The sequence below is a fragment of the Crassostrea angulata genome, chromosome 2 (assembly GCF_025612915.1).
Source record: "Crassostrea angulata isolate pt1a10 chromosome 2, ASM2561291v2, whole genome shotgun sequence".
Classification (NCBI taxonomy): Eukaryota; Metazoa; Mollusca; class Bivalvia; order Ostreida; family Ostreidae; genus Magallana; species Magallana angulata.
Genome location: NC_069112.1, coordinates 30,773,603 through 30,917,781, shown reverse-complemented (window position 1 = coordinate 30,917,781; position 144,179 = coordinate 30,773,603). Strand labels below are relative to the sequence as shown.

Sequence of the window (144,179 nt, the reverse complement as noted above, 5' to 3'; positions counted from 1 at the left end):
CAGTTACTGGTGAACCAACACTCTTCTCGATGATCTACTCACTGACCAGGACGTTCTGACAATTGTTGTCATTCGAGTGTGGCTAATTGACAGTTAAACTAATTACTACACATGGATACTATACAAAGACTGTGTAAACTTATTTTAACGACTGGATCTTTTATGGACAGTTTACGAGCTTCAAAAGTAATGACCACGTTAATTCCCACGCATCAGTGACAAGGGGGCGTTTCTAGTGACCGTATATACGAACTGACATGGACAGAGTGAAGCAGTCCTCAACCCACCACCAGTGAGGAACGGTCTCCCTCTGTTGTTACACCCGGCTTCCCAAAGTGTTGTCTGACTTTTTATTATTATATTTTTCATTACTCTTGTTCAGTGACCCTGACATTCTAAAAGACTTTAAATTATTGTCAACAATTATTCTTTGATTGTAAAATCCTTAATTGTTTTTCTTTATTGTTTTTGCCTTATTATTGTAATTATTCAATTACTATAGTATTTTTGTTAACTCTATTAAAGTAGTATTTTAATTGGATCTGTTGTTGGCTTTCTTTGTGCTGTGTTATAGATCCTCGTTGGTGCCGTGACCAGGATATGCTGCATCTATCAGCGTCAGTTGCATCACGAACGGGTTCAACTTGCCAAGGAAATTTAATTCGGAATCTTCTACATTCTCTCTGGTAAGTTTTTGTTCTGTATTTTGCCACTAAACACAACGCGAACTAACATGGGTGAAGAAGATTTTCTTAACGCAATGCAAGGGTTAGCAACTTCTATAGTAGATAACATTGGTCAGGCTTTTGGGGCAACTCAAACCTTTTGAGGGAGATCCTAAAGAATTTAAGAAATGGATAAAGGCTATCGAGAAATTTGCTTTGTTGAGAAGGGTCCCTGATGAAAAAATCATTATTAAACCCAAGACCACTCGTAAACCAAAATCGGCTGAGAATAAGTTCAGATTCCTATTGGAAACTGCCATTCGACTTATGTAAACTATGTGTTTGAATTTCGAATTGCGCATAACCTTCTCTTTTCATTTCCGTTACAGATCATGATGTCGCTGAAGTCCCTGCCGCCCGTTGTGCAAGTGCACATCCTTGATAAATATCTAGATAAGTGTTTTAAAGACGAGCATAAACAGAAATTGAACGTAGTTTTTAAGAATTTAAATGCGCTTGTCCTCCTGTCAAATTCTGTCCGGTCACACTCTGAGGAAGTAAGGCCGTTAGTCTTACCTTCCTGCAATAGACCATTACGCTACCTGATCGAGCAAATCGAACGGGACAGTAGGTTCATGTGGCCCAGAACCAAGATTCTGGAGTGGTTAGAGACGCCCTCCGGCCACCAGTGCGTTTGGGACGCACGCATATGCCCCTCGACGACGTATCAACAACCCCTGAATGCCGTCAGTACGGATTTCTACATCCGTAAATATAAAATCAATCATAGACACGCTCGTCTCGATCCTCTTTTCGGAACCTCATCTGACCTGGGAGACATTTTGGCTGTCCAGCCATTTGAACCCAACGGTCAGCCAACCCATAAACATAAAGAAGTTATGGGGGATATATCGGTGTTCTTGAAACTCACGGAACATTCTCAGACCGTCCCTAAGTATGACATATACGACAGGGACGCCCTGAGGTTCCTTGGGGGACATGAAGTGTTACGAAACGTATTCGGGGATGATTTTTGGGATCTGCTGGGCGAACCTTATCGGTCGACAGGTATCTGTCAAGCAGATCCCACAAAGTTGATCCTCCGGTATATGAGTTTTGTGTGACCGGCTAATATAAATTTTATCAATATTTAAAAAACGTAATTTATGTCATTTATTAATATTTTTTTGTATTGCAGATCATGGCATCGACCATTCTGCCTTTCTTAATCTTGATTTGGCTGACCAACGGCAACAGTATGATAGTAAGAGAAAATGTAATTTTTGAACAATCCCATGAAATTTCAACCACACGAAGTCGCTGGCTTGTAACGATGGTTATCGATTTGTCAGTTTATGATCAGTCCATTGACAAACTATATTCCGCTCTGGATGAAGTTAATAGGATAAATAATGTTCTTGTCAAATTCTATGATGTTCATCTTAAAGACAAATATTTCCAAACACTTAAAGGGTTCGAGTTAGAAATAATAAATTTAAGAACTGCTCAAGACGCTGTTTATAATAATTTCCAAATTCTGAGTCCTTTACATGATCTTACGGGTTATCGTCGTCGACGATCACTCTTACCCATTATTGGTAAAGCTTTTAGTTTTCTATTTGGAACAGTGTCGGAAGATGATTTACAGGGGATACGTAACAATATAAATAATTTGGCCAATAACCAACGAAAAATTACTCACGTAATACAAGAAAGCCTAACGTTAATTAATGGCACTCGACTTGCAGTGCGAGAAAATCGACAAAAGATCAATGAAATTTTAGGCGCGTTAGTAACTCTGTCGGACCAATTGAAAAATCTTACGACCGGTATTGAAAAACAACTTCATAAATTAGATTACTTTGTCAATTCATATTTGCGAATTAATAGAGCCGTACAGGAAATTCAAGTAATGACTTCCGAAGTAAGAACTCATGTCGAACATTTGTATATTCAACTAAATGCTCTGGCAATCGGACATTTGACACCAAGTATAATGGCTCCTCATGATTTAAAAGATTTATTACTTACCATTAAAACTAAATTACCCCGGACTTTGAGATTACCTGGAAACCCAGATGAAGATTTATGGTCCTTTTATAAATTTCTTACACGTACATCGACAACCGCGGATAACAAACTGTTGATTATTTTATCTATCCCACTATTAGACGCGCAGGACACTTATCATGTTTACAAAATTCATAACATACCCGCACTTATGACAAATCAAAGTAACTCCGTCATTACAAATGGCTGTTCTATGGTTGCACAATACAAGCTCGAATCAAATGCGATTGCTATCAATACAGAGCGAACCCAATACATGTTGTTATCTAACGAAGAATTAAAAAGCTGTTCTAATCCTTTAATGGGGTTCTGTTTCGCGCGAAGTCCAGTTTATAAGACTAGCATTTCAAGATTATGTGTCACGGCGTTATTTCTTCAAGAAGTTCAAAAAGTTCGAAAATATTGTAAAGTAATTGTTCAGCTTAAGTCTGTATTGCCCCGGGCAACTTATTTAAATAATGGACATTGGGTGGTATCAACATCAGAAAAATTACATTTCGTAAAGTTATGTGGGGATGGCAAAAATACATTAGCTACGATGTCATTGTACGTCCTCCCATCCAAATTGTGACCCTTGATCAGTCCTGTTCAGCCGTCACAAGTGCAATGACATTACCCCCTCATTATCACCAAGAAAGTAAATATAATGCGACAAACCTTCTGACAACTTTCATGCAATCTTATAACGTGTCTGCCATCCAATTATGGAAACCTGTTCATTCCAATTTTGATAATTTAAACAATATATCTATTCCTGAAAAATTAAATGATCTTGAAATGGTTAGCATGGACAAACTGGTTGAAGAATTAAAACTGGTAAATTCAGTACCCCCATTATTCGATTTCTGGGGATTACCTACTTGGGCATATGTATTAATGGGTGTAGCTTCTGCAATGATTATAATTGTAATAATCTTTGTCTATTGTAAAATAAAAAGGCGTTGGTCAGGTAAATTGTGGCGAAAACAGGGCAGGGGCAGTGACTATTAAAGTAGTATTTTAATTGGATCTGTTGTTGGCTTTCTTTGTGCTGTGTTATAAACGGGAATTTTATTACGGGAAAATGTATTTTGAAAGAAAAATGAAATATCACCTACTCGCACTCAATGGTCAGTGACGATTGGACTGGGTTAAGTCTATTGAAAAAAATGTGCATATCTTACTTAATGTACAGCATACCGTGTAGGGCTGTTGGCTTTGAAGACAAGCAGGGGGCCGTATCCGATTTCATACAGAGATTTTTTACTAATGCACCCGGTGGACAGCAGCAGCTGGATGCATTAAAAAAGGAGTTATCTGCGCGATTCGCGGAAGTGACTGACTCGCAGCATGCTTTCATGCTACTTTTAAAATGCAGGCAAAATAAAGATGAAAATGTTTAAGTTTATGCCGAGAGGCTTTTAAATTTAGCAGAGGAGGTCTTCCCGGAAGGAGGACCTTTCTGTGCAAGGTCAGTTGGTAGGCGCCTTTGCAGACGGCTTGGCGTCCGACCGATTAGGGTAAGCAATTGGTAAGCAACAAAGACGGGAACTAGTTTTAATCTAAACCTTCTTAAAACATTTGCACTCGCTCTTGGTAGGAACGATACAGCTTTGCGAAAAATAATGAAAATGTAAACTACCACATGGGCTCCAACGTTTTCAGTACGATTCAACAAGGTAATCTGTGTGTGAGCATTAGACAATATTAGCGATCACCAGGCAAAGAAATGCTTGTCCCAACGAAACGTGGACTGTGTCTTCGACCAGTGGAGTACAGAGCACTGAAATGACAAAGAGCCGATATAGAAAAAGTCATCCATGAGCTCGAATCACTTGTTCCTTGGATCATATGAACCATTTGGGCGTGCTTCGATGTCCTACATGTAATCCGTTGGAATGTGTGAACTGGATAAAAGGAACAGTGCGGGCAAGACATGTTTTTAAAAACTCTCGTTTTGATAATTATTATTGTACCGGTGGTATCTCGAACGGGTGCAAGTTGCCAAAGGAAAAATTCAGATTATCTAAATCCTCTCTTGATGATGGAAAACTTCAACATCCTCGACGTCCTGTCCTCTTTGCCTCTATCTAGAACTAGACCATCGAGCAATGATAAAATGTTCTGTCATCTTAAGACATTCATATCTGATTATAACTATTCGTACTTGGTCAGTAGAGATCAGTCCTTAACACACCACCAGTGAGGAAGGTTCCTATGTGCAGAGACTCCCGACTTACCCCGTGTTTAATAACGTTTGGACAGTGACTTTAATTCTCTTACTATTATCTTTGATTTTAAAGGACACTTGACTATAATTAAACTATCTTTTGAAAGAACTGTGAAATTAGATCTGAACTGTTAATCACAAGAAATAATATTATTTTTGTTATTTGTTTCATAACCTTATTAAAATTTCATTGATTTAGTCCTTATTTGTTATTTTTATTTGCAGATCATGGTACTGCCCATTCTGCATCTGTTTTATTGAATCTGGCTGACCAACGGAATAATTATTCGAGAAAACGTAATTGTTGAATTTCCACTACTGTAACAAAATAGCCCTTGTTACCTATCATTATATAATCGAACACTGGTGATTGGCGCCAGCGACCAGGATTCGTACCTTCTTTAAAAGACTTTGGATTTATCTAACCAGTCACGGTAAGACAATTTTATTATTCTTTACTGTCCTGTTTTGTAAGTCCGAGTCTCATCTACTCTTGATTTATTCTTATTTATTCTATTATTCTTTTGGGTATTTATTGTCTGGTAAACATGACTGAAAGTTTAGAACAAGCCACAAATATTGTTGCTGGTACGATACAGCAAGGGTTTACTGAACATAATACGACAGTGAATGAGACACTCAAACAAATTGGGACTGTGTATTTAGTTTGCTTTTTGTCGAATAAAACCACTATACGATCACTTAAGACTTTTACTTAACGTGTACACTAGTTACGTAAGATACCCGTGGTAGTGTTATACTATTAGAAGCCGATGGTTATTTTAATCCCATTCATAATCACAGTACCAACTTTTATGCTACTTTTAACTGGTACTGTGACCAAGTAATATAGAATTTTTATATTATTTTTATATTTGACTGTATATTCATAGCATTCACTGATTTTAAAGGTCCTATTTCTTATATCCAGTGCAAGGTCAAAAGTTACTTAACTTATACGTCAGTAGTGGAATATTCTTGATCTGTGTTTACAAATTGTGTATTCTAGATAGTCAGCATTAAAAAGACGGTCAACATGTTACCTAATTTTTGATTACATTTAAGTATTGGGACCAAGCACTAGGATTATTAATTAATTCATCAAATATTTCATGTACGTGATCACTGTTTGAATAAAGATAAAAATGTTGAATTTCGATAAAGTTTATTATTATAAGCCAATGCTGATATTGGTGTTATGAAGTCAGAATTTGGAAATTTGGCAAAGGAGTAAACTTTTAATTAAGATTATGAAACAGTGATCACAGGATGACCACATGCGGTCAAGTCGCATGGGTACTAAGAAAGTTAACAAGTTGTGGAAACGTCATGGAAACCGGTTCTGGGGTATAAAATGGCCATGCGAGCCCTGACAACCTCAGTTGCGGTTTCTCATTAATAAAATTGTAACGACATACAACTTGTTTTCTTTTAAGGTACGTATGTGTAGTTCAAATCATCTTAGCTTTAGAAATAGTATTTATAAGTAAGCGCAACTAAGATGTTATAACTTAGAATTTAAAATGTTATTAATTATTTATTTTTCAGGATATTTTGTTAAATCGATTGAATTATTGTTGTTTATTAATTTGTTTTATTCTGTTGTGTAGAGTTGCGGTTTCTCATTAATAAAATTGTAACGACATACAACTTGTTTTCTTTTAAGGCTAGACAATAGAAGCTGAAAGCAAGTACTAAGGTCCATTTGCCCTCACAACCCAAGCTTCCCCACAACTTAAGTCAAAATTATATATAACAATCTGGTGGAGAATACTTAATCTTCGGAAATGGATCTTGGGAATGGCAAATCCATAAACAACTTCCAGGGAATGTTTCCCATTAGACCGACGTCGGCTCCAACTACCGCCATCGGGGCAACACCAACGGCGCCACCATCCATCAGGATGCAAGGCCTGCAGAGGGCGAGGAGACTTTTGAGTGGCCTGGCTACTCCCTCCTCGGATAGGCTATCTCCTGATGTGCCGGCAAGGCCATCCTTAGGACCAGCTACAAGTAATATTACTTTTGTAACTTCAACTGCAACGCCTCATTTAGCTCATTCGGTTAACGTAACAGCATCATTACCACCGTATTCACTATCATCCACTCATGCGCCGCCACAGGAGATTCGGCACGCGCCGAATGTTATCAAATTGTCTCCATACCCCCAGGCTGAACCCGCTAGTCAATGGTGGTCTCTTTTGATGGCCATGGTGGCATATTTTAATATGTAGGAATCTGCAGCTTTGTCTGCTTTTCCTTTTTATTTGACGGATATCCCTAAACAGTGGTACTTTCAACTTAATGACACGATAAAAACTTCTTTAGAAACATTAAAAAATTCTTTTTTGGAAAGATTTCAAAAACAAAAATCGTCCTCGATTTAAATTTGTTATTTCTCAACCTTACCCTCAAGTAAACACCTTGTTTATGTCTTGAACGCAAATATACTAAAACTGCAGAGGCATGACATCTGCTGTTCAGCGGTTATTAATTTAATTTTTAATTGTAATCTTTGTAAAACCTATTCGATCACGATCAGGTTGTCAAAAGACTTAACCATCAAAGGATCGTAATAAATAAGTAGCCATACGAGAGTTTAAAACATTAAAGGACAGCTTATTCAACATTAATAACAAAAATTTTAACAGCAAACTTTCTTCTTTAGTTTCTACACTGGTAACGTAATTACATGTATATACGTGCATTCGCCCGTCCTTGTCGTTTTCCGGCAAATATTTAACGAAGTTCATTTTTTTAAACCATTATAGGTAGACAATTTTAGTTGTATGTTTGAAGTGTCAACAATATACGATAAACGGTTATTTATCATTTGTTCAAACATATTCATTGAAATACTGGAGGATACCTCCAGAATTTATCGTACTCTTAATGAGCACACAAATAACGAATTGAGAACAAAAGTCATAGTAAGCCGCTAATGTAGGTCTATCCTGAACGAACAGCTGTCGAGAAATGCATGTAAGTACACATAACAGAAATACTGGTCCGAACGTGCGGCGATTATCATGTACCTGACCTGGCCGCAGGGCAAACAGGTGACAACCATATCTATATAGTTACGTAATCACTGTTGACCATTAATTTTAAGGCACATGAAGGGTAATCGTTGTTCTTTTCACCTGTTAAGGCGGAAATATATTTCTTTTTCAACAATTTTAAGGTGACTTTATATCTTATTTTAACAGCAGTTTACGTACGAAGATGCAACATTGTTTTAGCAATGAAATATTTGAAACTAAAAACTAAATCGGAAAAATCAACATTTGTCGGATTGGTTTTCTTTTTATATCTGCTACACGTATTAAAGTAATTCGCTCAACGTTGCTTCCTAAGTCAAACAAATAAACTTGACATATTTCTTTTAACATGTTCGCTTGAATAAAAGTAGAAACTTTTTTCTGCTTGAACAAAAGATCAAACATTGAGTTTTTATTTTTTTTTTAAAAAACGGTCGCATTTGGTACGAATTAACAATGTACAAAAAAAGCCAACGAAAGCTAACTCGTACGTTAAATTTCAAACGGTACAAGTTAAAATTATTTCTAAAGCAATATTGTTTTATTCAATAAGTTTCAAAGTAAGCATACTTGTAATAGATTTATATTCTGAAAGATCTATCTAGTTTAAGATCACATTTAATATAATTCATTTGGTTGCTTTACGTACATAAGAAAAAAATATGAATGAGATAACAATTGATTGTAACGATCTGAATGTTAACTTGTTCGGGTAAACATATTTATTTTAGCTACACTACATCAGTGTGCTTAACTATAATGTAAGAATATAAAAGTTGATTTTTTATGTGGAATTGAACTATTTAAGGATTAAAAATTTATAATATAAAGTTTAACATATCAATCGTACATATAGTTTGTAAACGGGATAGTAAATTGCCATTATTAGTACGAACTAATTTTTATTAAGTTTACCGATCAATGATAAGTCTTACATTTAACTTTCAATATAATATACTACGATAGTATCCTTTCAAACTTTGGGGTGATTTCTTCTGAGTGCGAGCAGTCATTACATTTTAACTAATGAATTGTTCAAATAATCCTCTAAATAGCCTTTCTCTATCTAATTTATACATTAATGTGCACTAGAAATGGCCTACGACACAAACGATTGATAAGGACAACTTCCTCAGGACGATAGAAATAATTGTCGTGGGTCTGAAGTCACATAATCCTGTACAAAGAAAATAACATCTAGGACTACTACTAACATTATAAAACTCTTAACAACAGCTAGATTTAAACGGTGTTGAATCACAGTCGTAGAAAAGGTGTTGGCAATGTGGCTGATCGCTCTAAAGTATTTGTAGCGTTTCCGAGTTTTAATCCACTTTTCCTTGTTTAGTAGCGTTAAGTAAATTTCAATATTATATTTTAGAAGTAACTAATTCCTTTTCATGATATAAACGCAATTTAAAGAAATGTAAATGTGTATTACAATCAGTAAAATAAACTAGAGCAGAGCTCGTGGCAAAACAACGAGTAGGTCTTCCGTTGTTGGTGCGGGTTGAAAATATATGTGATATGGTGTCAAACGATAATAATGACTAAACTTTCAGTTCTGCTTTTGTTATAAAAACGTGTTGTGATTGAAAGCCTGTATATTAAACATGTTTAGAAAAAGAAAAGAAGAAAATGTTTTAGGAAAACTATTTGTCGAACACAGTTTGTGTAATCGTTTCAAAAATGTCTTTAAATGGCGAGTTAAATTTTCAAAGGGTAGCAAGCATTGTTATAAACAGTATGAACTCATGATTCATGTCAGGAATTGTTTTTTTTTTTTTACCGAACACGCCTACAAAACACGTAACCTTTTCTCTAAGATAACTTCTTATTTAAATATTTCAATATTTTTGAAGACTATGTGTGTGGCGTAACAAGAGAACTCAACTGGTGCAGTCCTTTATTTCTTAAACATACCTCCGGAGAGGGTTAAAAACTGAAACATAAACAAACATGCTCTTAAAAACATGCACACAGTAGTCACATTAAAACTACAGGAATGGCACACCATACGTTATCAAAACATCAGATTATCTGTACTAATTCAACTTATAGATCAAATAAATTCTTTGAATAATACTGAAATGGACTTTAGTAATTGGAAACATGGGCTTCTGTACACATGTATATATATATATATATATATATATGGCAGTAATGCCTTTCCATAGAAATTTAATAGAGATAAACTGTAAGTAAACAAATATCAAATGACTAGATTGACAACATAAATGACGATAGATTTATAACTGCATAAAAGGTATCAATAAGAAAGTGAATTCCACCCGCATGACATAATGAATGAACACATGATAAAAGTACATATTTAACCCTTACTGTCTAGGTTAACACGTGCGTTGAATGCAACTACATCCATAACGTTTCAAACGATTTACTAGCACAGACAGCTTAAACATATAGATTGACTGACTCTAGAAAATGAATGAGAACTTACTTTGTGGTTTTAGAGCGCCGATGGACTAGGTATTGAACGAAATGTGCACGGAGCACATGTAAACATTGAAACTTTCCAGAATGGCGGGAACTCACGTCTCTACTAAAATTCAAACCGGACCCGGCTCGAATCCGTAATACACTACAATGTGCAAGTTTAGAATTGTTACGTGCTGACAAAATTTAGTAATTAGTCAAAATTGATGGCATCTCTGAACTTTCTACAGGGAAATGTGTGTCGTCTGATATTGTTTAATGATACGAGTAGATTTGGACATTCAAAATAATATCTAATCAGCGAAAAAAAAAAAAAAGATCAGCGGGAGAATTTATGCAAAAGCGAGCATGTAAATTTTACATCAGATGGTGCTGTTTTATAGAGACACCGCTAAGTAACGTGAATTAAATAACCTTATTAACAGAAATGAATATTACCTCTCTCGACGAAGTAATAATATGGAAAATCCTTATTTTTATGTCAGTGGGTCGATAAATAAAATTGAAAAAAAAACTTCAATTGCGCTTGCGTAAATTGGAATTATGGGAAATTCGAAGAAGTTTTGAAACTGGTCAGTGTCTAGATCAAACTGCGCATTGGTGTATTAAAGGACTATCATGGGTATCGTATGTAGCCACAGTCCGGATGTCCAGTGCATACATTGTATGTACATCGATACATGTTTACCTCCTCACCTACAGCCATACAAATGCAATTGCATAGTAGTATAGTTCTGGAAACTCTTTATCTTGTATTTTAATATATTAGGTATTCATTGTTCACCTAATATTAGTATTCCACTGGCTGTAGCTAACCTTGTAAGTAAATTAAATTGCAATACAACCTCATAATACACAACTTCCATGAAAAGGTTTTTTTTTTTTTATCAATTTTCATACAATTAGCAATAAAGAAAATCCCCAATAACGCACTTATGTATAACTTTGAGAAGCGCATCTATTTTTTTGGAGGCAGATATGTCGCTAAATTAAAGTCTGCAAGTCAAGTGAACTATTATGGTCTTTCAAAGAAATAAGAAATATGTCGACACTTGCAGTACTTTGATGATTTCTATGGCGATCGACTGCATTGCATAATGTAGTCGTATTTCTCAAGAACAAATTTCCTTTGCCTTTCAACTTTCAATTATAATATATTATGAATTATTCTGTTCATAACTATAGAAGTTTAGCGTGTTCAACAGGTTAATTTATTAGCCACATTCTCAGGTTACGATTTCACATCTTTAATGTGAAGATGATTGATTTCGAATAATAGTCTTATTGTTAATAAAAGCACCTTCTAACTGTTACTCAATTACATATGTTCTGAGTTGCGCTAAAGCGACACAAGATTTTGCAACAACGAGTTCGCTTTCACACTCAAACGAACAACCATGTATTAGAAAAACTACAGAGTGATTAATATGTGACCGATATAATCTAATCTTAAGTTGTTTAAAACTCATGTGAATATTCTTTCAAAAAATCATCAAATGCCCCGGTAACGCAGACCGAGCAATTATTCCCATTTTAATGTTATTAATTAAACCATTAAGCTTCTTAATATTTAATCACTGATCGCCCCAGGTGATTAATTTCCTCCTTGGGAATGAAAAGTCCGATGTTTTGTATACATGTTAAATCTCGATATAGATATAAAATCAACAAATTTCCAAAGAATATTCCAGTTTAGTCTAAACGTAGTCAAAAACGCACTGCACTGTATTAAATTATCGCTCTCTCTCTCTCTCTCTCTCTCTCTCTCTATATATATACATATAGGAATATCATCACTCCTAATGAGTGATCGGGTATAAACGATGGGGCATCACTCCTTCTGCGTGACTGGGTATAAACAATTCTAAAAATAGCACGGGTGACTGAAAATAAGGAAAATGATAGGTAACCAATTTAATAATAAACAAATAAGACTGGAATTTTTAAGTGTTACAACTTCCCCCGCTTAAGAGTTTTGACTCCGCTCAAACGTAACTAAAAAAACCAAAGTTGAAATCAATATTAACACATATGATATACGTTAATAAACCAGCATATGTTAAACAGTCAAATATTTACAAGATATAATACAATGTTCACTCAATAATGTCCATCACAGATCAATAACTTTCACATTCCGATTGTTGAAGTGAATGGGTACTTCGGTCAGGATCTCCATCGTGATCTCTGAAAAGTCAAGATTGTCGGGATCCACGTTGTCCGAATGAGAAATAATGGTGTTTCTTACGGTTTCCGTCTGGCCATCCGGATAGGTAGTCTCTGTCTTCACCATGGTTAGCAATATGATCGTAGTCCTCGACGCATTCGATTCGGCGACTTCACTAGTGTCCATATCACTATCATCGCGATCTGTACAGTCCATATCACTGTCCTGCGAAAGAAGATTGTCCACAAAATCATCCACAACAGGTTCGTCGCGAATCACTCGTTCAAGAAATGAAGAGGTCACAGAAAAAGTGTCACATGGTTGTGTCTGCTTCCATTTCTTCAAGAGCGTCCTCATCTGACGAAAAATCTTCATATTCCAGCTCGTCCGAAGACATTTCACTATACTGACTGTCCATTAACGTTATGTACACTGGTTTCTTCGACTCAGCAAATTCCTCTCGAATTATATCAGCTTTTCCGCACTTTGCAAGTTCCGGCTTTGCACAGTCCATTGTGATGTTATGTACACTACACATATGTCTTCGTAAATTAAACATTCGTCGAAATGGTCTCTGGCAAAAACTACATTTCACAATTTTCAATGAAGATGTATGCTGTTCTCTGCAATGTTGATTTAAGGCCCTAACTGAACAAAGTTGTATACCGCAAATATCACATACAGCCCTCCGCTTAGAAAAAGAATTCGAAAGTGGTCAGTCTCTGAATCTGGCTGGGCTCTTAAGTACCCTTCCTCGTTTCGTCATCCTCACTTCGTCTTCTGATTAGTTGAAATCCTTAGCGGTCGGGGCCGGGGACTTGCTGTCTGGGACGGGTGGTAAGTTTCGCGGCATCTTGAAAGGGTTAGGTCTTCGTCGTCTGGCTGATGTGCGGCGATGCGTAGCGGGTCCCCTCTGCAGCTGGTCACTTGTATATTCGGGGTCGCTTGTATATTGGGGGTCGCGTGTCGAAGGGTACTGTTTATTCCCTCGGTACGGCTTCATATTGTTGGAATGTACGACTACTGGCTTAGAATTCTTGGCATGTTTTATTTGGAACCAACCATCACTAAGTCTTTTCTGAACAATCCATGGTCCAGTCCATTTTCTAACGAGTTTTGCTTTAATTCATTTAAGAATTGGGCGTTGATTAGTCCGCACTAGATCTCCAACTTCGTAATTTGTCTCGCGCACATTTCGGTCATAGTAACGTTTTTGCCGAATTGCATCATTTCCTGTTTCATCTCTCACAAGTTTATATAGTTCACCTAAAGAATTTTCCAATGTTCGTACGTATTCAGAAGGTAAACAACTATGGTGTTCGTCATTCACGTGCCCAGTCACTAGTTCTACGGGTAATCGCATCTCCTCCCCGAATACCATTCTGTACGGAGTAATTCCTGTCGTGTCATGCAAAGTACTATTATAGGCAAACACAACTCAATCAACGAATTTATCCCAGTCATTTTGATGTACATTTATATATTTAGATAGCACATCTTTAACAGTTCAGTCTTTCTATCATTCCATCTGACTGAACTGATGATGATATGCTGTTGTACGCATCTTGTTTATTTGTAACATTTTACGCAATTCTTTAAACAGACGGCTCTCAAACTCTACTCCTTGGTCTGAATGTAATTCCTGTGGGCAACCATAAATTTTTATCTATCTAAGGAATATAGTATTCGCTACAGTCTCGGCTTCAATGTCTCGGAGTGGAAATATTTCGGTAAATTTAGTGAAATAATCCGCAATCACTAAGATGTACACAAATCCGTTATTTGTTTTCGGAAACGGGCCAGCGATATCAATAGCTATTCTCTCGAATTTCACTCCGCTGAGATGAGTTTTCAGGTAAGCTCTCTTCTTCTTACTAGGATTTTTGCGCTCTTCACAAATGTGAACGAAGTCACATAGTCCTGTACACCTTTCCTGAGGTGAGGCCAATAATACTGACTCTTATTCACTTTATCTAGAGTTCTTCTTGCATCCATATGTCAAATTCAAGGACAACTTGGTGTATACGAACTTGATGAATGTGACTTGGTTATATACACAAAAAGGTAATTCACATATCAACTGTCAGGTTTGATGATCACTTTCTGAGCTTGATCCAAAAACTGATGAAATTTCACAGAAAATATGTTGTGGAAAGAATTTTTCAGTCAGTTATGTGTAAAACTTGTGATACCATTTCTGTCCTCGTATTTTCAATTCATCGACAGATGATGCCAAGGAATCAATATTGTTTTGCATTTCCTTCATCATTGTCAGTATTGATCGGTCACTGGAGCCTCATTTTCTTCCATCAGCCATTTCAGAATGCTCAGAGTTTTCACTCATTGTATGAATATGCGTTAAATACGCAAATGTCAATGCGAATAATTCGCAAAATAATGCGTAAATACGCAGTTCAGCGTTAATACGCAATTTAGCGTTAATTACGCTTTATGTTTTTTTTAGCAAAGTTATATAAATTTCACAAATCACTACAGTCCTATAAAAAAAAACTCGCAAAGAGCAAAATGAGCTAAACGTAGCATGTCGCACTTATTCAATGTTGTTCCAATTGAATTGCATCTCTCATGTCCAATCAATTCCTATTTGCTCTTTGGCTATTAAAATACAGGAGATATCTTGCGCATCGCAAACTAATATTTAATATATTATACAAGTTTTAATCTTTCTTAGCAAAGTATTAATAAATATACGGAAAATAAAAATATTTTTTTTAAATTGAAATGAATCGTCTCAGACAAAGTCCCTTCGTAAGCAATCATAAGCCTGTCTATTCATTGCCCGGCTCACTGGTTTCGGTAGCTTGGGTAGCCTCTTTTCTTTTCTTTCTTTCCTCCTTTTTCTTCCTCCCACCTTCACGATCTTTTGCAAAGCGGAAGCAGTCCTTAGCTATGCATCTGTTACAGACAAACAGTCTGTTTTTCTTTACTGCGGCTAAAAACATGTTATTTTTATTCTGCAATATGTATCAACATTATTAGTTATACTGTAAAGGAATGTATAATTAACATTTTATTTCCTTATTTAACTGTTGGCCAAACAATGGTCCGATGTTGTAACGCCAACAAATATTTTGCCGAAATTCATGACACATAAAAATTTGGGCCTAAATGTGTATTACCAACAAAAAAGAAAACATATTTTACTAACGCTGGCCCAAAATTGACCAGATATTGTAACGCCAACTAATAATTTGCCGAAATTCATGAAATATTAGTATGTTGGACCAAGGCTGACCCAACTGCGCATTACCAACAAATATAGGTCACTTGTTTTACGTATGTTGGCCCAATGTTGTCATGCCAACAACGTAATCAATCTGCAATGAAAATATGATTTCTTTCGTTTGAGGGACGAATTAGACAGTCAATATCTACTTGGTATAATAATGAATTAATTATCCGGAAATATAAGGTTTTCATTCGAATACCTGTTTGTGTCACCTGGTTCTTAAGAACTGGTTTATTAGCAAGGCTATATAAAGATTTGCTCAGGTGTGAAATACCAGTTTAGGACGACACTTGCAGCGGAAAATTTAAATTTTCAGAATTATTTCATTAAAATAAATAAATCATGTGATCCAACTTAATGCCATAATTATGTATTTGTACATTTAATATGCCAAATATTAAATAGCTGCAGCGTGTCGTTGTTAATTCCACACAGTGTTTTGTTATTTACTAGTACAATAGTATTTAGCTTTTATTTGGAAAATAAAAATACTTAACAGGATTCACCACTAATAGCCTTCTTATTGCGCAATCTAAAACATGAAAGGTAAATCAGCAAAGGTAACATTACATAATTACAATATTTTTTTTTATATATATTCTATTGTTTAGTACAATTATTATAATAACTAATAATAATTAGGGCCCCGCAAGGATTTGCGGGTGCCCTATAGTAATCACTCTGTCCGTCCGTCCTTCTGTCCGTCCGTCCGTCTGTCACTCTTCCGTCCACAAATTTCGTGTTTTTTTCGAATAACTTTTTTTATGGTTGCCAAATCAAGTTCAAATTTGGTATGGTAGTTCAGTAGGCAGAAATACATATTTTGATGCTAAGTTTGGTTCTCTATGTCTTCTGGTTTGGAGCTGGGGTGGTGGGGTAGATTCCTAACTATGCATAAAGATAGATAACTGCTGAGAATGAATGGGCAAAGAGAGATAACTGCTGAGAATGTTACCATTGTATACATGGAAGGCTGTGCAATTTGTCCTTTGGGATTAATTAACCTTCCACACTATTTTATTTTTTAATTATTTATTTTATTTTTTTCTGCCTTAATGCTGTTAATTTTAACAGGTAATCAGATAATAACCCCATGCTGTCATTTCTGAAAAAAAAAATCTTATTGTAAATTTAGAAGAAAAGGATGAGAGAGCAGAACAATTAATCCCCTGGGATCAATTATCTTGCCTGCTGCAGAAAATTTAGAGGCTTATCTCTATCTGTCATATCGAGATTAATGAACACCTTTGTCTGCACTGATGTTTGTTTTGAAGCAAATTAAACTCTCATTCCATGAGCTGCACCCTAATATTTTTCCCCCTCGGTTTAAACTGATGTTTGTTTGAAGTTGAGGCAAAGCCTAGGTATCATTGCATTGGTATCAATTCTTTGTTTTTCTAAAAAAAAATATTTCATCCCATGTTAACCTCCTTTATCCCATGGATATGACTCATTGGATATTTTTTGGATATCCCACAGTTGTGACTTTACAACGGGATTTGCGTAGGCATAAAGAAGTAAAATAATGTGGAGTTTAATAAACAGTGTAAACATTGATTGTGGTGTATAAAACATTGGATATTTTTTGGATATCCCACAGTTGTGACTTTACAACGGGATTTGCGTAGGCATAATGAAGTAAAATAATGTGGAGTTTAATAAACAGTGTAAACATTGATTGTGGTACGTGTATAAAACATGGGATAAATAGAATCTCATATGATTTGTAGTATAATATGATTTTTATCCAACTTTTGTGTTTTATCCCCTCACTCAAGAAAAAAACACTTTAATTGTTGGATGAAAATCATATCCAACTACAAATCATGAGATCCTATATATTGCAGTTCTTTACATCTTATGTTGGGCATTTATTTCTCATCATTGTTAATATAAAGAGGATGGAATTCAAAGTTTTTTTTCACTTCTCTATATTAATTGTCATAGCGGGGCCCTTCCTGACTGGTCAGTTTTCTAGTTTGTTTGGAATTGATCAAACCAGCTGAAAATAACACATAATGATTTCTCCCAGTACACCGCTACGAAGAAATGAAAGGCATTTATCCACTGCTGTAGATTATGCTGAAAAGTAAAGAAATATATTTTCCTTGTACTGCTTTAAGTTTGGCATAGCTTTGTTTTAAAATGAGGGAACCACGTTGAATGTATTCTTTATCCCAGATTTTCGACTTTACTTTCACATCGATACATTTGTATCTTGTCCTAATGGGCGGCCTGCAGAAAGAGGACCTGTTATATTTCGCAAATTCCCTTTTTGAGGGCGTTGAGACGACGGAATTAAGGACTTGGTGTGCCTTGTCCGATGTTTGCTGCCCCTGTTAAATTACATCATTCCAACTGATGTTGTTTGACAGATTGCGTTGAGTGGACCTTGTCACAGGTTTACTCTGTTAGATTCCTCAGATTTAGGGAGAATGTAACGTATTTAGTAGCCAAAGCTATATAGACATAACGTATTTAATAGCCAAAGCTATATAGACATAACGTATTTAATAGCCAAAGCTGTATAGACAATCAAAAGGACTGGGAAAGCAAAAATCCTCTCGGTTGTCGAACACATTTTTTCATTCCATCAAAATTGAGGTGAACACCATCAGAAAAAAAGAATCCGCGCATTCTCCAATACACTTAACCTGTCAATGAACACTAAAAATAAGAATCCGCGCATTCTCCAATACACTAAAGCTGTAAATGTACACTCTACTTTCATCAAGGTATTTGCGGCTCTTACACGCTAATTGTAAATTACTGGGTCAACATGTCTTGTCTGATTTCTTGGTTTTCAATTCATCCATTTAATTCGTGACCGCTGACAAGACTGATTCTAGATATGGAGGATTTGTTACAGTTCCACACTGCACGAAAACACGCATTTAATTTCACCTTAAATGCAATTTTAACGTTACCATTATTTAAAATTTAAGTATGTAGTATCACATATTGTGTGCCCGAAAACGTTTAAAATAATTAGCATTTAATATGAGTTTACTGGGTTCCGTAAAAGAACAAATTTAATAATGTTGGAAAAATTGTAAACTTACTCATACGTACAGATTTAAGTGTTCCGTAAACTAATATTATACCTCTTGTATATGATACCTCTTGTATATGATACGTAAAATTTTCATTAAACATGCTCAAAAAATTAAGTTTAATGGATAAATTAAATTTGTTTGGTTAATAAAATTTAATGTTGAATTTTAATTCATTATTTGTTCTCGTTTAATTTACATTTTACATTATTAAACTGTCAAAAATTAAATTATATACGGATAGACTTAAACTTCCTAATACATTCAAATAAACGCTTTTATCAACTTACATTATACCTCTTTTTTATGCAACGAGAATATTTTGATTAAACCTGCCAATATAAACTGGAATTGTATATATTTTACGTCATTATTATTTTCGTTTAATTAAATAATTATACCACCGCATACATCTATCTATAACTTTAAACATCCAGTTGTTTTCTTTGAAATTGTTTTTGCTATCATTTTTGAAAATTAAAATCACACACAAGTGAACTTAAGATTCGATTTTATTGCATGTTAAGTCTCAATGATGTAAAAAAATTTTTACATGTATTCTTACATAGCAAAATATTTCAAAGTTTTAAGCATAAATGTCACAATTTAAAAAATTACAATATATACGTCATGATCAGATACATATGGAATTGATGCCATTACAATTGCTAATGTAGTTCTTTAAAAAATACTTAAGTAAAATGTCCAAATTTGGAATTGTGAAATGCACGTTTGACTTCAGCAAATGCAGGCTAATACACATTAAATGGAAATAATGGAATCTATATAGGCTTGTAGAAAAAAAACACAGCTGAAACAGACCCATAAAAATTGCTGCATGGTCTGCAAATAACACATTTTAGTTTAACTTGCGTATTTCCATATACAACATAAATTACAAGGCAAAGTCAATTTTCCAATATAATGCATGTGGATAAAGAAAAGCAATTGTTGAAAGTTTACAATACTGAAGTCATGAAATTTTGTTACTTATTTACTGGTCACTAAAATACATACACATGTAAATACAAATTCTCTTTCCAAGTACATGTACATGACATGATGTACTTTCAAAATAGCATGTTTTTTAGAAACATTCATACTACATACACACTCTATAGTTCATAACTGCAAATGGATAAGAGTTCCCTTGAAAACCACTTCAGAGAAGATATATATTAACAATCATATTACATGTAATAGCGTTGAAAAAAACCCTATATATATGATGCATACAAATACCAAATTATACTAAATTGAATGAACAAATTGTGTTCAATTATAATGATGCACATGTGCATCTCGTAATTTTAAACACGTCACGTGATCACAGGGGCCAGGCCCGTTTTAACTAATTTCAATGTAACCATAATTAAAGAAAGGGGTCGAACTCTGACCCAGATAAAAAACTACCAGCTCGCTTCAAAAGCCTAATAAATCAATTATTTTTTAAAACACTTGCAATATGCGTGTATTTTTAAAAACAATCATGTCTAAGATACACTCATGCCGAATTTCAAGTCGATGAGTCTTAAAATAGCGAAGATATACGTCATTATTCTCTCGAATTCGCCAGTTTATTTTTACTCGGACATTTACCGGTCCAGGGCTCACGATGGGATTTTGCCTCTGACAACAGCAGTATTGCAACAAGTCGAGAAACATTCGCACTAATCTTTTAAAATCTCACATCAAATGCACGCTACTTACATCCTTAAATTCCGATAAAATTCCGTAAATACTCTCCAAACTTAACTTTTATTCTGCAGCCACATCAACGTCTGACCAGACCGGCCATTGTGATAGAAAATGTTAAACTCAATTTCATTGGTTAATATTCCTGATGGTCCAATCAGAATCAGTATTTCTCGAAGAGGACAAAATGGCTGGCTCTGTCAGAAGTCAATGTGGCTGCAGAATAAAATACACAATGAATATTCTTATATATATCAGTATGAGTTGAACAGGTAATATCAGATCCTGTATTTAAAAAAATACCCAGCATATTTTTAGGTTCGTCATACTACAACAATACATCAAGCTACTTTGCAATGATTTTACAGTCATGTCACATATTGAGCTCCTCTTCGAGAAATACTTTGCCTTTTTGAACATTTGGATTTCAGAGCGGAACTTTTGGTGTCCAATTAAACATTCGTCAGAGCGCCACTTTAGAGATGCGATTTCATATATTGTATTATCTTCCCAATCATTTTCATATTCTGGTGACATCATCATGTACCCGACATTAAATACAGGTTCTACTTGTTTCTTTTTCTCCTCATCCCAGGAGGTCTTTAGTTTAAATACAGCCTGACAGCCTGTCTATAGTATAGCTTCCATTTTCTACAACATATATACACACATAAATACACACGGTTATACACATATTGTCTTTAAAATGTCAACATTGTAAAATATTAAGGCTTTTCTTTTAAATTCCTCAGACAATTTATGTAAGTATTAAATCATTGTTTTTTGAAAGAGGAGTAACAGGCGTTTGTGCATCATAAAAATTTGTCTGCACACACTATTGCAGTTATGAGACTATATATTTCAAAAAACAAGAGATATTTGTGAAACACAATTGTCCCCTTCTTCATTGGAGACCTCTGCAAAGAAATGAACGAAAAAGCAAATAATTGGGATTTTCCCAAATCCAAGGGGCATAACTCTGTCAAAAATTGCTCAATTAGGCTCTAAATCAAACTTAACCTTAGGCTAAATATTATTATGATGAATCTTATGTCAAATTTCATATCAATAGAAGCAACCTCTGCATTAAAGGAAATTGTTGGTGGACCGGCCGATCAACAACAGTAATGCAGTATGCCCTCCCTTATCTGAAGGGGGCATATTTACATTTCTGTTAATTCTTGCCTTAAGTATCTGCAAATGCGATTTATACATCAAAACACCTTATTAATCCCAAAGGTAAGTTCAAATCAATAGAACAGTCACTGTATATATAATACAGCATAAATTAGAACTTCAATACAAGTTCATGATTTTGGCAGTTGTAAACAAGGACATTTGAACATATGGCCTAGACTCTCAAATCATGCAGTGCATATAATTGGGCATACCCTTTTTTCCTTTGATGCAAATCCATTTCTTTCTTGAAAGAATCGACTCTCTCCTTCCTTTATCTTGCATAGACAGATAACTGGCCAATTTGCCGACTAGAATAGGTGTGATGATACTTATACCCCTTTTCTTAGTGGAGCCTTGTTGGTTAGAGGTACTGGCGGGCTTTCTATCATTTTGTTTAGCAAAGGTTTGTTTTGGCCTATTGGGACACTGTCGACGCGGATGCTTTCCCGCACAGTACTGGCAAACATGTTGATGGGGCAGTTATTTAGTGCACGAGTCAACATTGTTGAAGGAATAGCAGCAGTTATGCGACTTGGATTTTGCAGAAAAGGGCTGTTTCTTGTACTTGAGTTTAAAATCTAGTCCAGAAACTAAAGCTTCTTGGTATAGCTCAATATTTTTCTTCTCCCAAGCACATAATGAAGGTTCTTTATCGCGCCATCGCCTAACCTTTTCATCATACATTAAAGCAGCAGAGTCCCCACACGAGTCAGCAATTTTTTGCACAGTGTGTGCGTACGTCATAAAGTTTTCAATTTCGTGGGCAAAGTTTTCTGCATAGATTGCGACAAATATGTGGAACGCCTCTACCCATTTAGTTATAGATTAGATAGGGCCCCTCTCGTTTGCCTTAACAAGATGAGCTCGCCATTTTTATCAACCGTCCGTCTCATTATGATAAAAAATCATTTGGCAACAGGACTGCAAATTTGATGAACTTGTTCTGCCCCCCGTATTGACTCTTCTAGTCTCTCCCATATTTTCGCAAATGCTCTTGAAGGATTTCCTATATTTGACGTCCTGATGCCCTGTGCAAATTTGGATGACTCGGGTCCTAGCCACTAAACAAGCAGGTCAGACTCTTCCAGTAGACTTACATATAACTCTGATATGACAGCTCTGAAGGAGGTTTTCCAGATAGAATAAGTTTCAGGACGATCATTGAAATTTGAGAATCTCGACATGAGTAAGTCCTTTTTCAACAAGAACTTTATTAGCTCGCTGGCCGTCCCATGGTTTCTTGGCACAAAGGGGGTCGCATAAGGATTTACGGTTGTAGATTTATGATTCGTTATCCTTTGACCGGACGAAGCCGAAATGTCAACTTGACCTGAAGTTGGTTGAGTCGAAGTAAAGTGGCCTGGTAGAGGCTTCCACTGGATGAAATGTCTGGTTTCAGCGCTGCGGAAACCCTTTGGAAACTTAAGGTTACTTTAAGTTTCCGACAGGTTTCAGCACGGAAACTTCAAGTTTCATTAAGTTTCCGCAGTGCTGAAACTTAAGGCTGTACATTAATCCAAATGGTTTCCGCGACGGAAACTTACTGAAACTTGAAGTTTCTGCATAGTTTCAACCTCCATATACAATTGGGAAACATATTGTTTACAAAGGGTTTCTGCAACTGAAACTTACTGAAACTTTTTATATTTTTGCTTTCACAAAAGCTGAGCAAGGTTTCTACTTTATGTAAAAACAAAATAATTTCAAACAGTTCCAAATTTTGTTTAAAAATCTGAAATTGTTTCCAATAATAAATAAAATACAGCCAAGATACAATAATGGAGAAACATCCATATGGCAATTCCCTTATTAGGGACTTTTATTTAAAAATGATAAAATTGCACAAGAAAAAAAAAACTTCCATAGAAATCTTTACATTTGTATTTTTTTATCTCGATTAAATGCCTATCAAATCTCCCTTTAAAAATGCAACAAAGATCTTACTTTTTTAAAAATATGAATGCAATTTACAAAATAACAGCACTTACATGAATAAACAAAGAAAACTTCACTGTTACATGAACATGATACACTTGTCTCAATTTGTTTTGAACTACAATGATTATGTACACCATAAAATATTTTTGAAAAGTCTAAAGTATCCATCTTTGAAAAAAATACACTACAAGATAGTAGTTGACTATAGAGGTAAGACCCAGATTTGATTTGAATATGTCAATAAATTCCAAAATGAGGTCAAAGTGACCCACTTACAAGTTGGGATAAACCTTTTCTTTGTTAGTAATATAATCTAATGTTTAACAATAGAACATGATTTGATATCATTTTTTTGATAATCCATTAAGTCCAAAGTGAACTTTTCATTTCCACTCATGATGTACCAACTGATCAGATTTTAATTTCATAAGCCTGTCAGTATTTAATAGATGACCCAGAGGGAGATATGAAAAGCGTGTTGGCCAATAAAAAGCTACCAATGGAGCAGTCTGTCAAATCATGTGCTAAAATATGATGTACACATTTAATTAATTATGCTGATTGCAACACACTTCATTCCTGATGAATATTCTTCTTTACACATGGTGTACCTTCCTACATTTCACTACTTTACCTACATTAATATTTTTAAATCCAAGACGAAGTAAAATATACATTGTTTATATATGACAAGTATTACTACATGTATATGTACTTGCTTTTTGTAGCATGAATGTATAAAATACAAAGTATCACACAGATCATTCACCTTACAATTCTCATCAATACCAGCATTTTACTTATGATATAAAAGCTTATTCCAATTATATATTAGTTACATAAAACAGATTAAAATAAAACCCACATGGAAACAACTTTCCATCCAAGTAATTTTGTTATATAAAAATTGTAATACATTGTCTTTACATATTTTCATATACGACATAATTGAATATTGTTTGGTGAATTTTTATGACCCATGCATTCATCTCCTAATGCAGTGTTTTTACATTTAAGATTGGTTTCTTAATTTTTCATATTCATTCTTTCCTGATTCATTGCTGCAAATTAAAACTAAGTTATCAATAAATATTTAAACAAAGAAAATGGAAAAAAAAAAGTAGTTAACACTTATCAACTTGGAGGTGTGAGGATATATGTTACATGAAGTCTAATATTTTATGCAATATTTGCAAATATAACAAATTATTTAAGAAAATGAAAGTTAATATCTGCAAGGTCTAATCAATCATTTAATAAGTCAAAACCATGTGAGTAGTATAAGGCCCCTAGATAGGAGGTCAACTGAGTGCACTTTTAAGGTCAAATCCAAAATGGCGTCTAAATAATGAGGTCAAATCCAAAATGGCGTCGAAATAAAGGTAAACAAAGGCAGTATAGACAGAAGAAAGTCAAATTTTATTGAATTCAAAGCGAACAAATGAACAAATTTACAGTGTTAAGGAGAAAAAAAGTTTATAAAGAACACATTTTTTTTCACTCGGAAACGTTTATTTCCTGATTTCACACTCGACTTTGTCTCCGCCTTTGGGGGTTTGATCCGTGAAGAAGATCGAGAAATAATCCTGTTCGTTGAACTTTGCTGCCATGGACCATTTTTCAGTGGCTTGTTCCTTCGGTCCTCCGTTCAGATAGATGTTTGGTCCCAAGAGTTTGTTAGGTTCTTTGATGCCGAGTGGTTTTTTCAGTTGAATTTCCCCGCTGATATTGTAAGTTCTTCCGTTTCTGACGAAGCAGAATATTTTGCAATGTTCAGTGATGAGTTCCTTGAGACTTTTGAATTTTTCTTCCGTGGCGATTTTGAGTTCGAACTAGATGCTCCATGATTCTCTTTGTTTTCCTGTGGCTGCTGCCTCCATCCATTCTTCGGCTTCGTTGAAAGTTTTTTCTGTCATATTCTTGATGTGGGGGAGGATTTGGTCCAGTATTTCTCCGAATATTTTAACGTTTTCCTTGTTGTCTTTCTTGAGTGTGTCGACTTCTGTTTCCATGAGGGCCAATTTTTCTTTAGCTTTTTGGATTTGTTCTTCAGCTTTCTTTTGAATATCTCTGATGAAAGTTCCAGCTTCTGAGGCTTCCTAGAAGGGAGTGGATCTCTGTACTTCTTCTTTCATTTTCGGGCCGATTATTTCCATTTCTTTGACATGTTCTTTGTATTCTTGGAGCTCTTTTTCTTTTTCTGCCAGTGGTTTTTCCAGGGACTTTTCTTTTTCTTGCAGTTTTTTAGCATCGCTGTCCATCCAAGTGTACATATCGGCTTCCATGCGTTTTATCATGTCCTTCTTTTGTTGGAGTTCTTTTTCTTTTTCTGCCAGTTTTTTCTCCAAATCCTTTGATTTCTGTACGTAATCGATGTCAATCCAAGTTTCCATTACGCATTCCATGCGTTTCATTATTTCTCTGTTTTCTTGGAGTTGGTCCTTTAATTCTTGCAGTTCGTGTTCTTTTTCTGTCAGTTGTACTTCCAGTTCAGCTTTTTTCATTTCTGCTCTCTCTAGTTCGTTTTCTAGTATCCATTTGAAGGTGTGTAGTTTTTTGTACTCTTCCTCGGAGAAGAATAGGGGAGGAGTTTTTTCTAGTTTGGTGATTTTTTTCTTGCAGTTTTTCGACTTTTTCTACCAGTTTTTCTATTTCTTCATCCTGTTCGTCAATTTCTTTTTCTTGCTCTTCAATTTCTTTTTCCTGGTCTCCGACTTCTTCTTTCAAATCTTAATTTTTTTAGCGGCTTTTTCATTTTCTTTGATGGCCTTTTGTAGTTCTTCTTTGGTGATCTGCAGTTCCATTTCCACGTCTCTTTTCTGTTGTAGTTCTGCTTCAGCCTCTTCCTTTATTTTTTTTTTTTTTTCTGCTAGAATGACGCCCAATTTCAGCCTGTTGAACTCGTTTTCTGGGTAATAGTAATCCTTGAGCAGGTCTTGTATTTTTTCGTAGAGATTTTGTGCCCGTTCCGGGTCCAAAGGTTCCTGTCACAAAGTGAGGGTTCTTAGCCAGTCTTCGTTTTTCTTGGATGATTATCATTTTGTAGAATTCTTTGTCTTCTTGCTTTTCTCTTTTCAGTATGTCTAAGTAAGTTTCTCCGCCTTCATTTCTGGGAGGCTTTAGAAGAAATGCTGGTTTTTCTTCTGTTTCCTCTGAGAATCCAAACTTCTTGGCTGGCTGAATCTCAGTAATTTCTTCTTCTTTTGGTTCTTCTTTTATTTTCTGATTTTCCTCTGCCATTTTGCTGTTGATTTTCTCTCTGATTTTCTCCACTATAAGGTTCTGAATGATGTCCATTCAATGGTGTGAGGAACTGAAGAGAAACGCTGTGTTATATACCCTCCGTGTACGTGACTTGAGTCAATGCAGCTGCTGGGTAAACAACACCTGTGTGACCCCGCTCCGTGTACGTGTCTTGAGTCAATGTAGCTGCGACGTAAACAACAGCTGTGCGACCTAGTTTATGGTAAAATACCCCGACTTAGCTGTCTAGTGACCTTGATATGAGTTCGTAAACATGTTTTGATTAATATAACTATAGCATTATTAAATACTTTTTTCATTTGGATCCTTCCCTTGAAAGCGAGAGAGATGAATGTAGACGAAAGCATTTTGTTGAATAAATCTCGTCTGTTGAGATATAAAAGAAAGCGATTGATCGATCAAAATTTAAAACTTTTAAAGAAAAAAAAAACCGGTCAATAAAGCTGTAAAGAAAAAAGTGGTTTCTGACTTTTACAATGTTAGATTAGACAGGGGGCGACAATCTCGCAAATTTAAAGTGAAACAAAATGTATATACGGTCAGCTTTCGACCTTTCCCCAAGAAATAAGATATCGGTTTTGTGAAACGTTTATTGAGTGACATGTTGAAAGAAGTGAAAGAGCGCATGCAATGTAATCCTAACGATTATTTGGGATTGAATTTGCGCCATCCGTCATTAGATTCTGAGATTTGGTATGAATTTACTCAATCAAAGAATTTGAACGAAGCTACTATTTTGAATAAAGTTCAGGCAGTGCAGCAATCGAAAAAAGATTTTACTATTACGGACGGATCTGCTGAATTTGAATTGTTTCACGTCAAATATCCTCAGGGAAGCGGAGGACAAAAAGTCAGACATCTACATGCTAATAAAGAGAAGTTTAAGAAAGGAAAAAGATCTGTATTGAAAATTGAAAATGTAGGTGATCATCTCTGTCTCCCTTGAGCTATCGCTGTAGCTCGGTTACACAGTCAGCGCCCCTCGGATCCCTTGGAATTGCCCCGTTGGAAATAACAGTGGGATCGTATCAAAAGGAATGATATTCTTTCCCCCCAGCAGAAAAAAAGAAGCTTTAGGGTTGATGAAAAAAGCTCATTGTGATGCTAATTTGCCCTGCGGTCCCGAGGAATGGAACAAGTTACAAGAAGTATTGCTTCCTCAATATCGATTGAAAATATTTCAATTTAAAACGGTCTCTTCTCGACTGAAATTAGAGGCTATTTACAAAGGAAAAGGAAATGGAAAATGTTTGAATGTTTTGTTGGATGAGCAACACTACGATACTATTTTGTCTATGCCTGGATTGACCGAAAACAAATATTACTGCGATTATTGCGATGTAGGTTATAGTCACATTGAAGATCATAGAGTCAAATGTCCTTACCTTTGTTCTTTTTGCTTGGGGGACACCCCATGTATTTCCGATGGGAGTAGCATTTTTTGTTCTGATTGTAAGGGGTATTTTAAAAGCAAGATTTGTCATCAGAGACATTTAGAGCCTTACAGTAAAAACTCTAAAACTACTGTATGCAGTTTAATGGATCGATGTTCTCTCTGTCAAAAATGGATGAGTAAAAAGTTGCCCCCTTATCACAAATGTGGGGACGGAAAATGGTGTAAGATTTGTAGAGAAATGGTCGAGAAAGATCACCAATGTTTTGTTCAAGTTAAACCTACTCTGAAAGAGAGAGGGAAAAAACTTCAAATGTACATTTATTTTGATTTTGAATGTACTCAAGAAAATGGAATTCACGTCCCTAATTTATGTGTAGCTCATCGTGTGTGTCAGCATTGTGATCATTTAAAGGTAGATCAGTCCTGTTCTCACTGTGAACATTTAGGCCCTCGACGCCAATTGTTTCATGGTTCTGAAACTTTGAAACAATTCATAGAATGGCTTTTTCAGGCCCAACCTCACGCTACTCAAAAAAGTCAGTTTTGTCTTTTGCACGAAGGGGCCATTGTTATAGCTCACAATTTCAAGGGATACGATGGGCAATTTATTTTGAATTATTTGGTGCATACCGCTTGCATAACTCCCTCGGTGATCATGAACGGAACTAAGATTTTATCTATGGAAGTTCTTGGTGTGAAATTTATAGATTCTTATAATTATTTGACTTCTGCTTTATCAAAAATGCCAGAATAATGTGGGTCCCTATCCCCCCGCTTCTTACTACAATCCTGACGACATGACTTGTTCTGGACGAAAAGCGTTTTATGATTGGTATCGCCAACAAGAAGGAAACTTGTTTGATTTTCAAAAAGAATTCATAGATTACTGTATCTCTGACGTAGACATTTTACAACGGTGTTTCGCTCAATTTAGAAAGACCATACAGAGTTTGGTACAAGTCAATCCTTTTCAAGAAGCCATCACTTTTGCCAGTACTGCTAATTTAGCCTATCGAAGGGGATTTATGCTGGAAGACAGTATTGCCATCATACCGAATTTGGGATACGACCCAGCCCGACAATTTTCAATGAAAGCTTGTCGTTGGTTAGCTTAGATGAGTCGAGACGGGCGGGTGATTTACCATGCGAAAAATGGTGGAGAAAGAAATTTAGGGCCCTATACCGTAGACGGTTACGATCCAGAATCGAATACCGTGTACGAATTTCATGGATGTTACTGGCACGGATGCCCTCAATGTCATTCTGATTTAGAGAATGAAAATCATCCTCATCGAGGCGATTGTACTTACGGGACGTTGTACGAACAAACTTTAATTAGAGAACATCATTTGAGAGAACAGGGGTATAAAGTAGTTTCTATTTGGGAACACGATTTTGATTTGGAAATGAAAAATAATTATGAATTGCAAGAGTTTGTGGGCAATTTAAATTCCCAAGACCCTTTGAATCCTAGGGAAGCTTTGTATGGGGGGCGCACAAATGCCACGCGTTTATTTTGTACCGAGGGAGACATGAGATATGTAGACGTTTGTTTTTTATATCCTTTTGTTTTGAAACATAGACCTTTTCCCATGGGTCTTCCAGAAATCATTACAGAGAATGTTGAGGAGATTTCTAATTATTTCGGGTTGATTCAATGTCAGGTTTTACCCCCTCGGGGTCTCTATCATCCCGTTTTACCCTACCGTACCGGAGGAAAATTATGGTTTCCCTTATGTCGTACTTGTGCCCAAAAACTTTGTCAAGATTCTCATTATCGCTCGCAGCTAGGTTAAGGACGCCCATGGATTACCGTATGAAATAAATACACTAAAAACGGTCTTTATTCCAGACAAAGTATACAAACTCATCCAAATATTGCAATGATAAAGTTTATACATCATTATGTTACTACCTATCTCCCCTACATTTTTCACCGGAACACAGCCACCGCATCAGCTGTTTATCACGTGATACGCTAAAAATAGAGCAGCTACATATGACTTCATTTATTGCAAAAGTTCGACGATATACGAATAAAATATTAAATTGTTGTTTATATCACTTAAAAGAAAATTAATTGCTTAATCTAAAAAGTGCTGGGAGCAACTATAGCAGTACCAGCAACATGCTTAACTTTAGCATTGATCGTTCAAGTTTAATAAAAATTTTCAATAACCGAGTTAATTCATGTGTCAAAAAAATGTTTCCTTTCAAGCAACAACTTGCTCCCAGCACTTTTTACAATCACTGGTATTTGATGAAAATAAAAAAGTTAAACACAATCCTTAAAATTGACGGGATATCGTTGAACTTTTGCAATTTTAGACAGATGTATATGATTATATGCAAATTAGCCGATTTTCAAACGCACTGATGATCAGGATCAAGGGCAGATAATCTGGCGTTGTGAAGCGCGGAAAATTTAAAGATTTACATAGTTAATCGTTGGTTATTCCTTACCTGCACATTTCATTAACCTTTTAAACCTTTCAATTCGTAAAATACACAGGAATATTAAGGTGGCTCTATACACCCATAGTTTATTCCAATTTTCAATAGAAGACCACAAAACATATACTTATCAAATATTAAAATGACGATAGGGATACTATAGGTATTTTAAAAGAATTTTTTAATGATTTTTCGTGTTTTTGTAAAATATTTTTTAAAAAGACAGCTATCAACAAATTGAAAGAAATTATTTTGTCATATGATGGATATTTCCTTCGGACACATAAAAAAAAATATAACACTTCTTAACATTCAAAAATGTTATTATTGCAATTTTTTTTAGTATTTCCCAAAAACATATTTTTTCATATTTTCTTACTCTGTTGACAAATCATCTGAAAAAGTTGCCTGATGTTATAAGAAAATGTATTTTAATAAATGTGAAATAAAAAATTGAATGAAAACAATTGCAAATAAACACAAAAAATATTTTAAATTTTATTTGGTATGAAAGTTCCTCATGTAAGGGTTATCGTTCCTAAGTCCCAAGGCCTAAACACCTTGGGGACTTTTCATTTCAGAGTTGAAGAAAATTTCCTAAAAATAATGTTGGAATGATAAATACATGCATATTTCATTATAGACTTTGCCCTGTATAAGTGAATATATTCGCTTTAGTGCAAAACTAAGTCAAATAAATAAAGGGGAACATTGACTAGGCTAATAGGATTTATGTATCCCAACCTGAGAGAAATTCAAAGCAACCCTGTCATCCCCGTTAGGTGTCGATGTTAATGTGCATTAAACTGATTAAAGTATATTATAATTGAAATATTTTCACCTGTTTAGAATTTTCTTTCACGGTATTCAACCAAAAAATACGTTTTAGAAATTTTTGGAAAGTTAAAAAATGTATTGTTCTCAACGGGAATCGAACTCATGACCTACTGGTTTGTAGTGAACCCACTAACCCACTGCGCTACGGTGTAACATATCGATGAAGCTAAAGAAACTCTTTAAAAATTTATACTTGATTTTATTGTTTATTTCGATAAATATATAATACCACACAACGTGAAGGCGTCACACACCACATTACTTGTAAGTAATGAATTTTCCAATTATCAAATTAAATCTATCCATTTAACAAATTTTTCAAAATAGCGGTTCCCATACAATTCACCTCAGTTTAAATCAGCCAGTACCGGAAATGCATGTTTCCAGATTTACTTTTTTGCGTACTGCGTCATCAAAAAGTGGTGTATAGAGCCACCTTAACAATTTATTATTTTTTGTTCAGTTTAAACAGAATAGAGTGATAGATTCGTCAATGCACCAGAACAGAATCAGATAACCCCATGCGCGGATCTAAGGTCTGGGGTGGGTGCTGGTTTTCTATAAATGTCTTCCTTATAATTTAAGACTAATTAAAGTGTATATATAACAGGCTAAAGAAAATAAAATAAGAAGCCAGATCCACGCGTACAGCGTACGTAGGATCGTTTTTGAAAGGGGGCAGACTCATCCAAAAAACCTTGACAAGCAAAGAAAAAAATCCATATTTTTCTTTACATACTCTGAAAACAGTTAGGGGGCCAACTCCATGCATATTAACTTCTTATATGTAAATTAAAAAAAAATTCGGCAAGAAAAAGCGAGGGGGGGGGGGGGGGGGGGTACGTACCTGCTTCAATCTACCCCTGTTTATTAAATATGTAATTTGATATTGTTATCAAGTGTGTCCATGCACGGATCTAGAGGAGGGGTAAGAGGAGTCCCAACCCCCCTGGAAAATGAAAATTTATTAAATTTACATACGTCTAGTAAAATCATTGCAAATATGCCTCGGACACGACCATCCCCCCCCCCCCCCCTGCGGCAATCACAATCTCATCCTTCAGACACCCCCCCACCCCCCCCTGGAAATTTTTTTGGATCCGCGCATGGTGTCTCTGCTACGATATAAGTTAATCTTGCTTATAACTATAAGAGTATCTCTACCATAAAGTCAGAATATTTTTTTTCATCATATTAAGATACAGAATTCTTTTAAAGACACACTGAACCTCATATTTGTCAAGATTTTCATAAATAATTGTATAAAATTGTCATAAAAAATAGTGCATATGATATCAAATGAATTATACAAAATAAAGGCATCAATATATACTTTTATTGAAAAGCAAAATTTCAAAACTCACAATTGTAATTTTTTTAAACAGCTTTAATTTTGTTTTTAATAATGTCTTCACACATTCGAAATACACCAAAGCATGATGATGAGCACCTTTTTATCCATCATGTTTATATGCATTATCAGGTTATTTTTTTTATTAAATAGTCTGAAGAACACAGGGAATATGTGGGTAGGGAAGACAGGGTAACCTCAATAGTTGAAACCACAAGAATTGACCCGCAAAACCCATGTCGCCAGGTGGTAGCAGAAGTCCATGTTGGGCTGAAATAAAAATTTAAAAAAATCAATTAGCTGGGGGAACATATGCATAGCAAATACATGAATATTTGTTACCAAAAAAATACACTGACCATGCAGTGTCATATGTATGAAAACATGCACGGATCTAGAAGGGAGGAAGATTTTACATTGTAAAATTATCGCAAATATGCCTCAGACCACATGAAAAAAAACAATTACCCTTCGGACCTCCCCCCCCCCCCCTCCTGGGAAAAAAATCCTGGATCTGTGCATATGACAAGATGGCAGTACAAAAACCAAACCAAATAGCTTAGGTCTAAACTATTAACACATATCAAATTGAGAGAGAGAGAGAGAGAGTCTGCTTTACTCAAAGTGTGATACATGTAGTAAATATTTAATTTCTTTTGATATACTATATATCTCTTCTCGAAATAATCTTTGACATTATAATTCCATTAGTTTCATTTTTTTTTTCTATCAATGAATTGTCCATAATGTCACACATAAGCTGATGTATCTGAGCACAGTAACAATTTATCCAACATACACATGTATTTGTTATCTCAAAATTGTTTGTATACAATGTACATGTACATGTGCTATGCATGAACACTTTACCGAGAAGTGAATCAATATGTATTTACATAAATATAAACCATAACTCAGAACAAATAACAATGATTCTGTAAAAAAAAAATCCAGAAAAGACTGTATTATGAATATCAGGGAATATAAATACCCAAAAATTCTGACCTTAGGGTAATATATATATATACATGTATTAAAGCTGCTTGGTCCGATTTTATATCAAATTTTATGCACGCTTTTAAACGATGGCTATACTTAGTATATGTATAATAATAGACACTGCAGTAGTTTTACCCGTCAATTATGCCAAATTTCAATGAAGAAAAATTCGTACAGAATTTGCTAACAAAACAAACGACATTAAAGGGTATCGCGTTATTTCGCCTCATGTTAAATTTCACCCCTGACGACGAGACGGGTATGATTGTATTACGACTTTGACATCGCTTTAAATAAAGGTCGAAATGATCAGACAAATAACAAATAAACATGTGTACGTTTTTTTCGCTACTATTTCTAAAGTCTGCTTTCTTTACAATCGATGCATAGCATGCGGGTTGAATAACCCCAATCATTTGGGGGACGAAACCAAGCGGTTTCCTTTTCTAAACATTCCCGTGATGCATTTTGGTTTGTTTTTTCGTTTGCCCAAAGAGAAATTATTTTTATTTACTTTGAATATTTATAACTTTGAAAGGAGACTGATTCTGCTGGTGTAAATAGGAGAAAGTCCATAACTTTCGAAGATAAATGATTTGTATGGAAAAAATGTTGATACTGTAATTACAAAAAAAATCGGACCAAGCAGCTTTAAGTTCTTTTCAATTTTAAAATTAAAATCTTCTTTTAAGAAAATACCTAAATGAATTCTAGAATAGCATATAAGTTTAATTTACATTGGTTAATTTTTTAAAAAAAAGTCGGCTATTGAGGAAATGTATATGTTATTGTTTGCATGTACATGTGGATAAGGTAGTGAATAATAATAACAAACCAGGTCAGTTTAAAGCTTGTGCCCCTTGAATATTATCTAGCCACTATGCAACCTGGTCTCAAGCGGCCGAGTCTGACAACCACATATGTTAGATTTTACTGGTTGGGGTTTATTATCAGATTATTATGAAGCATAACTGCACATATTTAACACATGAAATATATTAATCATATATTTTTAATGCAGCTCATACAAATTGAATATGTAGTACAAATCTTTCTGAACTTTTGAATTCATAAATGAAGCTGTGGATGGCAATATGATACAATATTGTTTTATTAAAATAAAGTAAAGAAATAATGATGCATACATGCACTTGATGATTACATCATTCTACACTTGTGTACCATGGGACCCCACATGTTTATACAGTGTATGCTACATGTATTATGGTGTGTATATACAATAGTTCAATACAAACCGGAACTAAGACACACATGTACATACAGTATGTATATATAGCATAATAACAAATAAGAATTCAAAACAGTTTTACAGATATCTACTGTAAACTATACCAGCAAAATGAATTATATCATCTAAGATCCAAAATTTTACTGAAGTGCAAAACATATGTATAATCACCATGCAAATATGCATATGCACTTTGTAGGCCCTAATGAATTATATAATTGTGTACCCTGGGAACCCCACCTATTTCAAGTGCAATGTTTACAGTGTCTGGTGTGTAGTTCAATACACAAAATAATAGCCTAATAAGAAATAATAATTCAAAACAGCGATGATGTGCAAAACAACACGTGTGTAACGTACATGTACACTGCATAGACTGAAAAGAGCAAATGATTTGAAAGGAAAAGGTCAACACTACCTATTCTGTATTAAAACATACCTTTATTATCTCTCAAACGATGGTTGAGCTGCATTTTCCACTCTCGGCGTCTTGCAGGCCATGCATCTTATGAAAATGTTGACACACCGCTGTCAGCTGTTCGCAACCAAAACAAGGCGAGTGAAAGCGCTGTGTTGACGCGGATGGTAAGCAAACGACAATGTAATTTTAAGAAATAAACACCTTTAGTCACATATTTTCGATACAATATTCTTTAAAATAAAATTCAAAATGATTATTTAAAGCAGTCAATTGATAAATTTTTACAGCGATCGCTTTACTATATCGAAAGTAGGAAAAAGATGAAAACATGAATAATGGGCGGAGCTAACGTCATGAAATGTCACGTGATATTCATGAGGTGAAATCTATGGGAGGCCTTAACCTAGCTGCGCTGTCAGCATACAGATTCTGAACGCTGTATCACGGGAACTTGGGTGACTAGCGAACTTCAAAAAGCATTAGAATGCGGATACCAGTTAAAGAAAATTTACGAAGTGTGGCATTTTCCAGAAAAAAGTCAGGATCTCTTTCGCAGTTACATTGACACGTTTTTGAAAATCAAACAGGAAGCCTCTGGATATCCCCCCCGATTGCGAGACCGAGGAACAACGGGTAGCTTACATCCGCGACATATTTGATCGACAGAAATTGATGTTGAACCCTATAGAAATCGAGAAAAATCCCGTGAAACGAACTATTGCCAAGTTATTTTTGAATTGTTTGTGGGGAAAATTTGCTCAGCGCCTTCAATTACCTAAAATTGAATATTTGAAGAAAGAAGAACAATTGACGAGAATGTTACAAGACAGTACTCTTGAAATCAAAGGAGTTGAGTTATTAAATAACTTGAAACAACCCGAACGCGATCTGATTTTAATTAATTATCTGGAAAAACAGGATTTCATCGAAGACTGCCCCTTTGGAAACGTGGTGTTAGCTGCTTTTACTACTGCTCATGCTCGTTTACATTTATACGACACCTTAGACAAGTTAGGAGATCGGGTTCTTTATTTCGATACAGACAGTATTATTTATCAACACGTTGAAGGTTTGTATAATCCTACTATAGTCAATAGTTTAGGAGGATGGACCGACGAATTGGAGGGAGGTCACATTACCAAATTCATGTCTGGAGGCCCTAAGAATTATGCGTTTGAAACGGATACTGGAAAGAGCGTGCAAAAAGTCAAAGGACTTACTTTGAATCATCGAGCCTCTCATATCGTAACCATGAAGGCTTTAGAGAAAATGATTTTTAAAGAATTGGAAGAAGTGACGGTCACTTATCCTCATAAAATCCAGAGAACCAAGAGACATGAATTATTGACGAAACATTTTACTAAGAAATATCAAATTGTATATGATAAACGGCAGATCATTGATGATTTTAAGACTCTTCCTTTTGGTTATTAAACTTGTTTGTTCAAATAAAATATATGAAAACAATCATCTCTGTTTTTTTTAGGACCAGAGTCCTTTATGATAAAGAAACAATGGATTTCAAATGCAAAACTTTTAATTGGAAACTCAGCAAACGAAAATACAAAATATTTACATTATTTTGAAAGACTTTAGTAGTGAGATAACATATTTACCATTAATGATAAAGAATCCCAGAAAAATTAGTCACACTTATATACACAGGTTGTTTTTTTTTCACACGGATTTCACTTTTTTTTTTATTTTTTCCATGACTTTGCAGACTTGCAGCAGTTTTAGGAGTTCGTCGTTGTCTCCAAGCATTTTCATTTTAAGGTAGGACTGATAGAGTAATTCTCTTTTGGCACCTCGTAGTTTTTTCCTACTTCTTTCTTGATCGGCTAGTTTCTCTTCTCTTTTTATTTTGCCTCCTCCCAAATGGTTAACCATTTTGCTGTAGGTTTCACAGTTCAGCCATAATCCCGTTAATTCTTCTTTGGCTTTATTGTAATCGTACAAATTTTGTAAACACCGCTTACTTTGCCCTGGCTCCCTCGATTTCCTCTAGCTCTTTCGGACCCATTTTGTCTACCAATTGATCCGTGTCGATATCTTCTGCCATAGCTTGCATCTCGATCCAGTCACCGTCCTCTTCAGTACCAGTGAGATCGTTTAATATCTGTTCAAAATCGGATGCTGCCTCTTCTAAGGGGGTATGATCAGTTCCCTCCTCTAGATCCTTTGGTATTAGGTATCTAACACAGCCGTCCGCAAAGGGCAACTCACAAACTTCCGCCAGAGTTCGTTTGTACCAAACCAAACTCTTCCATGCAGGCATTGTGGGATATGTTATTCTCCCCAAATCTCGCGAACTACTTTTGTACGAGAAGAACGTGATGAAACAACAAAATAGGTAAACATAATGTTGGTGATGATAATGATGGTTAACATCTTTCATATGATAATTTTCTAATTTACAAGCAAGCTGCTGATATAAAAAAAAGTTAGCAATCTCTTTATTTTCAATCTGAACTGTCGATAGGGGATTCATTTCGAATTTCCTCTAAAACTAGTTTCGTTATTGCTTGTAACATATTAGAAGTAGACAGTGAAAGGCAAATTTCCAAAAGATAAAATGATTATGATACATGCAGTTGCATAAGAAACATTAATAGCAGATTTACAATTGCTTTAATTATGCATTATCCAAATATTTTAATGAAAAAACAAACCAATTTAACAAGAACATATATATGTATTTCAGACTGACTCATGATACGTGATGGCCAACACCAACAGCCCTCTCGAGATGGCCAACACCAACACCCCTCTCAAGACAATTTTCAGATGTGAAGGAAGTCAGTCTCTCAGAACGGAACCGCACTGCTTCATATGTCTACGTTCCCCATCAGGGAAATTAAGGAATATAGTAACTAATGTAGCTCTCCCAGATAATAACCCAATTTTGAAAGACATAAGAAAATGTTTAAACATGGATTCCAATGCACAGTTCTCAATTCATGAGTGTAAGATATGCTTGACATGTAAGAGACATTTAGAAAATTGTGTAGAATTTCAGAATAAATTGAATGAAGCTATTGATAGAAAATCAACCTCAACATGTTCAACAAAACGAATGGCGTTTTCTCAGACTCCTAGTTCTTCGAAAAAAGAGAATGTCAGTGATGTCAGCAATAAAGAGAATATACCTGCCAGGAAAGTCAACTGTAAGAAGAAAAAGAAACTTTTTTTAGAACTGGATACTGATGTACAAAGTGATGTAAAGAAATCTGACATGTGTCAATCAGATCATAACTATGGAAGTTTTGCATCACCAGTTGATATGGCACATATAAACTCAGTAAGAGCGAAACAAGAACTCTTTTCCAAGAAAAACCACCAGGATCAGTGTTATTCCGCAGATGATATTTTCAGGAATAAAATATTACTGTCTGAAGTTCAAAAACTGATTTTGCTAGAGACTGAAGTCGTTGCGGACAAGTTATGCTCTCTCAGCATTCAACCTGGTCCATCAGTCCTGAGAACATTACAACATCCATCTTCCTTAAAATCAGAGGATATTTTGCATAAATGTCTGCTTGAATTTCAAAACTGTTTTCCATTTGTTTTTAGAGTTTTTCAGACATTAGCATCTCCATTACATGCTGATCAACAGAGAACTAATGCTTGTAATTCCACAATTGCTATGATGTATGCTATGGCCATGAATAGGAGAAATAAAGATTTGTGTGCCATGCAGAAGATAAACACTTGCATTGCCCTTAGATTTCACGCAGGCAATGACCTCTTAGATATATTCAACAAGACTAGTATAACTCTTTCTGCAGACAGTAAATATACATTTTTGGACAAAATGGGAGATTTAAACACTGAAGGCATTGTGCGAAGTGTTCAGATGGGAATAGGAGGGAAAGTCACAGTTGATAATATTGATGGAATGACCATAGCAAGAGATGTTAGACTTACTGGAGGTAATAAACATTATCATTACACTGCATCTACCTATTACCCTGATCGTGCAGATTTGACAGATCTTGAAGAAAGCACCACACTAACACCTCCAGAGGAAATTAATTTTGATGTGTTCTATCTCAGTGCAGAAGAGGAGAGCAGGTTAAAAGAAATGTATGGTTATATGGTATGTAATACTCAATCCATTTTTAATGTGTGTAAGTCAGATGTTAATTTAAAAGTAAGAAAATGAAAATGATTTTCAATGTATTCATCTCATCTTTATCATACGAGTACAGTGTAACTAAAATTTATTACCGGTATTGCTTATTTTAATAATATTAGAGGACAACATAGATTTACAATAATTTCCATTTAATTTTTGATCAAGGTGGGTCGAACCTTAGTTAAATATTTCCCAGCTATGAAATGGATGGAACCATGTATCCCTTCACACATTCCTCATCAGTATAGTCAGCAGATGGAAAGCAAGTCACAGATATTTCCCCTTAAGGTAATCTTTTTAAGATTTTCCAATACTATAATTATCAATTTGTCTTGAAGAAAAAGTTATTGTTTAAAAAACCTATATACATGTATGTTACTTACATATACTTACATATGTGTATACATGATGTTGTTTAATGTTTCTTGTACACAAATGTTATGAGATAGCACATTTAAAATCAACAAGTGAACATGTAGTAAACCACTAAGTTTCATATCAAGCCGAGTATGAATCCTTTCAGATAATTCTTCAAGATCCCAAATATTATGGTGGTTGCATTGAGGTATTAAACGAACTAAGTAGACAATTGATGAATTCTTATGAAAAAGCTGGAAGACGTAAACACCTTTTAATGATTTAATTCGTTTTTGTTTTTTTTTTCTTTTATGGATTTATATTTTCTATAATATGTTTGTTGCTGTTTTAAGAGGTTGGTTTACATGATAATTACTGACACCGTTTGAACAAATGTTTACTAGATTCTCTTTGTTCTTTTATAGTTATATGAGTTATTTTGTTCATTGTATTGATTGTATTGTTGAATGGTTATGTAAGAAAAAAAATTTAAACACATTTTGGAGATCTGTGGTGCAAAATATCTAGTGCAATTGCTGGAAAATTTTCTTTGATTTGTGTATTGATGAATTCTTAATCAAATATGTTTTTATTTAGGAGATGAATTTGAAACAGTTAAAATAACACTTGGAGGAGACCAGCTTGTTAGAGTAAGGATGAGTGGGGCTAAAGATCTCCTTGCTGGGGCTCACACTGCAGCTGAAAGAATGGAAATATTTGATCCTGTTGTAGAAGAACTCTTCCATGTCGAACAGGATTATCTTGAGGTTAGTTCTACTGTTGTTTAAAAGGGCATGGTCATGATTTTGGTCAAAAATTATTTTTCTGATTTTAATGTTTACAATGCTTCAGTAAGGCATTTTTAATAGGTAACCAAAATTTGAGTTATAAGCGAGTTACAGAGCTTACAATTCTTTGCTATGTAAACAAAGCTTTTGTTTACATTTTGAATGTTGGAGTAAAAATTCCAGTTTTAGACCTAAAATGAATGTGTTATAAAACGTTAGGAACTATTTATTTATGCTTAAAGTGAATATTAAGAAGATTCTAGACAAGTCAGCTTGAAAAGATTTTTTACTATGTAAGCAAAAACAGGGCACGAGCCTTGTTTACATGACAAATAATTGTGAGCCTTGTATCTTGCTTATAACTCTATGACTGACACTCAAATTTCATTTGATCGTTAGAAATACATTTCTAAAGCATAGTAAATATTGATAACAGAAAAATTGACCAAAATCATGACCATGCCCCTTTAAACTCATATTTGCCTATTGTACTACAAAATTAACATTTTAAAAAGGATTAAATGTGAGAATTTTATCTGTAGAAATTGTTCAAACGATTCTTTTCACCAAAGACTTCACGACAGGAAGGAAGTTTGGCTTTCTTTAAATGTCAGCTGAGGAGAACCAACGTAAATGGTCAAGTAAAAGGAGGGTTCCAGGTAGGTATCATGTGTTGTTTATTGACATCGACATTTGATTCTTTCAAGATTTTTCTCTTGAATCAATAAATAGCTAAAGCTGAGCAAGTATTCTGAGTTTTATGATTCTTGCCTATCGAAAGCTCGAGTGGGACTAAAAGCTTAGTGGAACAGAATTTTCAAAGACCTCACTGATTAGTCTTTTAATCAGGCATCTTATTTGCATGATTTATATAAGCAATGAGCCCTTATCAAATTGTGAAATTCATGAGTTCAAACTCTAGTGTGGGCAGAGTTTGTGATACATGTATAATATTTTATAATACTTTTGATATCTATTTTAGGCACACAGCGACTTTCTACACACAGTTGGTGAAGCCTTACTTATTCAGCTATGTATGAAGAAATTTTCAATGGACAGCTTAGAGAGTGAGCCTGTCATTCCAAATTTAGACCTGCCAGAAAACATCCGAAACACTCACGTTAAAACAAGAAAACCTCTCTTTTGGAAGGTTGTTCAAGAAGTTGTGAATGAAATATTCATGGAATTTCATAACCCAGGATGTTTGCCTCCTGTGCACTTGGATTTTGAGGATACTTCTGTGATTATTCCCAGAGAACAACTCTGCAAAAATGGCTATGTAGACCTGAAAATGTCAACTGGTGAAGTTTACAGAGTATTTAATTCACATGAAACCACAGATGACTTGCAGAACTACTCCATACAATTACTTATGTGGTATATCCATTTTTGTGAATTTCAAGATGGGATACGAGAAGGGGACCCTTTCAGAACCAACATTAACTTAAAAAGAATGATTCCCTTCTTTTACAGTCATTCCGTTCGGTCCAAGTATGCAGTTGAGTGTATAGATTATATCCTCAAAACAGAAGTCATGCTGCCAAAACTCACAGCTATGAGAGTTAGACTTGGTAGTTTCGTTAACCCACATGGAAAGAAGGGGGGAAATAAGCCAGCTGACATGCAACAAGAAAATAACATTCTTGTTCTTAAAGATGTCATAAAAGGTTTAGGTGCAAACAAAACAACCAAAGCTATGGAACGTGCATCTGCAGCAGCCCCTGTTGTAGCAGAAACTGTAGAAAATTATATGAGCAATATTCGGTGCATATCAAGGAGTGGAAAACACAGTACAAAAGACAATTTGGAAGATGTGACATTTCTTGTTCAAATATTAGGTGGAATAGACCCATTTAGTGTCATTGACAACCGTAAGATGAATTTTTACAATAGTTTCAGGAAAAATCCATTCTCATCTATATCTTCAGAATTTCATTCCCATCTATTCAAAATAGTTGAGCGCTTGAAAAGATGTCAGAACATTGACCTTGAATACTACAACCAGTAAGGATCATTTAGGCCCATTGGCCTCTTGTGTAACTACTTATTATGTTAACTTTAATCTGAAACTCTATAGCAAATAATTGAATTTATATTACCATATAACTTAAAAATCCTGTTAAATCTTGAATATGTTATATTTGCATCTTTGAGACATGAAAGATAAGGATGAATTAAGGTTATCAAGGCAATCAGTACTGTAATTTGTACATTAATAAAGATTTAGTGGTAATCTTGTGTCACTTTAATATTGCATCATGTTACAGTTCACAATCAGAGCAACAGCACAAAATTTCACACACATTACAACATTTACATTTTTTGGTTCCCTCTACTGGCTTGTAGTCCAAATGCTGTAGTAGTTGAAAACGCAAACATGTATCTGTACTTATGCAGTATTGGCGCATTGAGTTTTGCATGCCAGGCCTGTTGGTCCTTACATCTGTCTTATTGACATACAAAATAGCATCCGCTGGCAGTCCATCTCGTCCTGCGCGGCCAGTTTCTTGTAAGTACTTTTCAATGCTGGTGGGACATTTAAAGTGTATGACCTTCCGTACAGCAGGAGCATGTAAACCAATGCCAAGGGCTACAGTGGCAAGTACTACACGAATAACTGGCTCGGATTTGCTGATTTCTGATATGATGAAATTTTTCATTTTATCAGGGTAATGAGTATGGTATTGTGCATAACATCGATTCTCTGGAGACTCGACTCCTAACTTACTTTCCAAAAACCTATATCCATACTTAATTGATTCCAGATCAGTATAGATGAAGGTGAGAGGGTAATGTCTCCTGTCCTCTTGTAGACCAGTCGCAATGTCTCCCAGAATTTTGTCCAGATCGTCCTCTTGTCTTACACTCGGGAGTCTGTCATACTTAAAATACTTAATGTTTGGTCTGTCTGGGTTTTTAGAAATAAACAAAGGATCTCTTAAACCAAGGTTTTTAACTAAGTTCTCTTTAGTTGATTGGGAAGCAGTGGCTGTAAAAAGGGACACAGGTACCCTTGGGAAAATGCCCAGCAATTCTTGAATTCGGGCAAAATCCTTCCGAAAGTCCTCACCCCTTAAAGAAAATTAACGTTTACAATTTAGCATGTGTAGAAGCATTCCAAAGGAAAATAAGTTTCTGATTTGCAAATGCTTTCTTTATATCATACCATTCTTGTATCATGTGGGCCTCATCTATACAGATGCCACACACATGATCATGCAAAATTTTGCTGTGCAAAATTTTCCTTCCTTCTCTTGAAGAAAGGAAAGCCTCAGGATGTGCATATATGAGCTGGTATTTCCCCGCTGCCACATCATCTATTGAGACTTTCGTCTGTATATTCCCAACGTCTTCAGCAGTGTCATCATCATTGTCACCTTGCTCATCGTCATCCTCAATATCTACAGGATTACAACTTAATATGCTCATATTTGTTTGCGTATCTGTATTTTGTACCAAAAAATTGCCAAAAAATTATTTAATCTGGCAAAGTGTAATATTGCACTGCATAAGTTATATCAATCGTACTCTAATATTGTTGATAATAATTTGAGGCATATAGTTTTTGTCCTATGATGTCCTTTATCAATCTTTTCATCATGCATCCATCATACTTAAAAAAATAGTTTGAGAATATGGTGCTTAGCTGTTCAGTGGAACCCTCGGACATAAATAAAGTTTTATCGGACAACTGTGTGCATTAGCATTTAAGGTTACACATGCAGGTTTAATTGATAGAATAAGTAAATATTTGGCCTCTTAGTTTAAGCAATTCTTGCTGTAAGTTGCACTTCAGACTGCCCCCAGGATTTGAACCTGGACTTCCTCAAAGCCAGCCAAAAGCAATTGCTAGGAGCATGAGGTGTGCTGACCAATTACACTAAGGCAGTCTGTAATGTACATTTATTTACAACAAAGAATTAAGGTGTGAATAGGCATTATGCACTAATAAACTTTTTAGAAATGAATTACTTTAGAAATGGGAGTTGGTGATTTATTAATCTGTTAAAATTAATCTGTTAGAAATTAACAAAATGTAACATTCTTGCAACATTTGGCTGAAAAAATCTAGGACTAATTCTTCTAATCTAATCTCATTCTTCTAAATTTGTCTGTATAATCTTCAATATTGATCAATACATATTTATATATAATGAACATGTAGATTTAAAAACATGACTATTTTGATACCAAGTCTGGACATTTATGAGAACAACATTGGTAATTACAAACCTGTCCCCAGTGCAGGTTTTAGCGTGTATGTTGAACCATCTCTCCCTGTGATATCTAAAAAACAGGCTGAAATCCCGTTTTCACAGAGTTTTCTGACCTGGTCCTTCATGATGGCGTTCAGAGGAGATATTACAAGGACACACGCCATAGGGTCGTCAGAAAGAAAGGGCATCAGCTGAAATATGATACTTTTCCCAAATCCTGTTGGAAGAAGACACACAATGTCCTTTGACTCCATAAAAGCACGAAGTGCAGTTATTTGTTCTGGCTTTAACTCGTACGTGATCCCAATCTTTTGTTTAGCCTTTGTTATTCGGTTGAAATCCATGGTTTTCGTTGAAGTGAAAGTAGAAAAAACCCACGTGTTTTGTATAATATTAATGAAGTGAAAGTAGATTAAAAACACTAATTTTGTATGATTGACCTGTCTTTTTTATAAAATATACTTATGTAAATAGTATTTTCTACCTTATTTGTACAATCTTTTGAGTTTTAATATATGGAATTAAGACCGATATGTACGCACTTATTTTTTTCCGTAAATTGTCCGTGTTGTAATCGCGGACGTACATTATCTCTTTTCGGTATGCGTTATGCGGTACATGGTAGTGTCTCTGTGTGCGGAGACGCAGAGGACTATGGGTAGTATGGGGCAACTCAATCAAAGGTTTTTGCTCTCCCATTTTAATGTTGCGTTTTACTTTGCTGTGACACTTCCCCATCAAAATTGTGACGAATAATGATTTTAGCTCTCCTATATATGCTATCAATAACGAAAGTGAAAATAAAGGGTTTTTTTCCTGGTATTGGAGTGTCAAGTGCCACAGCCAGGTGTTTCATTCACGAGCTGAACGTAATGACCTTTCTTGCCAAGTCTGATTGTAACTCATACAACATTGACCTTTGTGCGTTTTAGGTTTTCTATAGTTTTCTTTGAACCATCGTCTCACATAACGATCTGTTTGTTTTGGTGTCCAGTGTTTAGGAAATAATTGTTTTAATACCGTACGTCCTCTTCTATGACGATGATGTAAAAAATAGACGCAATATTCCCCGCATACCTTACTTTTGTAATCTTGGTAACGATTTTCATTATATTTCAGGTGATGACCGTTTCTTTCAATAAATTCTTCAATGTCCTTATACAAAGGGGGAAATCCATAAGAATCGAAATATTCTACCGTATCTCCGTCTAAATATAAACAGACCCAATGAGCTCCCGGTTGATCTTGAGTATCTGTGTTTATGACCATGGCTTTTTCTTTAAAATTTAAATGTTTAGGAATTAAATCTCGGGCATAGACACCTCCAAAAGAAGATCCTAAATCTTTCTGTAAGACTTTTTTCAATTGATAGGTATCAACTTTCATTGACCACCTAATATCTATGACATGCTTTCAAACTTCAGCTGCTTTTTTGCAGTTTTAGCTCTAGTAGTCGGTGGAGAATACTGTGGAAGAGTACGTGGTACTTGTTGTTGTTGTCCAGGCTGTGCAGCTTGTTTTTGTTGTTGTTGTCCAGGCTGTGCAGCTTGTTGTTGTTGTTCAGGCTGTGCAGCTTGTTGTTGTTGTCCAGGCTGTGCAGCTTCTTGTTGTTGTCCAGGCTGTGTAGCTTGTTGTTGTTGTCCAGGTTGTGCAGCTTCTTGTTGTTGTCCAGGCTGTGCAGCTTGTTGTTGTTGTCCAGGTTGTGCAGCTTGTTGTTGTTGCCCAGGTTGTGCAGCTTGTTGTTGTCCAGGTTGTGCAGCTTGTTGTTGTTGCCCAGGTTGTGCAGCTTGTTGTTGTTGTCCAGGCTGTGCAGCTTGTTGTTGTTGCCCAGGTTGTGCAGCTTGTTGTTGTTGCCCAGGTTGTGCAGCTTGTTGTTGTTGGTCATGCTGTGGAACATCGGCTTGTCTATGTTGCTGAGGTGTGTCTGTCGAAATGTTCGATGATGGCGACAGCAAGTGAAGATTAGATATGTTTAGTTCTGGGCAACATTTAGTTAACATCAACTTCACAAGTTTCCTCAATCCATAAAATAGCACAAGGACTGTCACTGTTAATGCCCACACCAAAAGTCCTAAATAAAAAAAATTAGAGTAGATATATATGCATGAACTATCATCAAAGTATTTAAATTCTAGCAAAAAGTAATTTATTCTTCCTTACATTTTTATCAAGTGATTTTATTGTAATTTCTTTTGTATATTTTTTCTATAATCCTTGTTTCTTTTAAAACACACATTGTTAATTAATGTTTTTTTTTACCAGATTGAAATAATAAGACTAATACCAGTTCCCAAATCACTGAGAGATTGACCAATTCTGTGCCAACTTGAAGTGGGGGTCCAGATGTAAGTGCCTCAATGCCGGTAGAGGTTTCATCTAAGAAAGAAAAATATGTCATCTTTTGATTCGTTCGAAAATAGACAAGTCATACCACTAATAGTCTAGACATTTTTCCTCCCATATCTTGGAAAGTTTTCAGATAAAAGATCATATACCATTTTCTCTTAATCTCATGTCATTTTTATTTATATCTATATCTAGTAATATATTTATATTTCCTAATGATATTTTACAGGAAAATTGAAATTATCAAAAAACTGAAAAGCAGCTTTTGAGATTACTGAACTGCAACTAAATAATGTGCAAATAACCTTAAAAATCAAAGTACTGAAAGTACTGTTAGACGGTGGCGTCGTTTGAAAGTGGCATATTACATGTAACAATGAGTGATGTATGATAATTATTTTTGTAGAAAACTGCGGCCAGTATCGCATTCATGTACTAATACTTAACGCTTACTCGCACAACTAGTCGTGAGTTTCCTACATGGATAACTCTGTGGAAATCGTAGCTGTGATCTCACTCTACACTTTACAAATGCTGTGTCTCTTGGTCGTCATCTTTTGGGAAAGACCCAAAGATTTATCACAGTAGTCTTTGTCGTATAGAAGTTTGTATCTATATTTTGTATCAATATGTTTGTATATATATCAGTTGACATTAAAACCCCGTTTGAATGGTTGCCACCACATATTGAATGAATAAATCAAATCCAAAGCGATTTCATCACAGTTCACCCAAATATTTGAATGTTTGAAGAAGGGGAATTTTGGTTTTTTCCTTTTTGACCTTTGGGTTGACCCCGCAAATGGGAACAACTTTTGAAAAGTGTGGATTGGACTATTGTGCTTTAAATATATTGTGGATTTCTCAAAGTAACGAGAACAAATAAAGCTTTGGTATGATAAAATACTTATTTTTACTAACTATTTGGGCATACATATAGTATGTTAATTGTCCCTCTCGACAGCATTTTCCCTCATTTTCTTCACGGGGAAAAAGTTGCAGTCTTGTGGATCATCACATTTGCTTTTTTTCCCCTCATAGTCAGTTAATACATTAAGGTGTAAAGAAAATGGAATGGGTTTACAAGAACCTGTCTGATAAAACTGGTATTGCTCTTGGAGTGCACGTCATCATGAAACAGAAGAGTAAATCAATATTTTATCTTCGACTTTAGGGGATTATTTCCATTTGCTCACAACGAAAGTGAATGAAAATTTTAAAAAATATCATACAGCATTCGGTCGCGGCAGTTTCATTAATCAACGTTTTAAACATTTGTTCTATTGTATTTAGCTATAGATTTATTCAAACCATTTGAATGAATTCGGGAAAGTCACATGTATATTTTATCGCTTCTCAGTACACTTTAACACGCATAAATTACTTGCTACATTAAACTTTTCTAGTAAACTTACAACAAATATTGATTAATTATAAAAAATTAGTTTTTAAAAACACCAAACAAACAAAATTCAAGCTGAACGCACGTTTTTCTGACCGTACAGCTGTGTATATAAAGAAGATGGGGGGGGGGGGTAAGATGGTGCAACTGCCCTTTTGGTTTAATTGTAAAATACAATTTCAAATTTAGCATTTTTTCAAATAAATATATTTGATGTTATTATACAAGTTTACAAAATGGTAATTTCTAACTATATTCAGTTTGAAATATTTCAAAAAGATAAGAAAAAAATAATAAATTTTTAAGTTTTGGTGGTATCGAACCCAAGTTCTATAAAGTTTCCTAATGGCTGGTACTCTAACCACTGAGCCATTTCATTCACAACAAAGTGCGTTGTTTAAATGCTATATGAGACAATGACCACGAATTTTCGGACTTGTATTATATTTCTAAAACTTTCAATTGTTGAGCTACAAAATGACATTTTTGAACTGAAGTGGGTCATCTCTCCACATTTTTGTTGATTCCAATCGGTTTATTAAATTCCATTAAACCACATTTAGACTGTAAAAAAAAAATATTGAGCTCAGACCCACTCTATGAAAGAAAATGAATTGAAGTTAATCTGATCTATCTAATCAGTCCTCATATGGTCATTTTACACGCCTTATTCGCCCATCTTCTTTGATTTTATTCTTTGCATGTACTAAACAATAGATCTAGGGTTCGCAAATCCCGGCAATATTTTCGGAAAGCTTTATTTCTGTAGCTCAGCAGAATTCTACAGTCATCTATGAAGCACATTTTCTTGCCTTCATGTTTCATTATTTATCGCAAATATAGCATGAATGTATACGCTACGGCCGATGTAGCATTGTGTTAAGTGATGACACTTTCTAACCGGTGTGTATTTCAATTGCGAGTCGCAACAAACTGGCGCATTTATATAGGCCCGCCTATTTGTAAATGCATGCATATGTTGACAAAATGATGCTAACACTTGGAAACAAATGTCGAAGAAAGTTCATAATAGAGTTGTACTCGCGAATTAAGAATCATTTGAGAACAAACGGGGCGATGTTTACGTACATATGTAAATAATGTTATCTGTTAGTGAAAAAATGCCCCCAAACCAAAGAAAAGATGCTCTCTTACATTACCGTTCATTATGTACCAAAAATGTATATGGAATATCGCATGTTTTTTCTCAAAAAAAAGCTAGCGTTTGCTGCAAATTAGAGATATACGAGCTGACACGCCGTGAAATCCATAAGACGTTTTACAGCATATGTAAAAAAAAATCTGAACTAAAAATCTTTGAAACATCGTAAAATGTAGTTTATAAACATTTAAAATGGCGACTCGATTTGCACGTGAATTTTACAATCCGACGTCGATTAGCGTGTTTGAGAGAAAGTCAGCAGCAAGTAAAGCGTCAACATCTGCAGTAAATATTGTCTGATGAATATTGAGGTGCCTGTAATAAAATTTATGTTTCTACAGACTGAGTGAGGTACAAAATAAGGTACATTGTAAATCACAGGTCAGTCGAAAATTTAACACATTTGTATCGTAAATTTAAAGTTTTTGTGTGTTTGAAAACACATGCACACTTGTAGAAGAAACTGTGCCATTGATCGGTTGAAGTTCAATAAAATGTAATTTATGTAATATTCATTGTCAGTATCTGTTGTGAATTCTTTGGAATAAGCTACAGCAAAAAATATACTGCTCAACTAAAACTAATGCGTTGAAAATGGCTGAATTTATCGATGAAGCATAATTGCTGAAATATGAAATGGCAAACCAGTTTAAATAGTGTGTTTCTGACAATTATTTATATCTTCAAAAAACAAGAAGCAATTATTGTGAGATCTCTTGACCAATTATCGCAGTGATATAGTTTATATGCAGTCCTGATACAGAGTTAAACGTCAAAACTGGCAGTTTGAGCCTTATATTATTAATACCGCGTAAGTAGATAGGGTAACGGCTCATTTAAAATAAAACACAATTTCATACATTATTTAAATGTATGTACAAAATAATTAGCAGCTATAATGCTTAAAATATCTGATAAGATTAAAATGAGTTCTCATACTGAAATCGACACGTAGATAAAACACTGCATACATGTACCTAACAGAGTTATCGTTCGTTATCCGCTAGGGTCCCCGTGAGAAATACCCTTCCGGTCAGGACCGTAGCAATAGACAGTGGCTATAAATAGCCACCGTCTAAAAATTAAAGTACATATACTTTCTTTTAAAACACACACACATTGTTAATAAAAATTTTGAGCTTTCTTTTAAAACACACATTGTTAATAAAAAAATTTTAACCACACTGAATTAATTTTTTTTTTACCTTGGGTAAACACTGAATGTGTGCGTGTCCTCTTCTGAATCAATGTTCCACCAGGCTTTATGGTTGGGGTGACACGCCGGGCAGTTACTGTTTTGTAACCAGGCTGGGAACTTGTAGGGACATCTGTTGTAGAAAACAAAATGCGTGCGTTACTTAAAAAATTTAATTCAAAAAAATAAATACAAGTAAAACAAACTTAATTTTTTTTTTACCTTGGGTAAACACTGAATGTGTGCGTGTCCTCTTCTGAATAAATGTTCCACCAGGCTTTATGGTTGGGGCGACACGCCGGGCAGTTACTGTTTTGTAACCAGGCTGGGAACTTGTAGGGACATCTGTTGCAGAAAAAAAAATGTGTGTGTTACTTAAAAAATATAATTAAAAAAAATATATACAAGTACAACAAACTTAATTTTTTTTTACCTTGGGTAAACACTGAATGTGTGCCTGTAATCTTCTGACTCAATGTTCCACCAGGCTTTATGGTTGGGGCAACACGGGCAGTTTGTTTTGTAACCAGGCTGGGAACTTGTAGGGACGTCTGTTGTAGAAAACAAAATGTGTGTGTTACTTAAAAAAATATACAAGTACAACAAACTTAGTTGCCACATCACTAAGCTGTCCAAGCTTGAATTCGTTGTTCTCCTGTCATTTTTTAATATCTATATCTAGTGATTATATTTATATTTCCTAATGATTTTTACAGGAAATTATCAAAAAACAGCTATCCCTGTAAATAAGCACTGTCCGCCATATTTCTCTTTAATCACTGCTGTCCCTACAACCCTTATATAAGGGACAGACCTCTAAACAGTTCAAAGTACTTCGCTGTAGAGGTCTCACCTGTGTGGACGTACATTTTGCCTCGCCGTGTTACCCGGTCGCGATAAAATTATCAAATTTTACACACTTTTTGAAGCCAGGAGGATACTAACATCAAATAAATTGGTCAATGCATTATTTACGAACAGAAAATGAACATAAGATAAGAAAAAAATGCATAAAATCTAAAGACCACGAAAGGAATACTACATGTCGGCCACGAGGTTCAGGTGTGCAATCGGGTGTAACGAAATCGAAGGGTTTATATACCAGGTATCTGTGTGACGGTGCCTATTTACGAGCGGTGTTCAGCTTTAATGTATCAAAAAAAATTCCATAATTTATATATAATATTCATGATCAAAATTCAATGACACCAAATCGTTACCGAGTTTTTCGGCAATATTATGAAATCGGCAATAATGGGTACTGTTACGTTACGACACACAAGGCAACTACCGGAAATAGACTTATGAGATAGCCCCCACATTCCATAGTAAAATTTCATTCATTTCTATTGGCCTAAATTCGTCACGTGATAAGTCTCTTTCCCACGGTGCCTTCCAACTCTTATCATTCATAAGTAAAAGCATGCAGCATCTTAAAGAAAATGATATATTTTAAAAAATACTCACGAGGGCAGGTTTTGCCGTTTCTGTCTCTTATTCGAGGCATTCTGATGGGACGGACGTCCCATCCGACAATCCTTACGTCGCAGCTAAACACCCGTATTTCCCTCACATGCACAGGTTTCAGTTCGTTCTTTATTAATCGCACGCATCCCGATGTACCCGCAGATGTACAAGAGTAGATACCATGTATACCAGGACACAGATGACATGTTAAAACTAGGCCTAATGGAAATAATAACCAGACGACGATTCTCACGGCTTTCTCCATTGCTATCCAACTTTCCAATGCCGCGAAAGTTGCACGAGCTTCGTACCCGGATCATCATCATGTGATCAAAATGTAACCTTATTAGGAAAATGGACGCATTTAGAGAGTGGCGCGCCACTTTTTTTTTTTACACTTGATGAGTGACCCAGATTATTAATTAAATTAAGTTGTTTTTAAATTTGCCAAACAGAACTTTAACTGAAAAGTGATATGTTAACTGGGAAGTGATTTGATTTTTTTTTCTTAGTTAAAGCCATAATTGGCGTAGATCTAACTGCTAAAAAATTTACAGCCATTCGTAAGAAAAAAAGTAAAAAGATATGTTTCTTATATTTCTGCATGACAGGAGTTTAATTTACTGTGATTTTGAAGGTCTTATATTTACAAACGTTTAAAAAAATAATTAAAAATCACCCCCTGGGCCCCAACCAGGGCTGTTCAGACCCCTTGCCTAAAACTGGCGCCCGCTTTAACTTCAAATTCCGGATCCGCCCCTGGTTTGATAGACGGTTTCGAAAATCATATAGGACATTTTTGTATGAGACAAGTGTGTGTCACAAATTTCACACATTCAGCCCCCATCATTTGTACGCATGTTGGTGGCCCTTTATCATATAAAATAAATGTATTTTATAATTCATCAACTTATTTTGATTGTTTATTTTCACTACACAGTGCTGGCGCTGGTTGAGGATAGCCCTCATGTACATGTCAAGCTGATACAACATCGCCTATAAATAGAGTATCCAGTTTCTCAACCATATATTTCTGATCCTATCCCCATAATATTGTTCGAATAAATCACGTTTCGTGCATTTATCAAAAGTCGATTGTTAAATCTCGGCTAAATTCTTAAAATAATATGCGCTGCAGTGTTGAAAAGTTTTCTTGTAGGTTTTTTTTAGTAAAAATATTTAAAAAAAAAGGTCGATATACTTTATTCCTGTTTGGTCAAAACAAACTACTTGTAATTTCAATTTTACTTTGTATCGGTAGGTATGAATAATTCACAGCGGAATATTACAATAATTTTATTTGTTTTATAACTATTTGTAAAATGATAATTTTATTATGTTGATAAATCGGCTCACTTAACCTTAGTAAATGGGTATATATATATATATATATATATATATATATATATATATATATATATATATATATATATATATATATATATATATATGTTGTACACAATATAAAATATTTTTTATGTAGGTAGATAAAAATAATTTACTGCTGAATTACATGACTTAATATTTAATTTGTTTTATACCACATGTACAATGTATAGATATGGAAAACAATGACCTAAGTACTTTATAATTACACAGCCGAGTAAATATGATGAATTGAATAAAAAAGGTCACATTTAATAAGGTACATGTGTAGAAAATTAGAACAATTACATGTATTATAAATTTACATAATTTCTTCAACACGATTTCACCTGATTAAGGACACAGTGATTAAACAGATCACGCAGGTGTGTCGCGCAGATATGTCGCGAAGCAGCGGTAGTTTTAAAAAAGATATTTTTTATGTATATTATATGCATAAAAAATATCGTAAAATCACGTATTATAATCACACCCAAAAGCGAATACCTTTAAATACTAGCTGTTTCCTTCACTCTACCATCAGCAGAATAACTACCAACCCAACATAATGGCACAGAAGTATTTGGACATGATGTAAGTTTATTATTTTTCTATTTCAATTTCAAAAATTTGTAAAACTAATGATATGTACCTTAAGTATGAAAAATAAAGCGTTAAATTAAATTTAATTCAAAAAAAAGAATTCGATCTTTTGTGATCATCTTTGATAATACATGTATATTACATAAATACTTCATTGTATTTTGTCAGACTTTTTAAACATTACTTTTGGGTTTTAAAAAATATTAAGGTTTCATTAATTTCTTATTAAAAGCGAACAGGAAAAGGCTAGACCATTTAGAGATTTTGAAGAGGAATGGGTTGATCTAGGAAAACAGCTTTGCCTAGTTGCTTTTGAACCAGGGTATATACAATGTCATGTATACATTGAATGATAGTGTAAAGTTTACGAGAATAAAATTACAAACATTTCATTTTGGAGATATACAATATGATACTTTTTTTTTGAAAACGAGTCACAATAATATTTTGATAACATGTATAAGAAAGCAAAAATTTTTACTTTACATATAATCATATTTCTATAGGAATTCTCCCAAAGACGACGTGGAAGAAATTGAGTCCCCATCCCTTAAAAGAAAACTAAGTCAGGCGGAGGACTCTTACATTTTAAACAAGAGGTATATGATTTTTTTATTTGATTTACCATTAATTGTTAAATTTATACTACCATGTAATTGTTTATGTAGTATTAATCTATAGTCAGACAATTCGTTTTAGACTGACTACTATATATAGTATTTTATCAAATAACCTACTTGTTTTTTTTTTTGCAAGGTCTTCATGTAGCATTTGAGTTCATTCCTAACTATTTGGTTATTCTGTAGGAGAACAAAGCTACAAAAACTAAGTGTAATGGAGGATGAAGATGTCATACTGACCAATCTAAGGTAGCGCATGGCTTTTTTGTGTGTTTGTTGTACAATTTTTCTTTAATCTTTTTTTTACTTTATTAAATCTTAAGGAGAAAACATAAAAATTAGTGTTAGTTTTTTTTAATCTAAGGTAACGTATGGCTTTTTGTGAGTGTGTGTTTTACAATATTTCTTTTAATTATTTATAATTACTTTAAGAAAAAAAAAACGTGAAAAATAGTGTTAATTTTTTTAATTATTCAGAAAAGAGGACCCATCAAAGTATGAGAAATTAGAAAAGAGAATACGGGGAGATGGAACCTCGGTGGGATTTAAGACCACCCCGACAATTATTGGATACAACTCTCAGTCGCCAGAAAACTGCACGTCTCAGGGATTTAAGACCACCACAACGACAATACCTGTGTATTCGTCTCAATCGCACGAATGCAGTACGTCTCAAGGATTTACGGTTAAGACCGTCGCGCCAACTACCGACTATCCCCCTCAAGAGCCAGAATGTACCATGACAATTCCTGCGTACTCGCCTCAGTCGCCAGAATACAGTGTGTCTCAGGGATTTACAACCGCTGCAACAACTATTAAGAACCCCCCTCCTCAGTCGCCAGAATGCAGTACGTCTCAGGGATTTACAACCGCTGCAACAACTATTAAGAACCCCCACTCTTTGCACTAAGGTAACCCATGACGTTATTGACTGTATACTCACCCTTGGCTGTGATCTCATATATCCCACCTTGACCTCGTGTGACCCTTAGGGAAAAAAACCATGACGTTGTGTGACATTTCTGCCTGTAAACTCCCCCGAGACTGTATCATGACGTCATCCCTGGGGAAAACCCATGACGTCATCCCTGGGGAAAACCCATGACGTCATCCTGACTATATGACTGTAGAGTGTCCTTGACTGTAGACTACCCCCTGACTGTAGACTACCCCCTGGGGAAAACCATGACGTCATCCCTGGGGAAAACCCATGACGTCACCTGACTGCAGAGTGACTGCTCTCTGTCCCCCTTACTACTGATTGGGAACTGATCAAAATTTTGTGATTTTTATTGTAAGGGTTTTTTTTCAATTTAAATAAGGTTTTATTCTACAGTCAAACAATTTTAAACATTAAAAGTATTATATTTTGTCGGAGATTATATGCCTTAATTATATAAACAATATTAAAAGTTGATTTCTTTGCTGTTGGTAAATTGTGTTTAAGATTTCTGTTGTTTAAGAGTTGCTCAATATATCTTTATAGTTATATCAATCTTATTTTTCTATTTTTTGATTCAAAAATGTCTACAAGCTATATCTCTATCTATATTTAAACAATGAAATGCTTTCTGTGGTGATTCATTGGGATATGAAGGTAGCAACATTGCAGAAATTATATTACCTGCTCATGCGGGTTATGTACATTCCAAGTTTCAATAGGAAATACTTGGTCTTTCCGGTTTTATGAATTGAAGAAAATTGTCTACGGGAGTTCTAATGTTAAACTAAAATCATGCGTCATATGTTTTCTCAAAACGTTTTGAAATATATATTGAATTATATTTTGGGTGTAGTGACACAACCAATGCGCAGACCGGAAAAGATTTTGGGTAGGCAATTCAAAAGAATTAGAGGTCTGCTGGGATCAACGTGCAAAACAGCCCTTTAGCTGTAAATAAGTTACTTTTCATCTGATTTTATAAATCCTTTCTTTTATTGTTCAGAAGAAAGGATACAATCTTAATATTATGGTCAGAGCGGCAACTTTTTGACCATTTATATGGGTTTGAAAGACCTAAAGATCACAAGTTGTTAAAATTTGAAAATAAAAATTATTTCGCTCTGCTGTAAGAAAATACAGCATACATACTGTAGGCATACCAAATTTTTTGTGTGAGGAATGAATAGATACTTCAATATGACTGTTTGAAAATATTCTTCTGGGATAGAAGTGTAGCTACCTTTAAAGTTCCGGAGTTGTCTTTCTTTTTCGGTGCAGTACTAATTAGTTTTAATCTAAGCATCTGGTTATACCAAGGCATTTACGGTTAAGAACGCTTGGAAATAAATTTAAGAATAATTTTTTTTTTAACATTTGAATAAAAAAGGATTATGGGGATGTCGAAAATCCCAAACTTTTTGATGAAAACAAAAACAGTTCTAGTATTTTGTTTGAAATTTTGGATTTTGCTTTGTGTATGAAAGTTTACTGATATTATATTTGGTTTAAATTCTTTTATAGTGTGCAGTGCAGTGCCAGAGTTGGTCTTTTGATTATGGCATCACCAGCCAAAAGAGTGAAGAGGTAAATGTTCATTTCTTTAATTTGTTAACATAATTATTACTGAATTTAGTTTATTTTGTGTTGTATTAAAGGGGATTTATTTCATCAAGTTATTTGTGACCTTAATGTATAGTTTATGTGAAGACTACAAATGGAAATAAAATAGCATTGAAGATATAATTTTTTTTAATTATGCTTTATAACTATAGCTTTAATAGGGTGTACCGGGGCTATAATATTTAGTAAACACAATGAAAAATCATGTATGAAAATGTCATTTTCAATGAAATATGAAGGAAACAAGGCACATATTTTGGACTATTGTCCATTTTTGACTGATGAAATATATTTAGAATGCCAACAGTCTTCTAAAACAAAATTTAACAAGCTCTTGACCTTCTCTTTAAAGTGATGTACAATTGAATATAAGTATCAGATTTACTTAACCCATGATGTAACATAAAATGTGAAGGAATTGATTAATTGTCAACATAATTCCTTCTAATGTGCAGAGAAGGGGAAACAAATTCTTCAAATCAATAATGACGTCATAAAAGTTCTAGCACCAGCACTCTGGAATCATTTACTAGATGTTGACTTTAAGACTTGCTCTGGTTAATATCATAATAAAATTAATTGGGGACTTCAAGACGTTTGACATTATTATCTCTGGTACTTAATGTCAAGCAGATTGAAATTTGGTATATTTTGTTTAGATACTTCTTTCTTAAAACTACATTCATAGAGTGAATACTTACAAGAAGTGATTGATTTGTTTGTTTTTTTTTGTTTTTTTTTTGATGAGCTGGTAGCTTTTTTTCTGGGTCACAGTTTGACTGTTTCCATAAGATATGGATTCATTGCATGTAATATCAAATGTGTTTTCTTATTGTTCTATCATTGTGTATATTATTGGTTCATGATTAAGTGTGATATTGTGTGGTTTTGGGTTTTTGTGGTTCTTTTTATCAATTTGGGCATGAATTTATTAGAATAATGGGGAATAAGGTGTTAGTTAAATGTTAATTTTTTTAAGGTTATTAAGATGTTGATGTATGCAGTATAGCAATTTTGATTTATTTGTTTTGCTAACAGAGTAATTTTGTCGTTAAGACTGGTAAATTAATACATGTTGATTTTTCAATTTGTTTGCAGAGATTTTCATTGAAGTGTTTCACAAACATGTCTTGTATTGGATTATTAGTTGAAATTTAAGCAGTTGCATGATTATGGAATGATTGATTTGCAGGGTCCATTGCCCATCACCATATTTGTGGTAGAAGATGTACTAGAGAGAAAGTATTGCAATGGTGGTGTTTATGAAACATCATATGCTGCGTCATCTGTGAACCAATATAGCAACATAAGCCCAATCATCATACATGAGAAGCACATGGGTGTGTTGAAGAAAGACAAGAGTTTCATCTTGATGAAATATGTTACTCTTCAGGATGGGACTTTGAAGATTGGTATTCAATGAGTTGTAAGTTTTGATATTTGATATTGCATGTTTATTGTTCCACATTATTTGCTAATGTAAATGTCTTGGCAATATTTGAACCTTTCAAGAATTTATTTTCTAATGCCAGTTATTTTTGAAGATGGATAAGGTTTGTTTTTAAGACAGAATTAGAAAATACATATCTCAATGGGTATAGTAAGGAAAGCTAATGCATGTATCATTGATATTCATGTATGATTGGTTCATCATTGGTGTGTCGAATGACACAAATTTTTAAGAAATAAGATAGATTATTTAGATATTGTCTGACCTTAAAGGGGCATGGTCATGATTTTGGTCGAGAATTATTATTTTGATTTTTAGCCGGGCTCTGCTGAAAGCAGAGTCCTGGCTATAGGCAGGCAAATCGCTAATGTTACTTTAAATAGCACAAGTAAACAAAAAACCAAACAGCATCAAAGTAAAGCTTCCGCTATACCAAATAGTACACAAAGAGCCACGTTTTGTCAAAAGTGTTGGCATTTTGTTTGTATTTTTTTAAATTTCGAATGAATTGTCTATCTTGTATAGTTTTCTTATTAATAACGTATTTTTAAAACATTACTATGCATTTTGGACACATACAATGCGCATGAATTTCCATGAACTACTTTGCTGCGCGATGAAGAAATGGGGATTGAATATATAATGCTTGTTGCAAAATTCAAGGCAGCAACTGTTGAACTTTTTAACTTCTACTAGACAGACATATTTTTTGTTTATAGCCGCTTACAAAATTTAGTCGCTCTCTGACGCTTTGCCGACATTAAAAGCATGAGAGAGAGAGAGAAAGAGAGAGAGAGATTTTCAGTCTTTACTACACAATATGCATAAAGACACACCAAAAGAGCCCGGCTTTCAGTACTTTGATTAATATTCACAGTTCTTCAGAAAGGCATTTTAAATAGGCAACGGAAATTTGAGTGTCATTTGTTGAGTTATAAGCGAGTTACAGAGCTTGAAATTCTTCGCTATGTGAACAAAGCGTCTGTTTAAAACGAATATGTTAAACGTTAGGATCTGTTTATCCATGCCTAAAATAAATAAAAAGATAGACAAATAAGATGGAAAAAGATTTTTACTGGTATATTGAACAACAGGGCACGAGCCTTGTTTACATGACAAAGAATTGTGAGCCCTTTATCTTGCTTATAACTCTACGAATCACTCTCAAATTGTATTTGATTATTAGAAATGCCTTACTGAAGCATTGTAAGCAATAGAAATCGAAAAATAAAACTTGACCAAAATCGTGGGCATGCCCCTATAAAAACAATGACAAATAACCTAATAGTATAATGTTTGCCTCAAGTAAGAGGGAAGAGATGTTTTCAATTTTAGCCTATGCACACAAAGAATCCCGAGACGTTGAAGATCTTTTCAGTGCCCTATGACAATTTCTGAACTTGGAAGGATAAACTCCCTGAATGTTAGGGAGAGAGTTTCTGTGAAAGGAGAGGTCACAAAAGTAAGTTATACCTCAGATGTCATTGATAGCAAATTTTTATGTTGTATTTTCATTTATTATATTATTTTTTTATTAATTGATTTTCAAATATTTTTGGAATATATGATCAACATTTTGATATCTTATTTTGTTTCATTATTAAAGATATGGGTAATTTAAATTTTTTGGATGGTGTTTCCATAATTATGATCAATATATGGAAGTATTGATAATAGTTAAAGTCATCTGAACAAGAGCTTAGACTTTAGTTAGTATGGTCATTTTTTTTAGGCAGATTTGTCTATATGATTGCATGTTAAAGAGGCATAGCTCTTTAATATTAACAAGATAATTCTTTTTGAGCTTTAACTGGAAACATAGCAATTTCATGGGTAATGGGCCTGTGTAATTATTTTTTTTGACTTGCTGTGTGTTCCTGAAAATCTGAGAAACGTTCATTGAACTCTTCTGGGAATACTGAAGTCAAGGTACTGTTAATGGTCATAGATAATACATTTTTTTATCTTTAAAATTCATTTGTAAAGAAAGTTTTTGCAAGAAAAGATGAGTCAATTTATGAACAAACATAACATTTATTGATGATTGAATGGGTATTCTAAATTTAAAAATGTTAGCAATTTCATGTGTAATGGGCCTGTGTAATTATTTTTTTTGACTTGCTGTGTGTTCCTGAAAATCTGTGGTTTTGTTGAAATTGTTCAATGAAAATGCTATATGTGTTATTTAATATGGAGGTTTAAAACTGAATTACAACAATTGGTTAGATTTGTACATGTGTTTTGTTTATTTTTTGTATACAGGTTTCTGATGTAATGCATAGCAACAGTACGAAGAGACGAACTGTGACTTTATCAGACGGCAATGCTGCCATTGAAGTGAAGTTATGGGGGGAGTTGGTAGATTCCATAGCGGCTGTTGGTTCGACAGTTGTAGTCACATGTGTACATGTCGACATATACCAAGAGAAACGTTCATTGAACTCTTCTGGGAGTACTGAAGTCAAGGTACTATTAATGGTCATAGATAATACATTTTTTTATCTTTAAAATTCATTTGTAAAGAAAGTTTTTTGCAAGAAAAGATTATGCAATTTATGAACAAACATAACATTTATTGATGATTGAATGGCTATTCTAAATTTAAAAATGTTATATTATTGATTTAGGAAAAAGAATATGATAAAATGAGAATGATTGAAATATTGACTTTTTTTATATCGATGATACATAGCTCATCAGTGTAGAATTGAAATGTATATTAAAGTTTGAAATGCTTATTTTTTTTTATATTTGTAGATTGTGGACACAGAGGAAGATTTTTCGGGGACTGTCAATGGAGTGTCCTTTGATGAGTATGAAATTATTTTTTTTCCAAACATTTTTCTGTATATAATTATATTCCTCTGGAAAGAATCAAGATAATTTTTAATTTGTTTTTTTATTGATTCTTCTTCATTTCTTAGTTTATGATTTGCAGAGTTTATCTCAATGAATAGTCTGAGGATATAGAGATAAGCTATTTTTGCATTGTAATGGTTTTTTTTAAATGCAACTTGTAAGGATTTCTTATTTTGATCTGTGTTATAGGGAATGAGGTGTATTTTTTCCTTATGTGTTTAGCTATTTGTCTGTTTGTTTTCTATGCTTTAATATGAGCATCTATTAATGGCAGATAATTAAATTAAACTTACAGGCTGCCTTCATTGACGGAAATGTCTATATTTAGATACCATTTATTAATAATTCTAAAAAAATTTTCACATAAAATTGCAAAGATTTTGCTGTTTGATAGATGCAAAAGGTGAACGTTAATGATTTTAAACTGTATATTTGATCTAATGTGAATTAATTTTTAAAAAATTTCGTCAGAATCTATGCGTCAAGAATAAGGAAGATTTGTATGTGAAATATTGAAGAATATTAGTACTATTCATATCATGATTTATTTCTTATGAACTATTAATATGATAATGTTCAACAAAATTCCAAATGTTGGAAACTATCTGTGAAATCAAAGAGATCTCTTTTGAAACCTTGATAAGTCCCTTGATTTAAAGAGATTGTGTTTTTTGGGGATATATGTAATTTAGTGTTTGTAGACAATTATGAAAAGTTATGTTCTTGACTATTCATTCTTTTTTTTTAATGAAATTGAACAAATGCTTATGTTTTGCTATTCTGACCAAACCGGGGAGAAAAGAAAATGAGATAAATTATATGGTTGTATAAATGTTGATGCATTTTTGTAATGATGAATAGTAGGAGTTATATCACAATGAAACCTCTGTGTGACACCTTTAGATGTTTGTTTAAAATGTATCACATAATTGGAATTTTAAAAAAAAATTATTAAGTGAAGTTATATTTTGAGCCATGCTTTGCAATGTTTTTTAGGCATTGAATTTAGTGCAATTTAATTTGTTTTAATCAGAGCTATGGTATCAGTTTAGCTTATCTCCATTCTTGACTTTTCATTTTTGTGTGATGTATTTTTTTTTTATGTTTTATAGATCTAACCTATCCATTCCTGTGGATGAGGACTTTATGTCCTGTAGTTCAGAGCAGTAAAAGGAACTGTTTCCAGAATCAACATTTGTGGAGAATGTGAAAGTCAGGGGGACAAGAAGAAGATCGATAATAATGTCTATGTAAGACATGTTGTTATTTTCTTAAGTTATAAAATATTATTTGGAAGAAAAAAGTTTTTAAAAGTTATTGAAATATGATATTGATTATAAGGATTAAAATTAGGATAAATTTATGGTAAATAAAAATTTGTTCACGATGGAGTATTTGAGCGTAGTTTGATATTTTGATATTGTTGTTAATAGTTATTTTTGAGGTTTGATGATTTTATGGATATAGTATTTAGTTTTCTGAAACAATGAACCGGAAAAGTTTTCTTATATATTAATAGCTGTTTTTCACATTTGGCAGTGATAATCCAATTAAAGCACAATAATGAATTCCTTTAGCTGACCTTAACTAATCCTTTTCTGCATATGGAAAACACATACCGGTACATGAAACCATCTAATCAAAGAGCTTTGTAAAACTAGTACCCGCTAATGAGACCTGCAGACCTGTGTTGTGTACGTAACTTCAGACAAAGATCAGTTATTTGTAACATGCATTTTTATGACCTAATCTTCAAAACCCCTTGCACTATTTTATTAGGTAAATAACAGCTTTAAGGTGGTGCAGGACACCTGCATATTGTGATGTATACTTCCTTAATTGAGATAAACAATAAAGTATAGATATCAATTAAATATTTACCCCCAAAATAATGTTACCTAACATTGAAGCGCAATGGGTTAGAGCGTTTACATGTCTGTAAGAGCATTGAGGTTCAAGGTGTATTTTTGATAATTTTACTATTGATATAAATGAATTTTCATGGGGGGGGGGGGGGGGGGGTCTCGACCCCTCACTACAACCCCTTCTCTAAATCTGTGCACACGATGATGTACATGTAGGCACATCTGAAACCGGAAACCGCCACGGGGAGGGGGCATAATTTCATTTTTAATTTTTTTTGTAATAATTATATAGACCATTATACTTTCTATGACATGAAATGTTAAGATTATTGATTAACTGAAAATTCACTGTTAACAGTTCACCCCCAAATTGCACATAAAATGCTGCTCATGTGTATTATCATATGGGAAGGGATCTCATCCTTCAATGAAAATTATAATTTTTAAATGTATTACAGAAGCTTGCATGTGGTCTTCATTTTTAACTAAACTGGTACAAAACAGTGTTTTTTAGGGGCAAACACTTGGTGCGGGCATTACTGTCTAATGACAGCATCTAGTTTGATCTGTATATATATGCCACAGCATTTATAGCCAGATACCACTTTTTCCAAAAACATTTCAGTAATAGAGTCTTTATTTGGCTTTGATGAAATCAACTTTCATGTTTTTCACCCAAAAACATATCTTCTTTATTCTTAGGAGAGAAATTTGTTTTCCTCAATCTCAACAGCTTTTATCTGCTTTCCAGATCTTCTTGAATAAGCTTCTGGTTTCAGGAAATGCGTAATGAAAACCTTGAATAATTCCACCTGTTTGTCAAAAAGCCGATGGACCATGGGCTGTTTTGTTTGGGACATCATAACATACTCCTTTAATATTGGGAAAACAGAAGTGTAGAAATGGAACACCAGGAGAGTTCTCTTTTCTAGGAACAACACCTTCAAAAGCAAATTTTGTAACTATATATTATGTACATTCAGACATTATCATACATATTAATTTCCATGATACTATATCTTTTCAATAGAAAATAAACTACCTTTTCAAAAATCCTTGTTTTTCTCATCTTTCCATCACTTGTCATGGACTTTTTCTTCAGGTAGTTGTGGACACTATTTAGTTTTGCTTTTGCAAGTTCACTTACTTTCCTGTCATTTAAAATCTTTCTGATAACAGGCTTGTAAATATTTCTATCTTCCAACTTCAGAAATCCAAAATAGAAGACATAATATTCATCCCAGAGCCGAAGTATTCCAGCAGCAATATCATAACAAGTCATCCATCTATGACTTACAAATTTCTCTGGTGTTGTAAACTTTATCCCTAGAATTTCACAGACCTCAGCAAGTTTTTCTCTTAAGTCTACAGACCAGCGATGGTCTGTGTGGAGATCTGTAAAGAGGGACTCCACCCAGTAATCAAATGGAGCACACAACTTTTTGCTTGCATTTTGCAAGTGGTGACAAATGTCACCATCTATATTTAAAAGACATGGGGCTCTTGAGTCTCTGGTTTTTTTCTCCAATCCATTTTTGGAACCTCTCATTACTGCACATGCATCCATTAGAATAGAAACAGCATTAACCCATGGAATACTGTTGGAGTTAAATACTTCATATAATGCCTCCAACAAATATGATGATAATTAAAATATCCTTTAGTCCAACAACAACTTGTAGACATATTTTGTGATGGTCTGACCTTTGATTATCTCAGGATGAAAATTCTTAGAGAAAACCCCAAAGACTTGGAGTCAGCAATTCAGGTAGCCATGCGCAAGCAAAATTTAAGACGAAGACTAGCCCATGGAGGTTGACCACACGAGGAACAAAGGGTGTTTCAAGTGTACGGAAATGGGTCATAGGGCCAGATTCTGTCCACTAAATAAACCCCAGGTTAGGCCCAACCCTCAATTAAATAAACGACTTCATAATACCCAGGCTGTACATTATGTTGAGCAATGCCCCCTCCCACCGATTGAGTGTTGGAATTGTGGTAGGTTAGGACATTTGCGTGCAGATTGCTGAAGCACACACTTTTTTCTAAGAACGCAGCAAAATAGAAGTAGGTCAGCTGATCGTCAGTAACGGTCACGTGATTTTAAAGACCAAATTGATAGGAGATCACCCAAAATCTGGAACCGTCGCGCCACTTTTGATAAACAAAATCAGGAAAACTAGGATGTTCCTCCTTCGTTGAAGCCCGAAGGTAGAACTTTCATAAAAGACCTACATACAAACAACCCCAGTAGCTGTTTATTAAAAATTGGTAAAAATAAATTCAGAACGTTAGTAGATACTGGCGCGGCCGTATCCGAGAATTGTAAAAAAAAATGTATGATAATTTGTTCCCCCGCCCCAAATTGTGTAAAAATGATGTTCCTCGTCTTCAAGCAGCAAATGGTAATTCTTTAATCGCGTTAGGGTATGTAAATAGTTCATTTATGAATAAAGTTTCTTCTATATTCGTGAAGAATAAATATGATATAAAGGAACTTTAATAAACCTATGTAATCAGTAAGAAAACCATTGTTTTACAGAGATAGCAGAAGGCCCAAAATCACATCGAGAACCATTCAGTGGCGAAGATATTTATCCACACTACCCCCACCCGTTTTAGACAAAATAAAGAAATGACAGAAACATGAAGAAATGTAATTGGTTGGATGTATCAATTTGAAAGACTTTTCTGTAAGCGTCCTTGTACTCTAACTCTTCATTATTAATTGTAGGATGAAGCTGCTACAGACAGTTCTCCTTTCATCTTGGATTTGTAAAGGACACTACAACCCCAAAGAAACCTCGCCGACATGGAAAACCACGACGATCAATTGCAGACCCTCACGCTATGGGACCAATCACTGAAAAATTATCATACCAGTTGACCGGAGAGAATAGGAACTCCGATTATCCAAGGCCTGAACGCTATGGACCAGACCCGGACTTGGGGCGTTGATGTCTAAGAAATAGAGGAACGCAGTCGATGTTCCGCGAGGAGCAACTCGCCATTAGCGCAGGAAGTGCCGTTGGTGTGCTTATAACAATTGTGCATTCAATATGTTTCAATTTGTGAAAAATGTAAAATGTTTTGAAAATAATTATGAAATGTTATATTTGAAATAAAAATCTGATGAGCTGTGAACTTCGGAAGGAATTCATCGACTCCGAATTTCGCAACGTTTTCTTGATTATCGTTCCGATTATTCGAAATGGATGCAATTGTGAGAATCGATAACTTTAGTGTAATTTTTTTGTACGCTGGACTGTCTAACTTTTATATATGCTTATGTATTTTATTATAATTCTAGCGGCCCTTATGCTTGAATTAACATTTAATAATGGACTTTATATGTTACGTGTGTGGAACTTTGGACAATCCTGAACGCATTTAGTTGAGATTATATTTGACTTTAATCATTTTGTATTGATAATTATTGTTGTTCAAAGTATATTGATTATTTTTGACTTTTTGCATGAAATGCCAAACAATTATATATTGTCATGTGTGAAGTATACATATTTGTTGACAAACTATTATTGTGTCCCAAGCTGGTATAGGAAATTGGTCACTTCATTTGACCTCTTAACAGAGATGTTCTGACCGGTGTGTCACCAAGGAAGTTCATCTGACCTAGAAGAGTTTGAAGGATAGTTTCTCACACCGGGCACCTGGCGAAAGAAATCTCCCTCGGCCTCTTTGTTTCCTTGGACGCGTATAATACCCGTACTTGGTCAAAAGAATCAATCCTCAACGCACAACCAGTGAGGAAGAGCATAGTCTCCAGTCTTCTTGAAACCTTAAAGCTATACAATCACCGACTGTAAAACAATTTCTTCCGTCAGAGACTGTGTTATCTGGTGTGTTTTATTATTGGACTTTGTAATCGAGATAACTTTCTTACCTGATTTGTATTTATTTAATCTTTTATATTGTAACCTTATTACATGTAAAAATATTTGAACGTAGTACTCTGCTTTCTTTGTGCTCTGTTACTATTGTAGTTACATTGTAAAACGAATTAAAGCACCATAAGTATTAACTTTAGGTTAATATAAGAATATGATAAAAAAAATCTTTTTTTTTTTTGTATTTTTTATGCATGTGGCTTTTAATAGCATATCTTTTTTTAATTTAATTATTATTGTTTTACAGTGACTCTTCCGATTTAGTCGACTTATGGGATGAAATAACAGAGGAACCGAAGGATAATAGTAACCAGTCTCCATCTTTTCCCAAAACGATAAGTTTACTCACCCTTCCTAATACCATAGTGTCCGAGTCCAGTCCTAGAAGTACTGAGCCCAGTCATCGGAATGCACAAAAATGTAGGGGAAAACATCACCTTTTCCCCTCAAAACTTTACTCCAGAGTTCCGCAACATCGAGTATACAGTCTCCTCTGCAAAATTCATTTAAAGCGGGGAAATCCTCGACACCCTCCATACATAGGAAGACAGGGGTTAGTGAGACAGAAAGAATACTCTCGGCGCTAAAAAATGTTTCCCAAAATAGAATGCTTAGTAAGACATCTACACCGTTCCTTCAACAAAATTCAAAGGTGTCTATTTTTTACGGCACCAGTCAGGGAGGAATATGATACAAGTAATTCATTCACAACGCCAGGATTACCTTTTTACAGGTAAGGATGTTTTTCTATAGGTTACATATTGGGCAATACTAATCAAATATTACTGATTAAAAAACGAACATGAAAAATGAAAAAAAGTAACTGATTTTTATTCCTGTTCAATATTTTCAGAGATGTTTAGTACTTAAAAATTTACATGCATTTTCTTCAATAGCTACACTACATGCACTACCAATGCTTCGTCGTCATCTTATTCACCAGCCAATGATGAGAACTGGTCTCCAACTTTAGCCCCCGAAGACCATAACGAAATAAACTGCTCGTTAATGAATGCTGAGGACTCAATCCCCACTACGTTTAGGTACATTATTTAATATGTATATACTAAAAAATACACATCCTTAACTTTACTTATTGGGAGTATTCAATATCTTTTCGTTTTTATTACATTCAAAATGGACTAATTTTATTTTATTTATTTTTTAAGGAGGAATAATGAAAAGACGTTTGAAGCGCTGGACAAGAGGTTTTCAGAGCCCGGGGTCGTCGCGTCGAGAGAATTCCAAGTTAAATCCTTGCAGAAGCGGATGACGATGGATTTGCAGCAGAGTGGAAAAAACTATAAACTATCGTACGAACAAGTACGGATAACCAGAGAAAAACGTGTTAAATTTTCATCACTCCGATGAAGTTTTCATTTATTTTAATCTTTTAAAACTTTAAACAACTGGTTAACTTTAAAAAAAAATGTGTGAAATTGTGTTAAGTTTACGGTTTTGGAAAATAAGATGGGCCGAGCTGACAATCGTCGTAAGCAGGTTATCATGAGACAGTGATATGTTCCTCGCGTTTGACTGTACATGTATGTAAAGCACACCAACCTACAATCATCAACTTGTACTGTGACATCTTCTAAATAACAATGAACATTGATCAAAACGCCACTAAAAATAAATATTATTTTGTTGGAATCGCATGCTATAAAAAACTTGACATCAGACATGTTTGATAATCGTTTATATTGACTTTATACTGTCATTGTTGCCTTCAGACTTTTGACCTCAGACGGTGTGCCATTTGGAGTTTGACCTTGTTTGTGACCATGATCTTGACGTATATGGGTTAGGTCATTGTCCTTGAACTTTGGGGGTGTGACACCATTGCCCCTATAGCCCACAGACTATACCCCTAACTACTTTTACTCCTACTCATTGGATGCAGAAGACGAATTCTTGCATTTCGTACAGTGTAAGATTTCTGATTGGATATTGGTGTTGTCTTGTTATACATTGTTAATATTAAATTTCCCTCCTAAAACGATTTACATTGTAACTCTTACTGATTGGATGCCGAAAATTAGTTCTCTGCGGCTGGTACACTATGCTGAAACAGGTTAATGATATGTATATTTGCCTACAGGTGTAGACAAAATTGATACAGTAACCCTTTCAAAGTTAAACTAGAGGTACTGTGAGCAAGCTCACAATTGATACCCCCCGCTAAGAAAAAATCATAACTCATGTATTTTTTTCTATTATAGAAAATATTGGATGAATCTATTTCATCGTCCATTTTCTATAAATAACAACTGCTCTATTTTTTAAAACTGTTAATGCTTATATGAGTACACAAACCAATTTCTTTTCTTTAAATTCCATTTTAGTTCAAGTTAACTGTTAATGCATGATAACATTTGCATCCTTATGTTAACAAACATGACTCGAATCAAACGAAATTCCACATGTCAAGCAGCCACTTAATATAAACATTTTGAAATAATGGTATACTGAGCCCGATTTTTTTTTTAACAATGACCTTGAACTTCCTCAATTGACCTTTGGTAAAGGTCATGACACACTCTCAGGTTAAAAGCATTCTAGATGTTAATTAAGAACTTCCAATATTTGTCCATTAGAAAGATATGGACTGCAAACTTTTCTGCAAGTGACCTTGGCCTTGCCCAAATGACCTTGGGTCAAGGTCATGACAAATCCTTAGCTCATAAGCAATCTTTGTGTGAACTGAGAACTTCCAATGTTTCAACATAAGAAAGATATGGACCGGACAAGAATTTTTTACTTTTTTCTGCCATTGACCTTGACCTTGTCCAAATGACCTTGGGTCAAGATCATGACACACCCTTAGGTCATAAGCAATCTTTGTGTGAAGTAAGAACTTCCAATGTTTCTTCATCAAAAAGATATGGACCGGACACGAATTTTGCTTTTTTCTGTCAGTGACCTTAACCTTGCCCAAATGACCTTGGGTTAAGGTCATGACACACCCTTTGGTCATAAACAATCTTTGTGTGAAGTAAAAACTTCCAATGTTTCTCCATAAGAAAGATATGGACCGGACACGAATTTTGCACTTTTTCTGTTGTGACCTTGACCTTGCCCGACTGACCTTGGTTCAAGGTCATGACACATCCTTAGGTCATAAGCAATCTTTGTGTGAAGTAAAAACTTCCAATGTTTCTCCATAAGAAAGATATGGACCGGACACGAATTTTGCACTTTTTCTGTTGGTGACCCTGACCTTGCCCGAATGACCTTGGTTCAAGGTCATGACACACCCTTAGGCCATAAGCAATCTTTGTGTGAAGTAAGAACTTCTAATGTTTCTCCATAAGAAAGATATGGACCGGACACGAATCGAACAGACAGACGGACGGACAAGGTGATTCCTATATACCCCCCCCCCCATACTTCAGGTATAGTAAGGTTGTACTAATAATGTTGTGTAACGTGACGAGAAAGAATTATTTTTTTGAGACGACATTGATTTTAAAATCTGAAAGAGAAGCGCATAGTTTTCAATTATTCAATGTATAACTTAAAACACCGATAATGGTTTTTTTTTTTTTCAAATTTAGTTAAAATATTTTTTACCGTATTTTGAAAAAAAAGTGCTGAATAAGGTGAAATACTTTTAAAATAGGGTGACCTTATTTAATGAGAAGTGCAAACCACCCCACCCTCCCCTTTTTTGCAATGAATCACCCCATGGATGTGATATGTTTTGACTCTGTGTTAACGTAAACGGACACAAAATCGCTGACTTTGTATTTTTTATCTTATTTTTGAAAGGTTTGGCCTTTTAAAAGTAAATTGCATTTACAGTCAAGTTAATTTCTACTTTTCTCTACAATTTTTTTTTAGTGATTACTATTGACAGATAAATGTGCTGATTTCATTTATTTTAACACGGGTTTACTACAATCCCCTTAATACAACGAACTGTTGACCTAAAGACGCATTTTGTGTAATTATGTATGGGTCAGGGTTTTTTTTCTATTTTTGAAACTTTGGGAGTTTTTCACATATAGGGACTAATTGCTACATCCTACTTTTCATTATCGTTTTTGACCCCTAATGATATGAGGGTAACTATATAAGTAAAGGTAAAAAATTTATCAGTACCGCACTTTGTCCTCATTTCACACCGAGGATCTTTTACTTCGTGTTGAATTGTAAAAATGCAATATGCTGTTTTTCTCCTTTTCGGAAGTGTTGGGCTGTTGGCACAACATTGTAAAAATATAAAGCGTTGATAGTAGAGTAGGCGTCTGTTTAACCCCCCAAATCAATGGGCTATTGTTTAAAAAAGAACAATAGAAGAACAATGGGGGTGTATTGGTTGGGGACAGGTGGGGACCACCTGTCCCCTAAGATTTCAAATATCGTTGTCGCTTGAGTAAAGATACCTGAACGTAAATGTCTGAGCAAAGATGCCTGAACGTGCATATTATTTTCTTTCATTCTCTATCAGATGTTTTAACCTAATGGACACTGTTGTGTGAGAAAACTCCACCTTCTGTCAGTTTGAAGCAATCTTGATCAATTGTAATATTGTAGAAAATACTGCTAGCTACAAGATGTTTTTTCTGTCTATCTTTTCTTTCATTCTCTAACAGGTGGTTAATCCTGAGGAACTTTACTGCGTGAGAAAACACCGCCCCCTGTCAGTTTGAAGCAATCTCGACCAATCGCAATATCATAAAATACTGCTGACTACAAGGAATGTAACTTCCTGACCAGCAGCTCGATGGATACTAACTGCCAACTAATTAACGGCCGTGTTGTGTGCCCGCCAGGTACATAACGGTTGCATTACATGTGTTCGAAATGATAATACGGTTATATCTTTTTTGATGAAATATTTATGATTCTGTTTTATTTTCAGTAAATTTTGTCACTCCAAGAATGAGTGATCAGGAATCCGATGAATGTAAGTCATTGTTTGTTGAGTTGGTTTTGTATTGACATTGTTATTTATTTGTGTTCTTGTTATTTATTCGTTTTCTTGTTTTTTGTTTTTTCTTGTTATTTTCATTGCAAACGCCGAAGGATAGTACTTTGGTATTTCTGCTCATGTATATTGTTTCTAGTTGTTCGTTTACTTCAGATACAATCCCTCATCGTTCAACCTCGACGAGCATAACGATTGACAGTGAACGGACACGCATGGTAATCCAACGCCTGGTCACTACCCTGTTACACACTCGAGCATTCACCCCTACCAAAAGCACAAACATCAATCTATTCCCAGTCTCGTGATCATCGTTCCATTGTCCTTTCTACCTAGGTCAGCACACACACTATTACACCCTCAATACTACATAGTCTAGTATACACACTACCACCCCCCTAACTACTCAGGCTAGTACACATACTACCCTCGCCCCCACCTGTAATACTACTTGTGCTAGAACCTCCCCCCCCCTTTTCACTTCTTAGGTCAGGACACCTACTAGCCCTCCCAATCTCCTCTCCCACTACTCAGATTAACAGCCAGACATCAACCTTCAGGAACACTAATCATTCAGTAATCAAAGTAATTATGTTTATCTTTTTTAAAACTTATATTTATCTGATTAATAATTGGTTTTGCATGGTTTTATTCTTTCAATTAATTCCATCATGTTTTAATTATATATGTTCAAGAAATGTTCCTTTTTCACATGATGTTTTAATACCTGACACTGAAAGTTTTGTGTATGTAAGAAATAAGTCAATTAATGATTAAAAAAAAGTGTATTGATATTCTTATAATATTAAAATACATTACTGTATTGGTTTCAACAAGAAAATAGATCAATTTTAATTGGATTTTTTTATTACAGCTTTAGAGATCAGTATTGTATCGATGGTGCTGGCCCGCCTCCTCATGCTCGGGTGGGCAGCAAAGAAGTTCCTCAGACGCTGCACCCGAGTGAGGAGGAGGGGATTGGAAACAGTTCCAAAAGAACGTGTATGTACTTATTTGTTTTATATTAATATTTTTGGAAATCTTAAATCATTCATTCTGAGTCATATTAAATTCAGTTTGCATGTAAAGTTTCCCAGTAAAATTGTTTGTAGCATAGATACATACTTATGTCTTTTGTTTTATACATAGTTTGAAATGGAAACCCGTCCAGGGACCGTCCCACCGCCCCGTTATTTCAAATTGACTTTTTTAAATGTTCTTTTTTATTTTGTTTACAAATTTAACATTTACATATTGATATGCAAAGCTGTTTTTTAATTATTACTTTAAAAATATGAAACTTTACTACAATATGTGCCATTTCTTAATTCTAGTTCTTTTCTCAGTGCTTATACATGTATGTATTTAATAGAAGGCTTTTAGCAAAAAAAAGCATTAAATTGTTCTTGTCATTTAATGGTTCTTTGTGTAAATATATGTTGGAGCAGCTGAGGACGATTCTAACTCGTTTGCGATATCAAATCAAAACTGTTGAGCCAAATGTGGAATTCATAAAGGTTTGATGCAGAATAAAGGTAACCAAAATCGAGCTCCAACACAATTAATCATGTCGAAGTTTAAAATCGCTGATTGGGAAGACGGAACATCTGACTACTATAAAGAAGATGATGTCGTTGTCACGGAGGGAACTGCAGTTCTCAAACAGTTACGAAAATGTTTGAGGGGAAAATTGCATCATTCCACAATAAGTATCGGAAGAAGATTCCAACAATTCTTCTCCCCTGAGAAGAGGACTACAATCTACTGGAGACCAAAAACTAGCAAGCCAGCTTTTTCTTACGTCATCAAGATCATCGTCTCTTTTTTCGGCACAGCCAAAAACAGCTACATTCTCACAATGGACAACACAGTCGCCGTCTTTGGTACCACAATCCTGTACAATGGTGAAGGTCATTGACCAAAAAGGACGACGGACATAGTTTGAATTCGTGGTTTCGGCGGGATGACCAGGAAAAGTAAAATTTGATTGAACGATGGAAAAAGGTCAACAGATGCGTGACTCTTTAATTGTAATTAACCTTTAGCAATTGACGTCGTTATGAACTGTGACCCGAAAGGATGTATTAACAATTGCTTATTCTTTATGCTGATTTTGTACTTATGATTCAAGAAAAGCAGCTTAATTTTAGACCACTATACGATAACCGTGCTTAATAAAATATCATAAAACTCCAACTGACTTTCAAAAAGATTTCAAAATGTCTGAAGAACTAAAGTGAAGGATCATATAGACTTTTTGGTGACGTGACCAGGATAATTCGAAGTACAAAATAAAGAAAAGCTGAACTGTTAAGGTAAAACCTTGTCTTAGTATCTCGGTTTACTATCTCAAAGTAAATAACTCGGATCAACAACTTATATGGCAAATGGAGATGGGTATGATGGTACAGAATTTAAATATCAAATGGCACAGGTTGTTTGAAACTCGTGAACCTCTGCACCGAGTCCCTCATCAGGATGATGATATAAGTTTTTTAAGGGGAATTTAAAGCTATAACAGCTGCACTCTCATTCTCCCTTTCTTCGGTGATAACTCCTTTCGAAGATGCTTGAAAATTTAAACAATGGATAAAAGACGTTGAAAGGTATGGTGTATTGTTCAGGAAACAATGAAATCTCCATGCTCGCACATAATACGAGGAAAGGTTCAGTAGGAGTCTATTTAATTTACTTTACCGAAGACGCATAAATTAAAGATAGATTAAAAGCTCCTTTAGTTCAGCAACAACTAGTAGATATCTTTTGTGATGGTTTGACCTTTGACCATCTCAGAGTGAAAATCCTTAGAGAAAGACACTAGACAGAAAGAACCTATAGAGATTTGTCCATGCAAGAAAGAAAGGGCGTTTCAAGTGTAAGGAAATGGGTCATACGGCCAGATTATGTCCACAAAATTAACCCCAGGTTAGGCCCCATCCCCCAATTAAATAAACGACTCAATAGAAACAACGCTGTACATTATGTTGAGCAAAGTCCCCGGAGCAAAGGAGATGGTGGAGCTTTTTGGAACATCTTTTCCTAGGGAGTGGCCCTCAGATGGACAAGCGTGCTCCATCCCTAGCTGTCCATCTGGGGAGCACGTATTTCACAAGTACCATAGAGAATTTGTGCCTGTGTATTGCTGTCCAAAGGAAGGATGCTCCTTCAGAGCTTTTTAAATTACGCCCATTCGTAAACATTGAGAAAAGAAACACCTAGGAGTTCAGGGATGTATTTTGCGCCGAAACATCAAAAACCCGAGATATTGTGATCCTGGACAGATAGTAATGCCCTTGCCTACTGTACATAGGGACGCCAGGTACAGGGCAGCAGAAGCCAGACGTCGAGCATCAGCCTCCACTACACCACTTTTCAACCTGCCTAAATGTTATAAAGCTAGGGACATGAAGCCTCATCACTTTTGACATTATTTATTATGTAATTAAACAAAACTTGTGATTTTGTTTTTTTTAAGGGTGGAGGAATGTAACAAATTTGTTTATTTTCATTATACAGTTTGCATTTTTCTTAAAGTTTTTACAGTTTAAACAGTTTATTGTCATTCTTAAGGTTCAAATACTTATTGTTGATCATTTAATTCTTTCTTCTCTCATATTTTGAACAAGTTAAAAATTATCATATTTATAGTTACACCTCTACAGGAAATAGTTTCCATGTTGTCACTTTTGCCTAAGTTATAAAGTTACCTGTTCTCCGATTCGCGAAGTTAGTCTAGTTTCTGTGGTTTTCATTGGTTAAAATTAGTGAATAGAATACAGGTATATATAAGAGAATGTTCGGTCAGTTTTCTTTACTTGGGTTGGGGATTGATTACCTTATGGTAAATCTCCCTTTCTATTCTTGGCACTTAAACCTCTTGGTTTTACAGCTATGAATAGATCTTGACTGTATATTGTAATATTGCTATGAAATTATATGTGCATGTTCTTATATTTCAAGAATCCTGGTTATTTCTTGTCACTATGAACTGTGTAATCCTCTTTAAGATTAAATATGACTCTGATTATTTGAGATGTATAGATATTATATGACAGTTTATGTTACTGCTTGAATCATGTGTATTATCCTGATCATCTACATGTATCCTGGTCAACTTTACTAAGTTTTACATTCTTGTCATCTTGATTAATTGTTTGGTACTTCATTCTTTTGTTTGATGTCCACAGCCAGAAGAGGAAATATATCACTTGATACTACCTCTCACAGAGATGTTCCGACTGGTACGTCACTGGAAAGTTCATCCAAATGAAGAGGATATCAATGATACCTTCCTACTTTGGGCACCAGGCAGATATTTCTTTTGTTTGGGGGACGTATGTAAACAGATGACTATACGGTGACCTTGATAAGTACTATTGAATGAACACGCAAATAAGTATATACAAGCTGCGCAATTATTAATCTGTCAATCATTCCGTTGGAAAGTCCTTGGGATATTATAATTTGAATTTAATTGCGATCTACACTCATGACCTTCACAGTGGTCATGAGTAACCGAAACTGTCTGTCCCAGCCGTAAGAGAATATATATTTTTGTCAATTGTTAGCAATTCAGAATGCCATACCACTATACGTCAGATTAGCTTTGATACGAGATTAGAATAGATTTAATGATATACCACTATACGATTTAATAAAAGTGTGAACGTTAAATAGCAAAGCAGACGAGGAGACTTTTGCGGTAAACGTCTTACAATCTTCCAAACTGTTACTTTGCAACTAAGGTGACCTCAGCTGTCCTTGTTCCAACGCCGTATTCTTCATTAAAATTCTTCTTCCACTGTAAGATCATTCACGATTTTGCTGTACGTCATCCTCTACGGAAGTGATAATGCCTTTAGCTAGCATCACCAGTGAGGAATGTTCCCCTCTGCAGGACCTCCCTGCTAACCCCGTGTTTAATAACGTTTGGACTGTTGTCTTTATTTTCTTACTACTGACTGTGATGCAAGGGACAATTGTTTTTAATTCAAATATCTTTTGATATAACTTTGTTACTGTTTCTGAATTCAGACATTTGTTAACCTTAAGAATAATAATAACTTTATTATTTGCTTCGTAATCTTATTTAAATTAATTGAAATCGTACTCGGTTTCCGTTTACATAACTCCCTTCTACAACACAAAGTCAATTCAACACGATCGGTTCCTTTTAGAGTTCCTAGTGAAATAGATATACAAAAGTTTGTATTTAACACCCACCATATACCTTATCTCATCTTTAGCCGTAAAACTTGGTTTGATTATCTGGTGAGTGTTAAATCTCCTGCAAGGGCATGGAGGCTGCCATGCTCTCTGTGACGTCAGCATACCACTTCGATAACTTGACCCACACATTTTATGATAAAATTCTGGAAGAATGGCGCAAGAAAATGTATTTGGGATAAAACCATATGCATTTGAACCTGAATATCAGGAAGAAGAACTTGAAAATCTTGCTACTGGTAATAATCCATCAAGTCCAATTATTCCAACACTAGACGAATGGTGTTCCTGTGGACATTGCGAGGTCATGCCCACTTGGAGGAATGCGTGTGTTGTAAACAGTGTGATTATACAATTGGGAATATGGGAGATCTAGGTTGCATAACTGACCATGACCAGTTCGATCTGCTAATTCTAAATCCAGATGTTCTGTCGATTGCTTTTATTCAATTCACGATGTTGAAAAAACAACAAGGTCGTGCACCAGAACACTTATCCAACAAGTAAGAGTAATTGATTTATCTATAATTATAAATAATTTACAAAACAGTTTATCAAACATTTAGATTTATTAAAATTCTTTCTCTATCTACAACATGTCAGTAAAAATAATCTGAACAAATATAAAAATATCAATCAGAAGAAAAAAATATGCATGCGTTAAAAATATACACTCTGTAAAGGAGCACATACTCTCTGGTCCAAATAAAAAGTACATAAAATTGCAACTCATTATGACAGACATGTTTTACAATTTGATTAGCACTAATGTACAATTTAATATTTCAGACAATCCAGACTGGTAGCATACCGTCAATTTGTTTGTTGGATGTTCAGAGATGTTAAGTTAGGAAAAGGAAAAAGAGTGACAATTCCAAGTTGTGTCGTGAAAAAAATTAAAGAACATTTTCCAGAACAAAATGGACAGTATATTGGTTTTAAGACAGCTTTTGAAAGCATGCAAGACCTTTGTAATTCTTAAATTTATTTAAAAGATGGAACAAACATGTATCATAATTATACTTTGAAGGCAAAAGAAAAAAAAAATAATCACCAATGTATTACAATAATAAATACAACATGCACATACAGTGCATTAATTATATTGCATCAATTACGTGTTCAGCTCTATAATTCAGTGCCTGGCCCCTATGATGCATGGTAATAAACTACCTTAAACCTTGACACAAGTTTAGATACAAAGTCAGCTCTATTTTGAGGTTGTACCGGGGCGATATTCCCTTTTGACCTTGCCGATACTTGCATAACAGGAATTGCCATTGTTTGCTTTTGCATAATACATAACTTCATTAAAACAGGTACCAATTTATATAATTTGGGATTATACACAGGTTTTGCAACCCAGTTTGACACTACTTTAGAATATGCTGTTTTGGAGACACCAATTCCATGTGCATCTACCTTCTGACCTCTGTTTTGAGACATATTATGATCAATGACTGCAATTGCTGTTCTACAGTTAATTTGTCAGCCTGACAATTAGCTGACCACCATCATAAATGATTGCATATCGCTCTAATCCAAGAAGACAGTTCTTCACATCCACTTGTTTTTGATTTTTGCAACAGCTTTTTTCTTATTGATTTTGCAAGATGCCAAACATCAAACTGGTGATCAATTTTGAGAAATTCTTTTGTTACGAGATCTCTAATCTGAACATGTCTATCAGTTGCTAATAATTCTATTTTAAAGCCCTTTTCAATCAAATTTGTCATGCATCTTCTAAATCCCTCAACTTCCATTTTGCTTGAACTTCCTGTTTCAGTAACTTTGATATTAACAAAAGCCACAATTTCTTGTGTTTCCATATCTAATAAGGAGTATGTACAATATTTTGCACTGAAGCCAGGAGAGTCACATCTACCATCACCAGCCAACCTAGACACCGGTTGGAATCTTTAATTTGAAATGTTTTGCTTACAAATTGAAGATTCATAAATTTTGCAAACTAAGAGATATGTGCATATGTTTGACCTGCAAAAAGGGTTGCTGCACATACAAGCAAGTTGGCTACAGGCATTTTCCCTAACAGTGGCTGATATAACCATGTTTTGACTAAGTGACCGCGAGTGCAAAATACCGACACTTTCAACATTGAACCACAGTATTCTTTGATGGTATCTGAAGGGTCTACATGACATTTACAAAAATATACATGTAAACAAATTGCACCACATGAATTTACGAAACTGGTGATGGTGTTTAAAAGACTATCCGAGGCAAGTGAACATACGATATCAGTAGTAAATTGCATGAAGAATTTAATGGTACTAATTGTTTTCACAGAATTTGCGCATAAATAAGGTAAATCAGTCGACAAGTGAAAAACTGTCAATGTGACAGCAAACCGGATTTTCTTTTATGTGAACTGTATCCACAATCCATGTCAACCCGTATCCAGTGAAATGGATTAGATGAAAGGGTACCCTATATGCAATATTTTGCCAAAAAATTATCGGAAATCTTAATCCTAGCAATATGCACACCTCTGATATATGTACAATTGATCTGCAAAAGAACATTTTCCTATTTTGAAAACTGTAGGAGGAGTTATCCGTACAATAGGGGTACCCTATATGCAATATTTTGCCAAAAAATGACGAAGTTCAAAAGCTGGTATTTTTTTTCATAAATTATCGGAAATCTAAATCCTAGCAATATGCACACCTCTGATATATGTACAATTGATCTGCAAAAGAACATTTTCCTATCTTGAAAACTGTAGGAGGAGTTATCCGTACAATGAGGGTACCCTATATGCAATATTTTGCCAAACAATTATCGGAAATCTTAATCCTAGCAATATGCACACCTCTGATATATGTACAATTGATCTGCAAAAGAACATTTTCCTATCTTGAAAATTGTAGGAGGAGTTATCCGTACAATGAGGGTACCCTATATGCAATATTTTGCCAAAAATGACTAAGTTCAAAAGCTAGTATTTTTTTCATAAACAATCAGAAATCAAAATCCTAGCTATATGCACACCTCTGATATATGTACAATTGATCTGCAAAAGAACAACTTCCGATCTTGAAAACTGTAGGAGGAGTTATCCGTACAATGAGGGTACCCTTTTGGCAGCCGCCCGCCCGCCATTTTCACCATTTTTACCATTTTTATAACCGGATTTTCCGTTGGAAAACCCGGTTAAAAACTAGCGCACGTTTTTCTGCGCAATAAATATACAATTTATTCAATGGGTGGCCCTGTAGCTCTCCGAAAGTTGGAATAGTCTGAAGGCAAGGGCTTTCTTCCTTCTAAAATATTAAATACGCCATTTTGCATCGTTGAAGGAGGCTTTGTAATCATATATAAACCCATAAAAAGTTGTAATGAACTTTATTTACTTCAATTGAATGCTAAATTACTAAAGACAGTATGTTTACTTGGTTAGTGAATTCAAACAGGTTTGATCCAGGCATGTTTTCTTGATCATTGTTTGACGTAGCAGATGATGTGTGAGGCTTGCTAATTCCTCTTTTAAGAGCAAGTAAATTTTTCTTTAAACTGAAATAATGTAAGGTCAATTGATTAATCAAAGAATCAGGTTTTACAACAAAAAATTACATGGTATGGGATTTTGATTTTCTTACCTTAGCCCTTTCTCTTTTCTGTTGTATTTTAAGGTAGTTACTTCTCGCAGTTTTCTTAGATTCCTTACCTTTTTTTCCCTTTACTTGTATTAATTTGAGTGGGCACAGCATCAGGTTATAATTTATTACATCGTGGAAACAAATTAAGAGATTCTGCCACATGATTTCTCTAAAAACAGTCTTGGGTGAAATGATCTTCACGGACAAGCTTTTTAGTATTGAAAACATAAGTTTCAAAACACAACTTTCTATTCTTTAAATTAGTAATCCATTGTTTGCATCTTCGTTTTGATGCAGCAACCTTGGCAGGGTTTGGTATCACAAAAAGAACTTTTTTGGCATTTTCCTAATATGTGCAATTAAAGACTTGACAAGCAGGCATATTTACACACACATAACTGTTAAACTCTCCTAGACCACATGTGTGAACCGATAAAAACTCTGAATTGGGTATTCTATCATCACAGGGCATTTGGAAGTTATCGGGATGTTGGGATAAAACCAGAAGATAAGCCACACAATATTAAACTCTAAACAGCGAAGAGCATCAAAATGGCAGTTCGAATTATTTTGTCAAACTGATATTTAATAAGTGATTATTGCTTAATTGGGATCATGTTAAGTGAAATATAGTTGTTGACATCATTTTTATGGTAAATATAATTATTTCAACTCTTTTTTTTTTGCCCGACCTTTCCCTTTAATTGATAAAAAAAGACATTTTTTTCCGGATTCACACCTATTTGTCTTAGACAAGATAAAGAAATGCCACCGACTTGCAAACGCAGAGACAGCAACAAAAAGAACAGTCATTTCAGAGTTGAAAAGACAAAATACATACGCAGATGCTTTATTAGAAAGATCCTAGTGAACAGTGTTAAAGTCCGTGCGGTTATTGACCGTAAAGTGACATAGCTTGGATCATAGTGTCACCCAAATGACAGGAAGATTAACATTCTGGAATGATGAATGGTCTTCTTTGCACGACAATCAACGGACGCAAAGAAATTAAGACGTTTAATTGTAATTAACCTTTAGACTATGAACTTTTATCATAGGTCACGTATGGAATGTGGCCAGTGAATATATAATGACAATTGCTTATTTTGAATAGAAAGCATGTGCTTATTATTAATTTAAGAAAGACTTTAATGCTTTTATACCACTATACGATTATAAAATACGAACTGTTTTTTTTATTTCAAAAGTCTGAAGAACAACAAAAGGATTACATAGACTTTTATGGTGACCGTGACCAGGACGAACCGAAGTTCAAACACTAAGGAAAGGGCATTTAGAACTGTTAAGGTAAGAACTCAATGTCTCTGTTAGTTATTTCGACGATAAAAACATAGTCTGACCACCTTAGTAGCAAGGAGGAAACCCCTATCCATAATCGAGAGTTAAGGGACCTGGTTGGAGGACCATGGCCTCGGCCTCGGCATCTACCATATGACGATGCGAGAGAGCGTGAAAAGATTCAACGCGGTGGCCTGGGTTGCGGAAGGTATTTCGTGGAGGTCCGGACGGATACAAGACGCAGCTGACTTGACGACCCTCCTCTGTGGAGAATTTTTTTTCTTTCTGCAGATCTTGAAAAAGACCACATGTATTAGACTTGAGGATACCGAAGAAGAGATATTACATAAAGACACCTCAATAAATGATCCTGATCGAACTTTAAAACTTAATAAATTCTGGATTCCTTTTGGATACCCCTTCATGAGATTATTAACTGGCACTGCGACCAGTTACACTGAGATCCAGAGGCTACAAATCTTTCCCGTAACAGATTTGTGGTTTCCTAAGCCAAACTATTTTTAATATAAAACTCGATCACGAGTGCACATGTAGGATCAGGACGCATTAAGGTTTTTGTAACAAATTATTTGTGTATTTGTATATGATTCAAACTTACTTTTATTGGATGTTTATGACCTATGATTAATAAACTTTAATTTTGCTTAATCTCTTTAAAATAAGTTAAGATTTGTTTTTTATTGTGATCGTGTAAATATTAGAGGTTAGGTTCCTTTTTTAGGATGTGTAATGTGAACAAAAGGTAATGCTGTTAATTAATATAAACACATGTAAACATATACATGCACACAATTTATACACAGTAATTCTTTACGGTTTTAATAAACCTGTACACGTTATCATAATGTTAGTTTATTTTCTTCGACACTAAGAAAAGTTCAAAGTTATATCAATTGATATAAAAAAATACCCTGTGCGAGGTGTTGGTGTACAAAATCACCAGACCCACAGTGAAACAATATCAAAATATGTCGGGTTTTATAATAATAGAAATGATCTGATTCGATAATAATAACCAATGGGAACAACGGCCAATGGTAAATTAAAGACAGTGTTACATGCTGAGGGGAGTATCAATCCTCTTGTTGTTTTTTGTGTAACCCAGTAAACTAACACTAACACTTTCGAGAGAGATCCTAAAAAGTTAAAACAATGTATGACAAGTAGAAAAATGTGGTATTGTATCTAGGAAACAGAATCACGAAATCCACAGGATTACGAGGAAGATATAGTATATAAAAATCACGGAAAACCCATGTTTTCTTTGTGTAGTGTTACGGTCACACTGGTGCCTTACGACCCGAACTAGATGTTCTAGCCAGCGAACAGGTTCAGTCGTCAGAAAACACTTTTCAAAGTTACTCTCCAGTAAATACTTGTTTATGTTTTAAACACATGTGTGCAAACATAACAGAAGCGTATATATCTGCTGTAAAGGGTATATCAGTTAGGATGAATATTAATCAAAATTAAACCCATTACCGTTGAAGATTGATGGTCATTTTATGTAATTACATTGCTGAAAAAAATATTTGCAACAAATATATTAAGCTATTTTGAAAGCAGTATTTCTATTTGCTTTGCATCAGATTTGGATTTGAAATCTTCAATTAAAATACATTTATCTGTTTATTTTCATGAATCAAAGTTAGCCTACTTGTTTAGATGCTAGTCTATTTCGCTTTCAATAACAGTGCTTGCACTTCCCTTTCCATTTTACACTCCCCTATCGATGAAAACAGGTTTTACTGTATATTGCACATAGCCATTAGTATTGATTACAATATGTCTCTGATTACATCACAATTTCAGTTGCGAGAACAAATGCGAAGTTTTAAATTGTCAACTATTAAACCATTAACGGTAAACGATAATAAACATATTCGCACTGTATGGGAGTTTATCTACAGAAATGTTAATGAACAAAGAAATAACGGTGTTATAACGAGCAGCTAAATACTCTTAATGACGATAGTCATGTATTTGACCTTGTACACGGGGCAATCATAAAACAATGACATTTACTATGCTACGAATTTTTGAGGCACTTGAAGGGTAATCGGATTAAGTTCACAAAATTAAGACGGTATTACACTTTTTATTTAACAATGTTGATTGGTTCCATTCTGATATTAACGTTTAGGAATGTACGAACTTGTACCATTGTTAAATTAATGAAATTTCTTAAACCAAAAATAAAAAGGGCGGGAAAATTTCAGCGGATCGGTTCGGTTTCATTTTTATGTTTTACAAGACATATCGAAGTAACTTGATCATCATTGTTTCTTAAATTCATTAATTTTCACTCAGCAGAAAGCATGCCATAATAAATTACATATAATATAAAACGAAAAACGTATAAAATAATGTAAAAGTAAACATGTTTACCCTCTGAAAACAACTATTAAAGTATTAATTTATCAAAGAACATATTTAGAAATGGTTTATCAAGTGTTTGAAACGACATCAGATGTTAACTTGTTCCTAAATTTAAAGTATCTTCCAATTATTTCTTGCGTTAATCGTTCCTTTCGACAAGAAAACAAGGAGAGATGATATCAATTTCAAAGTAGATGAAGAGCTGTCGATTTCAAGCAGTGACGAATAAATCATCAAACAAGTAAGGATTGTGGGGACGTGGTTTTTAGTACGAACTATCTTTTTATTAAATATACCAATATAAAGTAAGTCGTACACAAATTTGGTAAAATGGAAAGACAGAGTTCACTGCCGGATTTTGAGTCAGTTTTGCTGCCTTAATTTCCAGAAGCTTTTCAGTAAACTTTTTTGTAATTCACACCATTTATATGTACATCAAATAAAATTTTGAAAGTTTGAACACAATCACCACAAAATTGTAAAAAATAATCATATTCTTGTTTATATCATATGCATTCTATGCACCTAAAATGTACACCTAAATAGTAATAAAGACAAAGGTTGTGCATGTTATACAAAGGTGCATTATAAATAAATAGAAAAAGAGTTTATATGTTAAAAACACTGAGGTTATTGAGGTACATTATTAATAAGTAGTCAACAATCAAGATAAGTAAAATTTATGATTTATGAAGAAGCTATTACTAGAGATTCCACGAACTTGACTTATTAAAGGTTTAAAAAAGTAAACAACCCTGAAAGGTTGCGTGTGTTACTCATAGGACTAAAGAGTCTTTAATTTCAAACACTAAAGTTATTGACATAATTACATGTTATATGAAAAAGCAATCTAGCAAGCATTGCCAAACAATACATAAAAGCACATACTAGCTCATTTTTTTTTACATGTTTAATAGTTTGAGTAAAAACAGTTAACAGTTAACAGGGATTTTAAACAGCACTAGTATTAATTTCTTCATCTTCCTCAAAGCCAAATAAGCTACATCTTAATCTATAACGTTCTAATTCCTTTCATCTGCAAAGCCATAAAAGGGAGCATCTTCATTTCTTTTAATTTTAGACGAATAAACATTATGCATCCAGCAATCAATAGTCCAAACACAAGTATAGAAACTAAAAAATAGAATTTATCAATATTTTTAAAATGAATGTATAAACGGACATAATTAATTAAGATTTGTAATTATCTTTCTGAACTTCTCAGTCTAACACTTTTAGTTATTTATTGTCTTATTTCATATCTATTAATGTATAATCTTACATACATGTATCATTTACCAATAAAGAAGAGAAGTAAGATTAAGAAATTAGTTGATTCCATAAAAATCAATTTTCTTTTTTAATCTGAGGGGGTACCTTCGGCCAATATTTTTAACTTCTCTATTTTGAACTTTTGTTTGATTATTATTTTCATGTTTAAAATCAAAGTACTGAACAACTGACAGGAGTTGATTTTATCGATGTTTATTTATTTTAAAATCAATTATATGTTATTTGCATGACAAGTACGGGTAGTTTCTGATCTGTATTTGAATTACGCACATGTTTATAATATGAATTTTGGACTTTTTCGACCCAAGAATGTTTATAAAACCCCATATGAATCATGTTAAGTAATATTTAAAGATGAAATTAATTCAATCAAACTATGTATCAGTGAAAGAAATATCGGGTATAAACAACGGGGCATCACTCCTTACGATTGACTGGGCAAAAACAATTCTAAAAATAGTACAGGTGACTGAAGTAAAGAAAAAACTATAGAGATAGATAAAGCAATTTAATAATGAAAAAATTGAATAAAAAAGTAAGCCTGGAATTTTTAAAGTATTACAACTTCCCCTGCCTAAGAGTTTTGACTCCGCTCAAACGTAAAAAAAATAATTTTAAAACAAATATTTACAAACATATATATACATTACTAAACAAGCATAGTTATGTTAAACAGTCAATACATAGAAGATTAATTACAATGTTCACTCAATAACGCCCACGTCACAGTTTAATAATTTTCACAACCCGATTTTTCAACTGATATGGGACCTCGGTCAGGATCTCCATCGTGATCTCGGACAAATCAAGATTGCTAGTTCCCACGTTGTCGAAATAGGAAATAATTGTATTTCTCACGGTTTCTGTCATGCCGTCCGGATAGGCAGTCTCTGTCTTCACCATAGTTAGCGATATGATCGTAGTCGAGCTCGACGCATTCGATTCGGCAACTTCACTAGTGTCCATATCACTATCCTCGCGATCTGCACTTTCAGTTGACAAGTCCATGGCTGAAGAAATGTCACTGTACCGACTGTCCATCAATGTATTGTACACAGGTTTCTGCAACTCGGCTTATTCCTCTTGAGCCATACCAGCTTTTTCGCACTTTGCAAGTTCTGACTTCGCACTGTCCATTGTGATTTAATGCACACTACACAAATGTCTCCGTAAATTAAACAATCGTTACAATTTTCACAAAAGATGGATATTGTTCTCTGTAATGTTGATTCAAAGCACTAACTAAACATAGTTGTATTCCGCAAATATCACATACTGCCATCCGCTTAGAAAAACAATTTGTGTTACATAAATCTATATATAGTAAATGACAATACATAAACATATAAATGCTCATGTTTAGATCCAAAGTTATTCTAACATATTGATAAACACTTTTTGTGACCTTGGTTTTAAGCATTCCAATTCATATCTTCTCACTAAATGTTACTCGTAAATGGAATTGCTAGAAACTTTCTTTTATATGGAAGCAATACACATTTTGATTGTATTTGGTTCAGTTCTGAGAAACTGACTTGCATTTCTAAATCATGCACTGTCTGAATTCCAAGTAAATTTGAATGAATGCCTGATACACAATGAAAACAACAGCATCCTTTTGTATCAAGTTTTTCACAACTACAATCTGTCCATTCACACGAAAACAACTATTTTTAGCATGAAGTTTTATACTGTAATTGTCAGTTTCCAGTGCCCTGTAGTCATGAATTTCACAATTTAGGTTGAGGGCTTCATGGACATCATTATCATGCATTTAGTTTTTAACAAACATATATGATAGTGGAGAAGAAGAGTTTCTAAGATTTAACACATTTTTACTATTTGGCCATATTGGCCCCACCCTAGAGTCTGAAACCCCTGACCCAGGGGTCATGAATTTCACAATTTAGGTCGAGGGCTTCATGGACATCATAATCATTGATGTGTTATTCAACGTCCTCCTCGGCACGAAAATCCTTGTTGGGTGAATCTTTATTCCTCTTCGCAACAATGACATCAAGAATTTCTTTACAAATAAAGAAATTTGCGAGGTCTAAATTGTTTATCATAAACAATCCTGCCTATGCGAATGGTGTCGATGTACTTAAGGAAAAAGGGGGGGGGGGCTTGGTAAATGTGGCCAGAGATGTAGATGCCGGCGAACACGAGCATAACGTCGGTCCACCTCTCTATGGTAGTTAGTTTGCATGCTTTTGGTGCATTGGGAACAATGGACAGTGGCCGTCTTAAACTGCAAGTTGATGGTGGTCAACATTAGATGAATCTGAGCCTGGTTGCAACATGTTGGCTAATGTATTCCTCCTTACATATCTTTTGTTTAATTGGTTTCGATAGATGATTTCGCAAGAGAGGACCCTGCACTAACGTGTGGTTGTGGTGAAAATTGCATGTTCGATATAAGCAGGCGTTGTGTGGCTTGAGCATCAGGAATTAGCGTCGGAATGGGTACTGCAGTAGATAAACCTTCTATCTCTATGGTTCCACAGGGAAAAGACATGAATTGTCGAAGTGTTGACAAGTATCTTAGCGGGAATGTCGACGGGCCTGTGACATACATCTTAGTTGGAATGCTCCATATACCCATATCGTATTGAGCATAAATATTTGAAAACAAAATTGCGCATTTGGTGGTTACAAAAAGCTTGTTTTCCCTGTCTTCATTGATGTTTACAGTAGGTTTGGTTTCTTGACGTAGCAGAGATAAAAAGATGCTGGTAAGTAAATATTTTTGTTTAGGAACCCCATTTATGATACGTCTTTAGCATCATTGTATGTAAACTGCTTAAAAGAAATTATACACTTGTAGTTATAATTCAATACAACACATTCCATGTTTTAAACTCATTTTAAGCTTTCAATTACATTACTAGCTACATGTAATGGCACCTCTCAAGTTCTTGTATTTGAAACATGATAGACACAGCATATATAGTATACGTATATTTATCAATATTTGTTAACCAACATCCACAACAATTGTTGATACATCAAACGCATGGAGCTGGTCTTTGAATGCACTATCCCCGACAAGCAACTCAGGGGACCCAAATAAGTAATCAAATGCAACATCCTTAATGATGCGATCAGCTTCTGAGGTGCCATCTAATAAAATATCAATCAATATCACTATCAGAATAATCTCAGAATGACAGTGTAATACAGAAATCGGTTTTTTTTTTTCATCATTGTTTGCAAAGTGTATTAGACTGTTCAATATGTCGCGAATTTATTATTTTTAAGCGCTAAGCGTACGCAGTACGCAAAGCGCTTATTGGCATTGCTTTCCGGGGATGCCGCTTCCGAATAAGTGCCACCTATAATCATCTAAAATTATCTGATGACTCGATGTCTAATAATAGAATGCAAAGAAGTAAGTACTCGGCTGTAGCAATTGTGTAGTATCGGTGTTTAAGGCAAAATATTTCTAATTATTTGCATCAGCACACAAATAATCACGATAATATTTTTCTTTAACATCAAAGATTTAAAATAAAAGAATATTTATCAGTACAGTGCAAAGAGAATACGTAGTTTTGTAAACAACATGTTGCAATGGGGTTCCATACAGAAGTTCACGGGCTGTGATATCGGTAAAAATGCAAAATAATTCCTAGAACAGAACTGACAATACACGGTGGATTTCACATTTTGTTAATCAGATCGTTTATTAAAACATTTACCTAAAATACGATTACGTGATTAAACTGATGAATTTTTCTTAAAATATAACTTGCAACATTATATGCAGCTTTACCCGCGTAGTAATACACTATTTACAAAGGAAAGCGTGGGTCGGCATTTTGTAAACACAGCGCAACGACATCAAGATTGAAGCAAAGAAGGCGGGACTAATTCACACTTGACTTCACAGCTCAGGTAAATTTATAGATAACATTGCAAGTTTTCAAACAATATAGCCGTCGTTATTTGATTAGAAAATCGCATTCATGAGATAAGTAAAAAAGAAACGGCGTCGATGAAGTGTAAAGTAGTTCTAGCGAGCGAGTAAAGCAGTAGGGCCTACTGTGTAGTTTTTTTTATTGCAATATATTACAGTATACATTGTATTGGTAGTAGGACTAATTAGAAATGTGACTCTTTAGAATTGTTGACACAAAGCAGGAACAGCTTTAATGTGTTTAACGTTAGTGTTGCTATTCATGATATTGATCTGAAACAATTTTAACTGTCAAGGCCTATAAGTAGATTAGATAGTACTTACGTTGTTTATTCCATTGAAATATAGTTTAATATTAATTTAAAAACTGTTAGAAAACTTAGAATTTGATTGTCAAGATTAGTTCACTGGTTTTTCTTAACTTCATGTTGAAGTTCTTTTTTCACTCTGAGGTTAATTTGTATTGAACATGTGTATTACTGGATGGTAACCATATATATATAGATCTATATACAAAATTTACAATTCCTTTAATTGTTCATACAATCCGTAGTCAGCCAGGTGAGAAAATTTTAGAGCCAGTAATTTGAGATACATTGATATATTATTTGACATAATATTGAAAGGTATATGAACCTTGAGAACGTTTTTCCACTGACAAGATATTCAATGTGACAAATATTTGAGAATTTATGAGACACATTGTTCTGTTTGAAAAATGAGAAGCATGAGAATAACAAAATGAGAAACTTGAGAAATGAGATTACATGACAATAACAAATGAGAATTAGTGAATTTTTGAGATGCAGTGAGAAATACTTGTATTGACATTATCTTGAGATACTTCAATGATTAAAAATTGAGATTTGAAAACTTTTTTATGAGACTGTGTGTACGTCATAAATTTGTGAATTTGAATAACAATTTAATATGCATTGAACATTGCTATATATATCTGAAAACAATGAGAATAACTGAATGTGAAACTTGAAAAGTGACAAATTGTAGTATTGAGTTTGTGTTTAAAAATTTTAGCACTTGAAATGAACTGTGTATATAAATATATATAAAATATAAACAACAATTTGAGAAAAAAAAATGAAACATTTCATTTCCATATTAGAGTTTAAACATTTTCAACAACCTTCTTGAAAAATGACATGTAAAATTGAAAACTTGAGAACAGTCAATAAGTAAATTGAAATGCTTTGAGTACATAAAGCATATAAGTTTTGTTTTTGCTTATTGCGTACAAGTTTTTTTCTGTTGTCAGTAATTTTTTAAAATTTTAACACTGAATATGGAACAAAACATACCAATGAGGGATTTATTGGTTAGGCCATCAATTACTGTATGTGCTGATTTCTGTCAGGGTGATACTCGTTTTTCAATTTATTCAAGAGGTAGACAATGCATGACCAACTGTATCACTTTCATAATGGAATCATGTCTAACAGATGTAACAACAATTGGGAGGACAGACATGAACATGGTTTTAATTGCGGGTGATGTATTGTACAAGAAATTACAAAAAAATGGTCAATCTAATGAGCTGTTGCAGTTTTCTGATTTGCCTCAATTTATTATGTATCATGGCAATTGCTTTACCATAAGAGAATATAAAGTTACATATGGAAGCATGTCTACAGAAGGTGGAATAGATGGTTTAGGTTTGCCACTAGAGTCAAGCTTGAATGCAGTTTTTGTTGCTTCTCGGCAAAATGCATGCATTGTTATTTTTCATTCTGCTTCTATTGCAATTAAGTTTCATCATGAGTCTGGTAGATATTTTGTCTTCGATTCTCATAGTAGAGGACTAGATGGGCTATGTAAGCCCGAAGGACAAGCTGTGTTATCTGGTTTTGTATCTTTACAAGATCTGTGTTATTTTTTAAGAAACCTTTGTTTGTCATTATGTGGAAATCAAACTCTTCAGCAAGTGCAGTATGAAATGTGCTCATTTCAAATTAGTTTTGGAAAAAAGCGGAAAAGAAATGTGGTTGATTTAGATTATGTCTTGAATTCAGATCATTTTGTTGACACTCAGCAGTTAATCAAAATGAGTAGACATTTAGAGAAATCAAAGCCCTCATCAAGCATAACAGAGTTGTCCTTGGAAAAAGATTTGACAAAATCAGATGCAAATGTCTTGAAGATGAGCTTTCACCAAAAAGTATCTAAAGGTCCAATGTTTGTATGTTCTTGTTGTACTCAGACATGGTTTAGAGATGGTGTGCTAAAGGCAGAACAATTAAGAAAAACAAATTTAGGTTCAACTTGTTTGACTGGTTTCAAAAGTGTCAATGATACTGAATGGATTTGTCATACATGTCACAGAAATTTAAAGGCAGGGAAAATTCCATCGTTTGCTGTTGTGAATGGTATGGGATTTCCAGAAAAGCCTCCAGATTTAAACATAACAGAATTGGAAGAAAGATTGATCAGTCCCAGAATACCCTTCATGCAGCTTGTTGAAAAACCTCGTGGAGGGCAAAAGAGTTTACGAGGAAATGTGGTAAATGTACCATCAGATGTAAATTCCACAGTCACAGTGCTTCCAAGAACTTTAGCAGACTCTGAAACAATACAAGTTAAATTTAAGAGAAAACGCAGTTTTAAACACAGTGTGTTGCATGAAGCAATCAGGCCAAATAAATGTATTAAAGCATTGCAATGGCTCCTACACAATAGTGTTCTGTTTCAAAATGAAGGTATTTCTCTCAATGCTGATTGGTCAATTGAAACTGAACAGACAGATTGGCTAGGACTGCGTACAGAAGACAAGACAGACGATGGTTCTGCAGGTGCATCTCAACCTGAAGTCACTCAAAATCAATGCATTTCAGATGATGCAAGTTCAGATGGATGGACAGAAGATCAAAATTTTGAAAATAGACTCACAGGTAACACAGATACATTGCTACATCCCATTGATGTACGCTCGTTGTGTAAAACAATGTCATTTGCACCAGGTGAAGGACAGATTCCTCTTGGTTTATACCAAGACAAAAATGCTGAGTATTTATCCTTCCCTGCAATATTTTGTGGTCAAACACGTCCTGAAAATAAAGATCGTCAAACTCCAGTGCATTACAGCACTGTATGTAAGTGGGAGTTGAGAAGTGTTGACCGACGAGTTGCATGTTCTGTTCCAAACATCTTTTTCAAACTTAAGAAACTTCAGGTTAAACAGATCCAAGATAAGGTATCACTGGCAATGAGAAAATGTCAAACTGAAGGAAAGAAAGTTACAGTTGGTAATGTTCTAAACCCTGGAGATTTTGACAACATTGTTAGACTAAATGAAGGCTACCGAGTATTGAGAAATTTAAGAGGATCACCTGCTTATTGGGAAAGTGCAAAGAAAGACTTGTTTGCTATGATAAGACAACTGGGCATTCCTACCTGGTTTTGCTCCTTGTCAGCAGCTGAGAGTAGATGGACAGACTTGCTGAAATTTCTAGGAAAATTGGTCAATGAGAAAGATTACACTGATGATGACATTGAGAATTTAACCTGGCAGGAGAAATGCAAGCTGATAAAGTCTGATCCTGTGACATGCACTCGTTATTTTAACCATCGAGTCCAAGTTTTCATATCTGATGTATTAAAGTCATCGTTGGCTCCACTTGGAAAAATTGTAGATTACTTTTATCGTGTGGAGTTTCAACAGAGAGGTTCTCCTCACATTCACATGCTTGTGTGGATAGAGAATGCACCAAAATATGGAATAAATAGCAATCAAGAGATATCAGATTTTGTAGATAAGCACTCAACATGCCAGAAAAATGATGAAATTCCTAACCTGATAAATATTCAAACTCATAGACATGCCAAAACATGCAGAAGGAAAGGAAAGAAAATATGCCGTTTCAATTTTCCTCTTCCTCCCATGTCAAGAACTCAAGTATTAGAACCACTCACGGAATCAGAGAAAGAGGGGTATCAAGATATTGCAAATGTCTATGAAAGAGCTTGTGCTTTGCTAACAGATTTGAAGATAAATTCAACAGAAATGTCATTTTCTGAATTTCTGGAAAAATTGAACCTGACAGAAGATCTTTACATTATTGCAGTTAGATCATCTCTTACAGTTCCCAAGTTATTCCTTAAAAGAAATGTGGCAGAAATTCGTGTAAATCCTTACAATGATCTGATGATAAGATGTTGGGAGGCTAATCTAGATGTTCAATTCATTCTTGATGCTTATGCATGTGCAGCTTACATTGTTTCCTACATTTCAAAGGGACAGAGGGGCATGTCAAATTTAATGCAAGAATCATGCAAAGAAGCACAACATGGTAACAAGAATTTACAGCAACAAGTACGACACATTGGAAATAAATTCTTATCACATGTAGAAGTTTGTGCACAGGAGGCAGTTTACTTGATTTTACAATTGCCGTTGCGTTCAAGTACCAGATCTTTTGCATTTATCAATACTTCATTACCTGACAAGAGGACATTTCTATTGAAACCCTATGAAGTCCTGTGTGACATGCCTGAAAATTCAACTGATATTCAGTCTGACAATGCTTTAAAAAGGTATGAAAGGAGACCTAGAGTCCTAAGAAATTGTTGTTTAGCAGATTTTGTATGTCAGTATAATGTTGTATTTCCAAAGAAATGCAAACAACAAAATTCAGAGCAAGAATTTCTACCAGAAAATGAGCAAAATGAGTCAGATGATGAGGTCATGACATCAAATGATACTAGTGAAGAAATGAGTATCAGTGATGAAGAAATACCTATGGCAGATGGCACAATACTTAAAAAGAGAAATCAACCAAAGGTACTTCGTTATGTCAGATATAACAAGGATCAAGATCCAGAAAACTATTTCAGGGAACAGCTAATGCTATTTTACCCATGGAGAAAAGAGAAGGAAGATTTACTTGGAGCATTTGACAATTATGAGAATCACTACAATGAAAAAATTGACGTAATCAATGTCAATCGAATGAAATATGAAATGGACAATGGTGTAACTGAGATTTTGGAAAATAACTTGAAAGAAGTCAATGGTGATAATTATGTTGTGGCTGCTGAAGTTCAACATAACGAAGAAATTGATTCAAATGAACAATCAAGCAATCAAAGTACCGGTGTTTTCCATGGTTGTTTCAATCCGAAAGATATGGGATATGATTATGACTTAGGCTTAGATATTGGTATCACAAGAAAACAAATCAGTGATTGTGAATATCAAGTAAATTCACTGGATCAGAATGCATTCATGAGTCTTGTAAGAAATCTCAATGAAAAACAAAGAACTTTTTTCTATCATGTTTTGCACAAGGTTAAAAATGACAGTTTGCCATTTTACTGCTTTTTAACAGGAGGTGCAGGTGTTGGAAAAAGTGTTGTCACTACAGCTCTCTACCAAGCCATAACACGTTATTATTCCAAGTGTTTATCAATGTGTCCTGATGAAATTAAAGCCGTACTTTGTGCTCCTACTGGAAAAGCAGCTCACAATATTGGTGGTCATACAATACATTCACTGTTTTGTATTCCTGCTAACCAAAATTTGCAATACAAACCATTAGATGTGCAACAATTAGATACATTCAGAGTAAAATTCCGATCTCTGAAAGTAATATTTATTGATGAAATATCAATGGTTGGCAATAAAATGTTCAATTATATAAATCTGAGACTTCAGGAAATATTTGCAACAGAGCAACCATTTGGAGGTGTAAGTATTATTGCTATTGGTGATTTATTCCAATTGAAGCCAGTGTTTGATAATTGGATATTCCAACATTTAAAAGATGGTTATGGACCCTTAGCAACAAATCTGTGGCAAGAACTCTTCAAAATCTTTGAATTGACAGATATCATGCGACAAAAAGATGACAAATGTTTTGCCGAACTTTTGAACAGATTACGAGAAGGTAATCACACAGACAGTGACATTGCAATGTTAAATCAAAGGTTGACATCAGCAAATAATACATCAATATCATCATTGCCTCACTTGTTCACCAGAAATGTTGATGTAGATTTGCATAATATGCAGGCTTTTGAAAATGCATGTGATGGGCATAAATGTCTTATTCCAGCAATAGACATTGTAAATGGAGATGTTAATGAAGACACTAAGAAAAAAATTATTGATAAAATACCAGATGATCCTGCAAAAACAATGGGGTTATTTAGAAACTTGTACATTGCTGAAGATCTACCAGCTGAAATATGTTTAAATATTGATGTTGAAGATGGTCTGACTAATGGAACTACTTGTTTAGTTAAGAAATTAGATTTCAGAGTACTAAACTCAAATCGATGTAGCATAATTTGGGTTAAATTCGAAACCCAACAAATTGGGTCAAAAGCACGTACTAAGTATGCACATTTGTACAACGAAAATTGTGATAAATTGTGGACACCAATTCTTGAAATAAGCAGAAATTTTAATGTTGGTCAACATCGCGGGACTTATGTCATAAGAAGGCAATTCCCTTTACGTTTAGCATGTGCAAAAACCATTCACAAGTCTCAGGGATCAACTATGGTCAATGCAGTACTGCATTTCGGTAAGCGAAAACAAGAGCACATTCATTATGTTGGTTTAAGTCGCATTAAGAAACTGGAAGATGTCTACATATTAGAATTGAACGAAAAAAAAATTGCTGTATCCAGTGTTGTCAGTGAGGAAATGATTAGACTACGAGAACATTCTCTTTTGCATTCTTGTGTTCCAATTCTAAGTAACATTCTAGAAGATTTGAAAATTGTCTATCACAATTGCAGGTCTCTTCATTTTCATATTAAAGATTTGATAACTGAGAAAAATATGCTTGATAGTGACATTGTTGCTGTTGCAGAGAGTAGACTTGTGCAATCTGATAAAAATGATGAATATTCAATTCCAGGCTTTAGAATTTACAGGTTTGATGATGAACATAATCAAGATGCAAGAATTAGGACATGCAGAGGAATTGTTTTGTATTCTAAGATAGACTTTCAACACTTGCAGAGAATATCATTGGGTGTTGCTACTGAAGCAGTGCTTGCTTGTTTTTCTTTCTGTGGAAGAATGCAACAACTTGTCTTCCTTTATGTATCACCCCAAAAAGCAAATCAGACATGCCTTTGCAACATCTTGTGTCACTTGCTTGGCATTCTTGATGCTAACAACCCAATTATTATCATGGGAGATACCAATGTTGACTTTTTCAATCAAACTGCAATAAGTAAACTCCTTGAACAAAGACAATTAAGACAATTAATTGTGAGTGTCACCACAGATTATGGCAGTTGCCTAGATCATGTATATACAAATATCTTATCATATGATATTATATCTAGTGCAACTTTAGAGTCATATTTTTCTGACCATAAGCCAATTGTGACATACTTGTCAAAAGCATAATTTTTTTTATATCTTATGATGTAAATTTAAACAGTGCATTTCAGGATGTCATTGATTTCTTACAAATTTGTTGTTTGAGAAAACATCTAAGTTATTCTTATGTGAAAATGTTGAATCTGATTGTTCATGTCGCTCAAAATAGAAAAAACTGAATCAGATTGTTTTCCTTAACTGTGTTCTACCAGACACCAGTCTGTAAATTAAAGCTCTTTTTGACAGACACAAAAGTAGAGTTCCATAATGAAAATATTGCAGATATATTTGTAGCTAAAGACACTGATATATTTAGTTTGTATAGTTAAACAAATCTGAACTCTTCTTTAGATTTAGCAAAAAGAACATTTCAAACAGGATTTAGCACTGGAAACATGTATAAAAGCAATCCTAGGCTGCATTTTACAAAGAAACTTTATACTACAAAGTTGCTAATACTTCCATTATTGTGCAATGATCTTTATTAACAAAGTTTAAATAAAACCATCAATTCTAAGCTATTATGATTTCCTTTCTCAAATATTATTGGCATTAAAATGAACATCAAGTACTTTGTAAATTTTAAGCATTCATTGATTTGGTTGAAACTTGTTTTGTAAAACGCATCTCTAAATTTCAAATTCTTTCTCATGCAAATACTTAACTTACTAATAGTGTACAAATTATATGCTTTACCAACATGGAAGGATGTTTAAATATGGAATATTTATTTTGTTTTATTATCCTCTCATTTAAGGATGGCTCAGAAGACCATTTCCGAGTTAGAAGAATTACCAAGCAGTAGGCCAACACCTATTTCTGTGAGCCTAATGGCCAAAGTCATAAAAATTGGCCATGTAGCAAAGTTCAAAACCAGTAATGGGGAAGAAGCTGAGATGATAAACTTCAGTTTAGCAGACAAGTCTGGTGCAATCCTTGCCACCTGCACAGACACAAGTAAAGATAGAATGATCAAAGAGGGAAAAACTCTTCACATCAGATAATTTATCCTCAAGAACGGCAGAGTGGCAATGTCCCATAAAACCAAAGTCTTGGCAAAACCTAACATGGACATTCCAGTTGACATATTACAAAAAGCAGAACACCTCATTCTCCCTCCATCACCTATCAAAAAAGTAGAAGAGATTTTAGCATCTCCACTAAGATCAATCACAACCGTACAGGGACAGCTGTCAAAGGTAGAGTTAAAATTACAAATTACTTGGCAATCAACTCATTCTAATTCATGTACAATAGATTCACTTTCTGTGTTTAAACTTTAAGGTACATGACACTTATTTGGAGTAAAATTTTTGATATGAGTTTGAGTCAATATATACATAATGCTTCTTATAATTAAACATTTCACCAACTCTAGGCCCATAAAACATGTTCTGTCTTTAGTTATTTGTCTCAAACCTTTGCTACATGTCTGATGAATATTAATGTGATCTGCCACTTGTGCCATAGACAATTCAAGATATTCTTCTCTTTTACTAGATTGAATCTACTAAAACTGTGAAAGTGAATGGAACTGACACAGTTATCAGAACAATTAGTATAGAAGAAAATGGGAAAAAAATCGATGTCACACTTTGGCGAGAAATGGCGGAGGAAGACTTGAAAATTGGGCAATATTTGTCCATTTCACACTGCATGCTTAATGAATGGCAGCTACACAGAAGTCTGAACACAACACGTAATTCAAAGATTCAGGTAAACAACATCCCATCATTAGGCAATAATCAAATTAAAACTAATTTTTTTTCTTGAACTTCTTCATGCAATAATTTTTCTTAAACCATTATTTCAGAAATTACAGCTTATAAACATTTAGAATTCATCAATGTCACTGTCAGTACATGCATTGAACATTTTTTTTTAAAGAATTGAAATTTAACTTTCATATTCTTGTAATTATATAGGAAAGTTTATTTTATTGCTTACATTGATTAGTGTTATAGCCAAATTCAAGATACTGAACACTTTCAAAGTTAACTACATTAGTACTTCTGATATGGAGACGATACTTGTGTTATTGTGATGTATATACATTAACTTGCTCTCTTTCCCTCTATTTATCATTTTTCATAAAAAGTGTTTTAGCTAACATAAACTGCTTGATACTCATCATGACATAAAGATAATTTACTGTAAATTTTTGGCATGTTTTTGCATTAAAATTACTGTAAAAAAATTATAGATAATTCAACCACTAACAACAACAGTGAGAGGAAACATCGACTCCATAACACTCAATGACATTGCAGTGGAAATTGCCCTGAAAGAAGATTCCAAAGAAGAATATAAGGACTTCTCTGTTGACTTGGCTATCATCAGAAGTGTATTCCCAGATATTCTTCAAGTAAGAGTTGAAGACCTGGAGAACTACCTCCTTCAGAAACTACCAATTCTAGTTGAACTAATTGTTCAAGGATCGAATGTACAAAACATGCACCTGATTGAACGACCAGCTGGATGTATGGACTATGATGCTGAACAGTAAAGAACCTACAATTATAACTCAACACATTCTCAGACTGAAAATGTAACTGAAATATTCTGTCATGACCATGTACACATAGTAAGGTAGTGTTGATTAATTTGGGGGAAAAACATTTGATCCTGTCCTTTTGTTTTGGATTTTCTGGTTGTTTGTATCAAAATTTTGATTTACATTCACAATGTCTCATACTTTAAATATGCTTAAATATTCAACATATATTGCATATATGTTGCATATATTGATATGCAAGTCATGCAGCTGTATTTTGGATGGTTAGTTATGTATTGTAAAAAATGCAACTGTATTTTGTACGGGTACTTATATTTCGGATTTTCTGGATTTTTGCATTAGAATTTTTCATTAATCCTAAGATGACCCATACTGTAAATATGATGGAAATATTTTTCCACGAGAGATATAGAAATGCTGTTGGATTTGTAAATCATGCAACTTTATTTTGTACAAATATGTAGTTCTATATTGTAACTCAATCAACTGTATTTTGTATCGGTACTTTTGTTTTGGATTTTCTGGGTGTTTGCATCAAGATTTTTGTTAACTCTCACAATGACTCCTACTGTATATATGGGTGAACTATTTAGCCATGAGAATGTACAAGTATATAAAGTAATGTTTGTTTTGAGAGTTATGCAACTGCATTTTGTACGGGTAGTTTTGTTTTGTAAGTCATGCAAGTGTATTTTATACCAACAGTCTTGTTTTAGATTTTCTTGATGTTTTAGTTAACCCTCACAATGACTCTTACTCTAATTGTGTTTGATATGTTCTGCCATGATTATGTACAAGTAAATATAGTAATGTTGTTTGATATCTATGTCATACAAATGTATTTTGTACAAGTAGTTTTGTATTGTAATAATTGCAACTGTATTTTGTACCTGTACTTTTGTTTTGAATTTTCTAAATGTTTGCATGAAGATTTTGATTAACCCTCACAATAACTCAAACTATAAATGTGCTTGAAATATTCAGCCATGAGTATGTAAACATAAATATAGTAAAGTTAATTGATTTGTAAGTCATGCAACTGTATGTTTCACATGTAGTTTTGTGTTGTAAAATATGCAAAAGTATTTTGTACCGGTAGTTTTATTTTGGATTCTCTGAAGGATGCAGTAAAAAATGCAACTGTACTTTGTACCTGTACTTTTGTTCTTGATTTTCTGAATGTTTGCATCAATATTTTGATTAACCTTCACAATAACTCAAACTGTACCGGTAAATAAGCTTGAAATATTCTTCCGTGAGTATGTAATCAAAAATATAGAAAAGTAAATTGATTTGTAAGTCATTCAGTTGTATTTTTTACAGGTAGTTCTGTTTTGTAAGTTAGGCAACTGTATTTTGAATAGTTAGTTTTGTTTTGTTAGTCCTGCAACTGTATTTTATATCAGCAATCTTGTTTTGAATTTCTTGATGTTTGCACAGGTATTTTTTACGGGTAGTTTTGTTTTGTAAGTTAAGCAACTGTATTATGAATAGTTAGTTTTGTTTTGTTACTCCTGCAACTGTATTTTATATCAGCAATCTCGTTTTGAATTTCTTGATGTTTGCATCAAGATTTATTAACCCTGACAATGACTTGTACTGTAAATATGCTTGAAATATACTGCCATGAGTGTGTACAAGTAAATAAAGTAATGCTGTATGATTTGAAAAGCAATCTACTCTTAATTTTCAACAGATTTCCCTGTGTAGTTTTCATTTTTTATTTACTTTCGAAATTCCATTGGGCTTTAAAACATGTACTTAAAATCCCTTAACAAAGGCAAACACTATTATTGTATCTGGAATATTTTGACATTAATATGTACATGTTGTGTAACATTTTTTTTAGTTTATATAGTAGTTAATTTGCTATAGTCTTTAAGTTTTTTTGCATGTAAGTGATGTACATATTTCAGTCTTTAAGTAGTCAGTGGATCTGCAAATCATTTGTGTAGATTTCATTGAGACTTCTCTTTCTTGGGTTCATGTTCATTTTGGTTTGTCACATTTTTGATGTACATAAACTGCAGTAATATATTCAAAAACGCAAATCACAGTTACCATTCATTCCAAAATTTACTTTATACCATTTTATCGAAATGACACCCGTAATCTTTATTAAATTTTGTTAACGTACAAAACTTAATACAGTATGCCTATTCATTTTCTATGCATTTCAATTAAAAACTGTGTCAAACTACATTGTCTGATTCTTTGTTGTTGTTTTTTTTTGTACTGAAGTTCGAAAACACATAACCAGCAAGCAGTCATAATTAATGTAAATCATATACATGTATACGACTATTTGACGGATGAATCTATGCCTGGCAGCAATTTTATACTCATCTTACAGATTTCACATCTGAACTTGCTGTATCTATAAAATATTTCTTAAGCTTTACATATAAAATTAGTTTCCATCCAAGATTAGCGCTTTTCAGTACTTTCAGTACTTTGATTTATCTAACCTATCTTAACATGTTAACAAAATATATTCACGTAATGATATCTACCAAAGATATGCCATATTACCTCTATATATCTCCCGAATGTTTTGTATTTTTGAAAGCTATTCCATGAGGGCAATCAAACGGTTATTATTATTTTTTTGCTCTCTCCCCGTCGTTCTCTGTTGTGGAATCGCAATTGTGTACGATAAACACTTCCCGTAGCCTGTTAGTAACACTGCTAAACAGTCCTTGCTGTCTTAATTGCACTCTAACATCTCTTCCTATTCTTTTAAAGCTTTTTAACTTCAACCGGGTTGATTTTAGAAACACGAATCTGATTGACTGATTCTGAACTGTCTTTTCATATTTGAAAGGTCCAACGTGACCCTGCATGGGATTTTGTTAGATGTTTGAGAAGCGATACTAGATAGTTATGTTGATGATATTAACAGGATATATGCTGAAGTTGGTAGAGGTAATTTTTTAATGTTTTACATTAGCTATTATCATAAATATGTGGAGTTAAAAGTGCTATTTAAAATAATTAAAACACTTATTAAGTTTATAGAAGGTGAACTTGATAAGTTGCAAGTTCCAGTGGGTGGTGATCAGCTAACCAGGGTACGACTTGAAGGGACAAAATCAGTAAGAAAAGGTGCATATACTGCTGTTAAATGAATCGATCAATTAAATCCCTGAATTATTGAATTATATTGCACCCTTTTTCAAGATTTTTTAAGAGTTAAAATGAATGATATATTACTCTAATTTACTTCCTAGCTAAAAATGTTCTTGTATCATGGAACTGAACGTAGGATTATAATTTAAAACAATTATTTTACATTTATTACCGGTTTTTGTTTTCCAAAGAAATTATGCAACGTGATTTTTTATCATTGATATGATGAACAAAGTCAAGGATAAAGCAACACACCTGAAAATGATCATCCAGAGGAGCAATGACCATGAAAAGGTTAAAGTTCAATTTTGATTGGGCAGTGGTCAGCCTAGAAGTTTAATAGTGCAAGTTTATGCAGGAAATAACCATTTACCATCCAAATATACCATCATAAGTGAAGTACTCATCACTTACGTGATAGATGTACTTTCAACAAATACCAGTTACAGTGAGAGAAGTTAAACCACTTTCTGATGAACTGCATAACATCATAAACTTTCTCAACTGTTTTTTTAATGTTTCTTGTACATTGCACGTTGCAATTTTAGAAGGTTATATATACCTAACCAATATTACCCCGAAATATAAGATGCCGCTCTTCTACTCACATTCTTCTTTTTCGAAGTACATTAACGAGTGCATTATTGACTATGTTCTTAAAACTGAAACGCTATTGACACTAAAATGGCACTGAAAGTTAGGCCAGCATCTTTCATTAGCCCAACTGGATAGCTGGGACACAACAAAGCTGCTGATATTGAAATAGAAAACAAGGGTAAAATGTTTTAATTTTCGCCCTTGTTTTCAGTGGGCGATTTTAAGAATGGGCAAATTCATATGTCTCATATTACCTTTCTTAAAACACAACCTTGTGTTGACGTAAATAAAACCAGCCAAAACTGTTTGCAAGCGTAAAATGGTGAAAATTACATGGGGCAAAAACAACCCTGTGTAAAGAATACCGTTGCATTGAAAATTTTGTAACTCATGGCAGATTTATTTACAGAATTTTCAAATCACTAAAGAGTCTGGATTTACAGTGATGATAGTAACGTCTGTGAATTGTAGGTCATCTATAAGTTCTTTGATAGCTGTTGGTGTCGCTGGTGCTATCATAGCAAGATGCACAGTATCTGGTGTTGGAAAAATACACATCAGCTTTAACAACTTCTTAAATGCTTTGCGAAATGACAGACCCCCCCCCCCCCCCCCAAAAAAAAAAAAAAAAAAAAAATAAGTATATAAATTAAATGTTTAAAATGTTAATTAGGGCCCCGCAAGGATTTGCGGGTGCCCTATAGTAATCACTCTGTCCGTCCGTCCTTCTGTCCGTCCGTCTGTCACTCTTCTGTCCACAAATTTCCTGTTTTTTTCTAATAACTTTTTTTATGGTTGCCTAATCAAGTTCAAATTTGGTATGGTAGTTCAGTAGGCAGAACTACATATTTTGATGCTAAGTTTGGTTCTCTATGTCTTCTGGTTTGGAGCTGGGGTGATGGGGTAGATTCCTAACTATGCATAAGATGAATGGGCAAAGAGAGATAACTGCTGAGAATGAATGGGCAAAGAGAGATAACTGCTGAGAATGTTACCATTGTATACATGGAAGGCTGTGCAATATTTGTCCTTTGGGATTAATTAACCTTCCACAGGAAGAAAATCCTAAGCTTTATCTTTATATGTCACATTGAGAATAATTACTGCACTGCCTGTGTCTGCAAATGAACTTTGTTTTGAAGTTAAGGTCAATTTTGAATGATGTGTAGTATTGTGTACATTCTTTGAAATATGGATTCAAAATATAATATTCATATTTTATTTTGGTTAAAATACCAAACACAATGATTTATAATAATTTATTGAATAGAGGCAAAGCCTAGGTATCATTGCATTGGTATCAATTCTTTGTTTTTTTAACAAATTTTATTTCATCCCATGTTAACCCACTTTATCCCGTGGATATGACTCATTGGATATTTTTTTGATATCCCACAGTTGTGACTTTACAATGGGATTTGCCTAGGCATAATGAAGTAAAATAATGTAGAGTTTTATAAACAGTGTAAACATTGATTGCGGTGTATAAAACATGGGATAAATAGAATCTCATATGATTTGTAGTATAATATGATTTTTATCCAACTTGTGTGTTTTATCCCCTCACTAAGGCTCAAGAAAAAACACTTTAATTGTTGGATGAAAATCATATCCAACTACAAATCACGAGATCCTATATATTCCAGTTCTTTACATCTTCTGCCGGGCATTTATTTTTCATCATTGTTAATATAAAGAGGATGGAATTCAAAGTTTTTTTCACTTCTCTTTTTTAATTGGCATAGCGGGGCCCTTCCTGACTGGTCAGTTTTCTAGTTCCTTTTAAAACTTGGTAATTGTTTTTACTTATTTACGTCACCTATTCTTCTCTCTGTATTAAATAATTATATAATCAAAATTTTAAAAAATTGAAGGTTATATTTTTAAATGAATAAATGCACATCATTCTGACACCATATGAACTTCATAAATCACAACTGCATAGACTTTCTGCTTGTATAATTTTGATCTCAGCAATAGTGAACTCTTTCTTTCTGTTGGCAAGCAGAGATTCGGGCAAAGATTATGTTTTACACTCCTCTCTGGAAATCTTTCTCATATGGTACATGGACATCTTGTCTTGGTCATTGTGTTGTTACTTGTTTTATAAATATCGTTTTTGTACGAATCAGTTCATGTACGAGTTATTACAAAATTAGAACTCTTCTGTTTTAAGAGGTGCACGGTTTTTGCATCACTTTTTCCCGCTACAACACACTAGTCAGACGCTGTTAGCAATGTCGCACTACTTTGGTTCGCCACGGTGTAAGTATTTACAATATTTACTTCCTACATCTAGTTTTTATAATCATTCATAATGCCATATCGATGTGTTGTTTATTTACGAGTCACTACATACTGTATCGAGTCATGACGAATTTATTTACCATAAACGTATATCCTGTCAATAGATTATCCTCGTAATATAACAGAAATTAGTTTGTTAACGTGCATCTAATAGTTATAATTCATAATATTGTGTATTTATATTCATACCTTTATCTACGGTCCATCAGTAGCGTCATAAATAGGTCAAATATATGTATGCTTGCAATACATGCTAGTTTTCATCATAATATGTGCTGAATGCATGATCTGCTCAGAACCTTAATACTGTCGTAGGGAAGTTGTGAAAATGTGTAATTTTGTGTCATATATGTTTTGATTATGTACTTATTATTGTTTTGTTTTATTGTAGCTTTTAACCAAGTTCACGAATAAATCGTTATCTAAAGTACGATTGGTTAGCTATCTGCATTCTTGAGGCAGAATAGTAAAAAGACCCACATGGAGCCATCGGAAGTAGTGGACCCCGTCAGGGTCAAGAAGGAGCCGGTCTCACCCCGTGAGAAGGATTCACACTCCATGAAGAAACCCACATCGAAACACGGATCGCAAAGCAGTACGAAACATTCATCCTCTTCAAGCATCATGAAGCGTGCCAAAGCAGAAGCTGCTCGTGCTCTCATAAGGCTAGCTGAAGAGGAGGCAGCTCTCAGGAAAACGTTATCTCAGCTTGAGGAACAGGACGAGATTGACCAAGCAACTATTAGAGCCTCAGCAGTGAGAAGGAGATCCGATTACAACGCAGATATAGATCTACTGACAGCCAAGAAAACAGCAGCTGCACTGGATGCAGAAGCTAGAGTGTATGAACAGGAATCTGTTGGAGGTGACTTAAGTGAGTTTGATAACATTGATGATGATATTCATGTACCAGAGGAAGACCCTCATGAGAGGACTAGTGAATATGTGAACACTGTGCATTTGGAAGGACAAAGTGAAACCATGTGCCCAGACGCATCCATTGTTCCACAAAACGCTACACACAGACCACAATCCGAACCACAGCCAGTATCTCATGCTACCCATGAGATGAACGACTCACGCCGAGCAATTCTGACCAATAACCCAGTAGATACATATCGTGACCTTCCTGAATCAGATATACGTCCGCAAACACCAGCTACAACATACGCAGAGATGCCGCCTGTCACGCGTCCAAACATTCCAATGTTTCCTGACATTTCCAAATTCCTCTTAAGGAGAGAACTGTTAATGTCTAGACTCTATCAATTTTGTGACAAACCAGAAACCTATTTCGTGTGGAAATCGAGTTTCAAAAATGTCCTCGCCGACTTACAAGTTTCTGATTTTGAGCAACTTGACCTTTTGGTGAAGTGGCTAGGGCCAGAATCCAGCTCATATGCCTTGAGTATTCGGGCCGCCAATGCAGACAACCCGTCGAAAGCTCTGCGTCTCCTATGGGAGAGGTTGGACCAAAGATATGGTGCACCCGAAATGATTGAAAGCATTTTAAAGGACAAGCTTGCCAAATTTCCTAGACTTAGCATCAAGGATACACAGAAACTCTTCGAACTTGCTGACCTACTTACAGAAATTCTAAGTTTAAAGGAACAGACAGCATACAAGCCACTTCTAGCATATTTCGACTCTTCGGTTGGGATAAATCCAATCATAGAAAAGTTACCTCACAACATGAGAGAAAAGTGGATCTCAAGAGCCTACAACTACAAAGAGACCAAGCAGTGCTTTCCACCGTTTAAGTTTTTTGTTGACTTTGTAAGGGAAATGAGCCGCGTCAGGAATGACCCAAGTTTTTCCTTCACCGAAACTATGAACACACCGCAGAAGATCATTCGCTCGTCTCCCTTACCTGTTAAGACTCGAATTACCACTGCAAATACAGAAATTTCCTCAGATTCGAGGGACGACACCGTCTGTGCCATTCACGGAACAAGCCATCGACTAAGTGAGTGCCGCGCATTCCAGACTAAACCATTAGAAGCCCGGAAGGCCCTTCTCAGAGAAAAGGGGTTGTGCTTTAAGTGCTGTGACTTCATGCATAAAAGCAGACACTGTAGGGAAAAGATTAAGTGTACCATTTGTGATAGTGACAAGCATGTGACAGTTATGCATGGAGACACCCCCTCTAAAGTTCATGGCGGGGAGAGAACTCCTCATTCAGGGAGAAATACCTACAGAACTACATCCAATCCACTTGTAGTGGAGTCCTCATGCACGGAGATCTGCGGAAATATGACCTACGGGAAGTCGTGTGCCAAGATCTTACCTGTGTTTGTACATCATAGCAAAGATCCAAGGACCCGCGTGAAAATGTACATAATTCTCGATGACCAAAGCAATCGATCTCTTGCCAGAAGTTCGTTCTTCGACATGTTCAAGATTTGTTCACCACCCGAGGAATACATCATGAACTCGTGCAATGGAAAACTCGTAACTTCTGGTCGACGTGCCTCGGGATTTGTGATGGAATCCTGCGATCGCCATGTGAGCATAGACTTACCTGTTCTCATTGAATGTGACAATATACCAAACAACAGACAGGAAATTCCATCGCCGGATGTCACGAGATATCATCCACACCTTGGTGACATTGAGCTTGACCGCTTAGATGACCAGTGCCAAATCTTGTTGCTCATCGGCAGAGACGTACCATATGTACACCGCATTCTCGATCAGAAAACTGGCCATCCCGATGCACCGATTGGACTTCGATCCCCATTAGGATGGACTGTGGTTGGTGACGTGTGCCTTGGATCTCAGCATCAAAGTAGTGACGTCAATGTATACAAGACTTTTGTATTATCCAATGGACGACCATCCTTATTACGACCTTGCGAGAACCAACTCGTGATTAAAGATTCCCCAATGTCGAATAGTTGTACCAAGCAACTTCTGGATATTGATGATAAGACATTTTTACTTACTCCTGACGACAATAAGCCAGGATTATCTACAGAAGATAGAATCTTCCTTGAGGAAATGGAAAAAAACTTCAGAAAGAACTCAGATGGTAACTGGGAGGCCCCACTTCCGTTTAAGAGCCAGCGCCCACGTTTACCAAATAACCGTTCCATGGCTTTGGACAGAGCTAACAGATTCAATCTTAGTCTTAAAAGGGATCCTCTAAAACAAAAACATTTTATCGATTTCATGCAGAAACTCTTTAATCATAAGCATGTCGAGGTAGCGCCACCTGTTGACGAGGAGGAAGAAGTTTGGTATCTACCTGTCTTCGGCGTATATCACCCTCGCAAGCCAGACCAGATAAGAGGAGTGTTCGACTCTTCGGCTACCTTTCGTGGACTATCCTTGAACGATGTCTTGATGTCTGGCCCAGATTTGAACAACAGTCTGCTCGGAGTGTTCATTAGATTCCGAAAGGAGCCAGTGGCCATAACAGCCGACATACAGCAAATGTTTCATTGTTTTTATGTTAGACCCGATCATAGAAACTACTTGCGCTTCTTCTGGCACCGAAACAATGACTTCAACGAAGACCTGATAGAGCACAGGATGAGGGTCCATGTGTTCGGAAATGAACCATCGCCCTCCGTAGCCACGTACGGTCTACACAGAACTGCATTAGACGCTAAGGATTCCTTTGGACCAGATGTCACAGACTTTGTTCTGAAACACTTCTACGTAGACGACGGTTTGATATCTGTACCCACCGAGAAACAAGCAGTAGACCTGATGAAACGAACTCAACATGCTTTAGCTGTTCATGGTAATTTACGTCTGCATAAGATTGCTTCAAACAGCAAGGATGTCGTACGAGAATTTGATCCAGACGATTTGTCGAAGGAACTAAAGAGCCTAGAACTATCAGCTGACTTACCTATACAAAGGAGCTTAGGACTCTACTGGAACATGAACCTTGATACATTTACCTTCCAGATCTCCAGCGAGGAGAAACCCTTGACTCGTCGTGGAGTATTATCTGTGATAAACAGTATCTACGATCCCTTAGGATTTGCCGCACCGGTGACGATAGAAGGGAAGCTGATACTGCGCCAGCTGACAGTCGGAAGCACTGGATGGGACGAGCCACTCATCGATATCGAAGGACAGAAATGGCAGACATGGAAAAAGATGCTTTCCGATCTCCAAGATGTATCCATACCCCGTCAGTATGTTCCATGTTCTCTGCAAGGGAATATTCGTATCAAGCTACATGTGTTTTGTGACGCATCTGAGAAAGCAATTGCTGCGGTTGCCTACATTCATGTGATTTATGATGAAAACAAACACTATGTAGGATTTGTTATTGGGAAGACCAAAGTTGCGCCCCCTCATGGGCATACGATACCAAGACTCGAATTGTGCTCTGCTCTTCTTGCAGTTGAAATCTACCAATTGGCCAATGAACATTTGAACATCGAGTTTGACTCTGTGAAATTCTACTCCGATAGTAGAGTAGTTCTGGGGTATATTACCAACCAGACAAGAAGGTTTTTCATTTACGTTTCGAATCGAGTTGAGCAAATACTCAAGCATTCGACCCCGGAGCAATGGAATTATTTTCCTACAGGACTAAACCCTGCCGACATTGTGACCAGAGGCTTAGCAGCTAACAAGCTTCAAAGCAGTGCTTGGATACAGGGACCCATTGATTTTCTCATGAGACAGTCATTAGAACCTGATGATGCCTCTAACCTGATTACCTGCAAATCTGATGTGAATACCTACCTGTCTGAAGTCGAGCCAGTACCTGAAGCTTCATCTGGACAAAGTATTGTTGACAGATTTGAGCGGTGCTCTCAGTGGTCTAGACTGGTGCGTGCGTTCGGTATTCTGAAAACTAGAGCACGCCAAAGGAGAAAGAAGACGTCATATAATCAGTCTGTTACCTTCAGTGAAGCTGAAAACTTTATCATAAGTGTAGTACAGCACAGCGTTTATAGCGAAGAGATTCGATGTATCAGCAGTGCCCAGGCCCTTCAGAGAGGAAGCGCGATTCAAGCACTGGGTCCAGTCCTAGACGAGCAGGGCATCCTACGTGTAGGAGGGAGACTCAACAAATTGAAGTTAAATAACTTTGAGAAGAACCCAGCTATTATCCCAGGGTCTCATCACATTGCTACCTTACTAGTCCGTCATCACCATGACCTATTGAAACACCAGGGCCGTCACCTTACAGAGGGCGCTGTCAGATCTGCAGGACTCTGGATCACTGGAGGAAAAAGACTTGTGTCTTCAGTTATTTACAAATGCATCACCTGCAAGAAGCTGAGAGGAAAGATTGCGGCACAGAAAATGGCTGACCTCCCAGCTGACCGGCTTGAACCTGCACCTCCATTCACCAACGTCGGTGTTGACGTCTTTGGCCCCTGGCAGGTCATCACTAGAAAAACACGAGGAGGGAGTGCATCCTCCAAACGATGGGGTGTTTTATTTACATGCTTAGTGACGAGAGCGATTCACATAGAAGTAGTTGATTCGTTAAGTTCTTCAGCATTCATCAATGCAGTGCGCCGATTTACCAGTATTAGAGGGAAAGTTAAGATATTTCGGTCGGACAGAGGTACCAATTTCATTGGAGCAACAGACGACCTGAAAATTGATACCATCAGCGTTGAAGAGGACACATTGAAGAAGTTCTTATATGATTCTGGGACAAAGTGGATATTCAATCCCCCACATTCATCACACTTTGGAGGCGTTTGGGAAAGGATGATTGGGCTCGTACGAAGGATCCTGGACGCCATGCTAATGGAACCAAGTAATCGGAATGTTACTCATGATGTTCTCTGCACCTTGATGGCAGAGGTGACCACGATCATCAATTCCCGACCGTTGACGCCTGTGTCAGCCGACCCTGATAATCCGTTCGTGCTAACACCCAACGTACTGTTGACACAGAAACATTCTTCTGATTTCGACTGCCCCGAGTTTGGTGACATCAGTGTAAAAGATATGCTAAGATCCGAGTGGAAACGTGTGCAAGGTCTCGCGAACCAGTTCTGGAAGAAGTGGAAATCTGACTACCTCCACTTACTTCAGCCGCGCAGGAAATGGAAGAGTGAAGAGCCAAACATCAAGGAAGGTGACGTCGTGTTGATGAAAGAGGACAGTCCAAGGAACTTTTGGCCTATGGCAGTTGTGCAGAAAACATTTAAGAGTGATGATACTTTAGTTAGAAAAATTCAGATAAAGTTGTTAAGGAACGACAAACCTGTTATTCTAGTCAGACCAATTTGTGAAGTGATTCCACTGTAAGCTGTGTAGGAATTTTGTTTTATAAGTAACATGGTTAGTACATGTGGTACTTTTCCATCATTTATTTCATCGTCATGAGGCAAACTTCATTTTTGTAAGTTTTCAATCTGATTTAATTTGTCTTTTTTTTCAATATGTGTAATAGTGATATCTTACAGATATCAGGCGGGGAGTGTGTTGTTACTTGTTTTATAAATATCGTTTTTGTACGAATCAGTTCATGTACGAGTTATTACAAAATTAGAACTCTTCTGTATTAAGAGGTGCACGGTTTTTGCATCACTTTTTCCCGCTACAACACACTAGTCAGACGCTGTTAGCAATGTCGCACTACTTTGGTTCGCCACGGTGTAAGTATTTACAATATTTACTTCCTACATCTAGTTTTTATAATCATTCATAATGCCATATCGATGTGTTGTTTATTTACGAGTCACTACATACTGTATCGAGTCATGACGAATTTATTTACCATAAACGTATATCCTGTCAATAGATTATCCTCGTACATGTAATATAACAGAAATTAGTTTGTTAACGTGCATCTAATAGTTATAATTCATAATATTGTGTATTTATATTCATACCTTTATCTACGGTCCATCAGTAGCGTCATAAATAGGTCAAATATATGTATGCTTGCAATACATGCTAGTTTTCATCATAATATGTGCTGAATGCATGATCTGCTCAGAACCTTAATACTGTCGTAGGGAAGTTGTGAAAATGTGTAATTTTGTGTCATATATGTTTTGATTATGTACTTATTATTGTTTTGTTTTATTGTAGCTTTTAACCAAGTTCACGAATAAATCGTTATCTAAAGTACGATTGGTTAGCTATCTGCATTCTTGAGGCAGAATAGTCATCATCTGAATCCTCGTTTTCTTCTTCGCATCTCAGTTTGTAAGTGCTTCCATGGGAAAATATAGGACAGATTTATGAAATTTCATTTCTTGGATATCAGATTCCGCAATATTTAGACTAAATTTGCTAGAGACCGCGGAACATTAATTGGCAAGTTTGGAAATATACAACTCCAAATCGTCAAATTTCACCTGTAGCAGTCAAATCATTTGAATTGGCGGGGACACTTGTTTTAACTTGCTATATAAATTAAAGCGATCGAAAGACATTTTATTTAATATCAGCAAAGCAATTGAAAAATATTTTACTTCATATATATATATATATATATATATATATATATAAAGCACAGAGAAATTCACCTTTTTGGAGTTCCACCTCCGCCCCGGCCGGGGCTTGAACTCACGACCTCTGAAACCCATTCTCCTAGCAGTGAGCGGCCACCGCGCTAACCACTGGGCCATCTAGGCAAGACAAAAATCTTGCTTTCGATGACGAAGGGAAACTAGCGCGCTGGTCGCTCACTACACGGTCGTTTGAGATACAGGTGGAATGCAGTTAAACGACAATTTGAGAGGATCGGGACGATACACATTGCATAGATATATACATATAATAAGCACAAACATTGCAATAACTCTCAAATTGACATATACCTGCCCATAGTGAATGATAAAGATATACATAAAGCACTTGTATATCTTTATCATTCACTATGGGCAGGTATATGTCAATTTGAGAGTTATTGCAATGTTTGTGCTTATTATATATATATATATATATATATATATATGTTCAGCAAATATTAGAAGATCCGAATTTAGGAGAGATTATACGAAAGGCAAAGCATTGTCCGATGACTTCAGAGATTCAGTCATCATGTTTGTGTATATACAATGAACACGTATATCTCTTAAATATAACTTAGCGGAAAAAAAGTTTTATCTGGGTATAATTTTAATTTATTAAATTAAATTTGGAATTATTTTTCTCTAGGAATAAACCCTGATTAAAAAATAGTCTCACTCGACTTCAGACTAGTGACACTCTGCATGGGCGTTCCCCAGTCAATTTTGACGAACGATATCTATTTACATATGTATACCCTCTTCACAATAAAATCAGTTGGTTTCATAATATAGAGTACACATAGATATCGTTTGTCATTTACAAAATTAGCTGTCGAGCGCGTATGATTCTCTAAAGTCATCGGACAATGCTTTGCCTTGCGTATAATCTCTCCCGAACTGTGGTCTTTACCTATCGGCTTATTATCAACTCATTGATAAGAAATAATACATTTTAAATCCGATGTTTTCTCAAACGTCCGGGCCAATTTGTCATAGCCATTTAAAATGTTTAATGCCTTTACGAAAGTTGCTGAATACTTGCCTGCACATGATTCACACACCGATAAAGGTATACCACCCATAATAGCACCAGATTCAATGAATCTGAATGCATAGCAAATGTGTATTTTGAATACTTGGATATTATTTTCATGATAAAAGAGAGGAACACTTGTCCTAAAAATGATCTTTTGTTGAAGAGTTGACCCCTTTGCTTTTAATCTAAATAAATATTTCTATACATGTATTCGGTATAAATTATTTTCAATAGTTTGTGTATTCCTAATGAATAAATAAGCCTTTCCACCAAAGAATTTATTGATATTCTTTGTATTTACTTTTTTAATCTAAAATATGCGCCTCTCCCCATAGACCTTAATGCAATCTCATTAATTAATTACTACTTAGTTAATAATACTTTTGAAAATTTCTCTCAGTAAATATTTTTTTCTAGTCTTAAACATTCATTTAATTGAAGTATACATAAAAGTATAAATAAAAGTATTTAATTCATGGTGGATATTCAAGGTTAGAAAAAGTAGGTCCTTGTATGGGTTGGATACCTTAGAACTGAAATTATTTATTTTGACGCTATTCATACATCCACTCCGAAGAGTAGATAGTGGGGTATACTGTTTTACAAGGAAACTCAAACATTCCTTACAGAAGCCACCAACATACAGAATGAGAACTGCTGATATTCATGATAAGGTGTGTCAGAATAACGAGAATGCCGAGCAACATTATGCGTTCAGCATTAGTAGTAATGAAACAAAGGACAATATTGTAAATGTCCCTGTAGTTGAAGCTGTTAGTCGATTCTGGAGCGAATGTTAATGTTATCGACCAAAAGTTATGGATATCCGTGAAAGTCAACCGAGTGAAATGCGTTAATGAGAAGTCATTCAAGGAATTGTTCGCTTAAGGAGGATAACCCCTCGCAGTAATCGGAAGTTTCTAAGCAGATGTGATACCTTTTGTCTCAAAAGTACTAAGACTTAAAACATGGTATGCAGTCTCCTCTATCATTTTATTCCACTCTTTGTATATTTCTCCCTTTCCCAGTAACGATCTTACTACGGGAATGCTTCATGGTATATACCTTTCAAGGGATACATTGGACTTTGGAGTTGATGATTTTGGCTCTGAATTTTTACAGGAAAAAAACGTAACATATTCATAAAGGTTTTTAAATAAAGTAAAATACAATGCATTTATCCATTCGTGCATTTTTTAATACTGAAAGATATACTATCAAATAAAGTTAATTTTTTTTATATGAACAAATTGTTAACATAATTCTATAGAACAATTTCACGAAATAAAAATTTATAAACTACTCATTTTGTCTGTGCTTTCAAATGAAGCACTTTCTACTTCCACAATGCTTACACGTAGGCCAACACTGAAAACCTCAGGTAGTGACGCCATTTGTACCTCAAAGATTTTAAAGTCTCCTATAGTCTGAAATGGTAGATTATCATTTGCATGAATATCAGATAAGTCAACACAAAAAGGTACAAACTTGAAACCCGCTGGTCGTTGAAAATGTCTGATACACTGTATGCGTTGATAGAGTTGGAGGATCAGTATCTAAGAATAATCAGCGTGAGCACTATTTGCCAGCCTCGCAAGGAAATCGCACAATATGAAGAAGGGGAATACATACACGCTAAATGCAAAGGATCTCTCTACATAGCAGTCATTGCTAATATCAGCTATACGTACAGTCGCGTGCCATACATAAGTTCGCAAAATGGTCGTCCTAACATCGTTTTTATCTGTAACAAGATTGATTCTAATAAAGGAAATATGGCCCATTTTCCATAAAAACCGGAATTAATAACTTCGACGGCCATTTTCCGAACTCATTTATGGCACAAACTATCTTACAAAAGGTATCAGAGACTTGGGATAAAAAGACTAAGATCCTATCTTTTGTAGATTTTACTGTTTATTGAGTATTCTTTTTAAATTAAAACTTTGCAAAGAACAATCTGGGTGGGAATCAAACTAAATTTACTTGTTCATGAACAGTTCACCGTAACAATTTTCTTTCATTATTCCATGTTTTGAATTTATAAAAATGAAATTTCCTTTTTTTTATTTTACCTTTTTGTATTTATATTTTTTGGGGTCAATGATCAGGAAACAAGAATAAAATTTTTTGTGTTAACTGAAAAAAATCAAAGGAAAATTTTCTTTGTCATATTGATTTATTGTAAAATTTTAAACGACAAGAAACATCTTTAGGATAAAAACGCTCGAGAACTAAACATACATTTAAAGATTCATCAGTTTGCTTTTTAAGAATAAGATGAACAGCTCAAGTATCTTATTAAGGTGGTATGTAACATCTGTCAATATTTACATTTGATTAAAGTACATTATAGTTTAATACGTTCACTGGCTCAGAAGAAATGCTGAAAGAGTTGCTGCTGCTAGTGAGCAGAGAGATATTCAGCTCAATGTATGTTGAAGTCGAAGATAAAAGGCAATCTTTCACCTTAATTCTGATTTTTTAATACAGAGAAATGTCAAAAACTTTAAAGAGATGCCATCTTCTGTTGCGTGTACAATTCTCACACTACTACTGTAATCTTTAGGCAACTTTTGCCACACTTGAAGAACAAACTCTGAGGAACCTTGTTGGAAGGATATGTGAACATGACCTAACTTGTTTTTGATGTTCTAAATGAGTCCTCACAGAATGAAAGACGACAAGGAACCACCCCCAACCATCAGATGGTGTTCCGAGCTGGTGCACCTGCAACCACAGTCGAGAGATCCCTTCAGATATTGAGAAACTTCAACAAGTTCCTGTTTCAATAGTTCCTGTAAGATCTTAAAACTTATGTATCGTAGATTTAATATACTGAATTTAACCAAACTCTGTACTAAACAATGTTTCTCATGTTTTCAGGATTTCCAAAGAGTTGTCTTTGATGACCTTGTCTTACTTTTAGCGAGACGCTATAGAGAAGACATCATGACTTCAGCCCCTGATGCAGAACATAGGGAATAGGCATTCAGCATATAGACAGTGTATCCTTTGGCACCATGCCCATTTAGGTGCAAGAAAATGCAGGGTATTATCCAACTGTTGTGTCTGGAAAATCAGGAACAAATTTCCTGATGCTTTTAGTCAGTATAGAGGATTTATGGATGGCAGACTAGGATAAAGTAAGCAATCTAAATATGCAATAACTTACATATGTTATCAGTACAAATTTATTCATTTTTTTAGCTAAAAATAAAGTAATCATACAATAGTGTTAAATTGACATGTAGCACTTTATATCTTATGTTTCTCCAATATTAATGTCTTTTTGTCATGAAATGAATCTTGACTTCCGTTCTAAAGCAAGCTGATCTGTTGGTGGTGGGAGTGGAACCAGACAACCGTCTTGGATCATCTGCGTCCAGTACCACTGGTTGGTTCATCCCTATCTCATCTGATACGCTGGACAGAAAAATCTTTTCAAGCAGTGTTGGCATATATTCAAAAGCTTTCTTCACCTGTACAGGGTGAACCGCCCACCTTCCACTTTTGTTGTTGTAACTCCTCTTGTAGCTGCCCAGGCGCAGCCAAGCTAATCCAGATCAGACACAGTTCAAAAACACCAGGGTTATGGCAGACCTGTTTATTTATTGTGTCTAAAGCAAATGGTAAAATGCTGAAACAAACATATAAACAGGAATTACACAGGTGTTAAAAATTAACATTAGTTCTTAAACACACATGTAAACGTATCTGAAGGGAGCCGTGTATATAATAAACATCGAATTCCTTTGCTTGTTACTAGAATATATGAAACAATTTAGTAGAGTACTGTTAAGTAGATACAATATACAAGACTCCAGGTCAAGTACTATGTAGAATGAGGAGACTGACGATCGACATATAAATATGCTATAAATTTGACCCAACAACATCAAACTGATTCTATTCGCAACTATAGTAGAATAAGAGGCAATATTCAGTTATATTCATTCAATTCTGTCATTGACAAATGCTTAATGTAACATGTTTTATGAAAGATATAGTGGCACTAACATTTGGCGCGAAAATAAAACAGTAAACAATTTTCCCTACACATTTTGTCGAAAATATCAATACATTTTGTACTTTCTTTCATAAATAATCAGCTTATTTTATGTATGCAAATAATCATATGTGTACAATCATATACACAAAATAAAAGTTTAACACTCTAGTATTTCTTACTGGCGGTCCATGCCTATTTACAATTTTGTGTATTAATATCGAAGTCAAAACACTACGGCCATGTCATGCACAAAGTCGCAGAAGTATGTGAAGGGTGGGAATAACACATTGTATATACGCTACTACATCGCGACACGATCACGCCACCTATTCTGTAAGTTGGGCGGCATTTTTGCTCGGGTTGATTCCTGTAGAATTGTCTTAGAAGCTTAAAAGTCCAGCATACTCTGGTCTCTCCTTAAATGCCCTTATTTCAGACACAATGTCAGAAAGTTCATACATTTTCCCCCTGTCTTTAACTGTCATCTTGGGGACAGAGTTCAGTGCATCTTGAGAGCAACTTCCACTTTCTCTGGAGAACCATAACGGCTATTAAGGCGTTTCCAAGTTCTTTCCAATGTTGCAATAGGCGTTCCAGTGTTTGCTACATTTGAACTCGGTACTTGCTTAGATGATCCTCTCCGGTCCACCGAAGTTACAAGTCTAGTTCTTCGGCCGGTGTGGCTTCGATTTCCCTTGTCACACTCTGAAAAGGGCACTTCCATGAAACGTTGTGTTCCGATTTGTCATCGAACTTGTGAAGCCATGCTGTCAGTAAATCTCGCTTCACAAGATACTTCGCCAAGTCTGTAGTCATACACTGAGAATTGCTTGTCTCTACATGTTCACTGCGTATTTTGTTGTTAGGTTCCTGTCCCAGATCCTCTTGTGGCGGAACAATGGGTTCTTGATTGCTAACGTACTCTGCTGTTCTTCCCAGTATCACTGAGTGACTTTATGTAGGTTCATACAGAAAGTCCAAATCCTCATCTTCCTCTACTGCCTGTAATTGAGCTACAGCAGTGGTTGCCTCCTTCTTCGCCGATAGCCTTTTTTCCGTTGCATCCAGGTTTGCTTTCTGTATAATTGCGTTGGCTTCGTATGCCGCCTTTTCTTCTAAAAACTTCGACTCCTCCTCTAGAAACTCCAAACGTTTCTTCTCGGTCTCCGCTGCTAACTTCTGCTGTAGACGTACTGAGCTCGCGCACGATCTGTGAGAGGACACAGAAGGTGCTGGGGACTTGACCTTTTGCTTGCTGGTCTTTGTGAGTTCCTGCAGTGAATCTATGGACGGGTATTTCGGAATATTCACAGTAGAATCCGGTACGTCACCTCTTGTAGACATCATCAGTAGTGGATCTTTCTACCGTAGCTGCCCAGGCGCAGCCAAGCTAAACCAGATCAGAACAGTTAAAAATCACCAGGGTTCTGGCAGACAAGTTTATTGTGTCTAATGCAAATGGTAAAATGCTGAAATAAACAGGAATTACACAGGTGTCACAAAAGTAACATAAACAGGAATTACACAGGTGTCACAAAAGTAACATAAGTGCTTAAACACACATGTAAACGCATCTGAAGGGAGCCGTGTATATAATAAACATCGAGTTCCTAATATGCTTGTTACTACAATATATGTCGCAAGTTAGTAGAGTACTGTTATGTAGATACAATATACAAGACTCCAGATCAAGTACTATGTAGACTGACGATCGACATATAAAAATGCTATAAATTCGACCCAAAGACATCAAATTGATACTCTGCAAAACTATCATAGAATAAGAAGCAATATTCAGTTATATTCATTAAATTCTGTCATTGACAAATGCTTAATATAACATGATTTTTTATGAAAAGTTTAGTGGCACTAACATTTGGTGCGAAACAATTTTCCATACACATTGTGTCAAAAATATCAATACATTCTGTACTTTCACTTCATAAATGATAAGCTTATTTTATGTATGCAAATAATCATATGTGTACAATCATACGCACAAAATAAAAGGTTAAAACTTACATCGTGGCACTGATACATCTACCAAACACAAGCGACCATGCTCATAGAACCGGAAACGTACTAATAACAATGAGGGGCGCACTAATTGCCTAAAATAACCCAAAAATACGGGTGATGCTTATCGCCACAGGATCAGAATAAAACATCAAATACAAAATTAATGCATGTAACATAACACCTCTGTAATCAAAACATGTATGACTAGTAGACTAATTGTTCTCGAACAATTAGAGGTCTTTCCACTTCATTGTTTTTTATGTTTGAAATAAGATTGGTTAAATAGAATAAAGTATTTTTTCTGCGTTACTTCATAATAAAGTGTCAAACGATTAAGTTTGCAATTTTTTTATTGCTTGACCTTGACCTTTGACCTTTATGTCATTTTGATTTGACAAGGTAGACTCTTCAATACCAAGTGGTCCGATGTATCTATAATTATTGATTCAAAAACTATCTGTGTTTTTATTATGTTCGAAACTTTCAGGGGCAATAACTGCTACAAAGGGACTTTGGACCCTTTCGATATGAAAAAATTGAAGGAGTGTCTTAGTGTACTGAACACATTAGTAAACGTTTCAAGTCTCTATCTCTAACGGTTAATGAAGAGAAGCGATATCAAGCATTTGTACAATAGGGGCAATTACTCTATAATTGTTACATGATAAGGGTCAATTGGTTATATTTTGAAATGTCTTGTGATGTCCGACTACATCCATGAAAAAAGTTTTTCTCTACCACCCTAAACAAAAGAGATCTATAAACTCATTAATTTATAGTTCTCCAAATGACCTTGACCTTTGACCTTTTTGTCATTTTGTTCGGCCAAGGTAGACGCTTCCATCCCATGTGGTCCGAAGTCTCTATGATAAACAATAAAAAGTTGGAAGTGATTTTATGGAAATGTAAATACTTTCAGGGGCAATAACTACTAGAAGGGGGCCTCAGCTCCTTTCGGTATGAATAGATTGAAGAACCCTCTAAGTGTACTGATAACATTGGTAAAAGTTTCAAGTATCTATCTCTTACGGTTAATGAGGAGTAGCGATAACAAGCATTTTGTACAATAGGGGCAATAACTCTGTAGCTTTTTAAAGGAAGGAGCCAAGGGGCTATATTTTAAAATGTCTTAAGAGTTCTTTTACATCCATGAAAAAGTTTTTCTCTACCACACTAAACAAAAGAGATCTAAAAACTCATTAATTAACGGATTTTCAAATGACCTTGACCTTCGACCTTTATGTCGTTTTGTTCGGCCAAGGTAGACGCTTCCATCTCAAGTGGTCCGAAGTCTCTATGACAAATAATAAAAAAGTTGGAAGTGATTTTATAGAAAAGTAAATACTTTTAGAGGCAATAACTACTAGAAGGCCCCTCAGATCCTTTCGGTATGAATAGATTGAAGAACCCTCTAAGTGTACTGAAGAAATTGGTAAAAGTTCCAAGTCTCTATCTCGTATGGTTTCAGAGGAGTAGCGATAACAATCACTTCGTACACAAAGGGCAATAACTTTGTAAGTTCTGGGAGTTATCACGCAAAGGGTCATTTGGTACCATAACTTTTAATGGGTTATAACATAAAGAAAAAATTGTTTCAATATTTTTAGAAACAAAAAAGCTGTCCCTGGAAAAAAAGAGGAAAAAACAATAATAATAAAAAACATAAGAAATACAAAAGGTCTTTCACCTAAAAGGTGGAAAGATCAAAAATGTTGCTTTGATTTTTATCTAGTGTATGAAAAAGTGATTACAATACTGACCATATGTGTTAAGAAGTAGTTAACTGAGTTGAGCCATCTTTTTTAACAAGAATGTTTCTGTTGATATGGTGGTTTAGTCCAGGACAGCAAGTCGATTCCTGCATCTACGTGGATTATAAGAATGTCGCTTGGAGGCGTATGCATTCACAAGATTCTGAAAATTTTGCAGTTCTGCTGTGCTTCTGTAATAAACAAAATGCATAAGTACAAGTTTTGCCAGCAAATTTCAAAACTTAATCAAGAGATATAAGAAAACTGACCTGCAGTTCAGGTAGTAGGTTCCATTGTTTTGAAGACTTTTATCTAAAACTATCTCGCGAAGGGCCACATGAGCTGGAGAATATATTTCCAACCATCCTTTTGTCCGCTCTTCAGTCAGGGGTCCATGACTGCACTCATAAATGTTGCTCTAGGACAAAACCCAGCTATGAACAGTTATTGTATGGTGTAGGATTCCTATCCAGTTCCCCTTCAAGAAAAAAATAGTAGTTAATTAAGACCATATTTTAAATTATGCTTCTAAAAGTCATCAAATTTATTACCTAAAAACTTCAACAAACTCTTCCTTTGTGTTGGAGATGCTAGCTGTGAACCAATAATGGTTGACAACATGCATTGTCCATGACAGTAGATCTTTCTTGCTTTTCTCTTGGTCAACTTAAAAGGTATCAAAAGTTAAAAAAAACACTGCGAAAAGAAGTTTTAAAAAAATTGCATGAAATATATTATTCAATAGATAATAGAAAGTATAGTACATTGAATAAAGCAAGTAACTTGATGATTTTTTGGCCCAAATTGTTTGTCCCATGCCAAATATCGAAAGAATGTCTTATGTTTTGGAAGTCTTTTTCTGAAAAATATAAGGTATATATTTTCTTAAGTGCATAATAAAGGGGTGTTGCTAAAACGCGGAACGGAAAACGGAACGGAAAGCGGAACGGAACGGAAAACGGAAAATATCATCTCACGTTTATCGATTTAAAAGGGTATAGACTGGCCAAGAATGATTTACTTTGTATCATTTATTCATATCTTATGAATGATTATCAACATGTGGCTATTTTATTGATATTCTTACAAGTATGAATGTCTATCAAATATAGCATTGCATTCAATTTGCTTTACTGTTGAGTACGAAACGAAAAAAAATCAAATGTACACAAATTGTAAAATATTAAAAGAGTAAATTAGCTTTAACTTTTAAATTATTTTTCTTATATGGTATTGCAGGCATAAAAGGGTAACGCAGTTAGTGAAAGCGTTTTATGTGTTTTATGAATATTTCAAATACGATGTATATAATTATGCTAACATCAACATTGAATTTTTGGTGTTCTATATGATCTTAAATCATAAAGTCGATACAGTATCGTTAAGATAAAAACAAACAAGTACCACTGACGAAATCCATGATCATCTTTACGAAGTCTTGTTGCATCTTCTATTTGCAAACATGTCCTGCTATTGTAAATATCATTTTACCAAAAAGTAGCATCTTTTAATTGGACCAATAACGTTGTGGATTTTATGTAATGTTTTATTTTTCCTCCAATATCGGCGTTCGTTTTCTACATTTTGTACCGTTTTATAATACCCGGTACTTAGTGAAATTGGTATTTTAAGCAGTGCAATTTTGAATACGTTTGCATTACTTGACAGTTGTTCATTCCTGCAGCTATATACATAGGATCCGATTATAGAGATCTAGACGTTACCTGGTTTGATTTTCCGATTATAAATTGTGACTATGGTCTGTCGATCCCAAAATATTAATAGTTATGCAACACATTTGGACGATTTTTAAAAACAAAATACACATACCTTGAAAGATGCAATTGATACAGATGAAACGGGAAATATCCAAGAAAACTTCATTGACACATTATCATTTTTCTAATCGGAAAAATTCACAGGATCGAAAACAGATTTCTTACGGAGATTTATAATGGAAATGTTGACATCTTTTCTCCATTCGTAGGTCACTCAGAAGACCTCGCACAATTTTTCAACGTTATCATCCGGGTCTGTTGAAATGCAAAACCCTGTAGACTTCTTTATTTTTAGCCGTGTATTGAACCTAATGAGGTGGAAAGGACGTTTTAAAGAAGAAATCATGAAAATTGTTCATGCTTCTGAAAGAACATCGCTTGAACCCTGAGGTACATATATATATAAATATCGAGTTATTCAGCAAAATGTGAATCGAGGATATTTTAGGACAGAGTATAGTGGTCAATGCATGTACTGTTGATTTTGGGGAAATGATTATTCTTAAATAAATAATCTAGGATTGATAATCTTTCAAAAAAATTGAAAATTACACAAAGGATATCGATTATAGCATGATTAACAAATCTATAAAGTAAATAACATTAGTTAAGATTTTCCGTTCCGTTCCGCTTTCCGTTCCGTTTTCCGTTCCGCGTTTTAGCAACACCCATAATAAAGTACCTTAGGTAGCAAGGGAAAGTTTCGGATAAAGTACCTGTCAATATTTTTGTAAAATTTAGAGTTGTTGTACTTGAAGGCTTATGAGTGTTGCTAAAATTCATGAAATGATTTTTAATGATTATCATTAGTTAGAGGGGTGTCTTTAGTTGAAATTGATATGCAATATGTAGGCCCCATATGTTAGGTACATGAGAATCAGAAGTAAAATGCTAGACCTGCGGCTATGACTGCTGTGTTGACTTTACACAGTGAAATTGCAAGTTACAGACGGGAGGTAAAATAACACGAAAAGTAGGTGGATGGGACATTGTAAACAATACACAAGTAAATTTCTGACATGTGATAGTGCAACATGCACGCTTTACGGAAGGTCAACCCTCTGCAGGGAATTAGCTGGTGGAGGTCTAAAAAGCTGAAAAACCATGAAAATTTAGCAAAATATGAACGGGTCAGAATCTCATAAAAACCAGTATGTAGAGAATTTTACAGGTTTAGACTAGTACTTTTCTTCAGAAATAAGTGATTGGCCTTATAAAGAGTGAATTAAATGTATTTGTGCTGAATGGGAACTGAAGAAATTCTAGTTAAAGAGTTCTGAAGACACGCATCCCCTGCCTACAATGAATTGTATAAAAAAACCTGTCCCGTTCCACCTGAGGTTCATAAAATTTTAATCTTACAATAATGGGACAAATAATATAACATGTGATAAAATGACGACAATTTTGTATTAACTTACTCATTACTGAGGCCACTTGAACAAGTGCATCAGTCACAACCTCAACAATACAATACGTAGTCTCTTATCGAGAAAAAAGCGCAAACCTTGAACAAAACAAGCCTTCCGATATTGATAATAGTTTTTTTATTATGTAGAATGTTGAATGAAGGAAAACGGAAAGTTGATTGTACATGTATATAATGTAATAAAATATGTACACTGTGGTCTTGGTATCATACTCCATAAAAATGTATGAACAATATTGAGCTGTGTGACCAGGGCTATCCATTCTACCATCATGAATTACAATGCAGAGACAATTAAAAACGCATTTTAATAACAATAAAGTGTTTTAACGTTCCTAAAATTTTCTTTCAACGTCAACACACATATTTACCTAAGATAATTATATCTCTTTCGCGAAGCTGGTCAAATACAGATTCTTGATGCTCTGTCCAAAATCATCAACAGCAAGTAGGTTCTCTGTATTTTGTAAAAAGAATTTTTGCTGATCAAATGAAATTTCATGAATTTGATCATTGAAACTGTCTGAAAATTGCTTCCGAAAAGTAAAATTGAAGAAGTTAGCAACAAATCTCCTAGATGCATTCCTCTGACAGGCTGTGAACACCATTGCTGTACTTGGTGTCCTTCAGCACAAACGTACAAAAATTTTAATGATTTTTGATAATCTTTGTAATATTCATGTTTCTTAAGAACATGTCGAAGAACAACCAACTCCGTGCTGCACGTTTTACTAACTAGTTTATTCCCGGAAGTCCCATAGTACAGGTTACAAAAATGTAAATAAATGAAAACCTGATAAAAACGGAATTTACAAATAACATTACATCTTTCCCCTTAATAAATTTTGCATTATGATTTAAAAAGTCTTTTTTTTCATATAGAGAATTTCACTTATAGTATCATTATAGACACAATTGAAAGAAATAGATATATAATATATTTACATATATATGTACAAATATTCACTGATCATTTACCGGTATACATATCTCATCATGTGCACATCAAGGTAGACTGCCTTGATTGCAAATATATAAGTAAGGGATTATTCTGCCCCATCACACATATTCATTAAGATATTTCGGACGACGCACTTCTCGGCCTGCACGCGTTTTGTACGGTTGCACTTGCTGAACAATGTCTGGACTTCTCGCGTCTTCAACTTCTGTAGTGTCCGGGTTTCCAGCTTCTGAATTAATTGTTTCTTTGTCTCTCACTGTATCTTCGTCTTCGTCATCAAGTTCAACGATTGGTTCTTTAAAACTGGTTTCTTTTGACTGTATGATGTCTCTTCGATTTCTTCTAAATTGATCTCCATTCTGATCTTGTACGTTGTATGATCTGGTATGGACTTGATCCCTGACATATCCGGGTTGCCACTGTCCTCTGTGTCTGAATCTAACTCTTTGTCCTGGCGACAAACTTGACAGTTTTCGGCTTCCAACATCGAAATAAGTTTTCTGACGATTCTGGGTAATTTTCCTCTTCTGCCTGGTAATGTCATCTGGCACTACTTTTGGTTTCAGTTGATTTTTGGTTACTGGTAATATTGATCTAAGTTGTCGGCTCATGAGTAGTTTTGCCGGAGATTCAACATCTGCTGGCGTGTTCCGGTATTCTAGTAAACTGATATATGGATCCTTTCCATCTATCCTTGCTTTTTCTAACATTCTCTTCACGGTTTGAACGGTTTTCTCCGCAAGACAATTTCCTTGTGGGTTATATGGACTCGACGTTTTGTGTTCGAAACACCAACTTCTGGAGAAATCTTTGAATTCCTTGGAAGTATATTGAGGACCATTATCGCTTCGCACTTCATAAGGAATGCCATGACGGGCAAACATGGACTTCATATGTGTGATCACAGTTTTGCTCCTAGTGTTCTCAAGATTGACTACTTCAAAAAACTTGGAATAATAATCCACAACGATCAAATAATCCTCATTGTTCAACGTGAACAAATCTGAACCAAGCACTTGCCATGGACCTTCTGGTACTGGCGTCGGATTTAACGGCTCTTTTGGATTCTTGTTTCTCATATCTGTACATGTATGACATTTAGCAATCATGTCGGTTATGTCTCGATTCATACCAATCCAGTAAACCACAGTTCTTGCACGAGCTTTAGTCTTCTCTATTCCAAGATGACTAACATGTAGATATCTCAAAATTTCGGGTTGTAATACTTCTGGAATAACAATTCTTTCATTCATCAATAACAAACTGTCTACACATGTAAGTTCTGATCTTAACTTCCAGTACTCTTGTAATGGTTTCCGTAGCTGATTTTTGTTTTCAGGCCAACCACTTTTTACAAGACGAATAGCTTCACTTAGAATAGCATCATTTGCTGTTTCTTTTTTGATGTCTTGAAGTATGTTTCTAGAAATGGGAATGCTTGGTATAAACATGGAATGAACATAAGTTTCAATTTCCTCGCAAATTTCTTCTTTTTGTTGCTTTGTCGGAGGTAAATGAGCCCGAGATAGAGTATCAGCAATGATCAACTGTTTTCCTGGAACATACTTGAAGTTGAAATCGTATTTCTGTAAACGAAGTAAGAGTCGTTGTAGCCTTGGAGGAGTTTGGAATAATGATTTCCTTAGAATATTTTCCAATGGTTTGTGATCATTCTCAACAATGACATTGACACCATAGGTATACTGGTGGAATCTCTCTAAACCGAATGTAACAGCTAACAGTTCTTTTTCGATTTGTGCATATCGCTTCTCAGTCTCTGTCAATGATCTAGATGCATATGCAATTGGTCTTTCATCTTGAGTGATCACAGCACCTAAACCACACTTTGAAGCATCAACACTAACACATACTGGTTTTTTAACATCGAAGAAAGTCAGAATTGGTTCACGAGATAAAATGTCTTTGATAGCTTCGAATGCATCCTGTTGAGGTTTTTCCCATGTAAACAACACATCACTCCTGAGTAAAGATCTGATAGGCTCGTTAATCGCTGACATATTAGGAACAAATTTGGCAAGATAGTTCACAGTTCCTAAAAGACGTTCGACTCCTTTCTTGTCAGTTGGAGGTGGCATTTTAAGAATGGCTTCTATTTTCGTAGGATCAGGTCTCACTCCATTTTTCGAAATCACATGTCCTATGTATTGAATTTCGGATTGATTGAAAATACATTTGTCCTTATTTAGAGTAAGGTTGATCTCTTGGCATCGCTGTAACACTGCTCTGAGTCTTCTATTGTGCTCCTCTTCATTTCTCCCCCATAGCAGTATATCATCAATGTCAACTTCTACACCATCAATATTGTCAAAGTGTTGCGCAATTCTCTTTTGGAATACTTCCTGTGCACTTTTGATACCAAAAGGCATACGACAGAAACAATATCTTCCAAATGGTGAATGAAACGTAGTGAGGAGTTGACTAGCTTCATCGAGGGGTATTTGCCAGTATCCACTATTGGCATCGAGTTTACTGAACACAGTAGCTCCAGACAGTCTTGATGTAATTTCTTCAATAGTAGGTAACTGAAAATGTTCCCGCTTGATCGCTTTGTTTAAATCTCTGGGCTCTAAACACACACGAAGTTTCCCCGTTTTGACTTTTTCTGCAATGACGAGAGAATTCACCCAATCAGTAGGTTGATCGACTTTTTTTAATAACTCCTTTTGATTACATGTTGTCCAGGGTTTTCTTCAGTTCATCACGGAAAGCTGCTGGTATTTGCCTTGGACTGTGTATGACAGGTTTAATTTTGTCATCAATACATATCGTATAAGGTTCTTTCAAACATCCAAGTCCAGAAAACACACTTGTGTATTCATCAACAGGAGAGAAACACTGTGATATTCCTGTTGATAAGGTAACTTTTATAAATCCTAGTTCACAACAGGATTTGTATCCTAGTATGGGTGGTTGATTTCCAGTAGTAACATAGAACTATAACTGTTGATCTTTGTATGGAAGTACACATTTTCCTGCTACTGGTATGGAATCCCCCGAATAACTGGTAAGTCTTACACTAGTATCAACGAGTGGTTCTCCTGTCTGAATTTTTTCGTAGATTTTATCTGTGAGGATATTTACTTGTGATCCAGTGTCCAACTTGAACTTCACTATTTTATTATTGATCTTTAGGTTCACATATATTTCATCTTTGTTATTTTGCTTGAGATCGATCCGATGAAAAAATCTTCTCTTTGTTCGTCTTGCGAATCTTCATCTCCGTTTAGATCGTTTGCATGAATAGCTTTAGTCTTGCACATTGCTGCGAAGTGATTTTTCCAATGACACTTGCTACATCTTTTCCCAAATGCCGGACAATGTCCTCGACTGTGACTTTTCCCACATTTACCACATGTGAATGTTGATCTCGAATTGTAATTTGGACCACTGTATTTCTGCTTTCCAGATGTTTGTTGATTACCGGTTCCAGTAGTTTTTTGGAATGTATGTCTATTTCCTGTAGACGGTTTCACCGACTGTCTGTTTCTGTCACACTTGACAACACTGATCTGTTCTTCTTGTTGTAAGTCTTTCATCCTGCTCTGTGATTCTTCATTTGCACGACATATGCTTAATGCTTTGATGAGTGTAAGTTCATTGTCTCTAAGAAGTCTCTCTTTCACTTTCTCGGAGTGTACACCACACACAATTCTATCTCGTAACATCTCATCTTCTAATGTGTCAAATCTACAGTTCTTAGATATGATTCTTAAATCAGTAACATACTGGTCTATAGTTTCTGTTTTCCCTTGGACCTTAGTATGAAATCTATGTCTCCACACTGTTATGTTTTCTCTCGGAGCGCAGTACTCTTTAAACTTTTGGAAAAGTACATCTACTTTATCTCTATCTTCTTCAACTATTGTCATAGTATTGAAAATTTCTCTACCTTCTTGACCGATAATGTACAGGAAAGCACTGCATTTCTCTGCATCGGTTCTGCCATTCATAGCGATGGTTAAGTATAATTTCATGGTTTGCTCCCATTTTCTCCATCTTTCAGGTAAATTTCCATCTGTCGTGGAAAAATCCAATTCTGGTGGTGGACGAATATGTTCCATTATGGTATAATTACTATAGTTTCTTCTGACACCATGTAATATTCATGTTTCTTAAGAACATGTCGAAGAACAACCAACTCCGTGCTGCACGTTTTACTAACTAGTTTATTCCCGGAAGTCCCATAGTACAGGTTACAAAAATGTAAATAAATGAAAACCTGATAAAAACGGAATTTACAAATAACATTACAATCTTAACAAATTTAAAGCATGGTACTACTTTATAAAATATTTACGCATACCCATGTTAAATAGAGTGCTGATTTCACAACAACTTTTTCCACAGACACTTGTTCAGTCCACGTTTTAATTTGACAAGTTTGCAGGTAATGCATCTTAGCCAGTGTCAGTATTTGTGACAGATAAACAATGAAGGGCTGATCTTCAACACCATCTTGTGTTAAAATGTTACTAACGCCTGGAACTGGTTGAACATCAAAATCAACCGACTCCTCATTAAAACATTTCTCATTCTCTGAATCCTCAATCATGGCCTGAGTTTGTGTCCTCTCTTAAATTAGTAATCAAACTTATTATAAATATGATTCAGAAGATTGATGTCATTTTGAAAATGTCATGATAACCTTTGTCAAAACACACCGTATTGTTATAATGAGGAATTCTCAGAATCTTTACTAGTTAAGTCTTCTGTCCAGCAAATTGAAAGACAATATTTTGGCAATTATTGTCACTACAAGGGAGAAAACTGACTCATGCTGCATTATAAATACGTTATATCCGGGGTTTTTTTGCATGTGACAAAATTTGCGAAAATGTGGAGAATCTAAAACATTATTTAATTTGCGTCTGTCAATTTTTGCGATTTAAAAAGTTTCTTATAAAATATGAAATAGGATATAATTTCTGCGTATTCATTAATTTGCGATCTAAAAGAAGTCGCAGAGAAAGCGAAAATTAGATCATCGGGAAAATAACCGGATATACGGTACTTACTCTGAAGGATTTAAGAAACTGTTTGAAGTTTTCTGTTGAATTCTTCAACATCAGACTAATCTGAGTTTCTTAAAAAAATTAAAAATCATAAATTCAAGATTGTCTTAAAGAATTATTTTTTTGGGAAAAACAACTAATTCCTCATGTCTTTACCTGCCCTCCTTTTCCTGGTCTGAAGAAATTTTAGAAACATCTGAAAAATTTGGTGGAAAAATTGTAGCTCTAGGTCCTGGAGTTGATGTTAACACATTCAACTCGAGTTTTATTTTTTTTTCAGAGCTTTCTAAAGCCAAGTTCTCATTTCTAAAATCACAATTCATATATACCGTATAACGGGTATTTTCTGCGACTTGAAATTTTTGCGGTTTAACCCCTAAAAAGTATCAAATTATATTCTGCGTTTTTAATTTCTGCGGTTACATTAGACCGCCAAAAAAATACATATGTTTACCGGATTTTCCTTAGGGAACGTAAAACGAATTTGGTTTGTAGATTTATCCATTACTTCAGACACCCGTGTGTTACACTCTTGGATCGATCCAGGGGATAAACTTGCCGATAACTGTCCGTTAGGATTTGGAAGAATACTTCCACGCTTTACATATCTTAAAATCGACATTCTTACCGTGTTCAATGTGAATGAGAACTAACTCTCAAATCTTTAACAAGTCTACTAAATACTGCTTGTGAACTTTTCTCAGATCATTTTTATTTCATACTCACAGGACACACAGTCCTTACATCTGTTCAGCTATAACTGATATCGCACAGGTAACATGAGATAATTAGGTGTGAAATACGACGCAGAGCCCCCTAATAACGGACTGATCATGTTTGAAAATTATAGCTTGTATTTTAAATAGTGTCAAAATTAGTGATTTTTTTAAACGAATATTTTGCGTTTTGAATTTTTGCGGATTTTTCTTATCCGCAAAATACCGCAGAAAATAAACAACCGCAGAAAATACCCGTTACACGGTAAGTAAAACTTTTAATTTGTATAATGAATTTATGAAACCACACTTACCCCACCCCTTCCATAAAAAAAACTCGAAGAATTCAACCCCCCTCCCCAAAAAAAAAATAATTATTAAAACAACAACACACAGACGTATTGAGCATTTAGAGTTTAAAGTTGAGGTTGGTTTGTGTGCTCATATATAAAATGCACTTAAAATTTATTTACAGACACATTCTCTTTCCTTGGATTATTATTAACGACTACCCTCTATGGGCCGCTTTCAATCAGCTTCAACTGTATTCGCTATCTCCTATGTGTTTACAGTTTGTTAATTCTCTTATACTCTATACTATTATAGCATTATTACTCACATAATTATTCAACAATTTGGTTTTTCAAACTTATCGATCAAGCAAGTACTCTGCAACATCAGTATGTGATTTAAGCCGCAAAGTCTCCTTAAGTTCCATCCACCGATCATACTGCCCACCTATAGCTATTCTTCCTTGATTATATTTCGAAACAAACGGGCTCCTGTGTCGTTTCTGGCTGAATCGATTAAAGATTGTATTCTCCCACTTGTTGATCTCTTCTCCGACGACATCTTAATCTAAATGACCGGCGGTCAGTGTTGCGCACTGTGTGTCTACGAGCAGGGGTCTTAGTGAATAGAGCTTAAAAAAGCCGAATTTCTGTGTGGATGACAAAAATTCAATTAGGCACTTTGTTTATTATTTTTGAACATATCAGTGTCATTAGACATGGACTATTAATCCAAATGCAAGAAATTGAATTTTATTTTTTTCATAGAACCGTACTAGATACTATCCCTTAAATAAAGTTTCATTCTGGAGTAGAAAAATTAAAATATTGTTATGACGACCACGTCCCTGCCTGATATCTTTCAAAAATGACTTTGAAACCTTAAATTTTAGCGGAAAATTTAAAGATCATTATAGACTGCATGACCTGATATTGGAAAGGTACAAAACTCCGATAGAAAATAATTTTGCCTTATTTGTTGACTTACGAGATAGGTTTTATGTGTAACTATGTATATGTTTTCATAGATAAACTAAAAGAAGGTGTCTTGTATGCATGTTTACATGTTAATCCGCAATGATGTTTCAAATGACATTGGTTATGTCGTGTAGAGGCTCACCGCCAAGAACTTCATAGCCAGGGCCCAGCAAAGTGCTTGCAGACTTACTTAAATCATCTGTCATGAGAGATGGGGTTCTCTGATTACCATGCATAGTGTTGTTCAGTTTCTCTTGAAGTTCAGGTTTTTTTAGCTGACAAGTGTCGACATTTCCTGACTCTAGTTCATCAATAAACTCGTCTTTGGTCTGACTGGCAAATGGTTAAATAACACCCATCTTCAAGTTTTCTGTACATAATGCCCCCAGTCATCAGAACCCTACGATACTCAAGGGATACTGCGCAGCCCTGTTAAGGTTTACTTTACCAAGATTCCCTGACTAGTTTGTGTAGTATAGTATGATCTAAGGGAAGTAACTGTTTGTGTATGAATGTATAAGTATGATGTGAGTAAGAGTTATGGTTCTTTGTGTGTATTGTTTGAGAGTATCATCCGGGGATTAAGCAAGGGAAAATAGCCATGCTGATGATAAGTGAGAGCATGATGTGGATGGTATACATGTTTCATGAATAAACCTACTCGTGAATTGATTTAATTAAGGTCTTCCGTTGGAAACGGAAGACCTTTCTATTATTGTGCGGGTTAAGATTTTTCTTATTTTTCTTTTTTTTTTTTGTTTCCTAGACGCGAACTTTGAGGCTTCATATCTTGGTCATTTCAGAACGGTTTTTGCTCAAATTTTCAGGGCTAGTGTACTTTACAAAACACTATCTTAAGCAATTCATAAAATTTAGAATTCCCTTTTCGTTAAAGAGTTATTCCCCTTTTAAATTTTTTTAGGGCCTTTTGTTTCCAGACAAAGGCTCCGAGACTATGATAGCAGGGAATGGGAATCCAACGAATTTGAATAGCAGAGACATTGTAGTGGTGCACATAGGTTTTTGTTTTACGATTACGTTCCTTATTTAGAAAAAGGTAGGGGGTCAAAAAACATGATTCAAAAAATTGCAAAAATTTAGACATATTTTCCTTTATATCTTTTAAACGAAAAATAATTTGTTAAAACATGTAGAATAAAAGTTGTGCAGAATATCAAGGGCTTTCATTTGACACCAATAAAAAAGGGCTGGCCCCTTAAATTAAGGGCCAATAGCCCCTAAAAGTTTTTGCTTAATAACTCAAAAACGGTTAGGATTTTGATATGGCTGTCGCTGGAAAAGTTGTTTGTTGGGATCTCATAAAGGTCGTAACAATATTATTTTGTAAGTGATTTGTGTAGTATGAGTGTAAAAAGCTTTACATGTTGACATGTACCTGGTTTCATTTGACAAGTAAACGAAAGTCTTTGTGCGTACAACTGGCATAAAGTTGCCGCAGAAAGTATGCTGGTTTATACAGGAGGCAATAATTTATAAGAATATTTTTGTTTGTTGGAGTACATGCTTTTTTTTTTAGGAGTTTAAGTCATTGTTGTTAAGTTCTTATAGTGCACAATCATTAAAAACGGCAATTGGAAAACAAAACATTCTTTTTCTTTTCTAGTAAACCACAAAATATGGAATTAAAAAAACTCTATGCATTACATTTTATTTATTAACTCCATGCATTTAAAATCTACCTTGAATCAGAGCTGTGTGTATGTGTACCATTACGTAAGTTCTCCCTCGCCCGCGGCCGAGAAAATCGGTCACCATGCTCGCGGCTGGACTACCTAGCGGTCAGCGGTTATCTAATACACGAGAGCTGTGTCTCTCATATACATGTATGAGTTTATTTAGCCGCGAACTCAAGAATTGGTTTCGTTTTGAATACACATAATTTGTTATGGATTAAACGATTGGGTGTCAATTAAGAAATCATTCAGTTAATTAATAAAGGCAATGTCATTCTCAATCTAAAGCAATATAGACACCGATCAATTCTGGGTTTTAAGTTTAAAACAAATAACTTCTATTTGATAGAGTAATGTATGGTCATTATACTGCAAACTTTTCAAATCTTCCTGGGTTCTGAGCTGTGCCTGTCTGTGCGTTGTACATGTACTTTTACGTAATATATCCTTCGCCCACGGCCGATGAGATCAGCCACGGCTGCACTACCTAGCGGTAATTAAGCGGTTATCTAATAGACAAGATTTTCACACCGCGACGCAAACTTACATGCATATGAACGTGTTTGAGTTAATATAGCCGTAAAAACGGGAACTCCATCTTGTATTTATTCAATTGAACATTTGAGTGTAAATGAATATTAATAAGCGATATAACTCCAAATCGGAAACATCGTCAGACATAAATTAATGGTTAGTTTGTTTATGTAAAATATTTTAAAAACTGTACAAATAATGTTTTAAATCACCCCCCCCCCCCCCCCACACACACACACAAATAGTAAAGCTTTAAATGGTAATCATCCCTCGCACATGGCTGAGGAGAACCGGCGCGAGTGGACAAGTAATCCGCGGTCGGTTCGTGTTCTTCTACATGTACCTTATCACGCGTTCATGTTTCATATTTTGCACGGACACAACTATATTTTATTATGTTTTCAACTAGTATATTCGTTTAAGATGAAAAGATAAATTCATTAAACTTGTACAGTTGATTAAGCATTGATTTATAGATAGCGTACAAGGTAGTTTAAAAATCAAATTATAATCAAAGTTCTATGTAACATGATTGGGGTAGGTGCTAGCACGATAAAAAAAATGTCCTGAATTGAGGCATTCAATTATCTATTTTTAAAAATTTTCACATGAATTTTAAACAACTTTAGATTAGATTCTATCGGTCACATATTAATCACTTCTGTAGTTTTTCTACATGGTTGTTCGTTTCTTTGTAGAAGCGAACTCATTGCTGCCCCCCCCCCCCCCTCCCGTTCCGCTGACAGGAGCTCGCGCTGGATTTTTTTAATTGTCAAGATCTATCGAAAATAATTTTTGGTGGCTTCTTTTCATGTGTAACATTTTTTTTCACCTTCCCACCCGTTTGTTTTTTCGGTCAGTCTGTGTAAATTCAATCGCCACGTGCGACCGAGAATCTTGTGTCGCTTCAGCGCACACAGCTCTGAACATATATAGCCCCAGGTCATCAATTGTTATATAATTGAGTAACAGTTGAAATTGTGCTTTTACATAAAATAATAAATGATAAAATCATCCAGAAAAAAGTTACCGTAACTCAATAGTCAATACCAAAAATAAAATCCGTATGATTGCAAACTGAAATCGGTTTTTCAGTATTCGGTGGGATTTGATTTTTCTGCTAACATGGTTTCAGAGATTACGATGTAAAAACACAAACAGTAAATACACCTGATATTATTTACATTGATAATGTTGAAAAATATTTAAAATTAAATTAGTCACAATCGTAAGATTAAAATGTTCTACAAACAACCGATTATTGTTTTCCTATGTCGTATCATTCGTAAATAAGTATGTTCTGTACATATATATACATGTACCTCAGAAAAAAATCAAATGATTACACAAAAAAGAAAGTTGTAATTAGTATTTCGGAATTTTTTTCTGAAAGTAATTTCACATTGTATTGAAAAGAACCAGAAATAAAAATGATTTAATTTTTTGACTCAATATTCGTATATATTACCGGCGCTTCGTACATGTTAAACGGCGTACAGTGTATAGATTATTATAATCTGTTCGAATTAAATAACATGCGTAAAGATTCCCATAATAATAACTAGTAATTGCATGACTGTGTACATTGTAGGCAAATCCCTGTGTGTTAATTACTTCTAAGACTCTTTGTTTTCCGTTAACAGTGGTTTAAATAATTTTCAGATAATTAATAAAATTTTTGTAATTTAAATTGTATGCTTCATCAAATACTGATTCCGATTACCTTGAAGTCATTAATTTTCCATTGGCTATTGACAAAAAAAAAGAAACGCTTGACCATCCAATGAAAACAAATACACAGAGTTTGATTGACAGGTTCAGCCAGGTGCAGGAGACACCCGATGTCCGAGGTTATGTGTGCTGCTTGTACAAAGTCGAATGGTCTCAGTAAGAGTTATCGGTGTAAATAAATTAAAAAAAAATATATGCTTATCAAAACATGACCGTTTAAGTTACAGCGAAGTACGTTGAAGCGTTTATAGGGTTTTACTCCAGAAAAGTTTATACCCAATGTTTTGACTGACCTTTGTCCAATCAGATCGTAGCTGGGCGGAGTTAAGACATTGCCGCTCGTGACTTGAATGAGAGAAAGAAAAGAGAGAGAGAGAGAGAGAGAGTGAATTGAGTAAATTATAAGTGGTGCCGATAAAGGAATAATCATTAGTTATAAACTTGCAAACAAATTAATTAAAGTCTGTATATAAAAATTACATGAATATCCTATATTGTATAACTTTAAAGCGTTTTAAAGAACGATTGTGAAAATTTCTTCGGCCGCGCGCCGTCGACAACATGCACATGGATAAGAATGACGTAGCTTATATCCAACTAAATTTCCTAGCATGGAGTCCGAGAATACGGACATTAAATATTTTGAAATGCGAACGAATGATCACTTATGAACATGATGAATTTAGATGTAGTGTAAAGGAAAGGCAACGAAGGCGGATGCTTAGTGGAAAAGTAAAACGTCTTAGGTAAAGAATGTTTCACACTGAGTAACCATGAAGAAAGTTTTCATACAAAGTAAATTTACAACCTATGTTTAATTCCAGAAAGATTCGTCAAACTTTGATTTGATTATTAACGGTAACACTTGTAATAAAAACAGTTTCTTAAATATTCGTACAGTCTTCGATGTTTGACATTACCTTATCCTATTACTGATCTATATATAGACATCGTTGTTCCCTGGTTAAAGAATTTCAAAACACTTCAAAGTTTCATAAATTTATAAGATATACTATACTATGTCCCGAGTTTTTTCTTCCACCACTTTTTGCTTGATATTTCAATTATAGTAAATACCTTAGTGCTCAAACTACGTTCATCCACTTACATGTATATGGAAAATATCCAGATTATGTGTTGAAACGCCCCCTCTACCGCTTCAGGTTTCAATACACATCCCAATATTGAAAGTCTACGGGGATTTTGCATTGCATCAGCCATTAATAAGCCCGGATGATAACGTTAAAAAATTGCGCGAGGTATCCCGATTACTTTCGAATGAAGAAAATATGTAAACATTTCCCATTATAAATATCCGTAAGAAAATTGTTTTCGTTCCTGTGAAATTTTATGAGTAAAATCTTGGATATATTCCCTTTCATCAATTTCAGTTGTGTTTCTTTCACAGGTATGTGTATTTTTATTAAAAATCATCAAAAATTGATGGAAGCAATAACTTGGGACATACTATAGACCGTGATTTGTCACTTTATACGATAACTATTGTTGATAGATAGTTCACTCATCTGCGTCATCTATAATTTACTCCATTAACCAGTTAACCTTCTCTTTCTCTCTCTCTCTCTCTCTCTCTCTAAAATTAAGTCACGACCAGTATTGTCTCAACTCCGCCTTCTACAATCTGATTGGACAAAAGTCAGTCAAAACACTACGTAACAACTTTTCTGGAGGAAATGCCTATTAAAAGCTTCATCATTTCTTGTAGATTTTTTTTCATGAAAATACCTACATGTACAAAAGAGTTTTGCCAATCACAAACAGTTTAAAGTAATGTAAAACACGGGCGCCATTTTGAAACAATTAAATTGTCAGAGAGTTCCGAATGAAATCTGATGAATGTTTCACGCGGTTCTCGCACGCTTTGCCCGAAACAGTAAACGGTTTACACGAAACGTTTCACAATCACACGAAACGCTAAACGGTCTACACGAAACGTTTCTCGCACTTAAGTCGCACGTTTTTGGTGTATTAGTACGTTTCAGGGTCTGTAAATTTTGTCATCACACAACAATTCTAAACTTGCACATAGATTTAAAAAATTTAGAAATATTTTTAAATAAAGAAGTTATCTAACAGAAAAGGTTACGTGTTTTGTAGGCGGGTTCTGTTTTTAAATCAAAGTACTGATGTACTGACGGGAGTTGATTATATCGAATATTATTTATTTTAAAATCAACGATATGCTAGTTTGCTTGGCAAGTAGTTTATAATCTGCATTTGAATTATGCACATTTTTATAATATGATTTCTCTGACTTTTCCGACAAGAATTTCGAGAAAACCTCTAATGAATCATGTTGTGTTATATTTTGAAATAGAATTGATTTCATCAAACTGTGTTTTGGTATTCCAAATATTTCAAAAATTGTATGGATCCAACCAACAATGAACTCTAGTCTCGTTCAACTAGATGCTCGGCTGTCTCCGTTAATCTCCGACAAGTAAGAGATACCAGGTCACGTGATAGCTTGATGATGCGACCTCTAAATATAGACTGACTCTCTACTTGCCGGAGATGTAAGGAGACAGCCGATGGTTGAACGAAACTATATATTGAACTCTGGCGTAGGAATACACACGACTACAAAAAACTATTAATTGTTCGTACCATTAAAAATCTGACTATTTCCAAGGTATTTATAAATAAGTTTCCTTTAAAAAAAATGCTTCAGCGTATATTACATCGAAGTTATCGATTATTTTCAAGAACGAAGTCTTGTCAGCGGCGATGATTTGTGCTTAGGTGCAAACACAGTTTCAGTTTCGGTTTGCTAGAGTAACTGCATAGGAGAAATGATTAAAATCAACTCCCCAAAAACACAATTCCTGACATGAATCATGAGTACATGTAACAATGCTTGCTACCCTCTGAAAATTTAACTCGCCATTAAACATCCCATTTTTTAAAAAATGTTTGAAACGATTACATAAACTGTGTTCGACAGATAGTTTTCCTAAAACATTTTCTTTCTTTTCAAAACACGTTTTATATACAGGCTTTCAATCACAACACATTTTTATAACAAAAGCAGAACTGAAAGTTTAGTCATTATAATTTATTGACACCATATCACATACATTTTCAACTCGCAGCAACAACGGAAGACCTACTCGTGGCTTTGCCACGAGCTCTGCTCTAGTTCGTTATATTCTTCAGTTTGCTGTTGTTCTGGAATTGTTAAGATGTGTACGGCGTGTGTTTTTGTAAGAGAGCTGGTCTGTATCTTTCTTCCTGGGTGGAGATTGGCATATACATCTTCTGTGAGAAATACTGCAGGATCATTTAGGTAGGATACTATAAAACTTGCATATGATCTCTTCAGAAGATCCGAGTGATCATGACGGATTCTCACATGCCCTGTCCTTTGTACATTTTTTTATTTTTTTTTTTTTCATTTCATTCATAAGATAATGTTTCACTAATTGTTGAAGAATAATCTCAGCTTGATGTTCTGGCGAATGTCTATAATAGGTGTCCGGATGTTGTCCTTGAATCTGCAGATTTTCTTTAAAAATCAAACATTCTGTAGTTGCAATTTTCTCCAATAGACCTGGGGAGGAATCGCTTGCATGCATTTGATCAGGTTTCATTTTGGTTGGAAAAAATATTGTAATGATGATCATCTCTCGTTGAAAATGATTATGAAACCTTTAGTTTTGGTTAAAAAAAAAAAAACACCTTTAGATCGTACTAGAGTACTAGAGTCTTGATATTGAAAAGGTGCATGGTGGTTAGGAAATAATAATTGTCCCATAACTGTTAACTTCCAAAGTAGTAGTTGAGATTTAATTTTTCCATGTTTACTGACCTTGGTCTTTTTTTTTGACCAAACATTGTAAACTACTTATTTTGATTGGTGAACGTTATCCTGAATCAGTAGTTAGGGTTAAAAATGAGTATGTTTCCTACATAACTTGGCCATTAAAGCAGATAGTGAATTACAACAGTTCTGTAATTCCGTTTTGCCATCCCGTCAACATTCACTTCCCGATCATTATCTTTACCGTGGCACACTTTCTTCTCAAATTTGATATATAGGTGTATTTTATGAATAGTATAGTAATTTTACCACTAACATTAGAAAATGTGGGAAACCCGAACTCACGGATGCATTTGCTATCAGATAAAGTCGACGTCTTTCTCTGTAAAGGTTGTAGGTCGTCTGTGGGTCCCGCCAGGTGACGTCACCGCATGTAGATCAGTCGTACGTCGGATGGGACGACATTTACTATAATATACAGGACGAGTAAGAATTTGATTCCGGTCCATTGACAGAGTTGTTCCTCTTGAACTTAGGAAAAAATGAGAAATTTGAGTTGTCGCTCTGTAACTTTTGAAGGGATTCATATGTAAAGCTGATATTTCATATGTAGATTAATTACCGAAAAACGTACAGAGGAAGTGTGAATAAAGTTCTGGTCCGATGATTTTTGTGAGAGTTATGCCAGTTGAACTTTTAAAAAAATTGTAGATTCATCTTTTTTTATGCCCTCGATGTGGCCAGATCAAATATTGTTTTCAGTTACTAGTTGTTCAGGTATAAACTTTGCAAGGCCCCAGGTAAGTGATTTTCATAATATTTTTATTCCGATGACAGTTTTTGTTTCCTTCTCCTTATGCGAAATGGCAACCAGTATTTTTTAGCATTTGCAAATATAAACAAATCTGTCCTTCCAGAATGCCTTTGAAACGCTATTTGGAGAGACGTTATTAGGCCTTTTCTGCGTTATGGCACCTTTTGAGAAGGAGTTATTATCCATTTAATTTTGTAAATACGTAATTTAAATGAGGGTTAATCCAAAAGTAATGTCATCGTGAAACAAAAACGGCTTAAAAGGACATAAATGTATGCACTTGAAAAACCAATTTCAATTCAGATCTGAAAAGGTTAATGCAATATGTAAATACACTCTGAAGATAATATATTTTATAGAGCGTGTGGTAAGGATAGTCGTCGCACGCTAGTTACCTCATATCTGGAATTCTTGGCGTTCTGAGTGAAGTATATAAAGAATTCTTATTTAAATAATGCAATGATGCTCTATTTAAACATTTATATATTTTATTATCATTTTTTTTTCATTAAGTAAATAATTCCTAATTTTGTGATAGATGTAGTATATTGAATCATTTAATGTCATTTCATTTTTGAAAGTGTTGAGCAATTTGTATTATTTTCATAATAAGGAAAATTTCAATCATTGTGTAAAATTTTAAGGGATTTTCCTTTAATTTTCCAAAAATATTCAATGGCCATTATCTCAAAGAGTAGGTCATTAACCATTAACCTACTTTTTTGAAAGTAAAAAATAACACAACACCAAAAGGTCTATATTACACAATAGATGATTTTTCATTAACATCAGTGGATTTGTTTTTTTCATTCTGAGTAAACGTCATCCTTAAGTTCTAACCAGGTTATTGGTCAAAACCTTCAGCAACCGTAAAAAAAATCTAAGACAACGCGAAATGATTAAGAAGCTGTTAGACTCCAATTCTCATATCTAACGATATTGCTATTTCATTTGTTAAACGAACTGATGGACATTAACAATGATATAGTTACTTTTACGTACGTTTTACGGTCAATTTATTAATTCTTGAAAAAGTATTGTACATTTTAATAGTACACAACTGTCTGCACAGTATCTATCTGTATCAGATATTTTTAGTAAAAGCTTCAGAAGCAGACGTAAATGTTGGGTTCAGGGAAAGCACGTGTGACTACCAAAATGGCTACACAGGAACTACTTTATTTTACAAATGCATGCGCAGTTACACGTTACATACAAAACCAATATGATAAGAACAATAGATTCCGGATTCAGATATAACATATCCTCCCCCCTTAATGTCAATGTCCACAGATACACAAATGTTTTGGTTCATTTCTTGAATGCAACATATAACTAAATTTTACAAAATTTCAAGCTTTTGAATTCACAATAATGAACTTAATGAGGATTATTATGCCTCAGCACAAATAAAAAACACAAATTCACATCACTGTAATAAGGCGCTCAGTTGGTTTGCGAATGCGTGTTGGATACCGTCGTTCCGCGGTAGGCGTCTGTAGCACAGCTTGCCTCGGTTCAACAGGAGATTTGCTGACGACGGAGCGGTCTGTCTTCGGAGTGTCCGGCACTTTCA

General features: G+C 34.8%; 11 protein-coding genes and 3 pseudogenes across 13 annotated transcripts in view; 7 read left to right on the top strand and 7 right to left on the bottom strand.

The window, feature by feature from the left end:
- LOC128171734 (putative nuclease HARBI1) overlaps positions 1 to 541 on the top strand; it is a 225,458-nt gene extending 224,917 nt beyond the window's left edge. The window contains exon 5 of the mRNA XM_052837498.1: positions 1 to 541. This exon is cut by the window's left edge and continues 143 nt beyond it. The gene's annotated coding sequence lies outside the window, so the exon portion shown is untranslated.
- Positions 542 to 561: 20 nt separating this feature from the next.
- On the top strand, positions 562 to 8,258 carry LOC128171726 (uncharacterized). 2 transcript variants are annotated; one of them, XM_052837488.1, is made up of 2 exons: positions 562 to 686; positions 1,055 to 8,258. In XM_052837488.1, the coding sequence occupies exon 2, from the start codon at positions 1,058 to 1,060 to the stop codon at positions 1,787 to 1,789; it is 732 nt and encodes a 243-aa protein (XP_052693448.1). In that variant the 5' UTR covers positions 562 to 686; positions 1,055 to 1,057; the 3' UTR covers positions 1,790 to 8,258. The 2 variants fall into 2 exon arrangements, with proteins under 2 accessions (XP_052693448.1, XP_052693447.1); XM_052837487.1 differs by having other exon boundaries at positions 564 to 686; positions 1,864 to 8,249.
- Positions 8,259 to 25,232: 16,974 nt separating this feature from the next.
- Positions 25,233 to 27,830, bottom strand: LOC128173834 (trichohyalin-like; annotated as a pseudogene).
- Positions 27,831 to 37,920: 10,090 nt separating this feature from the next.
- Positions 37,921 to 43,211, top strand: LOC128173518 (uncharacterized). 2 transcript variants are annotated; one of them, XM_052839220.1, is made up of 6 exons: positions 37,921 to 38,048; positions 38,400 to 39,794; positions 39,999 to 40,121; positions 40,788 to 40,957; positions 41,521 to 41,637; positions 41,961 to 43,211. In XM_052839220.1, exons 4-6 carry the CDS (start codon positions 40,847 to 40,849, stop codon positions 42,984 to 42,986), a joined length of 1,254 nt encoding a protein of 417 aa, XP_052695180.1. In that variant the 5' UTR covers positions 37,921 to 38,048; positions 38,400 to 39,794; positions 39,999 to 40,121; positions 40,788 to 40,846; the 3' UTR covers positions 42,987 to 43,211. The 2 variants fall into 2 exon arrangements, with proteins under 2 accessions (XP_052695180.1, XP_052695179.1); XM_052839219.1 differs by lacking the exons at positions 40,788 to 40,957; positions 41,521 to 41,637 and having other exon boundaries at positions 42,452 to 42,581.
- Positions 43,212 to 43,228: 17 nt separating this feature from the next.
- On the bottom strand, positions 43,229 to 45,804 carry LOC128173519 (ATP-dependent DNA helicase RecQ-like). The gene is made up of 4 exons (XM_052839221.1): positions 45,212 to 45,804; positions 44,145 to 44,379; positions 43,707 to 44,050; positions 43,229 to 43,616 (listed from the first exon to the last, which is right to left on the bottom strand). Exons 1-4 carry the CDS (start codon positions 45,537 to 45,539, stop codon positions 43,240 to 43,242), a joined length of 1,284 nt encoding a protein of 427 aa, XP_052695181.1. The 5' UTR covers positions 45,540 to 45,804; the 3' UTR covers positions 43,229 to 43,239.
- A 786-nt stretch (positions 45,805 to 46,590) lies between these two features.
- Positions 46,591 to 47,120, bottom strand: LOC128170681 (glycosyltransferase-like protein gnt13). The gene has a single exon (XM_052836443.1). The coding sequence runs from the start codon at positions 47,090 to 47,092 to the stop codon at positions 46,616 to 46,618; it is 477 nt and encodes a 158-aa protein (XP_052692403.1). The 5' UTR covers positions 47,093 to 47,120; the 3' UTR covers positions 46,591 to 46,615.
- A 12-nt stretch (positions 47,121 to 47,132) lies between these two features.
- Positions 47,133 to 52,026, bottom strand: LOC128170680 (uncharacterized; annotated as a pseudogene).
- Positions 52,027 to 54,408: 2,382 nt separating this feature from the next.
- LOC128173845 (uncharacterized) lies at positions 54,409 to 56,591 on the top strand. The gene is made up of 5 exons (XM_052839523.1): positions 54,409 to 54,726; positions 54,968 to 55,057; positions 55,242 to 55,334; positions 55,542 to 55,604; positions 55,833 to 56,591. The coding sequence occupies exons 1-5, from the start codon at positions 54,701 to 54,703 to the stop codon at positions 56,263 to 56,265; spliced, it is 705 nt and encodes a 234-aa protein (XP_052695483.1). The 5' UTR covers positions 54,409 to 54,700; the 3' UTR covers positions 56,266 to 56,591.
- Positions 56,592 to 60,740: 4,149 nt separating this feature from the next.
- On the top strand, positions 60,741 to 64,214 carry LOC128173143 (uncharacterized). The gene is made up of 4 exons (XM_052838863.1): positions 60,741 to 60,830; positions 61,631 to 61,834; positions 62,126 to 62,181; positions 63,340 to 64,214. Exons 1-4 carry the CDS (start codon positions 60,753 to 60,755, stop codon positions 63,395 to 63,397), a joined length of 396 nt encoding a protein of 131 aa, XP_052694823.1. The 5' UTR covers positions 60,741 to 60,752; the 3' UTR covers positions 63,398 to 64,214.
- An 83-nt stretch (positions 64,215 to 64,297) lies between these two features.
- On the bottom strand, positions 64,298 to 65,892 carry LOC128173179 (uncharacterized). Its single transcript, XM_052838892.1, has 2 exons — positions 65,135 to 65,892; positions 64,298 to 65,033 (listed from the first exon to the last, which is right to left on the bottom strand). Exons 1-2 carry the CDS (start codon positions 65,657 to 65,659, stop codon positions 64,791 to 64,793), a joined length of 768 nt encoding a protein of 255 aa, XP_052694852.1. The 5' UTR covers positions 65,660 to 65,892; the 3' UTR covers positions 64,298 to 64,790.
- Positions 65,893 to 81,392: 15,500 nt separating this feature from the next.
- On the bottom strand, positions 81,393 to 84,675 carry LOC128170903 (uncharacterized; annotated as a pseudogene).
- A 5,397-nt stretch (positions 84,676 to 90,072) lies between these two features.
- On the top strand, positions 90,073 to 102,988 carry LOC128173375 (uncharacterized). The gene is made up of 4 exons (XM_052839054.1): positions 90,073 to 90,668; positions 98,799 to 99,240; positions 99,542 to 99,757; positions 100,245 to 102,988. The coding sequence occupies exons 2-4, from the start codon at positions 99,073 to 99,075 to the stop codon at positions 100,545 to 100,547; spliced, it is 687 nt and encodes a 228-aa protein (XP_052695014.1). The 5' UTR covers positions 90,073 to 90,668; positions 98,799 to 99,072; the 3' UTR covers positions 100,548 to 102,988.
- Positions 102,989 to 106,463: 3,475 nt separating this feature from the next.
- On the top strand, positions 106,464 to 113,330 carry LOC128173640 (uncharacterized). The gene is made up of 2 exons (XM_052839312.1): positions 106,464 to 106,547; positions 106,981 to 113,330. The coding sequence occupies exon 2, from the start codon at positions 107,070 to 107,072 to the stop codon at positions 112,827 to 112,829; it is 5,760 nt and encodes a 1,919-aa protein (XP_052695272.1). The 5' UTR covers positions 106,464 to 106,547; positions 106,981 to 107,069; the 3' UTR covers positions 112,830 to 113,330.
- A 13,314-nt stretch (positions 113,331 to 126,644) lies between these two features.
- LOC128174186 (uncharacterized protein K02A2.6-like) lies at positions 126,645 to 130,718 on the bottom strand. The gene is made up of 3 exons (XM_052839802.1): positions 130,475 to 130,718; positions 127,167 to 129,655; positions 126,645 to 126,695 (listed from the first exon to the last, which is right to left on the bottom strand). The coding sequence occupies exons 1-3, from the start codon at positions 130,716 to 130,718 to the stop codon at positions 126,645 to 126,647; spliced, it is 2,784 nt and encodes a 927-aa protein (XP_052695762.1).
- Positions 130,719 to 144,179: the final 13,461 nt, after the last annotated feature.

Excerpts from the sequence above, each read along its gene's own strand:
- LOC128173519 (XM_052839221.1), bottom strand. The coding sequence starts at position 45,539 with ATGGATTTCAACCGAATAACAAAGGCTAAACAAAAGATTGGGATCACG. Across the intron at positions 44,380-45,211 it reads AAAACCTGCACTGGGGACAG|ATATTGAGGATGACGATGAG; the intron begins GTTTGTAATTAC and ends GTAATCCTGTAG. Across the intron at positions 43,617-43,706 it reads TGGATATAGGTTTTTGGAAA|AAATCAGCAAATCCGAGCCA; the intron begins GTAAGTTAGGAG and ends TCATCATATCAG.
- LOC128173179 (XM_052838892.1), bottom strand. The coding sequence starts at position 65,659 with ATGGATGCATGTGCAGTAATGAGAGGTTCCAAAAATGGATTGGAGAAA. Across the intron at positions 65,034-65,134 it reads AAACAAGGATTTTTGAAAAG|GTGTTGTTCCTAGAAAAGAG; the intron begins GTAGTTTATTTT and ends TTGCTTTTGAAG.
- LOC128174186 (XM_052839802.1), bottom strand. The coding sequence starts at position 130,718 with ATGTTACGAGATAGAATTGTGTGTGGTGTACACTCCGAGAAAGTGAAA. Across the intron at positions 129,656-130,474 it reads CCAAAAAACTACTGGAACCG|AAAAAGTCAAAACGGGGAAA; the intron begins GTAATCAACAAA and ends TCGTCATTGCAG. Across the intron at positions 126,696-127,166 it reads AAACGCGTGCAGGCCGAGAA|GACACCAAGTACAGCAATGG; the intron begins GTGCGTCGTCCG and ends TTTGTGCTGAAG.
- LOC128170681 (XM_052836443.1), bottom strand. The coding sequence starts at position 47,092 with ATGTTCCACAGCATGACCAACAACAACAAGCTGCACAACCTGGGCAAC.
- LOC128173143 (XM_052838863.1), top strand. The coding sequence starts at position 60,753 with ATGACAATTTCTGAACTTGGAAGGATAAACTCCCTGAATGTTAGGGAG. Across the intron at positions 60,831-61,630 it reads TGAAAGGAGAGGTCACAAAA|GTTTCTGATGTAATGCATAG; the intron begins GTAAGTTATACC and ends TTTTGTATACAG. Across the intron at positions 62,182-63,339 it reads AATGGAGTGTCCTTTGATGA|ATCTAACCTATCCATTCCTG; the intron begins GTATGAAATTAT and ends TATGTTTTATAG.
- LOC128173640 (XM_052839312.1), top strand. The coding sequence starts at position 107,070 with ATGGAGCCATCGGAAGTAGTGGACCCCGTCAGGGTCAAGAAGGAGCCG.
- LOC128173375 (XM_052839054.1), top strand. The coding sequence starts at position 99,073 with ATGTCCCATAAAACCAAAGTCTTGGCAAAACCTAACATGGACATTCCA. Across the intron at positions 99,241-99,541 it reads TACAGGGACAGCTGTCAAAG|ATTGAATCTACTAAAACTGT; the intron begins GTAGAGTTAAAA and ends CTCTTTTACTAG. Across the intron at positions 99,758-100,244 it reads CACGTAATTCAAAGATTCAG|ATAATTCAACCACTAACAAC; the intron begins GTAAACAACATC and ends AAAAAATTATAG.
- LOC128173518 (XM_052839219.1), top strand. The coding sequence starts at position 38,418 with ATGGCCAACACCAACAGCCCTCTCGAGATGGCCAACACCAACACCCCT. Across the intron at positions 39,795-39,998 it reads AAGAAATGTATGGTTATATG|GTGGGTCGAACCTTAGTTAA; the intron begins GTATGTAATACT and ends TTTTTGATCAAG. Across the intron at positions 40,122-42,451 it reads CACAGATATTTCCCCTTAAG|TCATTCCGTTCGGTCCAAGT; the intron begins GTAATCTTTTTA and ends CTTCTTTTACAG.
- LOC128173845 (XM_052839523.1), top strand. The coding sequence starts at position 54,701 with ATGGCACAGAAGTATTTGGACATGAT. Across the intron at positions 54,727-54,967 it reads CAGAAGTATTTGGACATGAT|CGAACAGGAAAAGGCTAGAC; the intron begins GTAAGTTTATTA and ends TCTTATTAAAAG. Across the intron at positions 55,605-55,832 it reads GTCATACTGACCAATCTAAG|AAAAGAGGACCCATCAAAGT; the intron begins GTAGCGCATGGC and ends TTAATTATTCAG.
- LOC128171726 (XM_052837487.1), top strand. The coding sequence starts at position 1,867 with ATGGCATCGACCATTCTGCCTTTCTTAATCTTGATTTGGCTGACCAAC.